The sequence below is a fragment of the Carcharodon carcharias genome, chromosome 11, assembly GCF_017639515.1.
Source record: "Carcharodon carcharias isolate sCarCar2 chromosome 11, sCarCar2.pri, whole genome shotgun sequence".
Classification (NCBI taxonomy): domain Eukaryota; kingdom Metazoa; phylum Chordata; class Chondrichthyes; order Lamniformes; family Lamnidae; genus Carcharodon; species Carcharodon carcharias.
Window position 1 is genome coordinate 162,603,069 of NC_054477.1, and position 102,636 is coordinate 162,705,704.

Here is a 102,636-nt window from a genome sequence, read left to right on the forward strand (position 1 = left end):
GGAAAAGTTAAAAATGTAATAGTTTTGAGCAAAGGGGGAGGTTGGGGGAAAAAAGCAAAAGGGAAGGCTGTGATAAGGTAGAAGATGGGGGAGGTATTGCACAACAAGAGTTGGTGGTGCTATAACTCAAGATAATTTGGGTAAACACTGAAGCTCATCACCATTGCTGGAATCTCCTATTAACAATGCATTTAGAAAATCATAATACGATCAGACAAGTCAAGATGGTCTTACGAAAAGGAAGTTGTGTTTAACAAATTTATTGGTTTTTTGAGGATGTAACTCATAACGTAAAGGGGAACTAGTAGATGTAGTATACCCGGATTTCCAAAATGCATTTGATAAAGTGCCACACAAAAGATTAATACACAAGGGCTCCAGGAACTGGGGATAATATTTAGCATGGATAGAGGATTGGCTAACTAAAAGGAAACAGGGAGTAGGCATAAATGGAGAATTCTCAAGTTGGCAGGCAGTGAATAGTGGAGTGCTGCAAGGATCTGTGCTGGGACCTCAGCTATTTACAATTTATATTAACAATTTAGGTGAAGGAATAATGTATCTAAGTTTTCTGATTATACAAAGCATAGGGGAATGCAAGCTGTGAGGGGACCACAAAGAGGCCACAAGGCGATATAGACAGATTAAGTGTGTGCGCATTATGATGGCAGAGTGAGTATAATGTGGGGAAGTGATCAGTTATTTACTTTGCTCATTAGAAAAACAGAATTTTTTTTAAATGAGTGAAACTTGTAAATGTTGATGTTCAAAGATACTTGGGTGTATTCGTAAAAGGAACGCAGGATGTTAGCATGCAGGTAAAGCAAGCAATTGGGAAGGCAAATAGTATGTTGGCCTTTATTGCAAGGGGATTGGAGTACAAGGATAAAGAAGTCTTGCTAGAATTGTACTGGGCCTTGGTGAGACCACACCTGGAACAGTGTGTGCAATTTTGGTCTCCATATTTAAGGAAGGATATACTTGCATTGGAGGTGGTACAGCAAAGGTTCACTAGATTGGTCCCTAGGAGGAGAGGGTTGTGGTATGATGAGAGGCTGAGTAAACTGAACCTATATTCTCTGGAGTTTAGAAGGATGAGAGGTAATCTCGTTAATACATACAAGATTCTGAAGAGGCTTGACAGGGTAGGCACTGAGGGGTATATTTTTTTCCCCTGGCTGGGGAATCTAGAACATGGGGCACAGTCTCAGGATAAGGGAACAATCATTTAGGATTGAGGTGAGGAGAGATTTCTTCACTTAAGTGGTTGTGAATCTTTGAAATTCGGTTCCTTGGAGGTTGTGGATGCTCCATTATTGAATATATATTTAAGGCTGAGATAGATAGATATTTGGTCTCTCAGGGAATCAAGGGATATGGGGAACAGGCGGCGAAGTGGAGTTGAAGCCCAAGATCATATTGAATTTTGGGCCATATGGTCTACTCCTGCACCTATTTCTTTTCTTCTGTATATTCCAAGGTCAAGAACACATCGATAATCAAAACACTAATCTCAACAGGAACAACTTTTTTTGTATATTCATACATGGGATGTGAACATCACTGGCAAGGCAAGCATTTATTGCCCATCCCTAATTGCCCTTGAGAAGGTGGTGGTGAGCTGCCTTCTTGAACTGCTGCCGTCCATGTGGTGTAGGTACACCCACAGTGCTGTTAGGGAGGGAGTTCCAGGATTTTGACCCAGCAACAGTGAAGGAACAGCAATACAGTGGTTCCAAGTCAGGATGGTGTGGCTTGGAGGGGAACTTGCAGGTGGTGGTGTTTTCATGCGTCTGCTGCCCTTGTCCTTCGAGGTGGTAGTGGTCATGGGTTTATGAGGAATTGTCAAAGATGGAAAATGTTAAGGTTCTCAGTTATTACTTTTTAAGAGTCAAATAGAGAATGCATAATTAGATGGAAAACCATTGCACGTGCACCCATTTAACTTCAAAATATTCTATTCCGGGGGTTTCCTTCAGTTGCCACTTGTCATGAAGTCATTAATAAAGTTTAATCCCTGTTTCTGCTGATCTCCAAATATGTTTGTTGATGCAACAGATCTTGATGATCCACTTTAGGATTAATCTACCAATTAGGCAACAGTCCTGAAAAGAGCCTGTCAAAACCTCCTGGACCACAATGTTGAGACCGAGGAGGAGAATCAAACTCAAAACAAAAACAGAAACAGAAATACCTGGAAAAACTCAGCAGGTCTGGCAGCATCGGCGGAGAAGAGCACAGTTGACATTTCAAGTCCTCACGACCCTTCAACAGAACTAAGTAGAAATAGGAAAGGGGTGAAATATAAGCTGGTTTAAGGGGGGGGTGGTGGTGGTGGTTGTTGGGACAAGCAAGCAGTGATAGGAGCAGATAACCAAAAGATGTCACAGACAAAAGAACAAAGAGGTGTTGAAGGTGGTGATATTATCTAAAAGAATGTGCTAATTAAGACTGGAGAGCAGGACAAGCAAGGAACTCCCTCCTCCATCCCTACCCCCTTTCTGTTTCTTCCCCCTCCCTTTTGTTTTTTCCAATAATAATAGATTTTTCTTTTCCCACCTATTTCCATTATTTTTAAATGTATTCCACCCATGGTTTATTTCACCCCACCCCCACTAGAACTACCTTGCTCGTCCTGCTCTCCAATCTTAATCAGCACATTCTTTTAGATAATATCACCACCTTCAACACCTCTTTGTTCTTTTGTCTGTGACATCTTTTGGTTATCTGCTCCTATCACTGCTTGCTTGTCCCAACAACCACCACCACCACCCCCCCCCTTAAACCAGCTTATATTTCACCCCTTTCCTATTTCTACTTAGTTCTGTTGAAGGGTCATGAGGACTCGAAACATCAACTTTGCTCTTCTCCGCCGATGCTGCCAGACCTGCTGAGTTTTTCCAGGTATTTCTGTTTTTGTTTTGGATTTCCAGCATCCGCAGTTTTTTGTTCTTATCTCAGGAGAATCAAACTGACTTATTCTGGGCTTAACAGCAATATTTTAAACTTAGTGAAGAGGATTGACCTCAAACCTTGGGTCTGTCCTCTTTAACAGTGTGTTCAGTTCCGATTAAAGTCTGTACCTATCATGTTAACTGGACCCCACTTTTCTCTACCTGTCTGACCTGAGTGTTTTTGCCTTTTTAAAATATACAATCTTCCAAATCCTCATTTGCATGCCACAAAATCCTAACTGTAAGAAGAATTTGATGTTTACAGTCATAAATGTCATACACATTATTGAGCTGTTGATTTAAAAAAAAACACATTATGAACCTTCTAACATCCTTAGACCAGCTTTAGCAGCTCATTCCAATAAGCGATTCACACTTAACTTAAACATTTTTTTTTAAACTCCAGTATTCCTCCATGGTAGTATTGTCTAGTCACAATAGGAACATTGGAATTGCTGGATGAAAAAAAATCAATATAATTTGTATTTGAGTCAATACTAACTGCTCCTTTCATCTCCCTACGGAGTCAGTTCCACAGATTGACCACTCACTCAATGAAACATTGAACCATAATTTTGCTGTAGTCATTAACAGCATTTGCTGTTAGTTACACTCATCCTTGCTCGTTTAGTTTTATTAATTCTTTGCATGGCAAGTTGTTGATAGTGCAAGCTAATAACATCACAGCAAAGGGGCTACATGGCATCTGGAACCCAAGTAATGAGGGCAACAAATAAGGTATCTTCTTAAGCAATCAAATTAAATGACTGGGAAATGAACAGTGCAAGAAAAGGAAGCACTAAGTGGATGAAATAAAACCAGACACAGAAATTAGAAATTAGATTGTGAAAGACAAAAAAGGAAAAGTAAATAAATGCTTTAATTTTTAAAGTTAACTTAATTAAAAGTCAATTAAAACCTGAAAGAATGGACGCTAAGATTGGAGGCTGTACCTGGAGATACCAGATAGTCATCACTCTGTGACAAACATGGTGAGTGTGGGATCATGATAGTCTTTTAGAAGGGAACATGGTAAATTCCTGAGATTACATTGCCAAGTTACAGGGGGTCATTCTAATTTGTGGTGTCATGAGGGAGTTAGTGGTTAGTTTAGGTTGTGATGTGCCCACCTTGAAGCCCCAGGGAGTGGGTGAGGATTTGCTGGTTTTTCCTGAATTATCAACGTTTCTGTTTCATGAGACAATGTCACTGGGAGAAAAACAGAAAATGATTGAAATATTTGCAATGTATTAGAAAAATATTTCTAAGGTTTGTGCCATCTGCAAATTTGAAGCATTTCTGAAGAGAAAAGGGATTAAGGCTATGGTGAGAAGGTAAGGACTGAGAGAAGATTACAAGCTTGTTAGGCCCAATAGCTTTTGCCGATTTCGACTGCATTGCTGTAGGTGCATGCACAATTGCCACATTGTCCAGTATATTGCCAGTTATGTCCCAACAACAGTGGCTCTCATTTCCACATATCCCAGCGCCCACCAAGCCAATAGGCAGGCGTTATTAACTAAAGGCAAATTTCAGCTAACAGATCAATGTCCAGCATGTAAAACATAAAGCAAAATAAAAAGCTGCAACCCTACCTTTATGTTAAACCAATGAGTAGAAACAGAAAGTAATGATTCTTTTAATGAACCATCGGAATCCCTTGACTCTGTGAGCCTTAACACACCATTACACATCAAACGTGTCCCTTTATTGTGAGAGTTAAACCTTATTTCTTATTTGTATTCATCATTGCTTCAAGTTTTTTGATGAACCAGGTAATTCATTCTTACTATTGTCGTTGGATTCTTAATGGTGTATTGAATTTATTTTAAAAACCCAATTTCTCCATTCACCATGTGGCTAACAACAACTGTCATTTATATTGCACCTTTAGTCCTTTAGTGAAACAAGCGGTTCCAGGCACTTCACAGGAACATTGTTCGACACAATGACACTAAACACCAAGTATTTTGATATCGAGCAACATAAGATGTTAGGATTGATGATCAAAAGCTTAACCAAAGAGGTAGGTTTTAGGGAGCACCTTAAAGGATGAAAGAGATGCAGAAGGGTTTAGGGAGTGAATTTGAGGTTAGTACCCCTGGCAGCTGAAGGCACAGCTTCCAAAGGTGGAGTAATTAAAACCAGGGCTGCTTAAGAGGCCAGAATTAGAGGAGCGCAGATAACTCAAAAGCTTGTGGAACTCAGAGGCATTTGGGAAAAGAAAAGTTAAAATCCATGTTGCTTAACCAGGAGCCAATGAGGTCAGTGAGCGCAGGAGTAACGTGTGTTCAGGACTCGAGCATTGGTCAAGGGCAGCTGAGTTTTGGATGACCTCAAGTTTACAATGGGTAGAATGTACAAGACCAGCCAGGAGAGTGTTGGAATAGTCAAACCCAGAGTTAACAAAGGCATGGATGAGGGTTTCAGCAGCAGATGAGCCAAGGCAGGGGTGGAATCAGGTGATGTTACTAAGGTGGAAATAGGTAGCCTTAATGATGGCACAAGGTCAGAATTTTTTTTTAAGCTAGTTACCTTGAGTATCTCAGTTCCTGTTTCTTTGACTGTTCTCCAATTCGCACTAGCAATTTCCCTAGCAGGAGATGGTGGCCAGTGGTAAAGTCACTGGTAATCCAGAAGCACAAACTCACCATCTGGGGACACGGGTTCAAATCCCACCATGGCAGCTGGTAAAGTTTCGATTCAATTAATTAGAACTTGGAATTGAAATTCAGTCTTGGGCTATCAATTGTCGTAAAACCCCATCTCATTCACCTATGCCTTTAGGGAAGGAATCTGCCATCTTACCTTGTCTGGCCTACATGTGTCTCCAGACCCAATTTCAGAGGACTCTGTGTACCAAACCACTACAGAAAAGTCAAAAAGTAATAAAAACAGGATTTAGGCATCGGAAATGACAATGGCATACTCAGCTCCTGTCAACCCTGCAAAATCCTCTGAGCAAATTTGGGAGAGTTGTCTCACAGACTAGTCTGGTTACACTTGCAGAATAATACTTTATAGCCAATGTCCCAGACACCACCATCACATTCCAGCAGAGGTGGTGGCACAGAGGTATATAGTCAGGAGGGAGTTGCGCTGGGAGTCCTCAACATTAACTCCAGACCCCATGAAGTCTCATGGCATCAGGCCAAACATGGGCAACTCCTGATTACCACCTACTGCATCCCCTCAGTATTCCTCCTTGTTGAACACTACTTGGAGGAAGCACCTAGGGTGGCAAGTGCACAGAGTGCACGCTGGGTGGGGGACTTCAATGCCCATCACCAAGAGTGACTCAGTAGCACCACTAATGACTGAGCTGGCCACATCCCAAAGGACATAGCTATCAGACTGGTTTTGCAGCAGGTGGTGAGGGAACCTACTAGACCTGGTCCTCACCAATCTACCTGTTGCAGATGCATCTTCACATTAAGCATACTTTCTATCATGTTGTTTGACACTACCATCATGCTAAATGGGATAGGTTCAGAACAGATCTAGCAGCTCAAAACTGGACATCCATGGAGATGCTGTGGACCATCAGCAGCAGAATTGTATGCAACCACAATCTGTAACCTCATTCTATTAGATCATCAAGCCAAGAGATCAACCCTGGTTCAACGAAGAGTGCAGGAGGGCATGCCAGGAACAGCACCAGGCATACTTAAAAATGAGGTGTCAACCTGGTGAAGTTCTAACACAGGACCACCTACATGCGAAACAGCAGAAGCAGCAAGCGATAGACAGAGCTAAGAGATCCCACAACCAAGGATTCCAGTACGGCTACAACACTGGCATCTACCAAACAATGTGGAAAATTGCCCAGGTATGTCCTGTCTGCAAAAAAGTGAGCCAAGACTTCTCTCAATCATCAGTGATGGAAGAGGTCATTGACAGTGCTATGAAACGGCACTTGCACAACAACTAGCTCACTGATCCTCAGTTTGGGTTCTGCTAGAGCCACTCAGCTCCTGACCTCATGACAGCATTGTTCCAAACATGGACAAAAGAGCTGAACTCCAGAGGTGATGTGAGGGTGACTACCATCCTTGATGCTATCAAGGCAGCTTTTGAAAGTGTGGCATCAAGGAGCTCTGACAAAAGTCAATGGGAATCGGGAGGCAAACTCTCCACCGGTTGGAGTCATACCTAGCACAAAGGAAGATGATTTTATTTGTTGGAGACCAATTATCTCTTAAGGAGTTTCTCAGAGTAGTGTCCTCGGTCCAGCCATACGAACAAGGAGGACTAGGCCATTCAATCCCTCGAGCCTGCTCCACCATTTAATAAGATCATGACTGATCTGATAGTAACTTGAAATCTACATCCCACCCACCCCCGATAACCTATCACCCCCTTGCTTACCAAGAATCTACCCAGCTCTGCCTTAAAAATATTCAAAGACTCCGCTTCCATCACCTTTTCAGGAAGAGAGTTCCAAAGACTTTCAACCCTCAGAGAAAAAATTTTGCCTTGTCTGTGTTTTAAGTGGGCGACCCCTTATTTTTAACTGGTGACCTCTAGCTCTAGGAGTCTTCAGCTGCTTCCCTCCATCATAAGGTCAGAAGTGGGGTTTTCGCTAATGATTGCACAATGTTCGGTACCATTCATGATACCATTCCGTGCACATTTGCAGCAAGCCCTGGACAACATTCAGGCTTGGGGTGACAAGTGGCAAGTCATATTCAAGCCACATAAGTGCCAGGCAATGACTATCTCCAACAAGAGAGAATCTAACCACCACCTGTTGACATCCTTTGGCATTACCATCGCTAAATCCTCCACTGTCAACATTCTGGGGGGTTATCTTGACCATAAACTGAACTGGAGCAGCTATGTAAATGGTGTGGCTAAAAGAGCAGGTCAAAGGCTCGGAATTCTGCAGCGAGTAACCCACCTCCCAATTCTCCAAAGCCTGTCCACAACCTACAAGGTACAAGACAGGAGTGTGATGGATGAGAGCAGCTCCAACAACACTCAAGAAGCTTAACACCATCTAGGACAAAGTAGCCTGCTTGATCAGCACCCCATCCACTAACCTAAACATTTACTCCCTCCACCACCTATGCACTGTAGCAACTCACTAAAGCTCCTTTGACAGCACCTTCCAAACCCACTATCTCTGCCACATAGAATGACAAGGGCAGCAGACGCATGAGAATACCACCAACTGCAAATTTCCCTCCAAGCCGCACAACATCCTGACTTAGAACTATATTGCCATTCCTTCGCTGTAGCCAGATCAAAATCCTGGAACTTCCCTACACCACATGGGCTGCAGCAGCTCATGGAAGCAGATCCCCACCGCTTTCTCAAAGGAAATTAAGGATGGGCAACAAATGTTGGCCTTGCCAGCGATGCCCACATCCCATGCAAGAATAAAAAAAATTAAATCTAATTTTTAATAATTTATCCATTATTCCATTTTATAACCTCAACCCCCAACCGCTTGACTCCGTGTGTTCGAGCCACAACATTGAGATTCTATCCAAATCTTGTGTAGCACAGGCTTGGGTTGTGAAACAAGACAACCCAAAACTGCTCTACACATTAAATAAGAGCAAACACAGGAATGAGACAAGTGTGTGCATACACAGACAGTTCCAGCAGAACAAAGGACAGGACATGGTTCCTGGCGACGAAATGAATCAGTGAGCACACCAGACTATCCAGTATCACCGTTAAAATTGAAATATTTATTCCATGAAATGAAAAGTGGGAGATATAACTCCAATAGGCACAAATAAGTTTGTAGGACAATTAGTTCTTTAAAGTACTAATTCAACTTTTATGGAAAAAATGAACTATGCACGAATAGGTCTGAATTTTTTTAAAATACAAAATCAGATCACTTCTTTGCACGTTTGAATTGGAAAACAAAACAAAAATAATCCCATTTAGAACCTGGTAAAGTAATAAAAACATGCCCAAACCCCATGCTTTGATTACAGTTCTGGCAGATGGGTTGCTTGTTTCAGATACATTAATTCTAACTGGTGAAGATACAGAATGCTTTATGCGAGAATAATTTTGAGTGGTTTCAGGTTAACGTGGTAAGAATATTGCCACAACGCGTTGTAGAGAACAGGTTCCTCTTGACGCTCGCCCCCCAACCGTCTGTACAGACTTTTTTTTGGCAACAAACGTGCAAGCTCAGCCACAATTTCACTTCTGATTTTCCACACTCTGGCAAGGAGAAATGTATTTGAGGGTTTTCTGCAAAACATGTGCATCAGCTGGCTCTATCCTCTTGTAGTAGTTCTTTTTAGTTTCTATTATTCCAAAGCCAAATTTTCTGTAGAATTCAATAGCTGATTCATTGCTGATTTGAACGTGCCTGCAAAGGTAAACAGCATTAATGTATACAGCACCTTTAGAAATTCAGAATTGCATCAAGACACATTTACAGTACAGTACAGCTGCAGCATTGGGGTGAAATGCTTTTGTTCTGTTTGTAATTGTGGATTGAATCTGGAGCCAGCATTTGACCAGATACCAAAAGGAAACAAAGCAAGGACTCCCTGGGGAAGGGAGTTGTGCTTTGCTTTGGATTCAGTTTACATGTTGAGTTCAACATTTGCGCAAAATGGTTTTGATTTTGCACCAATGTTAAATTCGTGATGTGTGAATGCCCTGCTATTCTGGCACACAGTGGCTGAATGCCACTTGCTGATGTCCGATTTGGATTGGGAAACAAATAAAGAATTTAGAGAGCTCAACAGCTTCCAACATCGCAAGTTCTCTCAGAGCAGTTTAAAGCCAGGAGAGTTCGACATCCACACTTAGCCAAGAGTACAATTAAATTACACCTTCCTGCTGCAGTATCACTGGAAGCAAAAAGACCAGATTTATAGCAAGAACAGTCTGGGTTTATGTCACTCAACTCCAACAGTTGTCCAGATCACCATACCTGACACTTCCTGATCAATAGCCCACTTGCTGCTGCTTTGGTGGCTTGATATGAGGTTTTAGACTGGGTGCGAGTTATTTATGCTTGCTGCACACTTGGACAGTTTAAGAGGACTCATGGACACTTCAGTCATAGCTCAAAGCAACAACTCTTCAGCTTTGAAGAAGAATCATAAGGACTCGAAAGATTAACTCTGTTTCTCTCTCTCACTCTCCACAGATGCTGCCAGACCTGCTGAGATATTCCAGCATTTTGTTTTTATTTCAGATTCCAGCAGCCACAGTATTTCGCTTTTATCTCAAAGCAACAATGTTAGCACACCCACACTAGCTGCATCTTAACCAAAACCAGTTGTCATCAAAGCCAACTGTGGCAAGTTCTAAATTTTAAAATCAAGTTGGTGCATAAAGCTACTTCTGAACTCATCACATTCAAGAAAGGCACACTGTTGTGTGTCAGAACAACTTTACTCAAACCCCAGAAGGAAATAGTATGGATGACAGTTAAACAGCTAAACTTATGCTCAGCAATTGGATTGTAGTAGAGAAAGAGTGTGTGCTGCTGCCCCACTCTCTCAGCTGCTTTTGCATGATCCCAGGGGCGAGGAGGATCCAAGATGCCTGGGTAGCTTTGCAGCTGCAGTGGATGGCCAGTACAGGACATTTCACTGCTTTCACCCTTTGCCACAGTCCACACTACACTGCCATTGTGCCACATCTGCTGAATACTTGAGGTGTCGCCCTCATGCCACAATGGACTTTGTTTCGCTTTTCCAACATCTGTCTCTCCACTGAGAGATAGAGGTTAGCAGGGCTCACCACAATAAGGGGTGGACAGGTCTTGAAATGACAGGTTGTAGATCCAGGGTGGACTTCCGATCAGACATCAGTCTCCTTTTCGTTAATGAGGCATTAGCCAGGACCCATCCAGTAAATAAGGTAAGAGTCACCTCACAAACTTTGATGGATACAAGTGGTATCTGAATGCAGATTGTTGATATTAAGCTTGCTTTCAGACTGAGCAGGCGAAGGCTGCAGGCATATATATTCTGAGTGTACAGAAATTGTGTTTGCTAAACAAGCAACATCCCTGTACAATCTTATGCAACAACCATCTCCAAATCCATGTTTAACAAAATTATCTGCTGGGAAGGAACTAGTCTGAAGAAAACAGTGCATACTCACAGATAAATATTGTCAAAAGTTCCATCCTTTTCACAGATGTTTAACACATGATTCAGCATTTTCGTTCCTAAGTAATGAAAAGGAATAAATCATTCAATGCCGGGAGTCAGAGCACACATTCTCTGAAAAAAAAAGAAACTATCTGTGCATCACAAGAAGGCAGCAACCCAACATGTTACTTGCACATAATCCAGTGGAGGGCATGATGATGAACAACTACGACACTGGAAGATTCCATGTCAGGGTGTACTCCAGGAAACAGATCATGGCCATAAAAGCTCTCGCAACTTTTCAACCAATGTCATACCTTTAATTTGTTACACAAATGTCACAAAACATCAACTTTGACTACTGCAAGTTTCAGCCCTGACCTTCAAACTGGACTTTTACATCAACGTACTTCATTAAAATTACACGTTTGGGGTTGGACATTAAAACACAAATGATGGGAACGTTCCCAGCTTCCTTAGTTTCGGAGTCATTAGAATGCCTTTCTTGTGAGGTTCCAGTTACCTAAAGGTGGTTCAAGTAGCCATGGCCGCACAACGTCTAGGAACAAAAAGTTATCAATGGCATTTTGTCCCATGACAACATCACAATTTAAAGTGGAAATCCACTGGATTAAAAGGGCTCCAGCAGTTAAATTACAATGCCCAGATTTTTTTTTTAAATGGAGAGGGCTGATAACAGAACTGACATTAAAGGATCCTGCTTTATTAGCCCTTAACAGGTTAACTCTTAACCCAAGCTCTCTGGGGCTTGAGTGCAGACAAATTGTCAGAGCAGCAAAAAAATATATGAATTCCATCCAGGAGTTACTGCATGTCAAACATCTAATATGGCAACTACTGTTTTTTTTTGTAATAGTTGGATACTATATGTTGAGTGGTGCGAACTCTTCATCGGCACTTCATCGGAACAGATATGTCCCAAATTCAAAATGGAAACAGGCCTAAAAGGCTGTTAAGTGAAGAAATCTGATGAATTTACAGTCATCAGCTGGTGTTGCAGTCCATTCAATATGCTCCACTGCTAATTATTGGACAAGACTGAATGGCTTATGGAATTAGATGCCTTTAAGCATAATAACGCTGTTCTGTTGAAAGGTCATCGGCTTGATTGTTAACTTTCCCAATTCAGAAACTCTGCAAGACATCCTGAATATTTCCACCATTTTCAGTTTCTTAACTGTCAAAGTCACCGCTGTGTACAGTGGTATAGAGCAAAAGATATTGAGCAAAAAGATTGTTTTAGTGATTTTTAAAAAACAAATCAAGATTTTTTAATACGAATCTATGCAAACTGTGCATCCACTATATCTGTGGCATCTTTTGCCTGCTTACTTATCCAGTCTTCTGTAAAAAGAAAAACTTTATGTTCAGTGTCCATTCTGAAAGTTTTAATCACAATTCCATTCCAGCAACAAACATTTGGCACATTCCCTGCATTCAGCTGTTAAAGAGGTTTAACTTTGGGCCAGATTTCATGCTCATTAACCATGAATGGGCAGTAATAGCAAACTGTTAATGCTTACATTTCATTACTAAACTGCACATTGGAATGGACAACCTTTACATTTTGATCTCAAATATACAAGAAGGTGGAACACACCAGCTCAGGGATTAGATGAGATGAATTGCGTAGATCTATTTAAGGGGAAGCTGGATAAATGTACGAGGGAGAAAGGAATGGAAGGATATGCTAATAGGATGAGATGAAGAAGGGTGGAAGAAGGCTCGCATGAAACATAATGGCACAGACTAGTTGGGCAAAATAGCCTGTTTCTGTACTGCGGATTCTATTCAAAGACAGTCACTTCTTACAGCTCTGAGTGACCTCTCCGTCATGGCATAACTTGGCTCCTCCATTTCATTTCCAGTTCTAATGGAAATGCTCTTCTCCTTGTGCATTTAAGTTTTTCTTTTTCCGATATTTATCCACCATCCTTTTAAAGGCCATCGTGGATTTTGTTTCTACCACTGTTTTGTGGCATGCCATGAATTAAAAACACAGAAACTCCTGTTCCCTTCCCTTCCGTAATCAGTCTGTCTTTTGAAAAGGAAGATGTGTGTGTTTCTAACTCAAGTGTATGGTCAATTTGAATAACCAGCAGCAAGCTTTCTTGGGTTTAAATAAAGAGGGTTACTTATTCATGCATTCACCTTATTAAACTTAACGCTACGTTGCTCACTCACCCACACACACACGCGAGGAAGAGGATAGTGCAATTTTACAAGTTACAAACAAAGGAATAGTTCATAAGTCATGTGATTGGCTTGTCTCAGTACAGGCCAAGTGAAGAGGTTCTTTTCCACTCTTGAAACATAGCTTGGAGAATTCAATAACTAAAGCTGTATATCAAAGTCATTGCAGGATTCCCTCAAAGAGGTGGATTTTTCAGCAGGTGGCAAAGTTAGTTGCTTGTAGTCTTATTACTAGGTTGGTTTTCTGTACTGGTGACCTTAAAATGGAACAGGCTGGGAGACCTTAACACGTTGTAGTCTCCAGCTTTAAGGTATAGATGTTGCTGCCTTCACTTTTTGCAGACTGACTGATTTCACCCCAGTGCTTGGGGTAATAAAGATTGGTTATCTGAAGATAGTCATAATCAATACTTCTATTGTCTACTTGAAGTTTGAAGCCATTGCTACACAATGGAGGGTGGGTGGTGGCCATTCACACCTAACATGACTTGACTGGTTTCTCTACAGCTCTCTTTGTTAAGTGTTGAGCTCTGAGATAGAGAGTCCCGGAGTCCATACATTTTGAATTTCGGGTAAGTCCAAAAACAATAGGAAGTGTGAATTCCACAAATGGCTTCGACTTGGTATGTCCATTCAAGAGGGGACTCCACCCATGGTCTTTCAATTAAGAACTTTTTGGAGACTTCAGATACTTCTGAGTTTGTGCAGAAATAGCAAAAGTCATCTGAACCTCAGCAGCCAATTTAGTAGTCTTTCAATGTTAATTTTTAAAAGAAAAGGCAGTTCCAAAACACTCTATAGTTGAATACAGTCCATGCTCAAAGTTATGAAAATGCCTTTACTGGGCATGACATACATCTTAACAACCTTGTTAGATTTCACCTTAACATCTCCCTGCCTAAATTGATGCCGCCAACCAGTGCAAATAGATTTTCTGAATTTCTCACATCAAAATCTCAAATTCTGAACACATCCGCACAGTTATCGAATCAAAATTAGATGTAGCATCCTCGCCTGCGTCAGAAGGTTGGGAGTTGAAGACTTGAAATTTTTGAAGGTGGCAGGGCAGGTTAACAAAGCAGTCAGTAAAACAAAAGGGATTTTTGGCTTTGTAGAGGCGGAGAGTACAAATGCAGGAAGTTATGTCAAACCTTTTGAACACTAGTTTGGCCCCAGCTGCAGTATTAAGTCCAATTCTGTGCACTACACTTTAGGAAAGATGTAAAATATTTGAAGAGAGTTGCAAGATTGGTTCCAGGGGTGGGCAATTATACTTCTGTGGAGAAGCTGGAGTTGTTCTCCTTGGAGCAGAGAAGGTTAAGAGGAGATTTAATAGCAATGTTTAAAATAGAGTAAATAAATGGAAACTGTTTCCAATGGCTGAAGAGTCGAGACCACAGACATAAGGTGATTGGCAAAAAAGCAGGAGTAACATGAAGAAAAGCTACCTTACAATCAAGTGGTTATGATTTGAAATGCACTGCTTGATAGGGTGATATAAACAGATTCAGTAATAACTTTCAAAAGGGAATTGGATAAATGCTTTAAAGAGAAGAAAAACTGCAGGGATATGGGGAAGGAGTTAGCGAGTGGGACTATTTAAATTGCTCTTCAAAAAAGTCGTGTAGACTCAATGGGCCAAATGGCCTCTTTCTCAACTGTACTATTTTATGGTTGCACGGACTCAAGCACATAATCCAGTCTGACGCTCCAGTGCAGTGCCGAGGGAGTGCTGCAATACTGGAGGTGTCAACTTTCAGATGTGCCGCTACACTGAGGCTCCATCTGCCCTCCCAGATGGACAAAAAAGATCCCATGGCACTAATTCAAAAAGCAGCATAGGATATATTCCCCGGTATCTTGGCCAATATTCCTCAAGCAACAGTGCTAAAACAGATGTTTCAGCTATTGTCACACTTCTGCTTGTGGGATCTAGCTATGTGTAAGTTAGCTGTTGTGCTTCCTGTACAACAGTGACTATGCTTCAAAAGTACTTCATTGGCTGTAAAGCACTTTGAAATGACCTGAGATTGGTAAAGGTGCTATAGGAATTCAAGTCTTATTTGTTATTAGCCAGTTTCCCCAACAGACAGCAAATCCTAGGTTCCCAATACAGGTCAGATCTTGCTGGTCAAAGATCCTGGGTAAGCCTGAGAGTGGAAAGGGGCCAATCCTATTGGCAACAATAGACCCATGAAGAGTGGCACATCATGAGGTGAAATAGGGAAAGACTTTCCCAAATAATTTTTTCCCTTATCCAAAAATCTGACAGAGAAGTCGTATGTTTGTATGTCCACTAGGTGGTGGTGGTAGGTAACATGGTCATTTGACCAAAATTAAATTGTGTCTTTGACCCCAAATGGATTTAATTCATATACAGAGCTAATTTCTTCAAGCACTATTACCCAGAATTGCTTTGTTTCACCAGAGCTTCAAAAACTTTATCATTTCCGCAGTGTGTTTTTCAAAGACAATATTTCCTCCAAGAGGAATATTTAGCCCAGAATGTTTTCAGTGAGACCTGCAATACATAGCCACATATCTCTGCAGAAGACTCTACAAAAGCAGGCTAGGTTCCCTATTTGCTCAGCAATAAAGTTTATCTAGAGCACTTGGCATCCAGCCATCCCCATCCCAAGTGTCCTCCAGTATAGCCTTTTTAAAAATTCATTCACGGGATGTGGGTGTCACTGGCTAGGCCAGCATTTATTGCCCATCTCTAACTGCCCTTCAGAAAGTGGTGGTGAGCTGCCTTCTTGAATCACTGCAGTCCATGTGGTTAAAGTACGGCTTTGGGCATCTGGGTTCAAGGAGGGGCATTAGGCAGCAAGAGCAACCAACTCTATACCCACCAACATCTGGTGTAAAATATAAAAAATAATCCAGAGACTACATATGAAACAAAACATCTTATATAGCTTTATATTGGATAGGGAAAATGAGGCACTCATTGGAGTTCTAATTAAAGTTCTGCACTGCGAATGTCAACATAACTCCACATAGGAGAGAAGACATCAGTGATACCCTATTAAAGTGTTTCTGCTTCGTTCATGTCCAGCAGGCTTGAGCTAATGAAGCTAACCAGCAACTGAGATATTTGATGGTCAGAACAAACACCTGATGTTGCATTGCTCATAATAATGTTCTAGGAATGTACTGGATAAATAAAACCAGACAAGAAAAGTAAAAGTCAAAGATGAGAACAGGCTCTTCAGCGCACTGAAGTTCATCACTTAATTACCATTCAACATGGTATCCAACTGCTGTTCAAATGTTCCACCCGAATGTTTCTTATCTAACTTATTAACTTCTTGAATCATCTTAAATCCCTTAATTAGATCAGCCTTTAAGCTCCTATGCTGAAAGGAATGCAAGTCTAGCTGAAGCAACCTAGTCTTATTAGGTAAGAAACTTCAAGAGTTACAGAGGCAGCAGAGGGAACTTGATTTTGTAATCTTCTCATTCAGCTTACCTATTCCTAGCCTGCGGTATGGTGCCAGGCATCCAAGGGTCATGATGTACAATCGCTTTTGGTTTTGCGAATGATCCACTCTACAGCACACTGCACCTACTGCAATGTCGTTGAAATAAGCTGAAAGTAAATCAGATGAAACAATTCTTAAATATCACCATTCAGCACCAAACTACTATATATAGATTTCCAGCCAAAACAGAAGCCAAGCAAAATTATTATACAATAAACTGCATTATTTCCTCATTACTACACAATTTTCAGAACATACGCTTTTCTTTATTGAAGAGATTAAACTTTGCGTAAAGCACTAACCATATCTTTTATAATTGATCACCTTTTTAAAAAAATATTCTAAATTTTACAGTGTAATTTGACCCTATTTTTGCCTCTCAACTCTCCCTTCAGCTGCTCCAATGATGCAGGTTGTGTTAAATGCCACTGGGAATCCCAATCACTTCCAATTGGTTGCTCCAGTCATAATTCTTAGAACCCTGAAAAGTCTCCTTCCAGGCAACTTTTGTTGCATACTCAGCCTTTTAGGAAGAAGCCAGTTGTAAACTAACTCCAAGGTTAGTCCAGTCCAAAATCTGCAGCTCTTTTTAAAAAAAAAGTGAATCAGATGCTGATGAGGCAGTAATGTAGCTAAGGGAGGAAGTGAGGTGCCAACATTTTATCTTTAGTCTTGTGAAGGTTATGAGGAGGTTTTGATTGAGTAGATAGGGAGAAACCATTTCTACTGCAGGAGGCAAGTAACCAGAGGATGCAAGAGGGTAAGCAAGATGATATTTTTTAAACACAATGAATTGTTATGATCTGGAATGCATCACCTGGGATGGTGGTGAAAGCAGATTCAATAGTAACTTCCAAAAGGGAACTGGAAAAATACTCAAAGGAAAAACAGAAATCTCACTTTGGGAAAGAACAGGAAGTGGTACTAACTAGATAGCTCTTTTGGAGAGCCAGCATGGGCACGATGGACCAAAAGGCTTCCTGCTGTGCCATATGATTCTATAAGCTATGGAACGGAGGAAATATGATAAATTCGGACAATGTTTAACTTCCAGCCTCTCTTTCCTCTTTAACATCATATCAATAAAATCTTAATTTACATAATACTTGGGAATCAAATAGAACTGCTCAAATTTCATACCAACCAGTGTTGTTAAATGCCAAGAGAAGCTGCTGCACCACAGATGGTCTGAGATCAGTAATGCATGCGTGATCCTGCAGGTTTGAATGGCCCCTTCTGTCAACATTTCAGTATGCAGTGGGGATAGGGTTGCCTTTGGATTCAATCAGTAAAAGCTGTCCTTTTCAGTCTCTCCTACAGATTTCTGTTGCATAGTCATGGGACTCATTCTTGCACATCCCATTTAATTTTTCTATAAAAATTGCACAAGTTCCTATTGGAACAGCAGCATAGAAACAGTGACATTCTGTAACCATGCTTGCATGTAGGGCACCCTTGCTACTTAAACAAGCCCAGATAAGGATTTGGTCATTTCAAACCAGAATAGATCAGGGTAGCTAGATATACAAAATGTCAACATTACCTGTCTTCCTACTCAACCTGCATGGAATTCTCTCTCTTTTACTGGAGTAAACTGCTGTGGGTTCATATCCAGAGTGAGTCAGTACCAGAGAGGACAACCATGACCCCCATTCCTAAAGAGATTGGGTCAATGTCTTGAGAGATTCATTGAGGGGAGGGGTTTTGGCATCTCAGAACATGTGTTCATAACTGATGCCAATAGAGAACTGAGAGAGTGCTGCACAATCAGACATGCCTTTAGTTTATGTTTTATCTGAAAAAAAAAAGCCCTAGTCACCTTTGAGGTGAACATTAAAAATCACACAGGCTACTTAGGAGATTGAGTTTTCAAGCTTTTTTGACATAAAAATTATTCACTGATGTAAGATATAAAAATAGAAAATGCTGTAAAAACTCAGCAGGTCCAGCAGCATTCCTGGAGAGAGAAACAGAGTTAACGTTTCAAGTCTGTGTGACTCTTCTTTAGAGCTGAACACTCTGAAGAAGAGTCATACGGACTCAAAACGTTGACTGTTTCTCTCTGCATGAATGCTGCCAGACCTGCTGAGGTTTTCCAGCATTTTCTGTTTTTATTTCATCTGCTTTTATTTCAGATTTCCAGCATCCAGAGTATTTTGCTTTTATCATGATATAAGATTTGCACTGAACAGCTAAGTTCAAATGTAATTCTAGATTCTCAACAGCAAGGGCATCTTCACTAAATTCACTCCAAAACACAGCAAACATGCTCTGATGCTATGTGTGGAAGTGCAATCTCAACACACAGGTTTAGATCAGTGACTACTAACAAGGTGTGGACACACACACACATGCAGAGATGCACCCACGCAGATCAAATACACCAACTTACCCTGGGCTGAGACACCAGAATTTTAATGTAAACCAGTGTCCGGTTACTTAAATGTTTACTTTAGGTCTACTAATGACTACAACACCTTGGAAGTGAGCTTCATGTATATTACTTTTTGAAGCATTTATTACTCCATCTTTTAAGTGAAAACATAAAGAACTACAACTCTGAACAATGACATCTGTTTTGCATAATCTGATTGCAACATCTCACTTGCACTAAATTCAATTTGCCTTTCAGGTTCCCAAGGTCTAACTCATGTAAGAGTGATATCTTTGGTTCAGAATTCCTGGGGATATAACAGATCATTTTCATTATTTGCCTTTCTTCCTACTACAGCACAAACTCAGATACTGACAATCTCCATCGCTGAGAGGGAGGGAATCTGGTACTGTGCTTCCAACAGGAGACAGAGGGCCACTCACAAGACCTTTCTAAACATGAAGCTCTAATACCTGGGATTCTAAATGTGCTCACACTCTGGTTACAGCTCTTATTCATGCCTTTAGTTACATAGAATTTGCAGCACAGGGATAGGCCATTCAGCCCAACTGGTCAATGCTGCTGTTTAAGGTCTGCAACATGAGGAAACTTTTTTTAAAAAGCAAATTGCTGTGATCTGGAAGAATAAATATTTAGTGGGAAGATTACTGGGCATTTTTGGGAAGAGCAATGTAGTGCGATTAATTAAATAGCTCTACCCAAGAGCTAGCATAGGGCCGAATAGCCTCCCTCGGTGCTGCTTCGCTCTGATTCTACAAGCCTTCTCCCACCCCTCCAGTGTGCCAAAGGGGAAGCTGTTCCTCTTTTAGCTTGCAGCTGTAGCCACATTCCATGGTTTGCACTTGCTATTCTTTGTAACAAACAAGCAATAAGTTACCTACAGAATACAAGTAGAGAACTTGGCTTTCTGAAAGCATGAGTCAAGTAAGTACCCAGAGAAACACAAAGCCCTGAGTGGATCTGCACAATGCAATCTGGATTCCATCTCTGGCATACATGCAACAGAAATGCCATGTGATATGGCATTCAAAAGCTATAATTTCAATATTCATTATGAGAGCAACTTGGGTAGAGGTCAGTACGCTGCATGATCCCAACATGCAAGTGGGTTAGATTCCAAAGATGTCCAGAACACACACCTGTCCAAAGTTCGACTGAATGCATGGCAGTAGCACAATTATTTTATTTTTATTATTGGGCTTGAAAGAAAATGAAAGGATTTGACACAAGTTTGTGGAGCTAGACTCAGATCCCAAGCAAGAGGAAGAATTTTCCAGTGGTTTTGGAGACACGAACCCCTTCCATGAATCCCTCTGCTTTGCATCACCTTTAAGAAGTGACTGCTCATCATTGGTCCTGATGAGCTGCATTTTGTGACCAGCTTTTAACAGAATGTGAGGAAAAGATTTCAGATATTGTATATTTTTGTGAGCAAATGATGAGCTGTTTCTGCTCACTGTAACCCTTCATTTTGATGGGAGGTTTTCTGCATATTATGCAACTTTCCGATGGTCCTGCTGTTGTTTAAGGGCATTGTTTGCTTCTCGGCAAGGCTAATTGCCCTCAAGGAGGTGGTGATAAGCTGCCTCTTGGACCACTGCAGTCTGTGACATTAAATACACCTACAACACTGTTCAGAAAGGATTTCCAGGATTTTGAGCCAATGACAATGTTGAAAATACACCTCCATCAAGAAGAATCAAGAAGATACAGCACTGTGGGTGTTCCTACACCACATGGACTGCAGCGATTCAAAGCAGCAGCTCACCACCACCTTCTCAAGGGCAATCAGGGATGGGCAATAAATGCTGGCCTTGCCAGCGAAGCCCACATCCCAAGAACGAATATAAAAAAACATAAAATTTGATTCCCATGCTGATTTGGCTAACCATTAGAATATGGTACCAGCACAGGGTTCAACCCAAGCAAAACATTGACAATTTATCTTAAAAAGAATTTAACAGTAAATACTATGTGCATGAGTGCAAGCAAAAACACAAATTTTACCTAATTTTGCAAGTTCTCCAACCTCCAGCACATCCTTGTAGAATTTGTCGTTGTAACTGACAGGGAAGATGACTTGGTTTAACCGTTTCAGCTGTTTGATGTTATGTGGAGTAACATCTCCAAGCTCAATCCGGCTACTGGAACAAAACAAAGACGTTTCACATAACTGTGCCTGGAGAAATACTTCAATTTGAATCATAGAAAATTACTGCACAAGAGACGAACGTTCAGCCCGTCATGCTTGTGCTGACTCTTTGAAAGGGCAGTCTCTGCTTTTTGTCCATAACCCTGTAAGTTTCTCATCCCAAGTACCTGTCAACTTCCTTTAAAAATTATTTATGGAATTAGCTTCCACCACCTTTGCAGGTAGAGCATTCCAGATCCCGACAACTCGGAGTGAAACCATTTCTTTTCACTCTAAATCTTTTGCCAATGATTTTAAACCAATGACATCTGGTTATTTATCCACTCACCAAAGGGAATATTTTTTTTTCTACCTACTCATCAGAACTATCTTAACAACTTCTATCAGTTCATCTTTCAGCCTTCCTGGTTTCAACCAGAACACTCCCATTTTCCAATCCCTCTTCATAACAAGCAATCCCTCAATCCTGGGAACATTGTGGTAAACCCCCTCTGTACCCACTCCAAGGCCTTTATCTTTACCCTGGTCTGATGCCCAGAAATGCCCACAATAATCCAGCTGTGGTCTAACCAGTGATTAACAAAATTCAGTACCAATGCTTGAAAATAGGAACCAAACCCATACCAAAATGCAGTTAGAAACATTGAATAGTACAGCATAGGAGAAGCCAGTCAGCCCACTTTGTCTGCCAGTTCTTTAGAAGATCAATCTAGTTAACCCCACTCCCCTGTTCTTTCCCCAAATCCTGCAGTTCTTTCTTCTTCAAGTATTTATCTAATTTCCATCTGAAAGCTACGATTGAATTTGTATCCATCACCCCATCAGGCAATGCATTCCAAATCCCAACCAGTCATCACATAACAAGTCTTTCTTCATGGCAGCTCGGGTTCTTTCATCAATCTGTGCCCTCTGGTTACCGATCCTTCAGGTTTGGAAAATGTTTCTCTTTACTTACTCTAGCTAAACTCTTCATGATTCGCCTTCTCCACTTTAAGGGAGACAACTCCAGCTCTCCAGTCAATCCATCCCTGGAACCATTCTCCTAAATCTCGTTTTTACCTTCTCCAAAGGCTTCACTGAAAGTGCATACCCCTAGTTGGTTATACTGCATTTACTGATATGAAAACCCACAGCTGGTTATTTTAAATATTGTCCACTTCCTTCAGTTCATGGTTGCTTCATTTGAATTATCCTTTCAAACAATTTTAAAATCCTATTTTAATTAAAAGAATGGAAAATTTTTATTTCTATAGCACCCTTCATAAGCTCAGGATATCCCCAAGTTCTTTACAGCCAATTTACACACAGCAAACTCCCACAAATAGATGTGATAATAACCAGGTAATTTGTTTTAGTAATGTTGATTGAGGGATAAACATTGGCCATGGCATCAGGAAAACTCCCTGCTCTTCTTTTAATAGTGGCAATGAGAGGGCAGTTGCAGCCTCAGTTCATCTGAAAGATGGCACCTCTGACAGTGCAGCACTCCCACAGTACAGCACTGAAGTCTCAGCCTGGATTTTGAACTCAAGTCTCTGTTGAGGGATTGGACTCCATAACCATCCGATTTAAAAGTGAAGGGGTTAATATAGTGCCAAGTATATCAAAACACATTGGGTTTGATTCATGGGGCAGTGACTTCAAGGAATTACAGCTGGATAAGCACAAGTAATTGGCTAGGCCACAGCTGGGAGCACTGCATGGAATCCTGGGCACTCCATTATATGTAGGAAGGATCTCAGGGCCATGGATAGGGTAGTGTAAGTTCATCGGAATGAAACCAGGAATATAGTGGTGATGAAGAAAAGCTTAAAGAAAAGGACGCTTAAAAGGAATCTAAGAGGATTTTAAAATGATCAGTAAGCGCAACAAAAAAGTATTAGATTAATTAGCTTCGGTTAAAGACCTAGCACCAGCACTGACACACTGGGCTGAATGGCCTCTTCAAGGCTACTAAGAATAGAAAATAATATTTCTTAAAAGATGCAAAACTTCTAAATGTTAATGTCCAGAGTGTCTTGGCTGTACTCATACAAGAAACAGAGAAGATTAGCATGCAGATAGATACAGCAAGCAATTAGGAAGGCAAAACGCATATGTTGGTCTTTATTGCAAGGGGATTGAAGTACAAGAATAAGGAAGTCTTGCTACAATTGTACAGGGTTTTGATGAGCTCACACCTGGAATACTGTGCGCTGTTTTGGTCTCCATACTTGAGGGAGGATTTTAATTAGAGGGGAATTGAATACAAAAGTAGGGAGGTTTTGCTTCAGTTGTACAGGGCACTAGTGAGACTATATTTGGAGTACTGTGTACAATATTGGTCCCCTTATTTAAGGAAGGATATAAATATGCTGGAAGCAGTTCAGAGAATTCAGACTAATACCTGGAATGAGTGGGTTGTCTAATGAGGAAAGGCTGGACAGACCACGCTTGTATTCACTGGAGTTTAGAAGAGTAAGGGGCAACTTGATTGAAACATACAAGATCCTGAGGGATCTTGACAGGGTGGATGTGGAGAGGATGTTTTCTCTTGTGGGAGAATCTAGAATTAGCGGTCACCGTTTAAAAATAAGGGGTCGCCCATTTAAAACAGATGAGGTGAAATTTTTTTCACTCACAGGGTCATTGAAACTCTCTTCCGGAAAAGATGATGGAAAAGAGTCTTTGAATATTTTTAAGGCAGAGGTGAAAAGATTCTTGGTAAGCAAGGGGATGACAGGGTATTGGGAGTAGGTGGGATGCAGATTTCAGGTTACTATCAGATCAGCCATGAACTTATTAAATGGCAGAGCAGGCTCGAGGGGCAGAATGGCCTACTTCTGCTCCTTGTTCATATGATATACTAACATTGGAAGTGGTATAGTAAAGGTTCATTAGATTGATCTCTGGGATGAGAAGGTTTTCCTATGGTAAGAGACTAAGTAAATTGGGTCTATATTCCCTGGAGTTTACAAGACTGAGGTGATCTCATTAAAACATACAAGACTCTGAAGAGGCTTAACAGGGTAGACACGGAGATTGTTTCCACTGGCTGGGGAATCTAGAACACACAGGCACAACCTCAGGACAAGGGGCCAATCATTAGGGACTGAGAGGGGGAGAAATTTTCTTCACTCAAAAGGTTAACAGTCTTTGGAATTCTCTGCCCCTGAGGGTTGTGGATACTCCATCACTGAATATATTTAAGGCTGGGATAGACAATTATTTGGTCACCCAGGGAATCAAGGGATACAGGCAGCAGGGAGGAAAGTGAAGTTAAGGCAGGAGATCAGCCGAGATCATGTTGAATGGCGGTGGAGGCTTGAGGAGCCATACGGTCAACTCCTGTTCCTACTGATGTTCATAAGGATTACAGGAGAGTAAGGATAATGGAGGAGGCTTAATTCAAAAATGTCTTTGTCCTTCATGGATTATTATGGGATAGTCATTTCGTTCTGATAGATAGCTATACGAAGAATAACAGGAGGGGATACAAATCAGCTAGCTCTGTGTAGAAGAAAAGCTACCCACTTCAATCAAGAGAGAGAAATGGCAGTGTATAGTGACAACACAATCTTCACCAGAGTGGAGACAACTGGGCAGTTGTCCTGTTAATCACGCCTGGAGACCGCACTCTTCTAAGTGACTGGGACCGATTTTATGCACATAATTAATATTATGAACTATTCTCCACTAATTTGATTTGGAGAAATAATCCTGTTTTAGTTGGAAGACTCTGTTTGCTATAGTTTCTGTCACAAGTTCAAGACTCTTGTTTGCTCCAATTCATTGGTCAAAGCAGTGGTTTTAATATTCCCTCAAAGAGAAAATAGCCTCCATTGTCTCTTCAAAGACATGATGTTTGTCTTCATCTTCTTGCAAGAACTGCTCAAGTCCCGAGTACATCTCGACATACTTCAACGCCGAGCACAAATTCAACAATGCTTACATCCCGGGAAAAAATAAATATAAAAAAGGACTTTCTGCTCTTTGAGCCAGCTCAGCCATTAAATAAGATCATGGCTGATTGTGGCCTTAACTCCACTTTCCTGTCTGCTCCCCATAACGCTCGACTCCCTTGTAGATCAAAAATCTGTGCAACTCGGCCTTGGATACATTCAATGACCCAGCCTCCACCTCTGTCTGGGGAAAAGAATTCCAAAGACTAACGATCCTCATAAAAAAAAATTCTCACCTCTGTCTTAAATGGGAGAACCCTTATTTTTAAACTGTTCCTCCTTGTTCTAGATTCCCTCATGAGGAAAACATCCTCTCAGTTTCCACCCTCTCAAGTCCCCTCAGAATCTTGTATGTTTCAATAAGTTCACCTCTTGTTCTTCTGAACTCCCAATGAGTAAAGGCCCAAACCCCTCAACTTTTCCTCAGACAACAAACCTCTTCATCCCAGAAATCAGCCTAGTTGATGTCAGTCCACATTTTATTAACAAATCTTTAAAATCCTATTTTTATAAGTTGGTTTACTCAGAATGTGAAAAATCCGCTTCTGACATTTCTCTGTATTTTTCCCATTTTCTCCAAGTTTTGTATCTACATTTATAAACATTTCTTATTTTGAATTTAAATTGGTCAACACTGGACAGAATAAACACATCTAACAGTTCTAAACTTCAGGCTGATGAGTTTACTCAGGCACTTTGCAAATAAAATTAGCTGTTATATGTTAGAATGATTTGCTATGCTTGCGGTGACAGCTGTTAAAGGATACTGCTTAGACTGTCTGAACAGGTGTTAGTGTTAAAATAGTTTTGTGCTATGGGATTTCAATTTCTTTACTCATCGTTGCTGACAGGAATAGGTTTTCTGTCTTCCCCATCTGACTGCGCTCAAACTTGAAGCAATGAAAAACTGAGCACCTTGAAATCAATTCAAGAAAGGACTTCAAATTGATTGGTACCCATTTGCTCATCCTCAATGGTTTAACTTCCACACACAATAGAATCTAGCACCTAAAGAGGAAAATGTCTCTGCAGGAGCTTGGTACAATAAGAAGCCATCTCTGGCAGGTAGTTTTCCCAAAACTCATGGCACATGTTACAGGAGTGCAAGGGACAGCAGGCACAGACAAACCCACTACCACAGCATAAAAATCCCAAGCAATCTGAAAAAGAGCATTATAGACCCACAGAAAAAAACTGTTCTCTACACACCAAAGCTGAGGTCATCACCCATTAAGGAGAGGTCTGATACAAGTTACTGTTAATGCTCAAGCGGTTTATTCTAAAGCATACCTCAGATCCAATGAGTAGCAAGGGATGCAAAACTACATGTGGTAACAGAACTGCTATTACTTAATGATGATATGCCAAAAACTGATATCAACACATTAAAGAGTTAACTCTAAATAAAAATACTGGAAAAAATAGGTAGGAGCAGAATGAACAGAAATTGAAATGCTCATCAAGGCAAGATGTGGCTCAGTGGATTAGCACTCTCCCCTCTAAGTCAGAAGGTCATGAATTCCAAGTCTCACTCCAGAGTCTTGAGCACAGTATCTAGGTAATAATGAGGAAGTGCTGCACTTTTAAAGATGCCATCTTTTAGACGACACTTTAAACTAAGGCCCTGACTGCACCCACGTTGATATAAAAGATCACACGGCTGTACAGTACTTCAAAGAAGAGCAGAAGACTATCTGTGTTCCACAACCAACATCACTTTAAAAAACTGGTCATCATTCTATCTACATTACAGCAGTGCTTCCATTGTCTGTAAGGTGCTTTGAGATGTCCTTTCCCTTTTGGCCAGGTCAGGTATACATCAACCAGGTGCACAAGAACCTGCTGCGTTATATCTTAGCCCCAACTTATGCAATGCACCCCTTTACAGCACAATGTTAAAAATATAATTATCAATTACAACACTCTGATATCCGTGTATTGTTGGCACAGTATGCAGTGGTGCTTGGGCTTAGTGCTGTTGATTTGGAAGGCATCCGACTGTTCAGTCTCAACAGCTAAATTGTTTGTCACCAGATTGGGTCTTTAGTTCCTTGTGTCACATTGATTGGAGTCAGAATCAACCTGCCACCATCTCAGTGGAACACACTGATAAACTGCAATTATGAGGAAACAGTGGCCTTCCAAGGGTATGGGTCCAAGAGAACCTTGATGGGCAGACTTTGATTTGGGCATGGCTTGATCATCCATTTGGTGATCTCTTGAAATCCCATAAAACACATTCCCAAGCAGCCAGGCTGGAATCTTTGGGCCCCACAATCTCTCAGGCAGTCCATACAAAAGCAAGACAGATTTGTGGCTATCGTGACCTCAAGATGTCCCAAAACTCAAAGAAGAACTTTTGAAGTGCAGTCATCTCTGTAATATAGGAAACAGAGCAGCCAATTTCCACACAGCTAGCTCTCACAAACAGCAGGGTGATAACAATTGGATCATCTGTTTTAGTGACACAGAATTAACCAGAGTTCATTAGAATCTGATGAAAGGTCACAGGCCTGAAACATTAACTCTGCTTCTCTCGCCACAGATGCCATCTGATCTGAATATTTGCAGCAATTTCTGTTTTATCTGTTTGAATGATGTTGATTGAGAACATACCAGCCAGGCCATCGAGCAGAACAGTGCTGCCCTTTGACAGAGTGGCCAATGGGGCTTTTTATGTCTACCTGCAATGGAAAACAGAGCCTTGGTTTAAAGTCTCACCTGAAAGACAGCATCTTTTATAGTGTAGCACTCTTTCAATACAGGCACTGAAGTGTAAACCTGAATTATGAGCTCATGTCACTGACATGGGACTTGAACCCACAACCTTCAGTCGGAGGTGAGTGCTACCCACAGAGCCACGGCTGACATCCAAGGCAATTGGGCCATAGGTGCACACCAGACGCTGCTCCCTTCTCTCTCACTGGCAACATGACTTTGTGCCAACAGAATGCTTAAACACTGCATAACACTGCAGAGTCATAAAAGGGTTTGCAGTCTCCCAAAGCCCAGAACACTCCAGCTTTATGTGCCTGGAGAGTGCAACTGATATAGCTATCTTCAAACTCTCAAAATTGGAAGCTTGCCCCCTTTTGAATTCCAACACCATGCAGAATGCATTAACTTCTCCTGAATTTTGGGCAGTTTTAATCTACGGACCTACACACGAGCCAAACATTAAAACAGATTCTGACAGCAATGTCTCATCATCTACAGCAATGAGGTGAATCATTAATGGCCACTTTGAAATACTGTACCTGAGATTTAATTGTCATGCGCCCTTTAGGTAATGACTGCTTTGGCAGCAGAAGGACATTAATAGGGAAACCCATTCATCCTTTACAAGGATGATACCAGAATGGAGAGATATAGCTATCAGGCTGAACAGGCAGCAGTTTTTTTCTCTAGAATAGAGAATGCTGAGGGGAGAGCTGGTAAAGATCTTTAAACTTATGACAGGGCTCAATATGGCAGACATAGAGAAAGTGCTTCCACTCATGAAGGAGACCAGAACAAGGAGCCATAAGTATAGGACAATGTTAACTCCAATAGGGAATACTGGAGAAACTTCTTAGCCCAGAGAATGATGGAAATGTAGGCTGGGAGGAGGCTCAAGTGGAGTACAAACAACTGCACAGTCCACTGAACTGCCTGTTTCTATGCTGAACACACTGAACACTTAATATTACATATTCTATGTATTATAAAAGAACGCACAGCAATATTTAAATTTCATTAGTCATCTAATTGGAAGTACTGATCATCAGAACAACGTCAGAACCTACCATAGCAATTCTCAAAATCTTGGAAGGCTGTTGAAGTTGGGTAGGGGACAGAAAAATCATGCAGTGAGATGGCACATTCCTCTTCAGAGGCAAGTAGTTAAAGTTTCCTTGCAGCATTTACAGAACAAATGAAGTTAGATGACATAACATTGCTCACGCTTCAAAAACTAAATCAGTGGCTGCAAAGTAATATGGAACATCCCAAGGATGTGAAATGTACAAAAGCAGTTGCTTCCTTTAGGTTGCCATTACCGCAGCAGTGACTTGTAAAGATAGCCAAAAAAATTAAGTTGCATCCTCGTGCAGGTTTTTAAAATTTGCAGTCGATGATGCAGAAGATATGATTAATGTTAGAAATCTTCTGTATGCATTTTAACATTTAAGAATTTTAGTGTTGTAACCTTAGATAAAGGGTTTTACAAATGACAATTGCACAGCCAAGTGAGACTGCACTGAACAAGATCCCTATGTCCAATTTTGTAGCAGAAAATTAGGCAAAGTTCAGTTAAAGGAATGTTCTAATTGTCCTGCTCTCCAGTACTAATATATAGAAATATTTATGTTCCTGTATTAAAAGGCACAGTCTTTTTTTTTAAAACAATCACTTGGTTGTAACCAAACAATGCTAGTCAGCTAGAACATTGTGATTATATCAGTAGTGAATAGGAACATTAGGAACAGGAGGCGGCTATGCACATCGTTCAAGCCTGCTCTGCCATCCAGTTAGATCATGGCTGATCCATAACTCAACTCCATTTACCTGCCTTTGGTCCATATTCCGCAACACCCTAACCCGACCAAATCTAGCTTTCTCAGTTCTGAACTTTTTACTTGACATCACCACCCCCACAGCCCAAGTTTTTCTTCTGTGTGGGGGTGGGAGGGAAGAGAATTCCAGATTTCCATGACCCTTTCTATGGAAAGATGCTTCCTGACATCAGCCCCAAGCATCACTGCAACAGAAGAAAGAGGACTTTTCCCCCCAACTAAAACAGTTATCAACCATAGCTCAAAGAGTAGCAATCTTGCCTGAATCAGAAGGTTGTGGGTTCAACCTCCAGAGCCAAGGGAGTATGCACTGTGGGAGGTGTTGCACTGTTGGAGGTGTAAGGTAGGCTCCGTTGTTTGAATTATATAGCACAGAAGGTGGTTATTTAGTCCAAAGGTCTTGGAATTCCTTGCAACCAACAGGCCCAATGTCACCAATCACGTGTGGCCCAGGGAAAGTGCAAAAGCCGGAAGTAGTATTTGACCAAAGCTCTCCGCAGCCTTTGTAAAAGGAGGGATCTCTTGTACTCTCCTTCATGAAAGTAGAGTCACCGCCACTGACACACCCCATCATTGATATATTCCAACAATTTTGAATATTTGGTCAACCCAATTGTAAGATTAAAAGTTGCCTTGATGCCTTGAAGCACAGAATCAAATACTGCCTTTTTTAACATACAGAACATTATCAAAAAGACCACCCCTGCACAAGTTTAAACCACATCTACAGTTTCAACATGTTACATTACTTTCCATACGGTTAAGTGCCATGTTTCCATTCAATGTAACATGGCAGCATTCTAAACAAAAATGGAGCATCATAATTTCCAGACGGTTAACGTCATCACATTACTTGACACCACATAAATTCATAGAAATTTACAGGAGGCCATTTGGTCCATCAGGTCTGTGCTGGCTGAAAAACAGCTACCCAGCCTAATCTCACTTTCTGGCTCTTGATCCTGGAGGTTATGGCACCTCAGTGCATACCCCAGTACTTTTTTTTAAATACGAAGAAGGTTTCTGCCTCCATCATCCTTTCAGGCAGAGAGTTCCAGACCACAATCATCCTCTAGGTGAAAGCATTTTTCAACTCCTCTCTAATTCTTCTAACAATTATTTTAAATCTCTGCCCCCGGTTATTGACCTAAGGGAAATAGGTCCTTCCTATCCACTCTATCTCAGCCTCTCAATTTTATACACTGCAATTAAACTTCCCTTCAGCCTCCTGTGTTCCAAGGAAAACAACCCCAACCTATCCAGTCTTGCCTGAGTTAAAATTCTCCCATCCTGACAACATGTGTGGGAAAAATGAGTTGGTTAGACCCAACATAGAACTCAACCTCAAACATCTGGCAGGGAAGTCAACAGCCACACTTAATGAAAAGTATTGGTGCAAAAATGGAATATGTACACTTGCAAAATTCTCTCTTTCTTGGTCTGTGTGGCTCTGTATCTGGTGATAGACTGTCCACCAATATCCATTACAAACCCACCGACTCCCACAGCTATCTCGACTACAGCTCCTCACACCCCGCTTCCTGTAAGGACTCCATCCCATTCTCTCAGTTCCTTCGCCTCCGTCGCATCTGTTCCGATGATGCTACCTTCAAAAACAGTTCCTCTGACATGTCCTCCTTCGTCCTTAACCGAGGTTTTCCACCCACGGTCGTTGACAGGGCCCTCAACCGTGTCCGGCCCATCTCCTGCGCATCCGCCCTCACGCCTTCTCCTCCCTCCCAGAAACATGATAGGGTCCCCCCCTGTCCTCACTTATCACCCCACCAGCCTCCGCATTCAAAGGATCATCCTCCGCCATTTCCGCCAACTCCAGCATGATGCCACCACCAAACAAATCTTCCCTTCACCCCCCTATCGGCATTCTGTAGGGATCGCTCCCTCCGGGACACCCTGGTCCACTCCTCCATCACCCCCTACTCCTCAACCCCCTCCTATGGCACCACCCCATGCCCACGCAAAAGATGCAATACCTGCCCCTTCACTTCCTCTCTCCTCACCGTCCAAGAGCCCAAACACTCCTTTCAAGTGAAGCAGCATTTCACTTGCATTTCCCCAACTTAATCTACTGCATTCGTTGCTCCCAATGTGGTCTCCTCTACATTGGAGAGACCAAACGTAAACTGGGCGACCGCTTTGCAGAACACCTGCGGTCTGTCCGCAAGAATGACCCAAACCTCCCTGTCGCTTGCCATTTTAACACTCCACCCTGCTCTCTTGCCCACATGTCTGTCCTTGGCTTGCTGCATTGTTCCAGTGAAGCCCAACGCAAACTGGAGGAACAACACCTCATCTTCCGACTAGGCTTTACAGCCATCCGGACTGAATATTGAATTCAACAACTTTAGGTCGTGAGCTCCCTCCCCCTCCCCCACCCCCTTTCTGTTTCCCCCTTCCTTTTCTTTTTTTTCCAATAAATTATATAGATTTTCCTTTTCCCAGCTATTTCCATTATAAAAAGAGAAAAAGAAAAAAAATTTTTTTTTTTTTAAACATCTTTTATGCTCTCCCCACCCCCACTAGAGCTATACCTTGTGCCCTACCATCCATTCTTAATTAGCACATTCGTTTAGATAATATCACCAACTTTAACACCTATGTGTTCTTTTGTATTATTGCTGTTGGCATCTTTTGATGATCTGCTTCTATCACTGCTTGTTTGTCCCTACAACCACACCCCCACTCCACCTCTCTCTCTCTCGCTCTGTCCGCCCCCACACACACACCTTAAACCAGCTTATATTTCAACTCTTTCTTGGACTCGAACTCAAGTTCTGTCGAAGGGTCATGAGGATTCGAAACGTCAACTCTTTTCTTCTCCGCCGATGCTGCCAGACCTGCTGAGTTTTTCCAGGTAATTCTGTTTTTGTTTTTGTTCTGTATCATGACACCAATTTGTGACGGTGGGGTTAGCAGCATTGTTAATATTGAAGACTGCATCATAATACAACAAAACTTTCCTAGTCTCCATAGTACAAATATATATAGTCACTGGAGAAAGTGCAAAAAAGATTTACAAGGACAGTACCAGAGCTGAGACATTATAACTATCAGCACCAGGCTGGTACTCTTTTCTAGAAGAGAAAGCTGGTGGCCTTTAAAATTACAAAGGGTTTTCTTAGGGTAGACACAGAGATGATGTTTTCATTTGTGGGGAGTACAAAACTAGGGGCCATCAATCTAAGATAGTCATCCATAAATCCAAGCAGGAATTCATTCAGGAGAAACTTCTTTACCCATTGTGCTGAGAATGTGGAACTCACCACCATATGGAGTAGTTGAAGCAAATGGTATAGATGCATTTAAGGGGAATCAAGAAAGAAATAGAACGATATGCTTTTGGGTGAGTTGAAGTAGGGTGACAGGAGGCTCTTGTGGAGCATAAACACCAGAATGAGATGAACGGCCTTTTTCTGTGTTGTACATAATATCTAACTTAAAATTTAACTTTAAAGAGCAGTTGCATGCATTGGGATGCAAGTTCAATGTACAGTCCTTTTTATTTTAAATTTCCCAATGGTATAATTAATTCCATGATTCAGCTATGCCTACCTTGGCACCGTCAACTTAGGCTTTCTTAGTACGAGAATGAGCTCATGACAAATCAGTATATCACACTGCACCTAGATGTCAATATAAAGCTGCAGTCCGTCTGGGCAACTTGCATGAAAAGGAGAGAGCGCCTGCTGTGACAATTGGGACATAGTTTGTGATTTAAAAAAACTAAACAGAATGCTGGCACCAGAACTGCAGTATGAATGATTCTCAGACCGAATTAACGCACATACACGAACAAATCTTATTTGGGTATTTATCAGTGAGCTGAAGTATCTCCCTCGCTCCACAATGCGCTATAGTGAGCACTGAACCAATCTGATGAATTTCATTTGCGAAATAAAAAGCTGGGACCAGTAAAAGAGGCCATAAAGCTGTCAAACTGCTGTAAGAGAATCCAACTGGTTCACTGATATCCTTTAGGGAGGCAAACCTGCCGTCTTTACCAGGTCTGGGCCTACATGACTCCAGTCTCACACCAGTGTAGTTGACTCAACTATCCTTTGAAGTGGCTGAGCGAAAGACTCAGTTGCATCTAGGGCAATGAAGGATAGGCAATAAACGTCGGCCTTGCCAGCAATGTTCTCATCCCGAGAATGAATATATTAAAATAAATTCCTCACATCTGCAACTAAATAATGGAGACCCCTGAAGTGCCTCATACTGTGGCTCGATTCCACATGGAATGTAACTCCAGTACAATTTGCCCAATCTCCAGAGCAGTTTATAAACAGAGGTTAATCCAAATATTCGAAGTGTGGCAGTTCTGCTTGCACTGTCAGTGTGTATGAAGTTTACCAAATGGGATTAGGGCTCTCTCTAGCCTGGAAGTTTAATCATCACGTTGATTCAACTTTACAAAAAGCAGAAACAGCTGGAAATGCTTAACAGGTCAAACAGCATCCCTAGAGAAAGAGAAGCCAGTCAGTCAAACATCTCAGGAGGAAGGCTATTAAACCTGAAAAGTCACTTGATTTGACTTCTGTTTCTCCATTGATGCTGCTCAACTTGCTGACTATTTCCTGGATATTTGCATAGAAATAACAGCGTAGCAAAAGGCCATTCAGCCCAAGCAGTCCATGCCAGCATTTATCGCACCACTTGAGCCTCCTCCCATTCTTCCTCATCCAACTAACAGTATAACCCACTATCCCCTTCTCGCTCATATTTATCCAGTTTCCCCTTAAATCTATATTATTCACTTCAACCTCTCCCTGTGGTAGCGAGTTCCACATTCTCACCACTCTCTGGGTAAAATTTTCTCCTGAACTCCCTCTTGGATTTATTAGTGACTATGTTGTATTTACATTCCAGCCACACTTTGAGTAAATTAATTTACAATGCCTTGGCTGCTCTGGGACCGTTTGTGGGAATGTACCAAAAAGTGTTTTTTAACGGGCTATCAATTTATCTGCAACAGATTTATCTTTGAGGAGCTCATGTTCCATACATCTGAAATCTATAAAAGTTGTATACGAGGTTTGATTACATTCTGTGCTGTTTTCCAGGTTAGAGCAATGTGATATGGCCTGACAGTTCTATCATTTCTACTTCCTGAATAGTGCCTCTGACACATACAAGAACCATGCCCAGAATGCCTAGTTCTTGTGTTCCTTGGTGACCGAGTCATGAAGTAACTTTTTCTACATCATCCTAACTACTTGAGCACAATAGCTGCCTAAATCAGTCCTGTCTGCCTTTTCTCACTCACACCACTAACCTTATATAAGAAAAATTATGAATTCTTAAATTGAACTTTCAACCTCAAACCCTTCCTGTTTCTTACTCATTACACACATCAAGCCGAATAGCTTTGCACCTGGCTCAATTCACTTTATTTCTCAGGTGTCCTATAAATATAATCGCCATTTGCAACACTGTCTCTAGATCAAGCACTTCATTCGCCAAATGCTTCTACTAAGTTGTCCAGGCAACACAACGCACCCTGTATTGCCTGACCCTGAACTGATCATTTCCAATAAACTGCTTCAATTCTCAGCCTATCCTGCCTTCCATTTGCCATTTTCCACCACATGCTCACTTCAGGGGGATTTTGAAAACAGCAGTCAGGGGTTTACATACTACTGTCTCTCAGGGATTCATTGTGCCTTTTGCAGTAATAGTACACTATCGCTTATTTACAAGAAGCAAATCACTGTTAACAACTTGGAAAAACTTGAGTTAAGATAGCATCTTTCACGTAGGAAAATATTGCAAGGTGTTTCACAGGACTGTAATCAGACAAAATTTGACACCGAATCAAACTAAATATATTAGGGCCAGTGACTTTAGTCAAAGGGGTAAATTTTAAGGAACATCTTAAAGGAGGAGAAAGAGAAATAGAGGTGAGGGGGGGGGGTGGAATTCCAAAGCTTAGGGCAGAGGACACCTATGATGATGGGAGGGGAGCGTGCACAAGAGGCTAAGAGGTATGTAGATATCTCAGAAAGTTGTGGGTCTGAAGGAGGTTACTAAGATGGTATGGGGAGGGGGCAAAGCTATGGAGGGATTTGAACACAAGGATGAGAATTTTTCAAACCACAATGTAGTATGCATTTATTTTAATTAGTCACTCAGAATTTATTTAATCATTCGTATTTGTTTGAAAACACAAAACTCCAGTGCGGATCATGCTTAGGACAAACACGAAATGATTGGTGGGATTACAATTTCCCATACTTTGTCGTATCTCCCCTGAAAACATTGCTTCCTGCTGAGTAGTTTCACAGGTGCTGAGTCCCTTGTAGCTTGTCTAAACAATCACCCTCCACGTGCGAGTAAGCATTACAAGTTACTCCACTGTAAGGAACATTAGAGTCTCACTTTCTAGCAGGAATTACTGGACAGCAACCAACATGAGGAATCCTGGCTGATTTTCCCCCTCCCTGACCCAGTGGTGCTGCATCCACTGCAGCTCTTCAGTAAATATCAATAAATTCAATACAGGCCGAGATCCAAACCCTTCTATTCTGTATGGCCCAGTTACACACAGGCTTTAATTAACTGTGCTGCCACTACAGCTTATTCGAATACATAAAAATTAAATAAACACAATGACAAAATATTAAATATTATATATCCGTGGATATATAATACCATAATAAGACCATAAGACATAGGAGCAGAAATTAGGCCATTCGGCCCATCAAGTCTGCTCCGCCATTCAATCATGGCTGATAAGTTTCTCAACCCAATTCTCCCGTCTTCTCCCCATTGATCCCCTTACCAATCAAAAACCTATCTATCTCGGTCTTAAATACACTCAATGACCTGGCCTCCACAGCCTTCTGTGGCAATGAATTCCATAGATTCACCACTCTCTGGCTAAATAAGTTTCTCCTCATCTGTGTTCTAAAAGGTCTTCCCTTTACTCTGAGGCTGTGCCCTTGGGTCCTAGACTCTCCTCCTAATGGAAACATCTTCCCCACATCCACTCTATCCAGGCCTTTCACTATTCTGTAAGTTTCAATCAGATCCCCCCTCATCCTTCTAAACTCCATCGAGTATAGAACCAGAGTCCTCAAACGTTCCTCATATGTTAAGCCTTTCATTCCAGGGATCGTTCCCGTGAACCTCCTCTGGACCCTCTCTAGGGCCAGCACATTCTTCCTGAGATACGGGGTCTAGAATTGCTCACAATATTCTAAATGTGGTCTGACCAGAGCCTTATAAAGCCGCAGCAGCACATCCCTGCTTTTATATTCTAGTCCTCTCAAAATAAATGCCAAGATTGCATTTGCCTTCCTAACTACCGACTCAACCTGCAAGTTAACCTTAAGAGAATCCTGGACTAGGACTCCCAAGTTTCTGAATTCTCTCCCCATTTAGAAAGTAGTCTATACCTCTATTCTTCCTACCAAAATGCATGACCTCACACTTCCCCACGTTGTATTCCATCTGCCACTTCTTTGCCCATTCTCCTAACCTGTCCAAACCCTTCTGCAGCCTCCCCGCCTCCTCAAGACTACCTGTCCCTCCACCTATCTTTGTATCATCTGCAAACTTAGCCAGGATGCCCTCAGTTCCTTCATCAAGATCATTAATGTATAAAGTAAAAAGTTGAGGTCCCAACACTGACCCCTGCAGAACTCCACTAATCACCGGCCGCCATCCTGAGAAGGACCCCCGTATCCCCACTCTCTGCCTCCTGCCAGACAGCCAATCTTCTACCCATGCTAGTACCTTGCCTCTAACACCATGGGCTCTTATCTTACTGAGCAGCCTCCTGTGCAGCACCATAGATTACCATAATATATAATTTTACTAATTCTGTTCCTTCCCTTCCATTTTTACTCTGCAAAAAAGCAATTTAGACAGTCTGCCCAGAAATATTGCTGGGCGAACTTTGTATATTCTTTATATATTCTTTAATACATGTTCTCCTAGTTCAGGAAAATCATTAAAAAGAAAAAAAATACTTTTATAAAACATCTTAAGACATCCCAAAGCAGTTTACAGCTAATGAAAGGTTTGTTTCAAATTGTACCTCTGTCCTTGTATAACTTATGTTGCACAAAAAGATGTTAAAAGCAGCGATATAAATAAATGACACTAGCCTGACAAAATAGTTAAAGCACTTTTGACAGCATTTTTAAACTTGCCAAAAACATCAGTAGAAACTTGATTTCTCTTTTATTTGAACAGGTTTCTTTGCAAACTTCAATCCTCATCCTTCCAAAGGTGTTAGGTGATTGGGGCATTTCAAGCTTCTGTTCTGGTATTAATAAGTGTCCTCCAGCTTCACACAGGAAACGTGCCAAATGATTAAAGATAAATAACAAGACGCTTACAGAGTTTGACCGTGTTGCCCACAGGCCTCACACAGGCAGAAGTTGGAAATTTTACAAATAATCTGAGGTTTTAAAAAAAAAAAAATTCTTGCAGGAAAAAAAGCCTGATAGAAACACGGAAAGCACCAGCTGAAACACTGCAACCAAACTTCAAGCCTGTCAATGGGTAAATATATAAATAATAGATCATAAATCATAAACTGAGCTGATGGAGCCAACGACCGGAGGAGGGATCGGGGTGGATTTGGTGAAGTGCTGCAATGGAAGGAGGCTTGGGAAGGGAATGTCTTGGGGGGAAGGGGAGAAGGGGGGGGGGGGGTCTCTGCTCCGGGTTTAGGCTGTGATCCGGGCTGTGAGTGCAGCTCCCGGAGTCAGAGCAGGAGGAAAAGGTTCCCCCGACACAGGGAGCGAGACACGGGGAGGCCGCGGGAGTCAGGCCCCAACTCCAGCAACAACTTAAAACTATAAAAAAAACTCTGACGGAGCAACTCCCGCCGCTTCCCCGAGGCCGCTGAAGGGGGGAAAGAGGAGGAGGAGGAGGAGGAGGAGAGGGGGGGGGCGGGGGGATAAAGCCCCAGCAGGCCGGGCCTCTCCTCCCCTCTCACCCGCCCGCTCGCTGGCTCTACTCACCCCTTCATGATGGGCGGGCGCTTGTCCGTCTTCAGCGGGTGACCGAGCGGCGGGGACGAGGAGGATGGAGGTAAAATCGCCCAAACTCTTCAGCCTCTAACACATGCCACTCGCCGCGCACGCTCCACTCCGCGCCACCCACTCTCACCTCCGACCCCTGACCCCACCTCCCCCCCTCACGCTCTCTCTCTCTCTCTCTCTCACTCACTCTCTCTCCCCTCCTCCGCCTCCGCCTCCGGGGGGCCGGCACTCGGCCCCGGCCCGAGTCCCTCCGACTCCGGCCCGAGCCCGGCCGAGTCCCTCCGACTCCGGCCCGAGTCCCTCCGACTCCGGCCCGAGTCCCTCCGACTCCGGCCCGAGTCCCTCCGACTCCGGCCCGAGTCCCTCCGACTCCGGCCCGAGTCCCTCCGACTCCGGCCCGAGTCCCTCCGACTCCGGCCCGAGCCCGGCCGAGTCCCTCCGACTCCGGCCCGAGTCCCTCCGACTCGAGCCCGAGCCCGGCCGTGTCCCTCCGACTCCGGCCCGAGTCCCTCCGACTCCGGCCCGAGCCCGGCCGTGTCCCTCCGACTCCGGTCCGAGCCCCTCCGACTCCGGCCCGAGCCCGGCCGACTCGAGCCCGAGCCCGGCCGTGTCCCTCCGACTCCGGTCCGAGCCCCTCCTACTCCGGCCCGAGCCCGGCCGAGTCCCTCCGACTCCGGTCCGAGCCCCTCCTACTCCGCCCCGAGCCCGGCCGACTCGAGCCCGAGGCCGGCCGAGTCCCTCCGACTCCAGCCCGAGTCCCTCCGACTCCAGCCCGAGCCCGGCCGAGTCCCTCCGACTCCAGCCCGAGCCCGGCCGAGTCCCTCCGACTCCGGCCCGACAGTACCCGAGTGGAGCCGAAGGCTGCCCACGAGTCCATCCGGCGGAGCCGAGTCCATTCGAAGCCCGGAATACAAACAGAAAATGCTGGACAGACTGAGCAGGTCTGGCCGCTTCTGAGACAGTTAACGTCGAGTCCGAGTGACGCTTCTCCAGTGCTTTTACCCACTCGAAGTCTCCCGTCTGAAGCCCGACTCCATCCGAACCCCCCAACAATTCCTCAGAAATAATCACTCGCACCAAACATCTTCGGTTTATACTTTTCTTGTTTATTACTTTAACAAAACATTTTCAAAACTTCCTTCCACACGAAAGTACTGAAACCAACGGAAAAAAGGCTATGACCTTTTGACCCTCCTCCTGCTCGACGTTTTATTTTTAATCCGTCTTCGCGCCAGTGAAACTTCCGAAATTTCCAATAAACTCCCTCCAGGATCATTTTTATGTTATTTCGTTGTTTTTAAAAAGTTTTCCCCCCACCACGCCCCCCCTTTTAAAAAAGGTCCGTGATCACGTGATTCGTGGGCTAATTTTTAAAAATCGCAATTCATCAACAAAAGTATAAATATATTCAATTTCCCAGACAATTTTAAAAAAAGGCGACATCAAATTTTCAAATAACTTTTATGTTTTAAAAATATTATTTGGAATTGGGAATCGATGACGCTTTGGTGGCTTGGCCGTGACGTCACTGCGCCCCGCCCCCCCCCACCCGGCTCTACTCCACCCCCACCCCCCCCGCCCCCCCCACCGGACTCCGAATTAAAAAAAAGGCGGTGACTGTTTAATTTGTGATTTCTTCTCACTCTTTTGAATTTGAACCCGAGCCGGGAGTAAGAATATTAAAATTAAACGTGAGTGAAATGCTTATTCACAGCTGGCCCCGCCCCCCACATAGTCCGCGGTGTGCGCATGCGCCGGGGTCAGCTGACTGTCAGTGATCAGCAGGAGCTGGGGACGCGGAGCTGAGCGGCGGCCGCAGCAGGTAAAACGGCGGCTGGGGAGTCAGTGGGGCGCAGGCTTCAGGCCCTCTTGCAAACCCCTACTTAGACACAGAGAGAGAAAGGGGAGACCCCTTGTCAATGCTCTATCCGGGTGGAGTCGGCCAGCCTGGCTGTTGTTAGTCCGCAGTCCGGCCCAGCCCCGGGTTCCCGCTAGTTGTACAGCCCTGGGGCGGTGTAGCTGATTTCACCGCTCACCCATCCGTCTGTTCCCCCCCCCCCCCCCATCCCTCTCCCCCCCCTCACCCCCCCATCCCTCTCCCCCCACCCCCATCCCTCTCCCCCCCCCCTCACCCCCCCCATCCCTCTCACCCCCCCACCCCCCCATCCCTCTCCCCCCACCCCCATCCCTCTCCCCCCCCCTCACCCCCCCCATCCCTCTCCCCCCCAAGCCCCCCATCCCTCTCTCCCTCCCCCATCCCTCTCTCCCTCCCCCATGCCTCTCTCCCTCCCCCTCCCCTATCCCTCTCTCCCACCACCTCCCCCTCTCTCTCTCCACCCCCTGAACAGCCCCGGGGACCAGCCGCTGGTCTTGTCAGCTGTCAGCAGTAAGACTGCCAGGTGTACCGAAGCGTCCTGTGTTCCCTGTCAAGCCGGTGAGAGTGTTATAGCTCGGCCAGATCGCCCTTCATTCTCCCCCCCCCCCCCCCCACCAAACCCCTGCTCACCACCAAACTTCCCCTTGAACTCTCAGGTTGGATTGCATCCTCCTCTCCCTCCCTCCTATTCCCACCCCCCCTTCTCTATGGCTGCAGCTTGCCTCCTTGCACAACCCATTGCCGGATTATAAACTCTGTTTACGCCCCACTGGCCAGATTGCATCTTCCTTTACCTCATCCCCTTAAAATCTTTTTGTCTCGCACCTTACTCTATCTTCCTCACCCATTCACACCTCCCCAGCCCTTTCTTGTGCCCTCTTTCCCCCCAAAAAAACAATTTCATTCATTTCCATCTCCTGCCCAGGATGACAGATATTAGCATATCAGTATAGTTAGTAGGCGAATTGGCTGAAGATCTGCTCTACCATTGCGTAACTACATCAGTCATCCAAGGAGAGTGGGGAGGACGAGATGGAGGAGTCGAGCAGTGCCTTACACCAATAGTGGGAAGTGAAACTGTCGTTTTGCAATTCATGAAAATGCACTGTGCAACTCCTTATTGGAGAGGATTTTCAAACAGGGGGAGTTTCAGGCTGAAATGGTCTCTCATAGTAGCAAAATAAGAATCCTGTTTGTAATCCTAGTACTTAACCATGATTTGAATCATCCAAAGCAAACAAAAACACCTGAAATATTCATCTTTCATTTAGAGACCAACTAATATGATTTAATTTTAAAATGAAAACCCCAGTATTTTTGCACAAAACCATTCCAAAAGTCCACCTGCAGTCAATGTGTAATGAAACATTGTGTGAAGTTACTAAAACTAGAAGGATTAAATGGTGTGTATATCAGCTGTCATTGTTAATATCCTATGTATAATACACATCCATCTTTGGCTGTCTTGTACAACAGTACATTTTCCCCTAAACTTTAGGTATGTAAATAATTAGATGATCCCCTGCACATTCTGTTTTCTCTTAATGCAAAGAGCCCTGGTTTGGACTCATTTGAAATAATGTTAATTAATCATGGACACTTTACCCTGCTTAGTAATGAGTGATTTATGTATTCTGCTGATCAGTGCAAGTCTTGAGTTCAGTTCAAGAAGTTATTTTCTGTGGGGGAGGGAGTTGGGCTTTTTAAGCTGTTAATCAATTTCAAGAATCTCCCAGAAATTAAACACACTGGTATTAATTGAATCTCAAGACTTCACATGTGAGTATGAAACTGAAATCTCAATGTTTAAGCTCCATTCCAGGTTGGGACTTGAAATGAAAACCTAGAAATGCACACAGGGCCTGTAGCTGCCTGTACGGTGGTCCTCCAATAAGATGGTAAATGAGTAATGTTGCAAGTGTCTTAGGTGCAAAAGCTGTCCATTGGTTAACTGTAGAAATGTGCTCACTGGGATGTTATTTGTGAATAGAATGCTTAGTGCTTTCTTGTTTGGTATGACATGGGTCAGGTATGTAACCTGTTGAGTTAATATGTATTGAATTAAATTGCTGTTCTGAGGTCACAGACATTGAAATGTTGGGTGCTTGCAATTGCACTGGAACTTCGTGTCAACTGTGACTTTTAGCTAATGTCATATTTGCTGGTATATTTCCCCAAACTTTGAACTTGTTCTGTTACATGTGAACAGCTTCAGTGGATGTTATAAATGTGCATTTGATAATGTGGGGTGCTAAATCTTAGAGCAAAACAAAGGCATTTACCTACAAAGTAATATTTTGGATTGGATTTAAGTTGAGGTTATTGTGTTTGCACTCACTTGTGATTCAGTAGCTGTGCACTGGCTATCTTGTGTTCTTAAATGGCCTGCCATAGCATACTTGTCAAATACCACAACAGAATAACGGGTGAGAATGTTCTTTTCTGCCCAGTAGCAGGATGGTATTACAATTTATTTATCATCTTGTGAGATTTCCATCTCCTGCTCATGTCATTAGGCTATAGGATATGCCTATTCAGTAAGATGCTGTGATCCAGGTGTAGTTGCAAATTTGTGGGAGTGTTGTGGGACATTTTTCCTCCTTTTCTGGTAATTTTTTTCCTTACTCGTCTCCTGAAGTTATTAACAGGTAGAACAATGTGTGTACTGGAATGGCAGCCATACGTGCACATCTAGTGGGATCACTGGATAGCAATCAGAAATAATTCACCTTTAACTGGTGATGTTGCGCACCTACAGTAGTCCCACCTTAGGTGAACTAACATCATGGATCAGTAATCAACCATGGCACCTTCTGAATCTTCGAGGCATGGTTGCTTCCTACCACAATCAGCTGATCTATCTGGGAAGCTTTATCATTGTGCTGTTAAACAAATTGTCCTGGAGCTTTCTCTGAGGGTGCAACCTGAAAATTACATCGCAAATTGTGTCCATTTTGCCAATATGGGAAAATGCTCAAACATCATCTCAAACTCATTAGAATTTCCCTAGACTGATAATAGATTTAAATTGGAGTTACCAGCTGGAAAAATGGGGTCCAAGGAAATGCTGATTCCACATAAGTATGTTTCCTCTTTGAGTCCTGAAAGTTCATTTCAACTCATTTAACCAGCATTCACGTACATCAGGCATGTATATGAACCTGTAATCAAGGCAGCATTTCAATTTTTAATGTGACTTAAGCTTTGCTAAAAAAAAATGCAATAAAAGAAACAGATAACACAACAGATCTCACAAAGAATTGCCACTAAAGGATTAGAAAAATTACTGTGTCCGAAAACTTGGTCACAGTGTTGGGAGACTGTCATACAAGGCCAGTTGGAGGATGCTCACATTTGAGAGTCTTGGAAGTGATGGCCAATTTAGTTCTAGAATGGTTCAGTCGAAGGGTTTGATAAGCAGATGCAAACAATCGAGGAGATTCGGGTGTATTGTAATTACATACCAACTCAGCTAGACCCACAATTCCCTGTTTTTTAAGCCATGTAATTTGTGTCCCAGTGTTTGTATTTAGTGATACATGCGGAAGAAACCCCAGGCTATTGTATCTAGGTCAGCTCAATTGCAGTAATTGCTATCGGTCCCTTAAATATTTGATACTTTAAAACAGAGTTGATAAGAACAGGCTGCAACTTTTGCTTTACACTCTCTCGCTTTTCCAGAACTGCTTCATCCAATTCAGGGTAGTGGGGAGCCCAACAGGGAATGGGCATTAGGCAGGGTACACTCAGGACCATCACAGGGTGCGGACACGCACACGCGCACGCGCACACACACACACACACACACACACACAACAACACACACACACACACACTCACTCACTCTAAAGGACAATTTGCCGTAGCCAATCCACCTAATCTTTGGACAGTGGGAGGAAACCAGAGCATCCAGCAGAAACCTGCACAGACACAGGAGGACGTGCAAGTTCCACACAGACAGACACCCAAGGTCAGGATCAAACCCGGGTCCTGTAGCTGTGAGGCAGCAGCACTAACCATTGCACCACCGGACCACCCTTTTGCTTTACAATTTATACAGTACGTACTCTGTGTAACATTTGGTTTTATAAAAGGATTGGCAAAGTTTTTATTAAGATAGGGCTAGGAGTAGGTTGTTTAGGCCTTTGAGCTTGTTCCAGCATTCGCCATCTTTTTCACTTTTAACTTAAGCTAATATCAAAATATTATTTCTTGCCTTTCAATTGCATTGCCTAAATTTATTCTCTGCATCTGTTGATGTCTTTTGCAATTTCAAGAAAAAATGAGAAAGATTTAGGTTTCAGTCCCATCGTAACTCAGTGATTGAAGCTATCAGTTTGAGATTGACATGCTGGGCTTGTTAGAACAGCTCTACATCACTCTGGCTGGGCAAAGCAAGGCTCCACTCACGTGCCCAAACATTGACTAATGTGCATGTTGAGCCATACGCCACTGCATCCCAACATTGTTCCAATTTTCAGTGGGCATATTGATGGGGTTGATACTGGGCCTGCCATGATGAATGGATGAAGGCAAAGTGAAGTGCTGATTTACACTCTTGTAACAGGACACAGGAACTGCCTGTTGGGTCTCAATGACCAGTGATCAGCAAAGGGGATGTCACCACAGAACCCATTCATAACATGGAGGGAGTGCAGATACCACTGGCCAGAAAATTAAAGCTTATGCAACCCAAGGGAAAGTGACAAGTTGGATCCAAAATTGGCTCAGTAGTAGGAAGCAAAGTATAAAGGTCGATGGGTGTTTTTGTGTCTGGAAGGTTGATAGCCATAACCCTGTTCCTGTTAGGCTTATTTCTACTGGATTAGAAAATAGGGGATTTAAAATTTGGAAAGATTTTGATATTGAATAGAGAAAGGCTATGTTCCCTGGAGGTTTGTCATGAGAGGTAATCAATTTAAGATCCTCAGTGGGGAGAGAGATGAGGAGAATTTTTTTTTTTCAAACAGAGGGTTGTTGGAGTGTGAAATGTTTTGTCACAGGAAGAGGTTGGGACAGAGACCACTACATGATTTCCTGAGAATGTTTGAATGAATATTTGAACCAGAGAAAGACAAAGGGCTATGAGATAGAGAGCAGAGCGGTGACGTTACATTTGCGTTGCTGCAGGCAAGAGCCAGCACAATTGACCAAATGACCTCTTGCGCTGTGATTTTATGGATTCAATAAACACAAGGCTAAAAGTAGGGGTCAGTTTGGTTTTCAATTGTGAATATTTCATGTAGTTTAATCTCTGGCAAAGAATGAGATGAAGGCCCCTCTTTGATTAGTTTGACTGAATTCACAGATCTTGTAGAATTGAGTCACCCATTCTCATGACTGAAAAAGATATTGTAGATGAATTAGGGGAGAAATGCCAGGTGAGTATTAAGATACTGAAGCATGATTGTATTGTAACCAAAACAATTCAGGTGGCAAGTTGGTGCCATTATTGAAGCATCAATTTATTAAGTTAAGTTTACAAAATCTTATTATTGCTAATGTGCAAGTCAGCAGATGAACTACAGAGCTCCGCCCTTATTTTCAAACATGTCTGCAGTCTCACGTCACTACCTGTGCAGTCTTTCCTAGCCATGTCTAGCCCGTGCTGCATGTTGAGAAAGCACATCCCTTCCTCTGACCCTGCATTGCAGCTTGTCTCCCACTCTGCCATCTTTCAAACCCTCTCTCTCTATACTCCAGCATTCTATCCAGTGACAAAACTAATCACTATGCTATGTCTCTTAAAGCACATCATATGATCTGTTCAGCAGTGCCATGAGTTCGATCCCTCTTAATTCTTTTTCAGTGTCCTGATCTCTCTCCCTAGTTAAATCCTCAACAATTCTATATTACAGGAACTGTATAGGTGGCTTTTATTTCTCTGCTACAGTGCAGTTAAATGTCTTGCTGTTTGGTGAGATGAAGATCTGAAACTGGCAATTTTTGGTGTAGCAAATAAATCTCCTTGAAAAAAAATTTCACTCTGCAAAATGTTGATAGCATTGCACAAACCATTGTGAAAGCATTTCCAATTAACTGCATCGTTGACCTGCGCAAGAGACTTGCCGATGTTATGTCTGTGAGCATTTATCCAGTCACAAAGTTAACTACTTCAAAATTTTAATCAAACTTGGTCTTCCTTTTATCAGATGTTGGCTTGTTTCCAGAATGAGCATAATTCAAATAGTCTAATTAATTAATGTACCATTAAAATTATTATGAATCCTCATGTTCAAACAAACTGGGTCTAAGGAACCTTCATGTATTTTGCAATTAAATGAACATGCTGAAAACCTTAGTGTGTTTGATTTTATTTATAAATATTCAGCAACCAAATACTTAATAAACGTTACTACTAAGTAACTCAGTGAACTTGGAGTGGACTTTCTGTTGGACTCATGTGTTTTCATATTGGGCACATTAGATTCTGTTCTTTGTTGTGATGTGACATGGATCCAAGCATGGATTTGTGACCTCAAGATTAATATTTCACTATTTTAACTACACTGCTTGTAATCATGTGCCAGTGCACAATACATATTTTAAAGTTAACTAGCTCGGAAAAGAAAAGCGCACAGATCTATTTGTGTAGCCTTTTAAGGGTCTTGATTTTGAGCCTGAAATTTACAAGGCTGTTAGTTGTCTCTGATTTTTCCATTTATATCTGATCTACAATAAAATCTTTTCAGATTGATCAAGATGGATTTCAGTAAACTTCCCAAGATAGGCGATGAGGACCATGAGACTATGGTTGGATATGTCCATGGCGTCTCTGGTCCCGGTGAGCATTTCATTCATTCATGAGTCGCTAAACAGCCAGGTTGGTGTAGGGGAATGTATAAAATGGTTACTGTGTAAAATACATGCTCTTTTATGTCTGCCACAAGTATTGAGTCATCCGAGTAAATGTTGTTGCTGCATTGAAATCATACGATCTCATTGCGAGGAGGCATGTGTATTTACTGGGGATTAATATACAGTGTCTGACTGAGGTACGTGTTGCAATGCCTCTATACTCACCAGATTCCTCACCTTCCTCTTATTCAAGGGTGGGGATCGAGTTTTTAAAATTCGTTTTCTTTTAAAAGTTTCTTTATAACCTTGCAAATCTGTTGCAAAAGATACTAAATAATCAAGGGGCAAAAGGAGGGGGGGAAGTAAATACAATAACTGTCTCTAGAGAAAAAGGAAAACTAATGGGGCTAAAGGCCAATAAGTCCCCTGGACCTGATGGGTTGCATCTTAGGATATTAAAAGAAGTAGCTACAGAGATAGTGGATGCACTGGTAGTAATCTTCCAAGAATCCTTAGATTCTGGAAAAGTCCCAGAGGATTGGAAAACTGCCCTTATTCAAAAAGGGAAGGAGACAAAAAACAAGTAACTATAGGCCAATTAGCTTAACATCTGTCATTGGGAAAATGTCAGTTTATTATAAAGGATGTAATAGCAGAGCATTTAGAAATACATAACATAATCAAGCAGAATCAGCATGGCTTCATGAAGGGGAAATCATGCCTGACATGATTAGAATTTATTAGAATCCTTTGAGGTGGTAACAAGCAGGATAGATAAAAGGGAGTCAGTAGATGTAATATATTTGGATTTCCAAAAGGCATTGGATAAGATACCGCACACAAGGCTACTTAAGACAAGAGCCAATTGTGTTGGGGGTAGTATATTGGCATGGATAGAGGATTGTCTAACTAATAGACAGAGAGTTGGTATAAGGGGGAGCATTTTCAGGATGGCAACCTGTAGTTAGTGGAGTGCCACAGGGATCTGTGCTGGGCCGCAATTATTTACAATTTATATTAATGAATTGGATGAGGGAAGTGAATGTATTATCACCAAGTTTGTGGGTGACGCAAAAATAGGTGGGAAGGCAAGCGGTGAGGAAGACACAAGGAGTCTACAGAGGGATACAGACAGGCTGATGAGTGGGCAAAAACTTGGCAGATGGAATATAATGTGGGAAAGTGTAAGGTTATGCACTTTGGCAAGCAGAATAGAGGAGCTGAATATTATTTAAATGGAGTAAGACTGCTTATAAGCTCATCAGGTAATCGGGAAGACAAATAGAACGTTGGCCTTTATTTCAAAGGGAATGGAGTATAGAATTAGGGAAGTCTTGCTAAAGCTATACAAGGCACTAGTTAGATCACACCTGAATAACTGAACAGTTTTGGCCGCCTTATCTAAGGAAAGATATACTGGCATTGAGGGCAGTCCAAAGAAGGTTCACTAGGTTGATCCTGAGTGTGGAGGGATTTGCTTAAAAGGAGAGGTTGAGTAGGTTGAGCCTGTACTCATTGGAGTTTAGAAAAATGAGAGGCAACCATATAAGATTCTTAGGGGGCTTGACACGGTAGATGCTGAGATTGTTTTCTCTTGTGGGACAGTCTATGACCAGAAGGCATAATCTCAGAGTAAGGGATCACCCATTTAAGACAGAGATGAGGAGGAATTTCTTCTGAGGGTAGTTAATCTGTGGAATTCTTTACCACAGCGGGTTGTGGAGGCTGGGTCGTTAAGTATATTCAAGGCTGAGATAGACATTTTTAATCAGTAAGGGAATCAAGGTTTATGGGGCAAAGGCAGGGAAGTGGGGTTGAGGATTATCAGATCAGCCATGATCTCATTGAATGGTGGAGAAGACTCGATGGGCTGAATGGCCTGCTTCTGCTCCTACATCTTATGGTCTTATTCTGTTCCCTATCTACAGTTAACTGGCAACCAGAAACCTTAATCATTCAGATTTAAATGGGTAATTTTTCTTACAGTACAAAGTTTTGTTAAGTTTATTTGCTTCCAACGATGCATTAACTTGCTTGTTGTTTTTCTAATCTATGTGCCTTCTAGTTGTCACTGCCTCCAATATGGCTGGAGCAGCAATGTATGAACTGGTTCGTGTAGGTCATTCTGAGCTGGTTGGTGAGATTATCCGTTTGGAGGGAGATATGGCTACAATCCAAGTCTATGAAGAAACCTGTATCCTTTCTGAATTGATTAACTGTATAAACTTGAGTGAGATCCTTGGAACAATTTTTGTTGGGATGAGGTGCTTTTGGCAAAAGCTGTATTTTTATTGCCCGTTCTGAGCAGGTGTCCAACGAGACAGAATACATCTTGCAGTAAATGATGTAATTGAAGGGGAAGATATTTCAGTGATGAGGACACAAATAGTGGTTGACAAAAGACCAACTGGCCTTCACCATTGTTCCTGAACAGACCATGTACATCACCTTAAACTCAGCCTGACTAATCACCTGAGGAAAGGATCTGCATGTTTGTCCTGTAACACTCTAGAATAATGTCACATACCATCATCAGTACTGTCCCTGCATTCATGGCTGAAGCTTCACGTCCAGAAACTTTTTCCATCTCCCTACCCCTATTGTAGCCCAGTGATTTCCAAGAAGGTAAAAGCACTCTCCTACTGAAGGCAGCCACATAATCTGTGCAGTAATTCCATAGGCAACAGTTGACGCTCAGTAACTTTTTCAAGTCTGTGTTCTTTGTGTGTGAGCTTGAATAATGAGTGATGTGCTGCAGGGACTTATTTAGCAGGCTTACCCTACCATTGGAGGTTCCCGGAACTTGATTATGTTTAATCACCTTATCAGGAACGTTGTAAGCAGTGTTTTCCTAAGTTCCCACCCAATAGCTGGTGTATCCGTCGGAGATCCAGTGCTTCGTACAGGAAAACCGCTTTCTGTGGAGCTGGGACCCGGCATTATGGGAGCCATTTTTGATGGGATCCAGCGACCTCTCAAGGACATCAATGATTTGACGCAGAGTATTTACATCCCCCGTGGTGTCAACGTGAATGCTCTGAGTAGAGAATTGAAGTGGGAATTTACTCCTTCCAAGAATATGCGGGTAAGGGCTTTCACTAAATCAATTTAACTGGATTTTCTCAGATGGACTGTAAGCTGAAGACAGTTCCCACAGCCTGGCAGCATTTGTGGAAAGTGAAATAGTTAACGTTTCAGGCCTGTGACTTTCCACCCTGCTGCCAGACCTGAGTATTTCCAGAACTTTGTTTTTATTTCAGATTGCCAGCATTTGTAGTATTTAGTTTTTTTCCCACTGACTGAGCATGTGCTGTTTGTCCAATGTCCCCATGATACCATGGTAGCTTTTAAGAAAGCCAAATGATAGATTTTGTTAGAGACAGGATGAAACAAGTCTATTTGATTATTGGAAGTAAATCTAGAGAGGGAATTTTAGAAGTTGTTTGAGGTAAAATTTAAATCTGTTTTCAAAACAAATAGCCTCCAGTTAATGCTAGTGTTCTGTTGATGGTTAGAAACTGTAATTCCCATTACTTTGAGATAGAGAGATAGGCACAGAGCTACACTTCCAAGAGCTAGTTGCAAAACTGCAAATTTAATGTTTGCAGTGGGGTAACACAGGCCCACGCTGCTGGTTGAGGGGGTGGGGGTGGGGTTGGGGAATGGTGTGGGGGGAGGAAATCTGCGAGCCACCGCTGCTGGGGGCGGTGTGTCCACTGCTCTCCTAGGTGCCCCCGGCCTGCGCTGCCTGCTGGGTTGGGGTGCAGCCGGCCTGCTGGGTTGGGGTGCAGCCGGCCTGCTGGGATGGGGTGCAGCCGGCCTGCTGGGATGGGGTGCAGCCGGCCTGCTGGGATGAGGTGCAGCCGGCCTGCTGGGATGGGGTGCAGCCGGCCTGCTGGGATGGGGTGCAGCCGGCCTGCTGGGATGGGGTGCAGCCGGCCTGCTGGGATGGGGTGCAGCCGGCCTGCTGGGATGGGGTGCAGCCGGCCTGCTGGGATGGGGTGCAGCCGGCCTGCTGGGATGGGGTGCAGCCGGCCTGCTGGGATGGGGTGCAGCCGGCCTGCTGGGATGGGGTGCAGCCGGCCTGCTGGGATGGGGTGCAGCCGGCCTGCTGGGATGGGGTGCAGCCGGCCTGCTGGGATGGGGTGCAGCCGGCCTGCTGGGATGGGGTGCAGCCGGCCTGCTGGGATGGGGTGCAGCCGGCCTGCTGGGATGGGGTGCAGCCGGCCTGCTGGGATGGGGTGCAGCCGGCCTGCTGGGATGGGGTGCAGCCGGCCTGCTGGGATGGGGTGCAGCCGGCCTGCTGGGATGGGGTGCAGCCGGCCTGCTGGGATGGGGTGCAGCCGGCCTGCTGGGATGGGGTGCAGCCGGCCTGCTGGGATGGGGTGCAGCCGGCCTGCTGGGATGGGGTGCAGCCGGCCTGCTGGGACGGGGTGCAGCCGGCCTGCTGGGACGGGGTGCAGCCGGCCTGCTGGGACGGGGTGCAGCCGGCCTGCTGGGACGGGGTGCAGCCGGCCTGCTGGGACGGGGTGCAGCCGGCCTGCTGGGACGGGGTGCAGCCGGCCTGCTGGGACGGGGTGCAGCCGGCCTGCTGGGACGGGGTGCAGCCGGCCTGCGCTGCCTGCTGGGATGGGGTCTATCTGTCGTTGTTGACTGACTCTAGTGAGCTAGACCCCAGTTTCCTTCCATGTTCAATTAAAACAGAATTTGGTTGATTCAACCTCCATAAATCAGTGGCACTGGATGGCTGTACATGGCATAAACACCTTAAAATTGAAGTACAGCTTACAGCTTTCATCAAAGGCTTATTTTTTTAAAAACTGCCTGCTCATTGCCTATCTGCCTCTCAGCGATCATACGCAGATAGAGATGTGAAATGCTGCCTGGGGTCGGGAATGAATGCATTTATGCTAGTCCCCCACCGTTTTCTTAAACTAGCCTTCCCCTAGTGAACTAGTTTGAAAGTGCGGGTGAGGTTGAAGTAGTGCTGAACCTCTCGCTGAGGCACTGAGAATAGCAAAGGAGCAGCTGTAATAAGGCAGCCCCAACAGATGGAATCAACATAGCAATTGGTGCAGGAGCATCAAGAAGATAGAGTTGGCAAGAATTGAGATACCACCTTTTTGTTAGTCAAATAATTCTGTTCCTCTGTACCTGCGACGTGAACTGTTGGCTTCTAAGTCATTCTGGCTCAACTGTTCTGTCTAAAGTTAATGACTATACCATGACAACATTTGTGACACTGGTAGTGATAAGTAATAGTGGGAACTGGAATTTATAAGTTCATTATTTCAAAAATAGTATGGTCATACTTTGAGCTGTAAATTGTTTATTTTCAGGTTGGTAGTCACATCACTGGTGGAGATATATATGGCTTTGTGTTTGAGAATTCTCTTATTAAGCACAAGATCATGCTTCCTCCAAAAAGCAGGGGAACTGTCACATATGTCGCCCCACCAGGGAACTATGATGTTTCTGTAAGTACTTGAAGATTGTATTTATTTCTTAAATCTGAACCAAATGTGTTCATGGATTTATCAGTTGCAAATATGTTTCACAAGACTGGATGTTGTACAGACCTCACTTGTGTTTTTGCGGAAGAATGCTGAAATGGCCAGCAAAACACTCCGTTGTCTCGAGGGCAATTAGGGATGGGCACTGAAGCTGTCCTTGCCAGTGGCACTTGCAGCAAGAATGAATTAAAATGATTATTTGCATCTAACTTAGAAAATTATCCCCATGGTGTTATGCAAAGGTGAAAGCAAAAAGTGTGAAATACTAGGAAAGGGACCAAAAGGTGAATTCTAAGGGGTATCTTGAAGGAGTTGAGAGAGATGGAGGGGTAGAGAAACTTGAAAAGAAAATTCTAGAGCAAGGGACCTGGGTGACTGAAGGCCTGCTCACCACTGGTAGAGTAGAGATGTGGGATGGGGGAGGAGGTGCACAAGAGGCCAGAATCAACGGAATGGAGAGATTGAGCTAGGGAAGGGATGATGTAGGACTGGAGGAGGTTTTACCAGTATCTCAACCATGCCAAAGTCCAAAAAATATTCATTAAATTAATCAGATTGCCTTTTTTAAAAATTTGTTCATGGGACATGGTCGTCACTGGCAGAGCCAGCGTCTATTGCCCATCCCTAAGTGCCCTTAATATCATGTTGGTGAGCTGTCTTCTTGAACCGCTGTAGTCCATGTGGTGTAGATACACCCACAGTGCTGTTCGGGAGGGTGTTTCAGGATTTTGACCCAGCGACAGTGAAGGAACGGCCGATATATTTCCAAGTCAGATGGTGAGTGACTTGGAGGGGAACTTCCAGGTGGTGGTGTTCCCATGTGTCTGCTGCCCTTGTCCTTCCAGGTTGTAGCAGTTGCAGGTTCGGAAAGTGCTGTCTAAGGAGCTTTGGTGAATTCCTGCAGTGCATCTTGTGGATGGTACGCACACTGCTGCTACTGTGTGTCGGTGGTGGAGGGAGTGAATGTTTAATATGGTGAATGGGTATCTTGGGAAATGAATTAGATTTAAAATCCCAGTTTATTTAGCTAGCAACGAAGTTATTCAAACAGCAGCCATTTTTGCTGGTGGCAATAATAGATTGTAACTGTTGATTATTATCCTCCTCCGCTATCTTTTTTAAAGGATGTGGTTCTGGAACTTGAATTTGAAGGCATCAAAGAGAAGTTCACCATGGTTCAGGTATGGCCTGTTCGTCAGGTGAGGCCAGTCACTGAGAAGCTCCCAGCCAATCACCCTCTGCTGACAGGACAGCGTGTGTTGGATGCACTTTTCCCGTGAGTTTATCTTCAATTAAATGCACTTTGGTTTGATATGTTGGAATGTCTAAACCCAGGTGTTTGGAATTCTCGTCTGCAGCCTCTTTTCATACCACACACCAGAGAGATGGTATAAAATACTGTGTTCCCTTAAGTTCCTGCCAAGCACCATCTGAGGCTGATTTCAGGGGCTATTTTGTCTCTTGAAGGAAATGCGCACAAATGATTGAAGGTAGCAGGGCAGGTCAAGAAAGTGCTTAAAAAGGCATATGGGATCCTGGGCTTTCTAAATAAAGGAAGCAAAGGAAGTTATGCTGAACCTTTATAAAACACCAGTCTGACCTCAGCTGAACTTGCTAAGTTGCTCTTGCAGGTAACAGTCAGGATTGGCTGAAGGCTTCTTTTTGTGCTGTACTATTCTATGATTCAATGCCAAGATAGCTCCAGGGCCTCAGAGGCTGGAATTCCAGTAGAGGGGAGAGAGAGAGAGAGAGGCAAAGACATTGTGTTTGGGCCAGGTACAGAAGGTTGAATTTTGAAATATGAGATTTCCTAACTCTTTGACCCAGGGTTATACCTCTGGCAGGAAATGCTGTGAACCCTGAGAATACACAGAATTGATGCAGGTAATTCAACTGATGTGCGTACTTAAGCCATCCATAGTCATTTCTTTTTCCTCTTGGTCCTCTCCCCCCCACCTGCTTTTGCTTCCTTCTCTTCAAGATTGGCCTTCACTCATTAGCACTGTTCCTTCAGGCCTTTCATGAAGTTGAAATGAGAACCCCATATGGGAATAGGTTTGATTACGTGGGTACACATGCATGTTATTACAAGCTATGTTATGGGGTGATCTTTTCTGTTTTGGAGGCTTCTGCTCTTCAATGCATTATAGCCACTGGAGCCAATTGTGGCGAGAGCTTCTTGGCAGAATTAATGGGTGCTAAAAAATGTGTTACACTGTTCCATTCATTTCTATAAATCCTGAATAATGTGCTTAAACTGGGGATTCATGAGCATTTGGTGGGAAAGAATACCCTGTTTCTGTCTATGTTGACTTATAGCGGATTCATTGTTTTATTTGTCTTGTCCTTGTGTTTAAGGTGTGTGCAAGGTGGAACCACGGCTATCCCAGGGGCCTTTGGATGTGGAAAGACCGTAATTTCTCAATCACTCTCAAAGTACTCCAACAGTGATGTGATCATCTACGTTGGATGTGGGGAGCGTGGCAATGAGATGTCTGAAGTTCTGAGAGATTTCCCAGAGGTTAGATTAAAGTTATCTTCAAAAAGAAAACACTTCAAAAGTGAAAGCTTTGTTTGCAAATATGTTTTAAGAAAATGTTGCAGAATAATGGTAAACCCACTCCCATCAACATCCTGGGGGTTACCATTGACCAGAGGTTGAACTGGACCAGCCATATAAATACTGTGGCTACAAGAGGCTGGGAATCCTGCGGTGAGTAACTCACTTCCTGACTCCCCAAAGCCTGTCCACCATTTACGAAGCTCAAGTCAGGAGTGTGATGGAATATTCTGCACTTGCCTGGATGAGTGCAGCTCCAACAACACTCAAACTCAACGCCACCCAGGACAAAGCAGCCTGCTTGTTTGGCACCTCTTCCATCACCTTCAGCATTCACTCCCTGCACTACCAGCACACAGTGGCAGGAGTGTTTTGTACCATCTACAAGATGCACTGCAGCAAATCACCAAGGTTCCTTCAACAACACCTTCGAAAGTCATGACCCCTACCACCTAGAAGGACAAGGGCTGCAGACTCGAGAATACCTGCAAGTTCCCCTCCAAGCCACACACACTCCTTTCTTGGAAATATATCGCTGTTCCTTCACTGTCACTGGGTCAAAATTCCTGGAACAACCCCCCCACCCACCCACCCAACAGCACTGTGAGTGTGCCTACACCACATGGACTGCAGCAGTTCAAGAAGGCAGCTCATCACCAACTTCTCAAGGGCGATTAGGGGCAGTAAATGCTGCATTTGCTGCTAACACCCTGCAGGCCTATTTTGAGTGTGTTACTCCGTGCCATCATTGTGAGTGACAGAATAGGCAGAGGCCAGGACCAAAGATGGCGCTGTTCAAAACATCACAGCTCCGTTTTAGGCATCAGTGTTTTTATCTGTCCTTGAGGTGTCCCTATTGGCTCCATAAAGTTAACACAACAGTCCCAAATCCACGAGACTGAGAAAATACCTAAACTTAACAAGGTGAATATGTATTCAACTAATTATTTGAAATCACGGCGTCACATTTTTAACCTCCAGTGAGACAGAAGTGCATTAAATATATACTATTTGGAGAAAAGCCCCAGAATGTAACTTGTTTCATTAAATGTGTTACTTTTCCTGCATATGAACTTTATCCAGTTTCACAATGTATGTGCAGTTTTTATAGAATAATAGTTTCACTGTCTCTGAGGAGGACTGCGCAAGGGCGTACTAACGATATTGCGTATGTGTGTGGTGGCATCATTGCATATGCAGAAGGGTACTGGCAGGCTGGGCTGGGCACAGCGGAGTGATGTCATTGGTTTTCTCCGCATGTGCAGATGGGTATTGGTGGCTATCTTGCATTGGCAGGAGACACTGGGCAATAAAAGCTGGCCTAGCTAGTGACACCCACACCTCATGAAAAAAAGTTCTTAATTCTGAAAATTCAGCATAGATTTCTCGGCTAGTTAAGTAAGTGTCAGACCAGCTGAAATGCAGGGTTTGGTCTACTGAGAGAAACTGATTTACCAGGAACTCTCATTCAATCTACTGAGCTGGACCGTCCCCTCAAGAATGCCTTGGCCTTAACTCCTTTTCCCAGTGGCTTTGCCCAGAGGTGAATAGGTGTAGATGAGTTTGTTTTAAATCCTTCTCTCGCTGTGACATGAAGTGACTACTTTGGACAATGCTGTCTTCTGTCCGGTCCCTCAGCGTTTGTAATTTCTCATCAGTGTTGTAACATCTGACTATTGTGTTCTGTTCAGCTCACGTTATTTCACCCTTCCCTGTTGGGTAAAAACAGCAAGGGCTGAATTAGTAAGTGTACAGGTTTTACTGATGCGCTGTTTAAATAAGAAACAATACTACAGGTTCATGTCTGCATTGCCTAAAGTCTATCGATGCTGAATAATTAGGCTGAATGGCCTCCTCTCTCCAGATTTATTCTTTGGATCATTCTGGATTCTAATGTGCCTTATTTCTCTTGTCCCTTGTAGCTAACGATGGAGGTTGATGGGAAAGTAGAAAGCATTATGAAGAGAACATCGTTGGTGGCTAATACCTCAAACATGCCAGTCGCTGCCAGGGAAGCCTCCATATACACTGGTACAATATCTCATTTGTTTTACATGTTAATGTTTTCACTGCTGCACAGAATTGTGAAATGGTTCTATTGGCTTTTATGCGGAGGGAAATATTAATTGGGCCTGTATCATGGGGGTTGTAAATGGACTTTGCCTGAAGATAATCCGGCATTTACTTTGCAGGGTGATAAGGAGACATGGAGAGAGATCGGCTGGTTTTCCAATGGATAACTTGTTGCTTAAACTTGGTTGTTTTTAAAGACAAACATGTTAATTTCTGATTTCCCAGCCACCCTTCCTGACATTTTATTTTAAATGGTTTCCACTCTTTAGGCATTCTGTCCCCTATCTTTTCAAGCTGCCGTGATCACCCCTTCCTTTAACAACTCTCCCTCAACTCCTTTGTTGATGCTGTGCACTGGACCATCTCCAACTTTGCTCCTCTCTCCTGTGTTGTTGATGTGCTTTCGTTTCCCAGATCTGTGCCCATTTCTCCCACAGTCCCATATCTGAACCCCTTCAATCTGGTTTCTATCCCCTCACGTCCCTGAATCATCGCTGACCAAAGTCACAAACAACTTCCTCTGAGCTGGCTGTTCATTGTTCCCCCTCGATCCCTCTGCAGCCTCCCATAGTCCATCCCATGATTACCTGTGCTTTGTTGCCCAGTTTCTTGGGACTGTCTTCACTTGTCTCCATTCATTAGCCACTCTAATCACAGCCAAAGACTTATGTTTCCAACCTTACACTGTCACCTTAGGAGTATCCCAAAGATTCATCCTCATCTGCCCTTTGGTGACACCATCTGAAGCAGTGGGCTGGTGATGCACCCAATTCTTACCTTTCTGTCACCACACTTGACCAAATACTGCCGAATGCATAGCTGGTGGTCTGCTTATCTTGCGCCTCTAGTATCACAACTGAATGAAATGATGCAGGCTTCTAGATGTTTGTTTATACCAGAAAATGGCACAACTTTAAATTGATTCTTCCTCTTTGGCACCCTTTTTAAGGCATCACCCTTTCTGAATACTTCCGGGATATGGGTTACCACGTCAGCATGATGGCAGATTCCACATCCCGATGGGCTGAGGCGCTAAGAGAAATCTCCGGACGTCTGGCAGAAATGCCTGCTGGTAGGCTTTTTGTCAACAGTGTCGCTACCAAATTAAATTAGAATATTACTCTGCATTTTAGAAATGAAGGTTGGTGATTGCGGCAAATTCAGGTCATGCTGCAGCTATTTTCCTGGGTTTATTGGCTTCAGTTGCTCCAGCTGTGCCTGAAGATCTTACTTTTATGGTGGTTGCCTCTCACTGCCTTGTATCGGGTAGAGAGTATGTAACAAAAAAATGCCCTATCTTACTGAAGGCAGCCATTAAGCTCAGATGAGACTTGGTTTAAAATCATTAGAGCAACTTTGTTCCTGCAATAAAACGCCTACCATAAAGATTGAAGAAATCGAGTGTAAAAGACACAGTACCCTTTGCAATTCCTGCACATTGAGTTACACTATCCTACCCTTTGATATTGAGCAGCGAGGGCACTCCTGAAGATAGGATGTTTGGGCGGCTTACTGAAATGACTGCCACCTCTTATCCAAGAAGGTTACCTTAAGGCAGATCCAAAACTCGTGGCCACGATTCCATTTTACACAACATTTGGAATTAATTTGACTTGTATCTGTATTTTCAGGAGACTAATAATGTCCAAGTACTTAGTGACTTGTTGAGAATGTGATTGAAACCAACTTTATCTGTTTCTCTAGACAGTGGTTATCCTGCTTACCTGGGAGCCCGTTTAGCCTCATTTTATGAGCGTGCAGGTCGGGTCAAGTGTCTGGGAAACCCTGAGCGAGAGGGTAGTGTCAGCATTGTTGGAGCGTAAGTGTTTAATCAGGAACTGGAAGCATCAGCCCTGCGTTTAAGGGAATTTGTCCCAGTGAAAACCTTCCTGATGGTTTACTTTTTAATTGGATAAAAATGTGAGGTGCACCTCTTCATGTTCATCATTTAATCATTATCTGCATTGATATGAAATGAAATCAGTAGAGTACACACGCACATTGATTATCTTTAATCATTTGGAGTTTCATTGAGCTAAAAGCTTAAATCGCAGAATATTAGTCTTATGGCCTGCTGTACCCACCCCTCCATTGAAAACTTCATGTCATGTATAATCCTGTATCCTAGAAATCTGCACTTCCATATCTACATGAAAAACATCAAAACGAAACAGGGTTATTGGGCTTTTCATATCTAAGTTGCTTTAATCAAGGCCTGGATCTGCTATTGAGGTTGATGGCTGTTAAATACATGTACAAGACAATAAGAAACTCTCCCTCAGCGAGCTAGGAGTGGAACAGGCAGCCAGGAGTCTGACATGCTGCTTGGTAACAATTTAGTGGTTAGTCACACTTGAGGCATGTCTCACGTTCTGGTGCTGCAGGGTGCGAGCCATCCATCAGGCAGCTGTGTACAGTTCCCACAGGACCCTTTAAAATCCCATTAGAGAGAAATGAGGACTGTTGCATGCGGCACTCTTTCTAATCTCTGGGAAGCTATTAGACACTCTGTCCATACAATAGCTTGTGTCACATTCAAATATGTGATTATTAGAGAGCAAGAGATTTTATTTTATCACACTGCTCCAAATCTTCTAAAACTTGCTGTTTGCAAACTGTTCTCAAAATCTGAGAAGGCCCTAAAACTAATGTTTTAACACAATCTCATGCTAAAACAGTTTCTTTGTATTATTTCAGAACACTAAATAATTGTGGATTTGTGTACATCTTTCTTTCTCGCTTTTTTCTGTTTCATTTACTCATTCTGTCACCCTCCCCCTCTTTCTCTTCTCTCGCCCTTTCGCTGTAGTGCATTCTCAGTCTTCTCCTTGATTTTTTTTTATTGCAAGTGATTCCTTCAATACCTAATTGAAGCTGCATCTAGATCAGCTGACTGCTAAAAGTTATAGAAGCTTTCTTCAACCCCCTTAACCAATTTTGTCTTTGATCACAGTGTTTCTCCCCCTGGTGGTGATTTCTCCGATCCTGTGACGTCAGCTACTCTTGGTATCGTACAGGTAAACTGAAACAAATTTTAAGCTTCTCCAGGCTTTTCAGCTGTACCTTTCCTGTTGGCAACTGTCAACAAATTGGAGTATGATTGACATATTTTTAACTGCTAAACCAAGTATTCAATCACACTCATTGTAATTAAATGTGACCCAATGTACACAACTTTACCAAGGATTGGAGCTAGTTGGAAGTTTAATAATTCTTGCAATCATTCATATTTGTATTACGTCCGTTAGTGTGGTGAGGGAATAGGTGTATTATCCAAGCACTGACAATTGTGCATTTGCCTGTCTTGTTCTGTAAAAATAATGCGACTTCTGAAGCCCATCCTCTCTCAAAAAAGATATAATTGTCATTATCCCTAGAGCGGTGCTTGGAGAGCGCTCCATATTCACTGGGTTGTGCAGTGTCTGCAATTTGACTGGTATTGTTTAGGAACACAAATAGGAGCAGGAGTAGACCATTCGGCCCAACAAACCTGTTCCACCATTCATAGCAATCATGACTGATCTCGGGCTTCACCTCCATTTTCCATCTCTCTCCCCACATCCCTTGATTCCCTGAGAAATCTGTTTATCCCATTTTTAAATATATTCAACGATGGAGCATCCACAACCCTCTGGGGTAGAGAATTCCAAAGATTCACAACCCTTTGAGTGAAGTAATTTCTCCTTATCTCAGTCCTAAATGATCATCCCGTTACCCTGAGATACTGCCCCTGTGCTTTAGGCTCCCCAGCCAGTGGAAACAATCTCTGTGTCTATCCTGCCAAATCGCTTCAGAGTCTTGTAAGCTTCTACCCAGCTTTGTATCATCAGCGAACTTCGTCAAAGGGACAGAGAGTAATGTATCTAAGTTAACATAGATTGTAAATAGCTCCAGCCCCAACCACTGATCCTTGCAGCACTCTATTAACCATAGCCTGCCAAACAAGCATACCAACTTTAAACAAACGGGTGGTGGGGGGGGGCGTTAATCTAGTCATAGCCACTTGTAGAAGCGATATTTGAAAAATCCTTGGTTATCCAGTCCACTTTGGTCCATTTTTACATCTGTGAAAGAGAAGTTGAAATATGGTTCAAATTCAAATATGGCCAAAATATATTGGGCTACTGGAGCAGCGCACAACCCAAAGAATGAGGGCGGAAATCTTTTCAAAACGATCACATGTCTCCATTGGCCAGGCAGAAAATTGAGAGCTGCAACTGCCAGCTCACACCAGGATCAGCCTTTATCATGTGTATGCATGGTGTAAATCATTTAAAGTCACTTCAGCCAGTTAGTGTATTTGTCAATGTTGTCATTGACAAACCAGTGAGGCCCTGTTCCCTTGACTCCTCTCTCAGTAACACTTCTATATATAGGAAGTATCTCCAGGCTACTACCTGGCCTCTTGTTCTCATGCCATTGTTCCGTTGTGGACTTCAAACTTAAATAAAGTGCTGAAGCTGGGAAATTGGAAGTGAGATTGGCCATAGCAGTGAGCAACAGCGTTCTTCCCTGTTGATAGATATTCACCATCAGTCTTATGTTTGCCACCAGATGGCGATGGGAAGCAACAGGGAGAGGAAAAAAAGCACTGACTGTTTTCTCACACCTACTTTTATTCGCCCTCTAATTTCTCACATTCTCACACTCTCACCCTCTCTCCTGCACGCTGCCTCCTCCCATCCACTTTGCTCTCCCTCTCTGCACCCCACCTCCCTCCCTCTCTCTTGGCTTCCCACCTCTTACTTCCTCCTTTTGGACACCGCTTTTTTTCAACCCTTTCTCTGCCCTTGCGCGCACACATACCCACAGTCCAGAGGAATGAAGAGCTCGGGGAGGGAGGTGACTGTATTGCTGGCGAAAGTTGAAGATGAGCAAGAATGAGAACATGAGAGATAAGAATTTGAAGCTTTGAGGGAAGAAGTGTCAGCAATTTTTTTCCAGACAGGCAACGAGACATGTTGGAATCTGACGGGTTTTTTTTCTCTCTCATCAAGGTATTTTGGGGATTGGATAAGAAGTTAGCACAACGCAAACACTTCCCTTCAGTCAACTGGCTGATCAGCTACAGTAAGTACACCCGCGCTCTGGATGAATACTATGACAAGCACTTCACTGAATTTGTGCCACTGAGGACCAAAGCTAAAGAGATCCTGCAGGAAGAGGAGGACCTAGCCGAAATTGTCCAACTTGTTGGAAAAGTGAGTATGTTTCTCGAGCGTGGTTTTGTGAGTCTGTTGCTGGTGGGAAGCATCAGCTGCTCAAATCCATTCCACTTGTAGCTGACCACACCGGAACAGGCAAAATCCAGACACCAAAAGCACAGCCATCTCATTTTATGTTAAACAACCTTTCTTAAACGCAGAATTACCTGGAAAAACTCAGCAGGTCTGGCAGCATCGGCGGAGGAGAAAAGAGTTGACGTTTCGAGTCCTCAAGGACTCGAACCGTCAACTCTTCTTCTCCGCCGGGTCATGAGGACTCGAAACGTCAACTCTTTTCTTCTTCGCCGGGTCATGAGGACTCGAAACATCAACTCTTTTCTTCTCCACCGGGTCATGAGGACTCGAAACGTCAACTCTTTTCTTCTCCGCCGATGCTGCCGGACCTGCTGAGTTTTGCCAGGTAATTCTGTTTTTGTTTTGGATTTCCAGCATCTGCAGTTTTTTGTTTTTATTTCTTAAACGCAGGTTCCTGTTGATGTGGATGGACAAACTTGTCCACACAGCATTAGCTACCTAGGTCCTAAGCTCTTGAACTCCTTCCCTAAATATCTTGCTCTCTCTTCTACTTTAAAATGCTCCTTAAAACCTACCAAACTTTTATTCATCTGTCCTACTACCTTCTGATGTGGCTCAATGTCAAACTTTATTTAACACTTTTGTGAAGCTCCTTGGGATGTTTTTCCACGTTAAAGGCGCTATATAAATGCAAGTTGTGGTTGAGTAAATTGACTTATCATTCTTTGTTTGCAGCTCCCACTGTTTGCCTCAAGGTCTTGAAGTTAGTTTTCAAGCTTGCAGCTTTCTTGAGATAACAGTGTCAGTTTGTCCAACATTTAATATGTCCCACAGGGCCTGTTGGGTAGCGTCTCACCTCTATCTCACTCCAGGACTTGAACATACAATCTAGGCTGACAATTTGATGCTGTAGTGAGGGAGTTAAACCGAGGCCCTGTCTGCGATCTCAGATGTACACGATCCCAAGCGCGATTCGGAAAAGCTCAAGAGTTCTCGGGTATCTTGGCCAATAGTTGGCTCTCGACCAACACTATTAAAAAAACTATATACTAATTTTTCATCTGTCTGAATGCTGCATGTGAGATTACAAATACAGGCACTGCAAATGGGCAGGAAACGCATCCTCCGCAGTTGCAGCAGCATCGAATGTAGCCTTAATTTTACATGGGTTCTGAGGGGTTTTTTGGTGTAATTTTCCTGTCTTCACTCTGCAAGATATGTTTTACTTGAAAATGAAATCTGGGACTGCTACTGAAAGTGGTGATGACAAATTTTCCTCAGGGTTTGGTCGCTCATTTCAAGTGTCTGATTCTTTGTACAGGCATCCTTGGCGGAGACGGACAAAATAACTTTGGAGGTGGCAAAGTTGATAAAGGATGATTTCCTGCAGCAGAATGGATACACTCCCTATGACCGGTGAATGTTCTCCTATGTTTTTCCTCTCCCAATAACCACATGTACTCTGTCGTGTAGATTTTGAAGTATTTTTCATATTTAATTACTTGCAGCATAGAGTAGTTTCTGCACAGTGATGAAAGATTTTGATAGGGTAGAAACATTGTGGCTTCCACTTGTGGAGGAAAAAGCAAAATCAGAGACCACCAGTCAGATGATTACCAAGAGGGCAAATAGAGAATTCAGAAGAAATTCCTTAGCATAACCTCTATAATCCTATGTAGTCCTTTACTCAGAGAGTGGTTAGAATGTGGAGCTATCAACCACAGGGAGTGGTTGAGGTGAATAGTCGATACATTTAAGGGGAAGCTAGATAAACACATGAGAAAGAAAGGAATAATAAAATATGTTGCTAGGGTGAGATGAAGGATGGGAGGAGGTTTGTGTGGAGCAAAAACATCACCGTAGACTGGTTGGGTGAATGGCCTGTTTCTGTGCTGTAAGCTTGATGTTAAGGAATTGGTGTTGATGAGATGTGGGTTTGTGGCAGTATTTTCCCCCACGTTGTGTTTCTTGATTCCTATAGAGCTGATGAAGGCACCTAGAGGGTGGTTTAACGTATAGTCAGAAAAGTCATGTGATTTATCTAACTGAAGTTTCACAAGGGTCTTGAAAAATGCCAGAAGTCATTTGACAGTATGACAGCACTGAGTCCTCCTTACAATGATGTATGTGGAGGTGTATTACATTTTGAGAAGCCTTGACGAAGAATGGATGTTGGTAGTTTGGCATGTTTAGGCCACCGGTTAGTCTGCGTTATTGGCAGAGGCAGATGTTCTGGGCACTGACTTGAGAGGACTGGAAGGTTAGCAATTCATCGAACCTGAAGTTGCCAGGGGCACAGAGAGAGAGAGTTTGGAGTGAGTGCATAGACTCTGCCCAGTTCTCGCTTTTCTGTTTCAGATTGGTATCCAGGAGAATGGTTGAGGATGAGTTTTAGGGGTATGATTAGTTTTTAAAGGCAGTAAGGGCCAGGTTTACAACAGTGAGCAAGGGCCTGAGGGATGAAGGTTGGGTGGACAGGAGCTTGGATAAGAGGGGTTTGAGGAACTTGGTTGTGGATTTTGTGACCTGGTTTTGAGTGCTGTGTTCGGGGAATTGTTGAGTATGAGTAAAGGTTTCGAGTGGTGAAGGAGCATGAAAGGTTGCAGGTTGAAGCCTGGCTTTTGGACAATAAAGAAGTGCATGATTTCCTTGTCCTTGAATGTCTGAGATGAGAATGGTAGATATGCTGGAAAAATATCAGAGGCGGTAACTTGTGGTGGAGAGAAGTTGGGAGTTCCTGCTGTTCACAGGGCCACCTGTGGATTTGGCTGAGTTTCATTTGACAGAATTTTCAAAGCCTAATACAGAACATTAATTTTGAAGTAGCCGTCAATATTGTATTGCCCACTGCATTCTTGACGAAGCTGTTCTGATTTCTCCCTCCACCCTCAGCTTCTGCCCATTCTACAAAACTGTCGGTATGCTGTCAAATATGATTGGCTTTTACGATATGGCTCGTCATGCTGTTGAGTCAACTGCACAAAGTGACAACAAGATCACGTGGTCGATTATCCGTGAAAACATGGGCGAGATTCTGTACAAACTGAGTTCCATGAAATTCAAGGTAACTGTTTAGAATAAGCATGATTTCTACCAAAATGTCCTGGGTGCTTCCGTCCCAATTAATTGCCTGCTGACCATTGAACTGCTTGAGTACAGGATGGTGGGAAGGAGATGGAGGAGAGGGAAAAGTGCTGTCATCTCACTATGTCGCAACTATTCTGTTTTTCTGTTTTGATTAAGAACCGTGGCTGTTGCTAGTTGGTCTAATCCAACATAAAGCAGACGGTGAAAACACTTCCCTGTGCCAAGTGGTTCCTGCTGAGAAATTTAGCCCTGTCATTAAGGCCTTTTTTATTTTGCCTCAAAAATTCAAGGAGAAAGCATTAATTAATTTTGCGTTTTGGCCATTTCCGACCTTTGGAACCGACTCGAAGGAGTTATGATGCCTGATGATATTTCTTGGCCAGTTGGGGAATGTTGTTCTTATGATGAGGAAAATGAGACACTTTCCCATTGTTGGCTTTCATATCAGCAGCAAGCACACAAGTTATGCATAGCATGACCAAGCTTGGAGTAACGCTCTCTAAAGTTTGACTAACATTATGCCTCATTCCTTGCTCTTGTCACCCCCCCTCCCTGCCCCAATGACTCATTGTATCTTTATGTACCACTGCCATTTTTACGTTTTCCACACCAGCTGTCTAGCAGCCTCCTCGTGAAACAGGTTTCCATTTGGGCCTGTTCCCATTCAAAATTGGTCTGAGACGGCCTAACTTTTTTTTGCAAGTTGCTGCATCCTAGAGATGCAGGGGATCTTTTTCTTCCATCAGTTTGGGCTGGAGTCAAACCTTGTGCTCTGGAGATGTTTAATCAACAGTGGTACTTGATTCTTAGTAATAGTTTGATTCTTCAGTGGATGTGGTTTTTCAATGACCCTGGAGCCATCTATAATTCAATCTTTGTATCGCCTCAAGGTACCATAAAAATTAGAATCCATTTTAGTATCAACGCCTCCCCCCAAACTCCCATGTGCAGGTATAGAGCCAGTTCTGCATTCCCAACAAGGAGCATGGGTCAGAGAATCACCACTAACGTTGACCTCTTGGTGACTACATTTCATTACATTTAAAGTGGAATAAATCTCAGCCAAACAGTGGCCAATAAATTAGTCCTAAGTGGATTGGTTGTGCATTCCAATGATTTCACTCAAGGGGAAGACTTTGGTAATGTCAAATAGGAAAACTTGGGTCCACACACTTGCTGTTAGTTGGAGTTAGTGTGAGTCTACTGTTTTCACTAAAGAAACTGTGGTTTCTCATGAGATTCTAACTGATATGAGCTGCAGCTGCTTTTGCATGAACCAGGCTGCCCATTCAGTATGCTGATGTGTTGTCTGAAGTACAGGAAGTAAAGCCGAGGTTGTGAAATTTCATGTTGAGCAATAGCGTCTGAATGCAAAGACAAAAAGAGCTGCACTTCATGTTTTCAGTTCTGTTTAACAAGCTGTCTGTGGCAATGTTTCTGAGGAGCAACTAAGTATGGCAGGCTTGCAATAATCAAAGGAGAAGTAGATCGGACCAGAACATGGCCACATAATGCAAAGCTGAAGTGTACTGTTAACAAGGGATTTTGGGCTGTTCATTTAATGCCTGCCAACTCTTATGTTATGACACAGCAGTTGGTAAAGTCTGAGTTGTTTAAATCCCAGAGGGAAACTTGAACAACTGTCATAACCTATATTTTCAACTGGTATGTTTGAGATGCAGCTCTGAATTCAGAAATAAAACTATCAAGCCTCAAGAGGTTTTATATAAAACTAAATTAAACATTTATTAATTTGGCAGCAAATTAAACATATACACGTCCACAAAATACTGCCATAATAACTTTTAAACAAATCCCCAAATTAATCACTCCGAAGTAAATCTTCACCGAGGCAACAACAACCCATAGACTTTAAACAGACACCAGGCAAAGCACATTTGACCTTACGAATTCAAAATGAGGTTCCCTTGCAATATGGTTCCTTTGCAGACAGTTATAGGCTTACAGGCTGGTTAGATGTTAAATGCCTCTGACTCTCTCTCTCAATCCCCTTTCAGTTTATACCTAGCTTTCCCTTTGAATGTAAATTTTCCATTATATTACTAGGTTTTTTTTTTAAATTCTACCTCTCCTAACAATAATTCTTTCATTCCACTCATTTTATTAGTAATATAAACAAATTGCTTGGTGTCTCCTAGCTAGGTGCAAGATTTTACCCATTCTTTTGAATGGTTTATTCAACAAATGCAAATGTACTCTTTATCATCTATCCTTACATTTATCTAACTAACATCTCAAACTACTATATATCAAAGCATCCAGACTAGCTGGCTTTAATCCAATTAAACCCCACACAGACACAGACCCTACTACACGTCCAATTTAAAAATAATTTCCAATAACATTATAGACATTAATCTTTTCATGATACTTAAAAATTATTTAAACAAAGAATTCGGAGTTTCCTAGCTCCGTTCATGATCTTGGAGTGTCCCAAAGCTGGTCACAGCTGAATGTACAGTAAATATAATATTAAACTCGACCTCACTTGTTGCAGTGCTTTGCCATTTAAAATGAAAAGATGTCTTTCAGCCTGAACGGCACCGGTTGATATGAGTATTCTTTCTTTCCAGGACCCAGTGAAGGATGGAGAGGCAAAAATCAAAGCAGACTACATGCAACTTTTTGAAGACATGCAAACTGCATTCCGTAGTCTAGAAGACTAAAACCAGTTGTTTCTGAGAATACTTTAAACAAAATCCGGTTTGCCCAGTATTTATAGCTGTGTTGTTTCTTGTTTTTTGTTTCCTTGCATTCCTTTTCTACATTTAACATCTTAACAGTTTTGATGTATTCAATGTAGAGTCATTGGTTCACAACTCAGATGGAGTTTGATAGGGTTAGTTTATTCTGAATGTCCTTGTGGAAGGGTGGGATTTGCTTACCAATAGTGAAAACAAATGTCAGTATTGTGTCTCTGCCATAACTGGTATTGTACACCCTTTGTTTCCTGTAACGAACAAGTCAAGTTCACTTTTAAACCATTGCAGAAACAAGTGTGACCACCTCACTTTATTTTTTAAATGTAAGTCAATGGCAAATATGCATTGTAAGGTGTCCATGTATACATAAGAGTCTGTATATATATTAAAAATAGGTATCTACACTATTGCAATCATAAAGTTCTAGCCTTACCTTTGGATTCTCATCAACTGAATCCAAAACATTCAGAAGTAATCCTATTTTGGCATGAAATACCACAACACGATTCTTGATGTGTAAAAAAAAAAACCTCTCATGACTCTTTGCCAGGGCACAGCTACCATGGGGAATGCAGTAATAGCAAGCAGGATTACCAGCTCCAATCCTAACAGCATCACCAGTAACTGATGCTGGTGGACATTGTTGACATGCATGCAAAATTTAGCTTGACAGAATTTAGTTAACTTCCATTAGATTTTCATTAGTGTAGAAGGGAACTGAACCAGTCCATGCAACACCAATTTCAAACCTTGCAACAGAGCCAGAGACCTCTTGTCCTACAAATTAAACAAAATAACTAAAGGCTAGGTTCTAGAGCTTAGGTTATATAAGCTTTGCATCCTTAACCTTGATCTGCAGTGGAATTGTGCACCAAGCTCTTGATTTGGCTTTCTCAGTACAAGCCTCATTTAGAATCTCTACTTTGACTTGTATTTGAAATTATTACCAACTGCTTTCTAAATTAAGCTGAAAATTTTCTTAACCTGGATCTTTTGGAGTCTTTGCAATACAAAGCAAACATCTTCATCCTTATAAAGCTGACAAGCCAAATACTTGACTGTCATCACAGAGTAAAGGAAAGGCTGTCATCATAGGGGAAAGCCAACCTGTGATTTGAAAGGGTCAGTACACAACAATTTGTAATAAACTTGCTTTATTGGATAATGAAACTGATTCCAGGGCAAGTTGTGTGTGTAGAGAGGGACTCAGAAAGCCAACTGTACTGAGTACTGCACCAGGTTCAGATGGTAACGTATGGAGTCAGTTGATCAGAAGTATGCGTGAGATCCAATTTTATTGCTTTCCTGCTGAAAAAATAAGAGGTGGAAGGTTGTGTACAGGTTAATGCTGTTGGCCAGCAAACGGAATCAATGAAGTTGAGGGAAAATTGTCATGGTAAGAAAGAGTGTAATGATGCTAGAGTGATGTAAATCAGGAAAGTGTTCATGTATGTTTTATAAACTAGAATGATAGGCTCAAGGGAGGGATTTTGAAACAATCAGAAGCTTTACATGGTACATTGTACCTGCCAGTGTTACCAGTTCAAACACTGGTTTAATGGTGGTGCTCCTATTAATTTGTTTTTTTTCTTTTCGCCCTCGATATTTGAGTTTTACCTCCCAAGAATGCGGCCCTGACCCTTAGCCCAGAATGTTCCTAGGTGTGGATAACATTTTCTTTTTCCCCCGAAGACGGTTCTGGTTTGTGGGGTGTGACTGGTTTGTGCCTGAAACATTGCACTGTGGGATAAGCTAGTTGTATCAGTGACCTAGTCTGTCAGTTAGTATTGTTAAGGATCTCCAGTCCTATAATAGGATATTTCATTTTGGAGATACTGGTGCAGGAGTTTAGATTACCTAGTTTGCACTGCTAGTTTGTCTAATGGAAGGAAGGTGAGTTCACCGAATAGCCATTATCAGAGATGTGTAGAATGTTAAAATCTTATTTATTAGGTGCGGTTCAAATATTGTAATTACAAATTTTTCGGTTCTCTTAGGGATGCAACTGTTGCGCTTGCCTAATAATGAATCGCTTTGGCTTTATAAATTATTTCCCATTCCATCTGCCTTATGTTTGACTTTTGTCACTCTTCATTATGCTGCTCATAATTTAGTTGTGGGGTGATGGGAATATACTGGAGATGGGTGATATTTGTAAATGTAAACCAGTAATGAGTGGGAAATACACGATGTATGAACATCAAGCTGCAGCATAGCTCCCCGGAGTAAGGGAAGTGCAGCTTAGTTTTAGTTTGGGAAAACATTCGCTGTTGCTTAATAAATATAGTGCTAACATTTTACTGCATGTTAGAATATATAGTTTAACCTTTTTGAAATCTCGTCTTCCAACATGAAGCTTATTAGAAAGTTCACTATCACAATTTGCAATTATTTATTATGGAGTCTTCTAAGAATATGAAGGCCATTACAATGCGTTAAGTCTTGTGCCAGTTGGATAAAGTATCAAAAAAAAAATTTGGGTTGGTGTAAATCTATTTGAATTTTCAATATTTGAGATTTCTTAGATTCCTTTGCATTCAGTCCAGTTATGACCATTTTGAGCTTGCAAGGTAGATCAAAGCAAGAGAGTTCCCTTTGAACCAACTTTTTAAGATATTAAATTGTTCAATACCTGTGGAAATTAGGAAATAATCCGTTAATTTTGTTTAAGCTTGGCGGAGGAGTCTGGCTCTGATTGGTTTATCAGTAAGATGCAGTAATTCATTGATTTAACTTCAAACCACTTATGTGTTCATAATCCATGTTGTCCTAGGAAAAGCAAAGGAAATGTTCAAGTCCATTTTGTAAATAATTTTGAATTTGGTACTTTCAAACAGCATTCCTTCCCAAAATAAATTTTAAAGGATGTCAATGCAACGGCTCCTTTTTGAAGATTATTTGAATACTTTCAAATGAATTTTGGAGAAAAAAAAATCAAAGGAGGCAAGGCAGTGCAAATCCGCTGGGTCTCTGCTTACCAGTGCCTAGAATGTTAGCGCTTTAGCAAGAAAGGATGAGCATCTCCAGGGATGGTCTGCAGCAAATGAAAGACATTCTATACATCTGGAACATAATAGGCAGTTTCTTCAAATGACATCATTTTCATAAGCAGTAAATACATGTAATTCTGCTTCCAGTTGTGTGAAAATGGGCATTCCCTCTGATCAAATTCATGTTAAAAGCCTTGTAATGCAGCAAATAGCAATGAAATGTGGGTGTAATTAATAATGATCTTGCTGTAAAGGGTATTGGAATATATTGGGAATTAAAGCAGTGATGCAATTGTACATTGTGATTAATGTAAGGCAATAATTCAAGTTGTATTTTTCCAGTTTTGATGGTAAACTTCACTGTTCAGTAAATGATCTTTGTGCACGGGATGGTTACATTTTCATATTTGTTTGGTCATTGTGTAAAATTGCAAAAAATAAAACCTAATAAAGTTACAATGGTGCCCCATAGTTACATTTCAAGCGCCTGAGAAACTGACCCTAGCGTCTCTACTATTTATCATACATCTGAATCATCTCAAAGGTTAAGTTAATTTTTAAACTGTTGTTGAAGGTGTCTGATTCCAGTAATTTGGGAATCTGATCTTTCAAGGTAAAGGCTATTCAAAGATCTATAGATTGATCACAATTCCTTTAAGGAATTGATCCTAAGGGCTGGGGCTTGTTCCAATTAGTTGGTTCATAGCAGGGTGGAACTTTCTGCCTTTGCATGTAACTGAGGTTTTCTGCAGTGCCTCTCAATTATGTATGTGGGGCTGGTTTACAGCAGTAAAACTGGCAATTGCTGGGATAGAGGTAAGTTGAGTTCCTGTGTTTTAAATGCCTTCAATTTAATTAAAGGGCCACAAGCATTTTGTCTATTCTGGTAAACACAGCACAGCATGTGAAAGGTTACAAAGAGGAAGGAACAGCATTGGGCAGTAAGAGAGAGGTCAGTAGTCGTAAGGGTTTTCTAATGCATTGACACTCTACTGACTGAAGCCGGTCTACAGAGGATGGAAGTCTAGGGAGTGGGAGCAAGAAATCCCACAAGTGCATTATAATCACCTGCCTGAAGAGGAGTGTAATTGGTACATTCAATTCCTTCATCATTCATCTCTTGCAATGTATACGGTTATGTACAACAAAATGCAACTGGAGAAAGAACAGACAAATTCCAAAATTTGAATGCAAATGAAGCTTTGCCGTTTGTTGGATAATCCACAGGAGATGAGAGATGGGGAAATAGGCGTAATGCCAAGAGCAGATTGGTGAAGGCAGAGAAGGAGAGAAACACAGGTAGTGTCAGCTTCATGTCAAATATTGAAATGTGTAAAAAGGGATTAACTGAGCCATTATTTCCTCAGATGACTTTACACAGCTTAAGAATTTTTTTGTGTTCTCATCTGCAAGGGTGGTTTGAAGGAGGAGAATATATCCGAGGAGCAGCCAGGTACTTTAGCTTTGTAACGCCTTCAACTCCATTGTGGTGTTTTGGGTGTCCCAGAAACCAACACAGACACACGCACTTGTTTGCAAGTCAGAACAGTTCTCACTGGGTGAAGCAGAGTCTCAGCAAGACCTGGAAGTGGAGGAGAGAGTGTCCTGCTCCTCCATGAAAGCTGGATAAATGCCTGTCTTCAGTCTAGGGACCCTAATCTCAGGGACCCAGCCTTCGAATGCCCTATCATTTAGACAGCATCAATCGTGAGCACGTGGTGTATGAATATTCACATTCAGGTGAAGGGTAAGCATGAGAAGTCCTTGCATGCATTTGCAGTAAGTCTGTCAAGACGTTGAAATGGAGTGTTAGAATCGAGAGGATATCTACAGCTATTAAACCACTTAATGTCTTGTGTGTTTTGAGTGGCAGCTACCAATTTCTTAATAAATGCCTTGAAGGTCAGCTTGAAAATGAAAATTTCACAGGATTCCAACATTTAGGATTATTCTGTCAGTTTTCTCACTGGCCCATCACAAGTCATGGTAAAGATGTGTGGCTTCTCCCATGTAAAATAATGAGCTTCCTTCCTTATGGAGTCTTCCAGTATAAGCACATGCAGTTTCTTCTTCATTCTTACAAAATGATTTGGTGAACAGGATTCAAAAAAGGTCAGGTTAATAGTATTTATTCACATATTCTTTATTAATCACCCTTCAGCTATAAAATAGAGATCAATTTCTTCTGACGAAATCACTGGCACTTAGTCTTTACAATTCACAAGGTGATTTACTAAGTCTTGGAGCACTCAACCTAGTGCTAAACATTGACTTCTAGGTAGAAACCTGTCAGGACTACTCCAACTCAAGAAGAGAACTGATATTTGCCAATGGTGTATGAGATCTCAAATTCAATAATTGTAAGGTGAAACTATATGGATTTTGCAAAGACATTTAATATGGAAAGGTATGAAAGCAAAGCATCTCATAGTAGGCAGGTGTGTGAATGGTATTTGGAACTCTTGTCATGCCCCAGCCCCCATACAAACACATGGTATCTCCCTATCCAGAGCAATATATAGGGCCTCATTCTGGTGCCAATCTTCTGTTATCTAAGAATTGTTCTATTGCTGGTAAACCAGGAAAATATTATTCACTGTCTAATTTGGTGGTTCTTTGGTTAAAGTAGCAGTGTTACATTATGGGACTAGTAATCCAGGGGCCTTGTCTAATGATCCATTGACGAGTTCAAATCCCAGCAAGGCAGCTGGGAAACTTTAAATTCAGTTTAAATAAATCTGCAATAAAAAGCTAGTATTAGTGACCTTGTAACAACTAGATTGTTGTAAAAACCCAACTGGTTCAGTAAAGTCCTTGAGGGAGGGAATCTGCTGTCCTTGCCCTATCTGCCTATACGTGACTCCAGATCCACAGCGATATGGTTGACTTTCATCTGCCATCTGAAATAGTTCAACAAGCCACTTGTCAAGAAAGTGACTCACCACAACCTCTCAAAAGTATTGGGAATGGGGAATAAATGCAGACTTTGCAGTGACACTCGCATCCTGTGAATGAATTTTAAAAATATCCCTCCCCAAGCAAGTTTCTGTGGGGTATTTTTTGAGAAAAGATGGAAAATTTGTAATGAAAGTTAAAAGCATCACTTGTAACCATGCTTTTTGCAGGGTTAACTACTTACAACATATAACCCCTACTCCTACTCCTAGTTCTATGCTGACCAATGTAGCTGAATGCTCATTAGACACTGACCAGATACTACAAAACATCTATAGTATTCAAAACCTACCTACTGAATTCTATCTTTCTCCCTCTCAGTATTGCTTGCCCCAGTGTTTAAAGCTATAGCCAATTTTGTATTGACCTTGTGCCACAGTGACTAATGAGAAAGTGTGTGGCTATTCTTCTAGCAGTACCTCCACCCCCAGCATAATCACCTTGAACCTGTTACCATCAGTGTCAACTTTATTAAATTTAGACGGTGATCATATCTGTGGATTTTTTTCAATGAAAAGTTACTCTGTGATTTTGTGCTGTTCATTTCGTGCCTGGTTAGGTTTTCTCACTTGATGAGCTCATGGCTCCGACGTTGCTAAACATATTGTGTAATATGTTTAAACATATCCACCTTGCTGATGTAGGAGGAGTCTTCATTTTACCAGGCTTTTCAGAATGAAATATTTGGTTCTTTAGGAGGACTTGAGAATAAAAACTAACTTCAAATGGATATTAGGGCTCAGTAATAGTAGCACTGGCAACGATAGAATTTTTATCTTTCTTGAGAAAGCTACTGGGTAAAAGATTGAACATGGAAGCCCAATAATGAGCACGGATCACCTAAGATCCAAATACTGTGAATCCAATATCTTAAGTCAAAGACAGCTGCAAAGTAGAATATGTTTCATTTAGAATGGCCATTGTTAGCATCATATGACTGAGGAAATCTCACATTTAGGGTGAAGGGGAGAACAGAGCAGGAGGAAAGCTGAATGTAGGAACATCCATCTTATCAACTAACTCAGACGGTGGATCAATGTTGTCAATTTCTGAACTAAGCTGGAGCAACTTGAGCTGTAGGAAAAGACAAAAGAAATCATGAGCATTGGTCACTAGCAGAGAAGAATGCTGTAGGGGAACACAAACATACTAGGCATAGCTTGTATGGTCACTATAAGAGGAACTCTAATAAGACTGTGTTACTACATCATCTATATTCCAATTGACCTATATGTAAACCTGTCTTATGTGCAGTCAAAAAAAATCTATTTTCTATTTGTATACTTCTGTTTAAATACATTATCAGTTATATTTGAGCTACCAGGTCCAACAGATTGAGGCAGTTAAATGATCAGTATTGATGTGATTAACCCAGGAGTTAAGCAGCCTGTAATTTCTGGTAATGGTTTTGTGCTGTGATGCCATAGCAGGTATTCTTTTCAATCTGAGCATCTGTCCAACATTGGCACGAATAAGTCACAACTTCTTTCAGCTGAACATTGAGATTGAAGCTATCCTTCTCAGTACCTGTTGCTTGCTCCTATCACACAGTGCTGAAAATTTTATTTTTCAACACCAGGGGGCACTTTTAACCCAGTTCGCTGGATGGGAAACCCACTGGATCAGGAGGAAAGCTGAATTTACATCTCGCCCAATGGGGGGAATTTCATAATCAGTTGAAAAACTGACAGGTTTGAGTGCAATGTTGGTTTTAGCCCCCTCATCTGGTGCATCAGGTTAAACTTGCACCCCCAAGGTTTCTTCTCTGATTTAGCTAGCCCTCAATCTTCAGTACAGTGAGTCTCTGCTTTGAATATTTGGGAGCATAACAAATGCATTTCACTCCTCACCTTCCTATCACTGAGATGGATATTTTCCATGTCTAAACCTGCAAACTTCGAACCTGAGAAAAACCCAGATCCATTCATATTGTGGCAAATTTGAATACTTCCAAAGAAAAGTCATAACTTGGACTCAAAACATTAACTCTGTTTCTCTCACCACAGACACTGCCAGACTTGCTGAGTATTTCCAGCACTTTGTTTCTATTTCAGATTTCCACCATCCAGACTATTTTGCTTTTATTATTACATAATTATGGATATTTTTTGTTTTTATCTTTAACTCTAAAACAATAGGCAATTTATTATTTTCGAAATGGAAGCTATGGGCTGGGAATTTTCTTAGAGCTTTTTGTATGTGTAAACCAGGTGCCAGCTGCACCTCTGGTGAAGCTATGGCGGTGGAAAAGGACAAGTTCCAAGGGATACCCCAGTCAATGTCTTCTGAAGGCTCCAACTGCGGCAGTTGTCACCTCCACTGTGGAAACCCAGCTTCTGGCCTTTGATTAGCAATCAATTTAATCAAATCAGTTAGGAATAGAACGTATCTAATATCAATGAAGAATTGAATTTCCAAAACCAGACAATGTATATTTGGGAACCTCATCAACATCCATGTGACATGATTTAGATTTTGAAGATTATATCAATGGTATTGTTCAGTCAATCACCATGTATTGGCTGATTTTAAAAGAAAGGAAATTTATATATTTTAAAACAACAGAGAATGTTCTGTGTTGATCAAATGAACAAGATCATATACCTCTTTCATAGAAACCATAGAAATTTACAGAACAGAATACTGTCCTGGCTCTTTGAAAGAGCAGTTGTGCTTAATCCCACATCTTCTGCTTTTTGCCTGTAACCCTGAAATACCTATCCAACTCCCTTTTAAATATAATGGAATCAGCTTCCAACATCTTTTCAGGTTGAACATTCCAGATCCTGACAACTTTGAGTGAAAACATTTCTTCTCTTCTCCCCTCTAGATCTTTTGCCACTGATTCTGGATTTATGACCTCGGGTCATTGACCCACTGGCCAGAGAGAATAGATTTTCTCGATCTGTTCTATCGGAACCTCTCTTCATCTTGAAAATCTCAATTTGGTCACCTCTTAGCCTTCTCTGTTCCAAGGAGAACATTCCTAACTTTTTCAACCTTTCCTCTAAACTGAAATTCCTCAGTCTTGGGAACATTGTGTAGACATGCTCTGTCGTCTGATTTTAGAGGCCTTTTACATCTTTCCTGCAGTGGAGTGCCCAGAATTGTCTGCAATACTCTAGCTGAGAAGCATTTGTTTCAAAATCTACAAAACCCCAGAGAGGACTGTTGAGCTGTTTTCTTTAGTTAACTCCTGACAAGCTTTCTCCAGACCCGAGTACCGTGTTGTGCTGTTTAGCACCTTTCGTTTTTCTCCCTGTGTTCTCTAAACAATTCTACTTGCAAAAAAAAATCTTGCATGGTTGATATGATATTATCCAATTTCTCAACTGGCATGCCACAATGGAGTTAAGATTGGCTCCTCTACTTGTATGCCAGTCTTTATGTTGAAATGTTAGATGTCAGTTTCACTGGATGTTAAACGAATTGTTACAGTGCAAATTTATCTCACCTGTGTCTAATTTTTGACATGGCATCTTTCTTCTCAAGCGTGGCACAAGAAGTGTCATAAGTCCAACAAAGACAACAATACTTGTTGCAACAATCCCAATGGTGCTTCCTAAGGTTTCTTTAAAACCAAAAACTCTACAAGAGAATGAAAAATACACATCTTAATCAGAAAAATAGCATGTTACTCATTAAGTATATTAACTTACCTCACCATTTTGTACATCTCATATCCCCTTTGACCCACCTTGTCCTAGGCTCTATGATCTATAATTCCATCTTTAACCTCTCTGCCCCTCTACTGACACTAAATAAATGTAAATTGCTGTTTAAATCTTTATTGCTAACGAAAGTCTCCAAAATTGACCAAATTTACCTTGAAGCCGGCTCTTATAATGTAAGAAGTGGAGTTCTTATCTCTTTATCTGGATTGGATATTTATAACACTTTTTACAGGTTCCATCTCAGCTATCAAAACAATCTGTTGAATATCAATGTTACTCAGCAATAGTTGCACACTAAGAATTAATAATTTCAATATAAAATGTTCAAAATACTAAAACCATAATATAAGACTTGCATCATAAATTTTCAACTTGAAGTTAGGAGTAATTACTTTTTTTTTTAAACCAAATTCCTACACTAGAAATGAATAAAATAAGGGTCACAGTCCATGACACTGGAAGAGGTTGCAGAGTTACAGGAAGCCACAAAGGGATTTAATTACATAAAAGCACATTATTAATTGATGAAGTAATTTGTTGCCTTCAAAGGAAACCTTCAGAGTTGTTTAGCTTTGAAGGAATACAATGGGCCAATCTTCTGAGGAGCGGCAATCACCATCAAATTGCCATTCCACTCCCTTTTTTTATACTAAGATAGAGCTCCACATTTCTGGCTTGGACTTCCAAAAGAGGCCTCTTCAGAAACGTGGAGCGTACCTGTTCTCAGAGTCCTTCCTCATAGGGTAGGATCGTCAGGGGAAGTCAAGCCATGCCCTCTGTTTCCAGCACTGGCTGCCATATTTTATTAAGTCTTCATTCACTAACACACTGAAAAGTTTTGTGACATTTAAATAGCATTTCAGTGTGTTAGTGAATGAGTGAGTGAGGTAAGTGGGTCGGTGGCAGGGTGGGTGGGTTGGCAGAAAGCATGTTGCGGCAGAGTGGTAGGTGGAAGGAAGGTGGGGTGACAGGGTTGTAAAGTCGGGTTGGGGATGGAAGTCGGCGGGGGGGGGCGGAGTTGGAGAATTGGAGGGAGTTGGAAGGTCAGGATGGCGGGTCGGGGGTATCGGGGGGGAAATCGGAGAGTTGAGGGGGTCAGAGGGTCGAGTGAGGGTGTGCGAGGGTCAAGGTGGGGTTGGGAAGCGTTGGAAAGGTCGGGGGGAAGTCAGAAGGATGGGGGAGTCTGAGGGTCAGTGAAGAGTCAGAGCATTGGGGGTCAAAAGGTCAGGGAGGTCAGAGCGTCGGGGAAAAGGAAATGGGGCGGGGGGGGTGTCAGTGGGGAGCTGGGGGTTGGGGGGGGGTGGTCAGTTATATAATTATTTAGGAGTTAGTCATGGTTTCTTCCTGTCTAATATTTCCTAGGTAACTATCCAGATAACTGAGTCGGAACCCTCCAAAGTCTCCGACTCTGACTCAGGGCTGGACACATTTTTGGAGGATTCTAGACGCAGGGGAATTGGCCATCGGAAGTTGAAACATTGTGGGCAGTTTCCATGGAGTTCTTGCGTTGAGACTTCGATGGGGTCCCATAGCACATCTTCTGGAGTACGTTGGTCTCTGACCATCCGGGAACTGAAAGATTTGGGCCAATGTAAAGTTACCTGTTTTTGATTTCACTATGAGGTGTGTACCATCACCAGTTAAAATTGTCCCGTTAGCAAGCATTATTGTGCAGAAATAAGTGCCATCATCACTCTTGGTTGCATTTAGAATCGTCATGGAAGCGTCTCCATTTGATAGATGTCCATTTAGAAACACTCGACCAGAATAGTTACCAGAGGCAGCTGTGTTGTCTCTTACAACAGGTAACTTCTCAGAGAGTTGCTCCCTGTACCACGATACAGAGACTTTGTCTAAATAAGCACCATCATTGTGATACCAACATGGCAAAACCACAGACTTCCCCTCCTCAACTTTCAGTTTGTTAATACCCTGATCCACAGATGGCTGTTGTGGTTGGGCAAGTACCTCTTCTGTGATAGTACTTTCAGCGGTTTTGGTTGCATTTGACTCCACACTGCTTTCAGTAGCTAATAATTCATTCCTGATAGGCAGAAGGATGGCTGTTGCAACTGTTTCCAAAGCCAGGCTTGTGTTTGTATTTTCTCTTCCATTAGCCAAAGTTTCATTATGATAGGTTTCCAGATGTGCGAAGACAGAGGTGGTTCCACTTTTAGCCACATGATCAGCTTTGATGAATGCAGCTGTTGATATAATAATAAAGAAATAATTAGAATGTTTATGGGCTGTAACTCACAAAAGGCAGGCAAGATTTCCTCTGTGTTGTGAAATGAGAATACCCATTTTAAGGGAATGCACATATGATTTTTCTACATGGTGCTTAGAGGAAATCTCCATCTTGATATTCATTAGGTAGCACAGTACATTAGGTAACATGGAGAAGACGTTTCTACTTGTGGAGGAGACCAGAATAAGGGCCATAAATACAAGATAGTTACTAATAAATCTAATAGGGATTTCAGGAGAAACTTCTTTATCCAGAGAAGGGTGAGAACTTGCTATCATAGGGAGTAGTTAAGGTGAATAGAAGCATTTTAAGGGGAAGTTAGATAAACAGATGAGGGAGAAAGGAATAGAAGGATATGCTGATAAACTCAGATGAAGAGGGGTGGAAAGAGAATGGATCTGTTGGGCTGAATGTTCTGTTTCAGTGCTGTAAGCACCAAGTAATATACAAGTTTAACATCTCAAACTTTATTGTGATTGAAATAAAGGGTTTCCTCTTTACTTCTCTCTCTCTCCGCCCCCCCACACACACACCTAAAACCAGCTTATATTTCAACTCTTTCTTGGACTCGAACTCAAGTTCTGTCGTAGGGTCATGAGGACTCAAAACGTCAACTCTTTTCTTCTCCGCCGATGCTGCCAGACCTGCTGAGTTTTTCCAGGTAATTCTGTTTTTGTTTTTGTTTTCCTCTTTACATGGTAGCTTCCATATGCATGACAGCCGATATTTATTTAGTCCCACTCTTCTCTCACCTTGGCTCTTTTCTTGAGGTCAGGCTCTTTTCCCAGATATCTCTCCAAATTCAATGAGCATGTGACCTTGAAATTCACTGGGGGGGTGGTGGGGGGGGGGGGGGGGGTCAACTGCGAATGATAAATCAGGGGCAACCTACGATTAAATTGTCAATGTACACTCCCTGCTTTGGGAATACAAACTAACAAAATTACCCCTTATTTGACACTATTACAATATTAAGAGATGTTACTAGACCCAACTCAAGGTAAAGGGAGGTATTCTAAGGATATTGAATGGCTGTTTTTCTAACCATGCAGTTTTACCTGCTAACTGCAACTGCTCATACTGGAAAAATCACAGAAGAATTGCACACAATTTTCCATTCGCCTATAATTTACTTGAGTGGGGCATCTTGCAGCACGTCCCTTTAGTTATACCTGCTACTGCAGCCTTCAACTCAAAAAAAAGGTTTTGCCCATAAAGTGTTGGAAATGAGGGTAATAATGGTACAACAGTGTTTGGGGGACATCAGTGAACAATGGAAACAACTGTTTATTTCCTTAACCAATGAGATTTAAAGATTGAGAAAGAAATGAAGCAACAATGGAGAAAGAAATTGGGTGAATTAGAGTCAAATCAGGTCCAGAGAGGGAAATGAAGAGAGGGAAAAAAAAGATTGGATTAGGAGAGAGGGAATAAAGAGACAGAAAGAAAAAGTAAAAAATAAAATTTTATACTTGACATTTTAAAATCTCCAAAAATTCACAACCTGATGAACTTAGACTCCAACTTTGAATTATTACTTTCTGGGCAAGAGAGTCATTACAATTATCGTGTAGCTAAAGGTATTTATGTTGCTAATTATTAGACTTAACAATTATGCAGCGAGTTTAAATGGTATTTAATGTGCAACTTCAGCAACTTCTTGAAATTCACTGGGAGGTTGAGGGCGAGCTGCCATTTCACTAAACGAACAGCAGACAGTCGACAGTCAGGCTAATGTACAGCAGAGCACCCAAACCATCTAGCAACTTGTAGCAATTTGCAGCTCACAGTGAATCCCTTTCTGATCACGAGTGGCTGTCTGATTTTCACATTATAACATGAGCATTGTTCACACAAAGTTATATGTTCAGCAAAATGCGACCCATTAAGTTTTCAATATGTGCGGCTGGCGGACGAAATTCCCCACCGTAACAAGCATACATAGAAGCCGGGCAGTCCTGCTTTCCGACAGTATTAAGTGCATCTACATTGGCTTGACTGTCGACTGGTAAATGTAAAGATTCCTTTTGACACAAGTAATTGAGATCAATAAAATGAAACCCATTTGTTAGTTTGCAGTGTACAAATTATGGTCGTTTATCTCTCCCAGTTTTTAATGCTTAATGTAAAACTACACTGGTGCAAATTTATTAGATTTCAGTAGCTATAAAATTTCAGAAAGCGCAGGCTCTGTTCTCTGTCATCGTCAGGCTTTCCATGCATAGGCCCCGTTCACGCTGTGTGCTGAAGATATTGGTAGATTCATTTTCATTGGTACTAAATGAACAAGTAGAAAATAGCATTTCAAAGTTTTTTTTTTGTGTAGAAATTCCCATCATTTACACATACTCCTATATATTGGGAAATCCTTGGTTTTATAAGATGCATGCATGCACATTCCTGGGATTAAAATTTTCAGCTTCTCATCTTTAATGGACAAAACAGTGTGCAGCTATAAATACGTTGCAACCCTAAATTCCACCTTTGTGATCCTGGTGTGATCCTTTCAATGTGAGAAGATGGGGATTTGAGAAAATTTCTTGGGTGCACTGTATATATTCAGGCCGTATAATTATGGAGGACAGGAGCATAGTGGTTATTTTGCTGGACAACTAATCCAGTGGGCATGGATTAATGATCCAGAGATAAAAGATCAAATCCTGGCATAGTAGCTGGTGAATTTAAATTCGATTAATTAACTAAAATCTGGTTCACTGATATTTTTTAGGGAAGGAAATCGCTGACCTTGTATGAGACTTCAAAGCAAAAGTGATGAGTTTGACTCTTAACTCGCCTCTGAAATGGCCTAGCAAGGAACTCAGTTGTATTCAACAAGGTGGTTCGCCACCACTTTCTCAAGGTCAATTTAGGTTGGGAAATAAATGCTGGTCTTGTCAGTGATGGTCACATCCCATGAATGTTTTTTTTTCAAAAATGCATCCAGCAAGCAAAATGGCAACTCTGGGCAAAATGATTAAGTCAAGCTCAGAACTTTTGAGAGACATTTAGGCTTTGAAGTAAAAACTAAAATAAGGAATTAAATGACATAAAAGCCAATTCAGTGGATAAATTTAGTCATACTATTGTGAAATGTAACTTACTGTTTTGTTTAAATGCTAGTTTTGAACATCAGAAATTTCAGTTACTGAGGAAAAATGGAAGATTAAACCTTTGAGAAACCATTTTGACTTATTTGTGAGGAAAATACACCTTGAAGAACAAACTCCTTTCACTTCCTCCAAATAAAGGGTGTGGCTATGGGTACCCGCATAGGCCCCAGTTATGCCTGTCTCTTTATGATAAGAGGAGGGATTGGAAAAGCAACCGCAGAGGACTAGTTTTCCCTTCAACTTCCTTGTTCCAGTCCTACTCTGGCCCCCTCCCACAACTCTTTCTCCGGTATATTGATGATTGCTTCGGTGCTGCTTCATGCTCTCGTCTGGACCTGGAAAAATTTATTAATTTTGCTTCCAATTTCCAACCCTCCATCATTTTCACATGGTCCATCTCTGACACTTCCATTCCCTTCCTTGACCTCTCTGTCTCAATTTCTGGTGATAGACTGTCCACCAATATTCATTACAAGCCTACCGACTCCCACAGCTACCTTGACAACAGCTCCTCACACCCCGCTTCCTGTAAGGACTCCAACCCATTCTCTCAGTTCCTTCGCCTCCGTCGCATCTGTTCTGATGATGCCACTTTCAAAAACAGTTCCTCTGACATGCCCTCCTTCTTCCTTAACCGAGGTTTTCCACCCACGGTGGTTGACAGGGCCCCCAACCGTGTCCGGCCCATCTCCCGCGCATCCGCCCTCACACCGTCCTCTCTCTCCCAGAAACATGATAGGGTCCCCCTTGTCCTCACTTATCACCCTACCAGCCTCCGCATTCAAAGGATCATCCTCCGCCATTTACACCAACACCAGCATGATGCCACCACCAAACACATCTTCCCTTCAACCCACCGGCAGCATTCCGCAGGGATCATTCCCTCCAGGACATCCTGGTCCACTCCTCCATCACCCCCTACACCTCAATCCCCTCCCACGGCACCTTCCCATGCAACCGGAGAAGGTGCAACACCTGCCCCTTTACCTCCCCTCTCCTCACCGTCCAAGGGCCCAAACAATCCTTTCAAGTGAAGCAGCATTTCACTTGCACTTCCCTCAATTTAGTCTACTGCATTCGTTGCTCCCAATGCGGTTTCCTCTACATTGGAGAGACCAAACGCAGACAGGGTGACCGCTTTGCTGAACACCTTCAGTCTGTTTGCAAGCGTGCCCAGACCTCCCTGTCGCTTGCTATTTCAACACTCCACCTTGCTCTCATGCCCACATGTCCGTCCTTGGCTTGCTGCATTGTTCGAGTGAAGCTCAACGCAAACTGGAGGAACAGCACCTCATCTTCTGACTAGGCGCTTCACAGCCTTCCGGACTGAATATTGAGTTCAACAATTTTAGATCATGAACTCTCTCCTCCATCCCCACCCCTTTTCCGATCCCCCCTTTTTTTCCCCAATAATTTATATAGATTTTTCTTTTCCCACCTATTTCCATTATTTTTAAATGTATTTCCATCCATTGTTTTATCTCTACCTTTTAGCCTATTTTGATCCCTTCCCTTCACCCCACCCCAACTAGGGCTATCTGTACCTTGTCGTCCTGCTTTCTACCCTTAATTAGCACATTCCTTAGAAAATATCACCACCTTCAACACCTCTTTGTCCTTTTGTCTATCTCCACTTATCACTGGCCCTCTATCCAGCTCTACTCCCCCCACTTAAACCAGCTTATATTTTACCTCTCTTCTATTTTTACTTAGTTCTGTTGAAGAGTCATACGGACTCGAAACGTTGACTGTGTTCCTCTCCGCAGATGCTGTCAGACCTGCTGAGTTTTTCCAGGTATTTTTGGTTTAGATTAGGTGTAGGCCTTCTTGATCTAGTATTTAATATTGAAACTCCTGTCACAGTGCCACTTGGTGACACCCCAGCCAGGGTTGCTAGTAAAGTGGGAATTTTAAGATGGTATTTTCCATGCTCTTCACTTTTGTACTCTACTTCTCTCTCTGTCACCTGCTTCTCATTCTTGCAACATTTCTATTTTCCTTAAACTCAGGAGGTGGTGAGTAGTATGGTTTGGTGTAGTGAAGAAAGGTGATACCACAGCTGCAGGCAACATGTAGGGTGGAGGTTGTAGGGAAAACTAGTCCTCTGCCGTTGCTTTTCCAATCCCTCCTCTAATCACTCATGTGTTCCCCCACCCTCTTGTTACCATCATGCTGCAGCCTCTTTCACCTTTCCACTCGCCATTCCCTTTCCAGCACCTCCTCACACATCTACCACAACCACATCCCTGCTGAATTAATATGCTCAACCTCTGTAATATCTCCTTCTCTTGGTCTGCTGTCAATAACATCCATGCACTATACTGTACTCTTGCTTTTTTTCCTGCATGGGCAGTTGTCAAGTGGGCAGGGACCTCCTTACACGCAACCAATTTACCTTCTACCCTCCCCCCTCCTGTCCATTAATTTAATTGGTTGAAAAATAATTTAGTGTGCGCACTCAAATTTATAATATGTACAACCAATGCACAAAACTGCCTATTTGGATCACAATGTCAGAAAATTTCCCCTCTTAAGTATGAAACAAGACTAAATGTGAGTGATTTTATTATTTCTGAATGTGACTCATACAGTGCCAAATACGAGTGACTAAGCATTTACTGCTATTGCTGTAATTATACAAACACTGGGGGTAATTACTATCCTTTGTAAAATGGATTAGACAAGTGCTCAGATAGTAGAATGTACCAGAATTATTGTGCATGTATGACCCTCTGCTCAATGTCATTTACAAGAGTCTATATTGAAAGTAAAATGATACCTCATTCCTGGATTCTAATATTAGACAGAAGGTTTGTAATTACAGGTCATTGGACCTCGTTAAATAATTGGCCTTGTCAGTGTAACTTTATCTGTCAGAAGAGAATGTGTGTGAGAGAGAGAGCAAGACTATGGCTGGGCAGACATTACTGGGGAGCAGACTAGTGGAGTTATTGGATAGAAGGGAATAGACAAAGAAAGAAATGTGAAATTGAAAATATCCACTCCGGTACACACAAAAACACATTCACATTTAAATGTTATAGGGAGGACACAAGGTGCACGGAATGAATGTAACACGGGTGAACTCCACAATCCAACACTCCTATTGGGAGCAGCGCTCACAGGGAGTGCACTGTGTGCTACCCGTGATTGCAGCTGACTGCTGACAGCAATGGATCACAGAGTGGCCCTTTATATTCTGGGCACCACCCTTTGAAACCATGTGAAGGTTTTGGAGATGGTACAGAAGAAATTTACCAGAATGTTTCCAGTGATGAGGGATTAAGGATGCATGAAATGACTAGAGATGCTGGAGTTGTTAGATCAGAGAAGGCTAAGGGGAAGTTTGATGGAGGTGTTTAAAATCATGAAGGGTTCAGGTAGAGTAAGTAAAGGTAAACTGTTCCCAATGGCTGAAGGGTCGATATCAGGGGGCACAGATTTAAAGTGATTAGCATAAGATCGAGAGGGTCACGAGGAAAACCTTTTACACAATAAGTGGTTAGAATTTGGAATATACTGCCAGATAGGATGGTGAACACAGATTCAATGTTAGCCTTCAAAAGGGAATGGGATAAAAATTTGAAGGAGAAAAATTGCAGGAATATGGAAAAAATTGGGATTAACTGGTTTCCTCTGAAAGTACTGAAGCAGGCTCACTGCACTGAATGATTATAACAAATTCTTACAAGTCTATGAACTTAAACTGAGTAATAATAAAAACAAATCAGTACAATTGTGATCAGCGTAATGCAACAATTTGCAAACAAAATAAAAAAGACAATTGCTTTTGGCAGCATCTTATATCACCAAGTGGCTCACAATCATAGCAATATACACTTATCTGGGGAGGGGGGAAAGAAATCTTAATGTGAGTCTAAGTTTCATACTTTGCAAGATGTTCAGCTACAAACAACTTTCTGTGCTATACTATTCTATGATTCTCTGTGCAAGTGTCCTCCTGGTTCAGGATAATTTGTAGGTACACAGAATTGACAAACTTGTGAAGAATGAAGAATATCTAATATCGTATCCAAATAATAATATTAATTTATCAATTTGTACCTGGGTGAAATGCTGTAGAATTCAAAAACTACCCAGTAAATAAACTTTTGAAGATCAATCCAAGTTATTGTATAAATCAGTAACCTTAGTGAAGCTAGGAGAAAAGACAACAGGGCTAATCCCATTGCCCAGGAATTTTAAGCAGTTCAGTAATCACATAACCACCATTTTAATCAAAAGGAAGGTTTTTTAAACTGCCTACTGCCTATGCAATTTGAAGACAAACATCAGTTTGTCAAGAGCAATTTCGAGTTGGGCAATTAAATTTGTCCTTGAAAGTAATGCCCATATACCGGTAAAGAACAATAAAAAAAACTGTCAATTATATTGACTTTAGCATCAAAATGAAAGTTTAGTCCTTACTCACCAATTATGTACACAAGCTGCAAAGTTGCTTGAATGAAGACTGTAGGGTCAAAGGATTTCATGTTTTCAATGCTTTCACTGCAGAAGAAATGCAGGCACAGTCTGGACAGTATTAGTCGCAGTATATTCATGACACTGGCACTTTGAAACAGCTCACATCAAAATGTTATCGCAGATCTAGAAATATTATTCAGGTGCTGAAAGGGATTACAAAGTGAAAATCTAGCCAAAGATTATAAGCATAATTTACTGAAATTAATTATGTTGAAAGTTTTAAACAATAAGAATACGATTTAGAATAAAAAATTAAGTTCATCCCTACAATTTTTAACATTGATTAAAATATTCCAGCTATTGCATAAACAACAGTGAACACTAAAGGAGCGATCAAGTAAGGAATGACACTTGAAGAGAATTAACAGGCCCACAGTGCCTGATTTTCCAATCATTGATTTCAGGGTAGGAGTTTCATTGGCACTCTGGAGCTATGGTGAAGAGAAGTGGTTATTGTAACTGACTTAAAGAAAAATCAATCAGAAATAAGCCATAGATAGAAAATATAGACAAGAAAGCCCAATTCAAAAATTAAAATTCCTGCCAATATTTCAAATTTAGCCTCAGATTTTACAAGACAGGAGTAGGCCTTTCCAAGAAAATATTTTTCCAAGGTCTTACAGTACCGGAAATGCAGCTTTATTAGGAAGGATAAACAATGCAGGATAAACGTCATCAGTCCCTCTTCCCTGGATTAGACAGCTGTAGTTTCAAACTCTACTCCAGGAGTTGAGCACTTCAGTGAAGTAGTGAGGGAGAACTGCACTGTCGGAGGGTCACTACTGAGGGATTGCTGCATTGTTGCAAGGTAGGTACTGAGGGAGCATGTCACTATCGGAGGGTCAGTACTGAGGGAGCACTGCACTGTCAGGGGGTCAGTACTGAGGGAGCACTGCAATGTCAGGGGGCCACTACTGAGGGATTGCTGCACTGTTGCAAGTTCAGCATTGAAGGAGTGTGGCACAGTACAAGGGTCAATACTGAGGGAGCCCTGCACTGTTGGAGGGTCAGTATTGAGCAAGTGCTGCACCGTCAGAGGGTCAATACTGAAGGAGTGCTGTCCTGTTGGGGGATCAGTTCTGAGAGATTGCTGTCCTGTCGGAGGGACAGTACTGAGGGAATGTCACACTGTTAGACGGTCAATACTAAGGGAGTGTCACACTGTTGGGGGGGTCAGGTGATGAGGGTATGCTACACTCTTAGAGGGTTAGTGCTGAGGGAGTGATGCACTGTCCGGGGTCAGCACTGAGGGCACGCTGCAATGTGGGAGGCCTGTACTGAGTGAGAACTGCATTGTTGGGAGGCCTGTACTAATGGAATGCTGCACTGTTGGTGGGTCAGTTATGAGAGGGTGCTGCACTGTAGAAGGGCCAGTACTAAGGGAGCACCGCACTGCCAGAGGGACAGTATTAAAGGAATGCTGCAATTGCAGAGGGTCAGTACTGAGGGAGCACTGCACTGTCAGAGGGTCAGTACTGAGGGAGTGCTGCACTGTTGGAGAGAGAGTACAAAATGAACTGCTGCATTGTCGGAGGGTCAGTACTGAGGGAGTGCCGCACTGTCGGAGGGTCAGTACTGAGGGAGTGCCGCACTGTTGGAGGGTCAGTACTGAGGGAGTGCCGCACTGTCGGAGGGTCAGTACTGAGTGAGTGCCGCACTGTCGGAGGGTCAGTACTGAGGGAGTGCCGCACTGTCGGAGGGTCAGTACTGAGGGAGTGCCGCACTGTCGGAGGGTCAGTACTGAGGGAGTGCCGCACTGTCGGATGGTCAGTACTGAGGGAGTGCCGCACTGTCGGAGGGTCAGTACTGAGGGAGTGCCGCACTGTCGGAGGGTCAGTACTGAGGGAGTGCCGCACTGTCGGAGGGTCAGTACTGAGGGAGTGCCGCACTGTCGGAGGGTCAGTACTGAGGGAGTGCCGCACTGTCGGAGGGTCAGTGCTGAGGGAGTGCCGCACTGTCGGAGGGTCAGTACTGAGGGAGTGCCGCACTGTCGGAGGGTCAGTACTGAGTGAGTGCCGCACTGTCGGAGGGTCAGTACTGAGGGAGTGCCGCACTGTCGGAGGGTCAGTACTGAGGGAGTGCTGCACTGTCAGAGGGTCAGTACTGAGGGAGTGCCGCACTGTCGGAGGGTCAGTACTGAGTGAGTGCCGCACTGTTGGAGGGTCAGTACTGAGGGAGCGCTGCAGAAAAACACATGATTTTCTTTAACAAAAAATTGGGCATAAAATTGTTTATTGAAATTACAGACTTGTGAATGAAAGGAAATAACCATCAAATATACATTTTTAAAAATTCTTTGACTTTTCACATTACTATACATACCTCTCCTTGGGTTTTGGTGCCTTATCATCCCATAAAAAAAGTGCTTGATTTGGGTTTTGAGCCTTTTTTGGCGGCGAGGAATCTCATTGCTCCAGGTAACCAAGACCACCCGTGCCAGCTCTGCTGAAGGGGCCAGTATGGAGGCTGAGGTAAAAGCTCGCTGCCCTCCTGCACAGAATTGGAGTCAATTAGCAATCCCCGGGCCAATCAGCTTCCAGCGGGATGCCCGGGGGAAAGGGGAAGTGCGCTTGCGCGGCCTGCAAATTCAAACCGAGCGGCAGGCCTCGTGCGATTAGCGGCCGCGCTCGGAGCCAAGTGACACCCACAACAGCTGCACCCGCAACAACAACAACAACAACAACAACAACAACAACAACACCTGGCCATAGAGGCACAATGGAGGTGGTTAGTGGAGGTAGGCAGCGGGCCTTTCCATCTCCCCCATGGCCCCTGCAGCGGCCAGAGGCAAGACAACTGGCCAACGCAGGGCCAAAAACAAAAGGAGGGAAGGTCGTCAACCCAAGAGCAGCCCAAAAGCCTTGGATGGCCCAGCCCAGTCAGAGTTGGCAACCTGGAGCAGCGGAGAAAGGCAGGACCACATGGCCTGAACGGAAGAACTGACCCATGGAGAAATAGCTGGGGGTGTGGGGAAAGCGGACAGGGATTGGAGAAGGAAAAGCAGAAGGGAAAGGGAGATGATCAACACAAGGAGAAGAGGGGAAATAGACACACACACACACACACACACACACACACACACACACACACACACACACACACACACAAGGGAAAGAGGATGAAAGAAAGAGAAATGATTGGAGCAGAAAGATTTATTGTTGGTGTTCTTGCCAGCGCCAAGACCATATCCTCGACTAGACTAACACGTGGGGCTGAGAATTTTGGATGGAGTTTGGAATGAGACGTAAATTTCTTTGATTTGGGCCCCGGGCGACTCATTTTATTGCCCTGAAAATTAGGGCGGAAGTCACTTCCTCCAACCTTCTGGATCTGAATTAAAGTACTCCAATTTATAACTGTGCTTATTTGTCCATCCCATGGGGCAGCTTTAAACATATTTGAATGAGGCCCAATGATGTTGACGCGCTCAAATTCCAGAGGTTTTGCCTGTGCTCCTCAATACCAGCCTCTCACTTTCACCTCGAGCTCCTCTGGCATTGTGACAAGACTGAACAAAGGGGCACCACACATGTTTAGAGACAACAAGGATGACTCATGGAGTAGGGAGCTTATTTTGACTGCTTTAGTGAGGTAATTACATGTCTTACTGCACTTTAAAGGAATCCTGGGTTTCAAGGAAGAGGTGCCACCACTGTCATTGGCACCTCCCTGCGCAAAGTGCCTACCATGGTCTTGGCAGATCTTTGATCCTTGACCTCAAACAAACTCTCACTCCTGCTCTGTTTCTCTTGGGTATTGAGGCTTGCAGCCTGGAAGCATCCTGCTGGATTCTTTACAAAAACAAAAATAGCTGGAAATACTCAGCAGGTCTGAGAGGAACACAGTTAACGTTTCAAGTCCGTGTGACTCTTCAACAAAACTAAGAAAAAATAGAAGAGAGATGAAATATAAGCTGGTTTAAGGGGGGGGTGGTGGGGATAGGTAGAGCTGGATAGAGGGCCAGTGATAGGTGGAGATAACCAAAAGATGTCACAGACAAAAGGACAAAGAGGTGTTGAAGGTGGTGATATTATCTAAGAAATGTGATAATAAAGGTACAGATAGCCCTAGTGGGGGTGGGGTGGGGGGAAGGGATCGAAATAGGCTAAAAGGTAGAGATAAAATAATGGATGGGAATACATTTAAAAATAATGGAAATAGGTGGGAGAAGAAAAATCTATTTAAATTAGTGGAAAAAAGGGGGATCGGAAAGGCGGTGGATTCTTTGATCTTCCTTGCAACTCAGGCTGCCTTACCATCTCCATTTGCCCCTCTAAGTAGCAACAGCAGCAGTTTTTTTTATATTCTGCTGAAATAGATGTAACTCCAGTACAAGACGTTCCCCAAATGTTTTGAGGCAAATACTCTCACTGATAAGCAGAAATGAAAACTAAGCACCTGTTAAAAGTTGAGTATTTTCAGTTTTAATGGTGTCTTGATTCAAGCAAGTATGGGACTGTTATTGAAAAAAATAATATGTGGAATATTTGTCATGATCTTGAATGTAGCTGGCAAATACATGTGTAACAAAAGTGATGTGTTGTAGAATGTATATATGAATTAACTTTTGATATAATTGACTTTTGACACATATGGAAAACAGGAGAGGTGCCATTAGGGATTGGCCAGGCAGGACTCATACTGCGATAATGCTGAACCTTTGTATTCTTTCGTCTTTCAGGCAGGAACACTCGAGCAATTTTAATTCTTCATTTAATTTGCAATATCAGAACCAAGATTCTGTTAGGAAATAAAGATAGTTTAAGTAAGTTATATGTGTATTTGGCTGTGTTAGGAAAAAGGTATATCTTTAAGTTTAAGGTCAACTTATATTTTTTTCTATTTGTGGGTTAAAAGGTGAAACCTGGGATCTAGCTTCATTGTTGAATGGAGACAGAGGGTCTAAAGCTGTTTGTATCGTGGCATTTCTAATGAGTTTTATGATTCTTGCAGTGGAGAGCTGTGTTATCAGTCGGGTGGGGGTTAGTGGTTTAGGGAAGTTAAACAAGATTTTAAAAAAACTGTGCTGTTGCCTAGCAACAGGGGTCCATAGAGGGAGGCCCCATACACACAAAAACAGAAAACCTATAGCAGTTTCAGTTTAGCTGAAGCCAGGATTCCAGAGAGGCTGGGCAGCAGGGGGACAGATAGCAAGTCCCAAACAGAAGTTGAAGCCAGCTGCCAAGAGAGGCTGGACAGGAGAGGAAACTGCAGAAGCAGGTTCCAGAAACTAAAGAAGAGAGTCCCCAAATGCAGGGGAGTGGAACAGGAAAGGTCCCAAGGGGATAGTCCAGTCAAAGGACAAGGACAAGACTCTGGAAACGGTCCTGTTCTGTGGAAGTGAAAGTAAGGAGTGGAGAGAAAGGCTTCAAGCTTCAGGCTTAAAGAGAAGAAAGCAGCAGGAAATGGATTTAAAGCAAGAAGCTGGAGGATCCAAGGGGGCAGCTGAAGGTCTGTAACTCTTTACTATGGGCATGTGAAGCAGTGGTGTTCTATTGGCATGGCTGAGTCAGTGTGAGAGAGTGTGTGGAAGGAAGCTTGAATGCACGTGGCGATCCAGGGTAGAGGAACATCGGAAGGAGAATTTGAAATCCTGAATGTGGAAAACATCTGATAGGAAGTGTTGTTTGGGAGAAGATTCTAGCGTAAGTTCTTCAAGAGTAGCGATTGGAAACCCTCGTGTGAAAGACGGAGTTCAGTGAGACCAGTTGGCTCTCGGTGTGACAAGCATCTGGGGGAGTTGAGGAGAGATCCATAGCATCTGTTTGAGGTGGCATCTGTCACTTGGTTTCAGAGTGTGTCTGACCACAGGTCACTTATTGGTTTACATGAACTGTGTACTTAACTGTGAACATTAGAGTATAAGAGAGCTTTTCTAACTTGTGTTATCCTTACAAATCTGTATATATCTGTAAAAGTGTAGTTGTGGGTGAAGGACTATTGTAATATAGTTCTGGTTTAATAAATGTTAAAAGTTTATCAGCTACTCCTGTGACTCTGTTCAGTAGACACTCTCCATATATCTAAACAAAAAATAAAAGTTAGGATCTATCAAGCTGGGTTCCACTCTGGGGCTTAGCTTGTCCAATAATAACATCAGCTGGGATCAAAACAATTCAGACAAAATATGTTAGGCTAGTGCACATGACTGGTCCACAGACTGGAGTTTTTGAGTGAGCGTTTAGGATGACACCAAAACTGAAAGGTTATGATTATCAGGAAGGATCGAACAGGCTGGGTTCTTTCACCGAGAAAAGAGAAGGCTGAGGATGACTTCATCAAGATTATGAAAGGGTCTGACCAGGTAGATGTAGAAAAGATGTTTCCATTTATGGGGTGGTCCAAAACCAGAGGTCACAAAAATAAGATAGTCACTAATAAATGCACAAAGGAATTCAGGATAAATTACCCAGAGATTGGTGAAAACATACATCTTACTACCACATGGTTTGGTTGAGGTGAATAACATAGATGCATTCAGGGGATGAAAGCAAAATACTGTGGATGCTGGAAACCGGAAATAAAAACAGAAAATTCTGGGTTGGTGGGCTTGTAATGAATATTGGTGGATAGTCTATGACCAGAAATGGAGATAGGAGAGATCAAGGAAGGGAAGTGTCGGAGATGGACCACGTGAAGGTAATAGAGTGGTGGAAATTGGAAGCAAACTTGATCAATTTTTCCAGATCCAGACCAAAGCATGAAGCAGCACCGAAACAGTTGTTGATGTACCAAAAAAGGAGTTGTGGGAGGGGGCCTGAATAGGACTAGGATAAAGAATGTTCCACATGTCCCACAAAGAGGCAGGCATAACCGGGACCCATGCGGGTATCCATAGCCGCACCTTTTAATTGGTGGAAGTGAGACAAGTTTAAGGAGAAATTGTTCAGTGAGAGAACAAATTCAGCCAGGCGGAGGAGAGTGGTGGTGGATGGGGATTGCTCGAGCCTCTGTTCAAGGAAGAAACAGAGAGCCCTCAGACTATTCTGGTGAGGGCCAGGGAACTGGAGACGTTTGATGTGACCTCGGACATCAGAAGAATCACAGATGTAGCTGGGAAGAGACTGGACAAGGGGAGTGAGAATGGAGTCAAGATTGGAAGAAATGAATTCCTCAGGGCAGGAACAGGCTGACACGATGGGTCTACGGGAACAGTCCTTTTTGTGATTTTAGGAGGTGAGTTCAGTGACAGTCCTGGAAACAATGGCTTGATGTTTGGTGACGGGGTCATGGTCCCGGGGGAGGTAGGAAGAAGTGTGTGAGAGTTGGCACTCAGCCTCTGCAAGGTAGAGGTCAGTACGTCAGACAACAACAGCACCACCCTTGTTGGCAGGTTTGATAACAAAGTCAGGATTGGACCTAAGAGAATGGAGTGCAGCAAGTTCAGCAGGAGACAGGTTAGAGTGGGTAAGAGGAGCAGAGAAATTGAGATGGCCGATGACACACCAACAGTTCTCAATGAAAAGATCAAGAGCAGGTAAGAGGCCAGAGGGAGGTCCAGGTGTGGGGAGAATACTGGAGGCGGATGAAAGGATCTGTTGAACAGGGGGAGGACTCCTGCCCAAAGAAGTGAGCACGGAGACGAAGGCAGCGGAAGAAGAGCTCAGCACCATGCCAAACCTGAAATTCATTGAGGTCAGGGTGTAAGGATATGAAACTGAGTCCTTTGCTGAATACAGAATGTTCAGCATCAGAGAGGGGAAGGTCAGAGGGTATTTCGGGGAAGCTAGATAGATACTTGAGGGAGAAAGAAATAGACGGATATATTGATAGGATGAGATGAAGTATGGAGAAGGCTCGTGTGGTTTGAAGAATTTGGTCTGGGAGTCACAGATTACCCAAAAAAGGTGTTGAAGTCATGTATGATTTTAAAGCAGTTTATGAAGAAGCAACAGTTTAGATGTGATATATGAGCTAATTAGGCAGAAAAGACATACAACCCATAACAGGTGAGAACAGTTTACCACTCCCGGATCAGACAAATGGACAGATGAAGCTGATATCTGGAGCTGGAAGTGGCAGTCTCTTCTGTAGTCAGTCTTCTTGAGCTAGCTAGAGTATTAGGCCGAAGCCAGTGTAGATCATTTTGAAAAGCTCACCTCTGTCCGAAGTCTTCTTGAGCTAACCAAGATGTTAGGCTGGAGCCAGCATTGGTCAACCTCGAGAAGCTCTCTCCTGTCCAAGGTGATTTTTCTGCCTCAAGAGTCTGTTTACATACCTTATTTCTGGGAGTCTTATTTCAATAATTTAATTGTCCATTGGCAAGGGAGCATTTTTCAAGGTAATTGCTTTTATTTCTGTTGGCAGCACATGACAGTCATCTTGTGTTTCATTGTTGCTAGGAAACCAAAGGGAAATGTAGATGACAATGTTGTGATAAAAAAAAACAATTGAAATATAGATTACAATAAATTAGTTCTCTTCTTTATAATAAAGCATATATGCAATAAATAAATCCTCTCTGTGGAGAGAAAGGATTTCATGTTTCAGGTCTGTGACCAATTTATTTCAAACACTAGAAAGAAAATAGAAAACTATGAAGGTAAACAAGTTGAGGAGGTAAACATGAATCCAGTCAGAAAGGAGAGTAGAACTTCTTCAAGGTGGGCAGTCCTGGAAGAGAAGTGGCAGTGAAATAAACAGAAATAGTAAAACAAATCACCAGTCCTGCAGATGCTGGAAATCTGAGATTAAAACAGAAACTGATGGAAATACTCAGCATATCTGGCAGCATCTGTGGAGAGAGAAACAGAGTTAACACCTGAATGACCTGAAATGTAACCCTTTTTCTGTCTGCACAGATGCTGCCAGACCTTCTGAATATTTCCAGCATTTTCTGTTTTTATTTCAGGGGTAGATTTACTGGTCGAAAGTGCAGCTTGCAGTATGGCTATTCTTGAAACTACTGCAAGATAATGGGAGAAGGAAACATGATGCTGGATGTGCTTTGGACAACTAATTAAGACAATGCCATGGTGAGCTATCCTTTCTGAACTGAGTCACTAAGGTTACAGGAACATAGGACTTAGAAGGAGTCGGCCATTTGGCCCTTCAAGCCTGCCCCGCCATTCAATAAGCTCAAGGCTGATGTGGTTGTAGCCTCAAATCTACTCTCTTGTCTGCCCCCCATAACCCTTGACTCCCTTGTCTATCAAAAATTTATCTAGCTCAGCCTTGAATAAATTCGAAGACCCAGCCTCCACTGCTCTCTGAGGAAGAGAATTCCACAGACTAGCGACCCTCTAATCTTAAAAAAGAGACTGCTTATTCTTAAACTATGTCCCCTAGCTCTAATCTCCCTCCAAAAGTGGGAAACATCCTCCCGGTATCCATCCTATCAGTTCCCTTAGGATCTTATATGTTTCAATAAGATCACCTCTCATTTCCTAAATTCCAAGGGGTATAGGCCCAACTTGTTCAGCCTTTCTTCATAAGGTAAGCCCTTCATCCCAGGAATGAATTGAGTGAACTTTCCCTCAACTGCTTCTAACACAATTATATCCTTTTTCAAATAAGGAGACCAAAACTATACACAGTACTCTAGATGTGGTCTTAGGAAGGTCCTGTACAGCTGTAGTAAAACTTTCCTACTTTTATATTCCATTCCTCTTGAAATTCAAAAGTATTCCATTTGCCTTCCTAATCACTCGCTATAACTGCATTCTAACTTCTTGTAGTTGATGACCGATGACACTCAGATCTCTCTGTACCTCCAAGTTCTGCAATCTCTCTCTATTAAATCATATATTGCTTTTCTATTCTTCCTGCCAAAGTGGACAAGTTCACACTTTCCCGCATTATACTCCATCTGCCAAATTTTTGCCCACTCACTTAACCTGTCTATATCTATTTGCAGATTCTTTGCCTCCTCTTGACAACTTACTTTCCTACCTAGTTTGGTGTCATCAGCAAACTTAGCTACCATACATTTGGTCCCTACAACCAAGCCAATGATATAACTTATAAATAGTTGAGGCCCCAGCACTGATCCCTGTGGCACTCCAGTCGTCACATCATGCCAGCCTGAAAAAGACCCATTTATCCCTGCTCTCTGCTCCCTGTTAGCTAACCAATCCTCTAGTGTGCTAATATGTTACCCCCTAGACCATGTGCTCTTATCTTGCGCAGTAACGTTTGATGTGGCAGTTTATCAAATGCCTTTTGGAAATCCAAGTATGCCACATCAACAGGTACCTTTGCTTGTTACTTCCTCAAAAAACTCTAATAAATTAGTAAAACATGACTTCCCTTTAACAAAACTCTGTTCACTCTGCCTGATCACAGGATGATTTTCTAGGTATCCTGCTATAACCTCCTTAATAATGGATTCTAGCAATTTCTCTATGGCAAATGTTAGGCTAACTGGCTTATAGTTTCCTGCTTTCTTTCTCCCTTCTTTCTTGAAGGAAGGTGTTACATTTGTTATTTTCAAATCTGCTGAGACCCTTCTAGAATCTAATATCTCTATAGCCAATTCTTTTAAGACCCTAGGATGTAAGCCATCTAGTCCTGGAGTCTTGTCAGCTGTTAGGTCTGATTGTTTTCCCAGCACCTTTTCCCTGGTGATGGTAATGATTTTAAGCTCCTCTCTCCTTTTCACATCTTGATTTTCAAGTATCTTTGGGAAGTTTTCTAAGTGAAGACAGACACAAAATACCTGTTCAATGCCTCTGCTATTTCTTTTTTTCCCTCATCAATTCCCCAAACTTACTGTCTAAAGAATTAATGCTAGCTTCAGTTACTCTTTCCCTATTTAAAACTTGTAGAAACTCTTATTATCTGTTTTTAAATTACTCACTAGCTTTCTCTCATACTCCACTTTCTCACTGGGATAATTTTTTGCTGAGAGTTATTAAATATCTCCTTAAAAGTTTGCCACTGCATCTCTACTGTCCTACCTTTTAACCTAGTTTCCCAGTTCATTTTAGCCAATTGTGCCTTCAACCCCTTATAGTTACCTTTAGTTAAGTTTAAAGCACTAGTCTTAGACCCACACTTCACCCCTTAAGACTGAACCTGAAATTCTATCAAGTTATGATTGCTGTTGCCTAGTGGCTTCTTTACCATGAGGTTATTGATCAATCCTGTCTCATTGTCAGATCTAGAATAGTTTGCTCCCTGGTTGGCTCTAGAATGTACTGCTGTAAGAAATTGTCCCAGATAAACTCTATGAACTAATTTTCCAGGCTACCTTTGTCAATCTGATTTGTCCAATCCACATGTGGATTAAAGGCACCCATGATTGTTGCATTATCTTTCTTACATGCCCCATTTATTTCTTCCTGTATACTCTGTCCTACAGTGTAACTACTGTAAGGGAGCCTATAAACTACTCCCACAAATGACCTCTTACATTTCCTATTTCTTACTTCTACCCAAACTGATTCTACTTGCTCTTTGGAGCTAAGGTACAAGGTCATTACTGAACAAATGCCATCCTTAATTATTTGAGCTATTCCACCACCTTTTCCTAGCTTCCTGTCTTTTGAAAGGTCAAATACTCTTCAACATTTAGGTCTCAGCCTTGGTAATCTTGCAACCATCTCTTTGAAATGGCTATCAGGTCATACATAATTATTTCTATCTGTTCATAACATCTATTTTGTTACGAATGCTGCACACATTCAGATGCAGAGCCTTTAACTCTGTCTTTTTATCATTTTTGCAAACTCTGACTTTATCAATCTCTGGCCTTTTCTGCTCCTGCACTCGTAAGATTGTATGCTCTATCCCTTCCTGTCACACTCTCATTGCCCAAATCACTACCCTGCTCCATAATTTAATTGTTTTCCTTTAATTTACCACATCTCCTCTCATGATCCCTTCCCCCACTATTTAGTTTAAATCTATCTCTACTGCCCTCGTTATGCAATTTGCCAAAACATTGGCCCTAACACGGTTCAAGTGAAGACCATCCAAACGGTACAGCTCCCACTATCCCCAATACTGGTGCCAGTGCCGCATGTTTGGAAACTCATTTCTCCCACACCAGACTTGAGCCATGCACTCATCCCTCTAATCTTACTTACCCTATACCAAGATGGATGGTGGCATAGTGATTATGTTATTGGACTAGTAATTGAGAGGCTCAGTCTAATGGTCTGGGGTCAAGGGTTCAAATCCCATCATGGCAGCTGGTGAAATTTGAACATGATTACTAAATCTGAAATATAAAACTACTCTCAGTCATGGTGATCGTGACAACTATCATTGATTGTTGTTAAAAACCCATCTGGTTCACTAATGCCCTTTAGGGAAGGAAATCTGTCATCTTAACCTGGCCTACATGTGACTCCAGACTCACATCAACATGGTTGATTCTTAATTGCCCTGAAATGGCCTAGCAAGCCACTTAGTTTCAAGGGCAATTAGGGCTGGCCTTGCCTGCGATGCTCACATTCTGTGAATGAATAAAATTTGCTTGTGGCTCAGGTACCTTTGACTTTCTGCTTTTTAATTTAGCCCCTAGCTGATCATACTCGCTTTGTGGAGCATCTTTCCTAGTCCTATCTATGTCATTGGTACCCCCATGGACCATGACAAGTGGATTTTCCCCTCCCACTGCAAGATCCTCTCCCACCCTGTGCAGATGTCTCGAACCCTGGCACCAGGCAGGCAACACAGCCTTCTGGACTCTCACTGTCGGCTGCTAAGAACTGTGTCTATCCTCCTCACTACACTATCTCCTGCTAATACTACAGTCCTATTTACTCCCCTCATTTGAATGGCTTTGTGTATCACAGTGTCATGTTCAGATCATTCATCCACCTTGCAGCCCCTGCTTGAACCTTAAATCTGTTGGACAATTGCAAGGGCTAAGACTCCTCCACTTCTACCTTCTTGATTCCCTTACCTGCCCCACTCGCAGTCACAACCTACAGTCCCTGGACCAAATCAGACAACCCTATCCGAAAGGTTGTGACTGCCTTCTGGAATAAAGTGTCCAGATAACTTGCCCCTCACCGATGCATCGCAGCGTCTGTAACTCAGTCTCCAGCTCATTGACTCTGAGCCAAAGCTCCTTTAGCCACAGAAACTTACTGCAGATGTGGATCACACTGGCGTCCATCTGCTCCTGCCCCCACAACACAATACCTGCCCTCCCATCTTTTGCAAATCTCTTATGGATTTTAATCCAGATTTACTGGTTGTGTAACTCTGAAATCACAGACATTGCCCCTTCTGGCCCATATGCAGTCTGCAATGTTTGCCATTATGCCAAGTGCCTGGAGTGCTGAAGTGTGCCACGTTTCAATGAAAATTTCCAATGAAGCATGCATTAACATGTTCAGCTCCTCTGAAAGCTGACATTTGTTTAGCAAATTCTACCCGGAATTGTTAAGGGGTTGGTCCTTTAAAATATATTCCCACTTTAAGATGGTGCTGTAAATTTTTTAAGTCCTACAGTATCACCTCATTTCTTGCTCCACGCTCCTTAGCATCCTGCCCCTGCAGTTCACCCATAATATTAAGCTCTCAATCAGAGATCTTATCAATGCGTGGAGCTCAAAGTTTTATGAGCCTGAACCTAAAACTTATGAAAGGAATCTTTTGAATGATGCCTATTGTCACACACACCTTCTATCAGGTTCTCATACACACCCAAAATTGGTGCTGCTGGGTATATCTTTAACAACTTTGAATGCTAGATAGGCAAAATATGAATCTGTCACTGGGTGAAAATTTTATTTCCTTAATTGTTGCTGTTCCCCTGAATGTGTATTTTCAAAGTTTCTCAACACCTAATACGTTTAAGTATAACTTTGTTAGGTCCAAAGTCCACATAAGCTGACGGAAGTATCATATACAGCTAGAACTTAAAACTGCCTGTAACAGATTATGAGGACTGAAGTCATACTTAAGGTCCAGGACATCTAGGTCAGGCAATCAAGATGAAATGAGCTGAACTGCGAAAGTGACAGAACACAATGGGGTTTCCATATTCATACCCAGAAGTGAACAACTCATAACAGACTTCCATGCACACCAGTGAATTACATGAGCTGCCATTTGTCTATAATCTTAAAATTGTGTTCCTTACACTGTTTAGCTGAGCGCACCTGTCAGTACATTCCTACTACCCATAAACTATCTTAGATCAAATTACACCATTTCAGTATTACAACATTTCATGTTTAAATGTATATTAAAATCATAAATTTCCACAAAAAGTTTTGAGAATTTATTTTTTTCAAAACAATGCAACAAAATGCTAGTATCAACAAGGTATCACACTCCTAAAAGGTCTAAAGTGTCCATTCCATGACTGACTAATCAAACAAGTTCCCGCTTTGACTGGAGTCTCCTCCTAATAAATTGAAAATGTAAAAGGGAATTTCCTTCATTCGTTACTTGTAGAATGAACTACTGGCTGTAACCCAAGTAGCTTTAGAATTTGTTACTATAAAATGTCTATTTAATATAATGCAATAAGCCATACAAGTTTACTGATCTATTTTTGTATGGCATATAGTTACAGAGTTCCAGCCCCACAGACAAGGAAAAGAAT

General features: G+C 42.4%; 3 protein-coding genes across 4 annotated transcripts; 1 reads left to right on the top strand and 2 right to left on the bottom strand.

The window, feature by feature from the left end:
• Window positions 1-8,632: 8,632 nt before the first annotated feature.
• Window positions 8,633-38,946, bottom strand: naa50 (N-alpha-acetyltransferase 50, NatE catalytic subunit). Of its 2 annotated transcripts, none has more exons than XM_041198633.1 (5): window positions 38,775-38,946; window positions 21,143-21,276; window positions 16,728-16,847; window positions 11,052-11,118; window positions 8,633-9,294 (listed from the first exon to the last, which is right to left on the bottom strand). In XM_041198633.1, exons 1-5 carry the CDS (start codon window positions 38,780-38,782, stop codon window positions 9,123-9,125), a joined length of 501 nt encoding a protein of 166 aa, XP_041054567.1. In that variant the 5' UTR covers window positions 38,783-38,946; the 3' UTR covers window positions 8,633-9,122. The 2 variants fall into 2 exon arrangements, with proteins under 2 accessions (XP_041054567.1, XP_041054566.1); XM_041198632.1 differs by having other exon boundaries at window positions 21,143-21,279; window positions 38,775-38,945.
• Window positions 38,947-40,538: 1,592 nt separating this feature from the next.
• atp6v1ab (ATPase H+ transporting V1 subunit Ab) lies at window positions 40,539-72,111 on the top strand. Its single transcript, XM_041198631.1, has 15 exons — window positions 40,539-40,617; window positions 47,364-47,455; window positions 49,535-49,663; window positions 50,340-50,554; window positions 52,809-52,946; window positions 54,107-54,258; window positions 55,341-55,503; window positions 57,465-57,573; window positions 58,565-58,687; window positions 59,320-59,434; window positions 60,569-60,632; window positions 62,613-62,816; window positions 64,177-64,271; window positions 65,748-65,919; window positions 68,537-72,111. The coding sequence occupies exons 2-15, from the start codon at window positions 47,374-47,376 to the stop codon at window positions 68,627-68,629; spliced, it is 1,854 nt and encodes a 617-aa protein (XP_041054565.1). The 5' UTR covers window positions 40,539-40,617; window positions 47,364-47,373; the 3' UTR covers window positions 68,630-72,111.
• A 3,294-nt stretch (window positions 72,112-75,405) lies between these two features.
• On the bottom strand, window positions 75,406-88,135 carry LOC121283941. Its single transcript, XM_041198736.1, has 4 exons — window positions 88,075-88,135; window positions 79,886-80,488; window positions 78,065-78,198; window positions 75,406-75,684 (listed from the first exon to the last, which is right to left on the bottom strand). The coding sequence occupies exons 1-3, from the start codon at window positions 88,133-88,135 to the stop codon at window positions 78,173-78,175; spliced, it is 690 nt and encodes a 229-aa protein (XP_041054670.1). The 3' UTR covers window positions 75,406-75,684; window positions 78,065-78,172.
• Window positions 88,136-102,636: the final 14,501 nt, after the last annotated feature.

Excerpts from the sequence above, each read along its gene's own strand:
- naa50 (XM_041198632.1), bottom strand. Across the intron at positions 11,119-16,727 it reads ATACCGCAGGCTAGGAATAG|GAACGAAAATGCTGAATCAT; the intron begins GTAAGCTGAATG and ends TTCATTACTTAG. Across the intron at positions 9,295-11,051 it reads ACTTTTGACAATATTTATCT|GCACGTTCAAATCAGCAATG; the intron begins GTGAGTATGCAC and ends TTACCTTTGCAG.
- atp6v1ab (XM_041198631.1), top strand. The coding sequence starts at position 47,374 with ATGGATTTCAGTAAACTTCCCAAGATAGGCGATGAGGACCATGAGACT. Across the intron at positions 49,664-50,339 it reads CCAAGTCTATGAAGAAACCT|CTGGTGTATCCGTCGGAGAT; the intron begins GTATCCTTTCTG and ends CCCACCCAATAG. Across the intron at positions 50,555-52,808 it reads CTCCTTCCAAGAATATGCGG|GTTGGTAGTCACATCACTGG; the intron begins GTAAGGGCTTTC and ends GTTTATTTTCAG.
- LOC121283941 (XM_041198736.1), bottom strand. The coding sequence starts at position 88,135 with ATGAAATCCTTTGACCCTACAGTCTTCATTCAAGCAACTTTGCAGCTT. Across the intron at positions 80,489-88,074 it reads GCAGCTTGTGTACATAATTG|CTGCATTCATCAAAGCTGAT; the intron begins GTGAGTAAGGAC and ends TTATATCAACAG. Across the intron at positions 78,199-79,885 it reads CATAGTGAAATCAAAAACAG|AGTTTTTGGTTTTAAAGAAA; the intron begins GTAACTTTACAT and ends ATTCTCTTGTAG.